The sequence below is a fragment of the Salmo salar genome, chromosome ssa01 (genome assembly GCF_905237065.1).
Source record: "Salmo salar chromosome ssa01, Ssal_v3.1, whole genome shotgun sequence".
Lineage (NCBI taxonomy): Eukaryota > Metazoa > Chordata > Actinopteri > Salmoniformes > Salmonidae > Salmo > Salmo salar.
This window is the reverse complement of record NC_059442.1, coordinates 44,335,755-44,478,857: the sequence shown is the minus strand read 5'-3', so window position 1 is coordinate 44,478,857 and position 143,103 is coordinate 44,335,755. Positions and strand designations below refer to the sequence as shown.

General features: G+C 42.2%; 10 protein-coding genes across 18 annotated transcripts in view; 5 read left to right on the top strand and 5 right to left on the bottom strand.

The window, feature by feature from the left end:
* Window positions 1-2,175, top strand: part of LOC106603291 (sodium-dependent multivitamin transporter) — a 10,603-nt gene extending 8,428 nt beyond the window's left edge. For all 4 annotated transcript variants that reach the window (XM_014196798.2, XM_014196772.2, XM_014196761.2 and 1 more), the window contains 2 exons: window positions 56-177; window positions 1,049-2,175. In XM_014196798.2, the coding sequence (XP_014052273.1) occupies window positions 56-177; window positions 1,049-1,180 (254 nt within the window). In that variant the 3' untranslated portion in view covers window positions 1,181-2,175. The remainder of the gene's footprint in view (window positions 1-55; window positions 178-1,048) is intronic.
* A 28,685-nt stretch (window positions 2,176-30,860) lies between these two features.
* LOC123726751 (structural maintenance of chromosomes protein 6) lies at window positions 30,861-33,081 on the top strand. The gene is made up of 4 exons (XM_045694633.1): window positions 30,861-31,449; window positions 31,778-31,938; window positions 32,413-32,548; window positions 32,870-33,081. The coding sequence occupies exons 1-4, from the start codon at window positions 31,306-31,308 to the stop codon at window positions 33,005-33,007; spliced, it is 579 nt and encodes a 192-aa protein (XP_045550589.1). The 5' UTR covers window positions 30,861-31,305; the 3' UTR covers window positions 33,008-33,081.
* Window positions 33,082-46,476: 13,395 nt separating this feature from the next.
* vsnl1b (visinin-like 1b) lies at window positions 46,477-55,749 on the bottom strand. The gene is made up of 4 exons (XM_014196914.2): window positions 55,431-55,749; window positions 52,625-52,791; window positions 49,006-49,221; window positions 46,477-48,490 (listed from the first exon to the last, which is right to left on the bottom strand). The coding sequence occupies exons 2-4, from the start codon at window positions 52,784-52,786 to the stop codon at window positions 48,293-48,295; spliced, it is 576 nt and encodes a 191-aa protein (XP_014052389.1). The 5' UTR covers window positions 52,787-52,791; window positions 55,431-55,749; the 3' UTR covers window positions 46,477-48,292.
* Window positions 55,750-56,370: 621 nt separating this feature from the next.
* Window positions 56,371-77,327, bottom strand: LOC106603366 (Scm polycomb group protein like 4). Of its 4 annotated transcripts, none has more exons than XM_014196945.2 (8): window positions 77,070-77,327; window positions 63,821-64,044; window positions 60,731-60,860; window positions 60,399-60,599; window positions 59,674-59,832; window positions 58,912-59,130; window positions 58,531-58,676; window positions 56,371-57,883 (listed from the first exon to the last, which is right to left on the bottom strand). In XM_014196945.2, exons 2-8 carry the CDS (start codon window positions 64,037-64,039, stop codon window positions 57,758-57,760), a joined length of 1,200 nt encoding a protein of 399 aa, XP_014052420.1. In that variant the 5' UTR covers window positions 64,040-64,044; window positions 77,070-77,327; the 3' UTR covers window positions 56,371-57,757. The 4 variants fall into 4 exon arrangements, with proteins under 4 accessions (XP_014052420.1, XP_045574220.1, XP_014052439.1 ...); XM_045718264.1 differs by lacking the exon at window positions 77,070-77,327 and adding an exon at window positions 73,737-73,777; XM_014196964.2 differs by lacking the exon at window positions 77,070-77,327 and adding an exon at window positions 65,103-65,319.
* Window positions 75,879-103,439, top strand: afg1la (AFG1 like ATPase a). Of its 2 annotated transcripts, none has more exons than XM_014196935.2 (13): window positions 75,879-75,946; window positions 77,272-77,480; window positions 77,643-77,694; window positions 77,828-77,929; window positions 78,073-78,203; window positions 78,464-78,563; window positions 78,672-78,730; window positions 79,033-79,115; window positions 79,311-79,381; window positions 79,577-79,677; window positions 80,786-80,926; window positions 81,330-81,437; window positions 99,870-103,439. In XM_014196935.2, the coding sequence occupies exons 1-13, from the start codon at window positions 75,913-75,915 to the stop codon at window positions 101,229-101,231; spliced, it is 2,553 nt and encodes an 850-aa protein (XP_014052410.1). In that variant the 5' UTR covers window positions 75,879-75,912; the 3' UTR covers window positions 101,232-103,439. The 2 variants fall into 2 exon arrangements, with proteins under 2 accessions (XP_014052410.1, XP_014052402.1); XM_014196927.2 differs by lacking the exon at window positions 75,879-75,946 and adding an exon at window positions 76,682-76,818.
* A 1,307-nt stretch (window positions 103,440-104,746) lies between these two features.
* On the top strand, window positions 104,747-108,702 carry ccdc162 (coiled-coil domain containing 162). The gene is made up of 9 exons (XM_045695190.1): window positions 104,747-105,142; window positions 105,306-105,489; window positions 105,647-105,760; window positions 105,959-106,153; window positions 106,807-106,951; window positions 107,084-107,235; window positions 107,410-107,562; window positions 108,186-108,287; window positions 108,523-108,702. The coding sequence occupies exons 1-9, from the start codon at window positions 105,003-105,005 to the stop codon at window positions 108,700-108,702; spliced, it is 1,365 nt and encodes a 454-aa protein (XP_045551146.1). The 5' UTR covers window positions 104,747-105,002.
* A 101-nt stretch (window positions 108,703-108,803) lies between these two features.
* si:ch73-242m19.1 (coiled-coil domain containing 162) lies at window positions 108,804-132,471 on the top strand. The gene is made up of 34 exons (XM_045695168.1): window positions 108,804-108,876; window positions 108,985-109,126; window positions 109,416-109,694; window positions 115,006-115,371; window positions 115,619-115,825; window positions 116,055-116,224; window positions 116,288-116,561; window positions 116,782-116,984; window positions 120,363-120,515; window positions 121,133-121,226; window positions 121,418-121,552; window positions 121,639-121,745; window positions 121,848-121,959; window positions 122,061-122,110; window positions 122,319-122,495; window positions 122,731-122,848; window positions 123,394-123,568; window positions 123,753-123,891; window positions 124,131-124,281; window positions 124,449-124,544; window positions 124,748-124,912; window positions 125,113-125,330; window positions 125,755-125,893; window positions 127,516-127,636; window positions 127,834-127,946; window positions 128,125-128,274; window positions 128,559-128,780; window positions 129,099-129,248; window positions 129,387-129,521; window positions 129,784-129,936; window positions 130,144-130,353; window positions 130,727-130,847; window positions 131,206-131,333; window positions 131,429-132,471. Exons 2-34 carry the CDS (start codon window positions 109,004-109,006, stop codon window positions 131,546-131,548), a joined length of 5,274 nt encoding a protein of 1,757 aa, XP_045551124.1. The 5' UTR covers window positions 108,804-108,876; window positions 108,985-109,003; the 3' UTR covers window positions 131,549-132,471.
* LOC100194722 (uncharacterized) lies at window positions 110,177-113,491 on the bottom strand. The gene is made up of 2 exons (XM_014197070.2): window positions 113,342-113,491; window positions 110,177-111,255 (listed from the first exon to the last, which is right to left on the bottom strand). The coding sequence occupies exon 2, from the start codon at window positions 111,244-111,246 to the stop codon at window positions 110,629-110,631; it is 618 nt and encodes a 205-aa protein (XP_014052545.1). The 5' UTR covers window positions 111,247-111,255; window positions 113,342-113,491; the 3' UTR covers window positions 110,177-110,628.
* On the bottom strand, window positions 131,596-141,109 carry fbxo30a (F-box protein 30a). Its single transcript, XM_014197040.2, has 3 exons — window positions 140,884-141,109; window positions 134,929-137,143; window positions 131,596-134,620 (listed from the first exon to the last, which is right to left on the bottom strand). The coding sequence occupies exons 2-3, from the start codon at window positions 137,086-137,088 to the stop codon at window positions 134,417-134,419; spliced, it is 2,364 nt and encodes a 787-aa protein (XP_014052515.2). The 5' UTR covers window positions 137,089-137,143; window positions 140,884-141,109; the 3' UTR covers window positions 131,596-134,416.
* Window positions 141,110-141,287: 178 nt separating this feature from the next.
* Window positions 141,288-143,103, bottom strand: part of si:dkeyp-110a12.4 (pancreatic secretory granule membrane major glycoprotein GP2) — a 16,164-nt gene continuing 14,348 nt past the window's right edge. For both annotated transcript variants that reach the window (XM_014197047.2, XM_014197062.2), the window contains exon 9: window positions 141,288-142,967. In XM_014197047.2, the coding sequence (XP_014052522.1) occupies window positions 142,789-142,967 (179 nt within the window). In that variant the 3' untranslated portion in view covers window positions 141,288-142,788. The remainder of the gene's footprint in view (window positions 142,968-143,103) is intronic.

Genomic DNA, 143,103 nt, shown 5'->3' with positions numbered 1-143,103 from the left:
ACAGATTCTGAATTAAGTTCATCTAATTGGTTGGATTTATATCTTTTAATTTTAGGACCAATGAAAGAGGAGGATGTGACCCCAGGCACTCTGTATCCTCTGTTGGGCAACATGCTGTTCTTCGTACCAGATAACCTCAAACAAAATCTGTGCTGCGCCACCCCACTGGGGCACAGGGTAAGTCAACAGAGCACATGGGCTCATCACACTCACAGTTCAGGATTGTGTTCATTCGTGGAAACCACATCAAAAAGCAACAAAACGTTTTGCAACAAAAACAAGTATTTATTAATTATTGGACAAGGTCTGGTCCCCAGGGCTGCATTTAGCAGGCACAACATAATGGAACGTTCAGATAGAAATATGTTATGTTTGTCTGACATGTAGAATAAGGAATCACGTCAGTTCCATTCATGACGTTTCTATTAGGGAGCAAACCTTGTGGAATGCTGCCGAAGGTTCCCCTGATGCATTTATAGCAGAGGGGGCTATGCATTCAAGATAATAAGATTTCCACACTGCACTTTCAGCAAGTGTGTAGAGCAGACACAAACGTTTAAAAGTCTGTTGTGGAAAACCCACCTTCTTCAATGATTGAACTCTGGCTTCAGTTAAAATATGTTATATTATTTTGTCATTATGGCTAGCAACACTCAAGTCCTATTGTTTTGGGTCTGTGTGAGAGACATTTCAACAAAGCTACAGTGCCTTCAGAAAGTATTCACACCCCTTTACTTTTTACACATTTTATTGTTACAGTATTGACTCGGGTGTGAATACTTATGTAAATTGAATATTTCAGTATTTCATTTTCAATAAGTTAGAAAACATTTCTAAAAACATGTTTTCACTTTTTCATTATGGGGTATTGTGTGTAGATGGGTGAGAAAAAAAAACATATTTAATCTATTTTGAATTCAGGGGGTATGAATACTTTCTGAAGGCACTATGTGCTATTGTATCAAGGGTACTTAACATTACCCATTATCTTATCTCAAGGTGAATTAACTCTTGGTGAGTTGTTTATAGTGTGTTTTTGTACGAGTAGCCAATCATCCAGGAATGTCCACCTGCACAACACAAGGAAAGTAATGTTCAGGCCGTCTACACAGAAGAAGAAGAGGAGGAGAGGCAATACTTTCTTCCCACACCTGTTATGGAACATGAGACAACTGTGTGATGCACAGAGACACTTCCATAACCTCATGTTATGTCGCGGCCCATGGGGCAGTGAAATGGTCCACACCATTTCAAGTCACTGTTTTTCACAGAGGACCTGTTCTTTTGAGGAGATGATGCTCTGAGGGGAGAAGTGTTGTCGGGAGTGACTCTTATTTTAAAGCTTTACTCCAGCTTCAGCTTTGTAATTCAAGTGACTGGATAAAAAATGCACTGGTACTGTACATGTATATTGTACATGACGCATGGCAAGACCAAATAAACGTAGAGTATTACGTATTCTGGAAATCAAAACATAAACCCGAGGCCATATCTAGTTCTGAGGAATTCAGATTTGAATGGACCGGATGTATAAATGCAAAAAATCCGGTTTATGTTTCCACTCATTACCAAATATGGTGATAAGAGGAAACCCAGTGGCCTGCAGTGGGAGAAGAAGGATTTTGGCCGACATTCTGCCAATTTTCTCAACGATTGGCCAAACATTTTATCTCCATACAGTTTTCTGTTTCTAAAACTACAATCTGTAACCAACTGAGAGGACTGCATTTTGTAGACTTTACCCTTTGCCAAAGTTTGAAAAAAGTTGTTGTTTAGGAGTGAAAGGGTGAATTGAGTTATTATTGCACACCCACACTTTAGAATAGGCATTCCTTAACAGAAATATGCAAATAAATGCTAGAACGTGCCAATAGAATCTCACTAGCTTGGTCTTGGCTCTGCCCACCTCCTTGCTTATCCTGCCCACTATGATTAATTTGCTCCCATTGGAAACTACAGGCTCTGTTCTATCTTGGGTTAGTTATGTCTTTGATATCACTATGCTGCTGTCAATGAGAAAATATCTTTATTTGTGGAACTGAGTAGTTGTTCTTTCAATAATGTGTTCCAGTGAACAACTTTGTCATGTTGTGTCGAAGCAGAAAATATTTTATGTAAAATTATACTGAGACGTTTTTGTTAGAGAAAAAAATCTTAAATAAACATTTCAATGTATTTCAGGTTTCACAGTCCTTTACTGCTGCTGATCATTTCTTTATTAGGAACAGTATAATTATCTATTTGTTTTTTAGTGTAAAGTTAGTGTTGAGTTGCCAGGGAATGGCAGTGTTCCTGAATATCCAGTGAGTAGGAGACTCGGATGTGATGAAGTTGGTAGAGATGAATGGAGGAGAGGAAGCCTGCCCTCTTGGAGGCATGGTACATCACATATCTGGCCAAACAAAGACTACATGGGGACAAAAAAAACAAGGGAAGAAATTATATTGATATCGCCAGAATTTTCTTTTAAAGTTTGTAATAAACATTGGAAATCTCTCTCACCAGAGCTCTCACAATAAAAACTGCAATTCAGTCAAGGCAAGTGTGCGGACAATGCTACATCAACCCTATACAGTACAGCATTGGTATAATAACAACCCTCATTGTGGAGCAAAAACACAATGTTGAAGGGAAAGTTAGCCCAAATTATTTCAGTTAGATGGTTTCCTACCCTTATAATAGTAGTAAACCATTTTAACTAATGTTGTAATTTGGATGCACTAACCATTTAATTGCTAACAACTGGTTCTAGATTGGCGTTACTATCAGAAAGATACATGAACTAAATAAGTAAAAACAATATAGAAATTGCAGTGCCTTCAGAAAGTATTCCGATCCCTTGAGTTCTAAGGTTACAGCCTTATTCTAAAATTGATTAAAAACATTTTCCCCCTCATCATTCCACACACACTTCCCCATAATGACATAGCAAAAACAGGTTTTTAGAAATGTTTGCTAATTTATTATTAATAACACTGAAATATTACATTTACATAAGTATTCAGACCCTTTACTCAGTATTTTGTTCAAGCACCTTTGGCAGCGATAACAGCCTTGAGTCTTCTTGGGTATGATGCTACAAGCTTGGCACACCTGTATTTGAGGAGTTTCTCCCATTCTCTGCAGATCCTCTCAAGCTCTGTCAGGTTGGATGGGGAGCGTTGCTGCGCAGCTACTTTCAGGTCTCTCCAGAGATGTTTGATCGGGTTCAAGTCCGGGCTCTGGCTGGGCCACTGAAAGACATTCAGAGACTTGTCCTGAAGCCACTCCTGTGTTGTCTTGGCTGTGTGCTTAGGGTTGTTGTCCTGTTGGAAGGTGAACCTTCACCCCAGTCTGAGTCCCTGAGTGCTCTGGAGCAGGTTTTCATCAAGGATTTCTGTACTTTGCTCCGTTCATCTTTCCCTCAATCCTGACAAGTCTCCCAGTCCCACTACCATAAAGGCTGATTGGTTCTCCCATCTCCATAGAGGAACTCTAGAGCTCTGTCAGAGTAACCATCGAGTTCTTGGTCACTTCCTCACCAAGGCCCTTCTCACCCGATTGCTCAGTTTGGCCGGGCGGCCAGCTCTAGGAAGGTTTGGTGGTTCCAAACTTCTTCCATTTAAGAATGATGGAGGCCACTGTGTTCTTGGGGACCAATACTACAGACATTTTTGGTACCCTTCCCCAGCTCTGGGCCTCAACACAATCCTATCTCGGAGCTCTACAGACAATTCCTTCGACCTCATGGCTTGGTTTTTGCTCTGACATGCACTGTCAACTGTGGGACCATATATAGACAGGTGTGTGTGCCTTTCCTTTGACTTTACCATAGGTGGACTCCAAGTTGTAGAAACATCTCAAGGATGATCAATGGAAACAGGATGCACCTGAGCTCAAAAAAGCTGTTTTCGCTTTGTTATTGTGAGGTAGTGTGTGTGTAAATTGAAGATTTTTGATTTAGTCATTTTAGAATAAATCTGTAACGTAACGAAATGTGGAAAAATGAAAGGGGTCTGAATACTTTCCTAAGGCACTGTGTTCATACTTGAAATTGTATTTCAATATCGAACTCAAATTTGTAAGGGTGATACAATTGTAAACCAAAGACAAATGTCCATTTTTTTTTAAAGCTTGACAATGTAAAGTTTTAACTTGAAATGTAACTTTTTTTTATGGCTGCTAGTTTAGGTATCTATTGTGGCTGTTGCACATTTTTTCTAAATACTTCGCTAACTGGACAGGCAAACGCTGCCAAGTACTAAACGGTAAACCAATCAGAACTCGTCTGCTAATCACTTTCTCCGTACTTAAGGTACATAAACACAGCCGGTGACAGTTTAGTTATAGAAATGTGATACCATCAATGCGATCTGTAAAATAACTCCCAACTTTACTTAGAACGCAGCAACCTTAGCAATGTAGCTAGCTAGGTAGAACTGTTGCTAGCTAGCAGTAGCAGATAACTTTACCATTACTAGCATGTCGTTCCAGTACAGGGAGCGTTAGCTATCATTATTCAAAGTAATAACCATGTTGTCTTGTTTTGCACGCTTTGTACAAAATAACAAAATGCAGTACTACAGGATATTTCTTAACGTAGCTCTTTATTAGCTAGCTACAACTGGCATGTTCACTGATCTCCAACCATGATCAACTGACCATGACCTAACCGTCTAGGTGGTCTTAACCAATCATAGCACAGTATGATATGGCGGTAAAATGCATTCAATTATAATTCAGTATGTTTACACATATGAATATTACACGTCTCTATACTCATTATTTAAACGGTAAGGATGGTCATTTTCTAGCTCATAAACTACAATCCTTTGATTCATTCTTGTCCCTCACCTTTATCTCCCATGAGCAATTCAGCTCTCCTCTCATGTGACCTAATCCCAAAGGTCAAACAAGTGCTATTCACTCACCTGTGAGGAGGACTATCCTACTGCAGTTTTAACTAGCACTGCAATCACTATTAGACATTGTGGCCCCATATGCATTTGCTGGTTGTCTTTCCTTTTGGGTTTAGTCGTGTACGGTCTACACAGTCTAGTGCATTTATTGTTGTTATTATTATTTTTAATTTAACCTTTAACTAGGCAAGTCAGTTAAGAACAGATTCTTATTTACAATGACGGCCTACACCGGTCAAACCCGGACAACGCTGGGCCAATTGTGCGCCGCCCTATGGGACTCCCAATCACGGCCGGTTGTGATACAGCCTGGATTTTTAGAGTTGAAGAGTACCAACTACAGATACACATGCTTGTTAGAGCATCTCGAAGACTAAATTCAATATAGAATCAGTTTGACGAGGTGAAAAATTATGTTTTACTATTGTAACATGCAGTGATGAGAATTCTGTTGTCCCCTTCAGGAGCCCATGCTTTTGCCGTAGATGGTAGAGTTCTTGTCTCTGGACCACACAAACTTCTCTCTCTATACATCGGTTGGCTACATTAGTGACCAGGGTGGGATCCTTTCGATATACCTATGGGGCCTGGGCACACAAATGCTCCCAGGTCCCAATTGAGACTTAGGAAATGAAGTGGGTATACTCTAATTTTACCAACATTTTGCCTGCCCGGCAAAGGAAAGGCGCCATGTGGGAAAAATGTGGTTTTCCTATATTTTTCAGGTTTTCTATCTCAATATCCAAACTTTTTGTCCACATCAATGCTTAAACCACATCAACCTACCATTTATGAGGTCTGGGGAAAAAATTGAAAAAAAAAAAAATGAATTGGAGGGTGTAGTTGCCCTGTTTAATTCAGAGGTGTTTCTGAACTGTACTATGTATGCCTCCTGTTCTTGAGGCTCTGCTGCAGGTCAGTCTTAGGTAGACTGTTCAGAGAGTGTATTCCTCACTTATCATAGGTATCCTGAATGCATAGAGGGTATATACAGGGAATATTAGGGGTTAATAACATAAGTACTTTAATAAGTAATATTTATTTCCATTCTCCATGAATGTATAATAAATCAAATTTTATTAGTCACATGCGGCGAATACAACAGGCGTACAACCTTACAGTGAAAAGCTTACTTACGAGCACCTAACCAACAATGCAGTTAAAAAAAATTCCCGTCAGGAAGTCCAGGATCCAGTTGCAGAGGGAGGTGTTTAGTCCCAGGGTCCTTAGCTTATTGATGAGCTTTGAGGCCACTATGGTGTTGAACGCTGAGCTGTAGTCAATAAATTGCATTCTCACATAGGTGTTACCGGGACGGCAGGTAGCCTAGTGGTTAGAGCGTTCGACTAGTAACCGAAAGGTTGCGAGATTGAATCCCAGAGCTGACAAGGTAAAAATCTGTCATTCTGCCCCTGAACAAGGCAGTTAACCCACTGTTCCTAGGCCGTCATTGAAAATAAGAATTTGTTCTTAACTGACTTGCCTAGTTAAATAAAGGTAAAAAAAAATAGGTGTTCCTTTTGTCCAGGTGGGAAAGGTCAGTGTGGAGTGCAATAGAGATTGCATCATCTGTGGATCTGTTGGGGCGGTATGCAAATTGGAGTGGGTTTAGGGTTTCTGGGAAAATGGTGTTGATGTGAGCCATGACCAGCCTTTCAAGGCACTTCATGGCTACAGATGGGAGTGCTATGGTTCGGTAGTCATTTAGGCAGATTTACTTATTGTTCTTGGGCACAAGCACTATGGTGGTCTGCTTGAAACATTTTGGTATTACAGACTCGGACAGGGAGAGGTTGAAAATGTCAGTGAAGACACTTGCCAGTTGGTCAGCGTATGCTCGCAGTACACCTCCTGGTAACCCGTCTGGCCCTGCGGCCTTGTGAATGTTGACTTGTCTAAAGGTCTTACTCACATCGGTCTTACCCACATATACTGTATTCAAATGAAAATTAAGATTTCCATTAATATTAAATGACAAAAATAATAAAGGTTTTTGATTAGTTCCAACAATACAGGATTAAATATGTAAATGTTAGCTTAGTTAATCAATGTTTATATTTTTCCATAAGGTTGATATTGATGTTGTCTGCCCAGGCTCTGAAGAAATGCACTTTGTTCCAGGATCCACGAACCCAGAACCTTATACGACTCATACGAGCAGTACTACTGAGGCAACAACAAAAGACAGAGAGATTACTTCTTATCCAAGTTTCATCAATTGCAGTTTATTTAGAGCGTAATAGCTATGGAGAGGGTTTACTTCTATACCTTCCAGTCTGAGGGGACTAGCATGGTGAGCAGGGCGGTGTAGACCTACCTTCCAGTCTGAGGGGACTAGTATGGTGAGCAGGGCGGTGTAGACCTACCTTCCAGTCTGAGGGGACTAGCATGGTGAGCAGGGCGGTGTAGACCTACCTTCCAGTCTGAGGGGACTATCATGGTGAGCAGGGCGGTGTAGACCTACCTTCCGGTCTGAGGGGACTATCATGGTGAGCAGGGCGGTGTAGACCTACCTTCCGGTCTGAGGGGACTAGCATGGTGAGCAGGGCGGTGTAGACCTACCTTCCGGTCTGAGGGGACAATCATGGTGACCAGGGCGGTGTAGACCTACCTTCCGGTCTGAGGGGACTAGCATGGTGACCAGGGCGGTGTAGACCTACCTTCCAGTCTGAGGGGACTAGCATGGTGACCAGGGCGGTGTAGACCTACCTTCCGGTCTGAGGGGACTATCATGGTGAGCAGGGCGGTGTAGACCTCCTGCAGAACCTCACCTCTCCTCTGATAGTAAAGGAGAAGGAAATGAGGCTGGAGTGCACCACATGGAGGAGGTGGTTCAACCGGTCAATCTCCTGATGCAGAATCGCCAGCAGGTCAGTGGAGGCTGAGGCTGTGCGTCTCTCACCTTCAGAGTTTACTCACATGCATGGACACATACAGAAATACACACACACACACAAGATGGCTTTCAGTAAGAACAATTAACAAAAATGGACACACAGAAAGATATACAGAATCTCTGTCACTCTTACTCTCACTTTTACTCTCACTGTTGAGTGTCAAAGTAAGCCAAATGTACAACCTGTGAGAAATTATTTCCTTCTTGGAGGACAATAAATATATTTTAATCTAATCTAAAGTATGCAAATCACCCTGGTCAGAGGAGGACGATTCTGCAATGTTGACTTTGGCGATGATGTCTCCGAGGAACAGTGTGATCAACCTCCACTGTCTCTGGTAGTTTCTTCAGGATGTACATGGCTGTCCTCAACTAAACCAACTGTCTGTCTCTGCTCCACACAAACAAATATAAGAAAAAGAAGAATTCAGCATTTCAATAAGCTTTTTTACACCTTCTCACACTATCATGCTGAACCAAACCAAAATGTGCTGGCTCAGATATTATCTTTTCACGTTGTCCTTTCCAGCACAGTTCCAGTCACTGTGGTGGATGCTTAACCACGCCAGTTCAGTAATCAGTACAGCTCTGCTTGATATGGCTCAGCTCATCTCAGTAGTGTGAAAAGGCAGTGTTGGAAGTAGTTCAACAACTCTTTTAATTACATTTTGCAGTAGTAGGTACAGTAGTTGAACTAATTTAAAATCTTGGAAGTGTTTTCAGTAATTCATAATTTATTTTGCCGTGTAGCTGGAACTACACAACTTTTTTTTACAAAAAGAAAATATGGGTGAAGTAGGCAATAATTTCCTTTCTTTTTCAGCATCAGACCTGTGTAATTCTCACTTGAAACATTTTTGTTTTGTTTAATAGGACAAATTGCAGTGAACTATATTTTTCATAGTTAAGTGAACAATATTTTTCTTAAGGGTAGCTTTAGTGTAGCTTAACAACTTCCAGTGTGAAGTAATAGCTTGGTAAACTACACTGCTCAAAAAAATAAATGGAACACTTAAACAACACAATGTAACTACAAGTCAATCACACTTCTGTGAAATCAAACTGTCGACTTAGGAAGCAACACTGATTGACAATAAATTTCACATGCTGTTGTGCAAATGGAATAGACAACCGGTGGAAATTATAGGCAATTAGCAAGACACCCCCAATAAAGGAGTGGTTCTGCAGGTGGGGACCACAGACCACTTCTCAGTTCCTATGCTTCCTGCCTGATGTTTTGGTCACTTTTGAATGCTGGCGGTGCTTTCACTCTAGTGGTAGCATGAGACGGAGTCTACAACCCACACAAGTGGCTCAGGTAGTGCAGCTCATCCAGGATGGCACATCAATGTGAGCTGTGGCAAGAAGGTTTGCTGCGTCTATCAGCGTAGTGTCCAGAGCATGGAGGCGCTACCAGGAGACAGGCCAGTACATCAGGAGACGTGGAGGAGGCCGTAGGAGGGCAACAACCCAGCAGCAGGACCGCTACCTCCGCCTTTGTGCAAGGAGGAGCAGGAGAAGCACTGCCAGAGCCCTGCAAAATGACCTCCAGCAGGCCACAAATGTGCATGTGTCTGCTCAAACGGTCAGAAACAGACTCCATGAGGGTGGTATGAGGGCCCGACGTCCACAGGTGGGGGTTGTGCTTACAGCCCAACACCGTGCAGGACGGTTGGCATTTGCCAGAGAACACCAAGATTGGCAAATTCGCCACTGGCGCCCTGTGCTCTTCACAGATGAAAGCAGGTTCACACTGAGCACGTGACAGACGTGACAGAGTCTGGAGACGCCGTGGAGAACGTTCTGCTGCCTGCAACATCCTCCAGCATGACCGGTTTGGCGGTGGGTCAGTCATGGTGTGGGGTGGCATTTCTTTGGGGGCCCGCACAGCCCTCCATGTGCTCGCCAGAGGTAGCCTGACTGCCATTAGGTACCGAGATGAGATTCTCAGACCCCTTGTGAGACCATATGCTGGTGCGGTTGGCCCTGGGTTCCTCCTAATGCAAGACAATGCTAGACCTCATGTGGCTGGAGTGTGTCAGCAGTTCCTGCAAGAGGAAGGCATTGATGCTATGGACTGGCCCGCCCGTTCCCCAGACCTGAATCCAATTGAGCACATCTGGGACATCATGTCTCACTCCATCCACCAACGCCACGTTGCACCACAGACTGTCCAGGAGTTGGCGGATGCTTTAGTCCAGGTCTGGGAGGAGATCCCTCAGGAGACCATCCGCCACCTCATCAGGAGCATGCCCAGGCGTTGTAGGGAGGTCATACAGTACGCGGAGGCCACACACAACACTGAGCCGCATTTTGACTTGTTTTAAGGACATTACATCAAAGTTGGATCAGCCTGTCGTGTGGTTTTCCACTTTAATTTTGAGTGTGACTCCAAATCCAAACCTCCATGGGTTGATAAATTGGATTTCCATTGATTATTTTTGTGTGATTTTGTTGTCAGCACATTCAACTATGTAAAGAAAAAAGTATTTAATAAGATTATTTCTTTAATTCAGATCTAGGATGTGTTGTTTAAGTGTTCCCTTTATTTTTTCGAGCAGTATACATTTTCAATGTAGCTGCCCCAACACTGAAAAGGATAAGTGAACATGTAATCAAATCAAAGTTTATTTGTCATGTGCGCCGAACAGAACGGGTGTAGACCTTACAGTGAAATGCTTACTTACAGGCTCTAACCAATAGTGCAAAAAAGGTAGTAGGTGAACAATTGGCAAGTAAAGAAATAAAAACAACAGTAAAAAGACAGTGAAAAATAACAGTAGCGAGGCTATATACAGTAGCGAGGCTACATACAGACACCAGTTAGTCAAGCTGATTGAGGTAGTATGTACATGTAGATATGGTTAAAGTGACTATGCATATATGATGAACAGAGAGTAGCAGTAGCATAAAAGAGGGGTTGGCGGGTGGGACACAATGCAGATAGCCCGGTTAGCCAATGTGCAGGAGCACTGGTTGATCGGGCAAATTGAGGTAGTATGTACATGAATGTATAGTTAAAGGGACTATGCATATATGATAAACAGAGAGTAGCAGCAGTGTGAAAGAGGGGTTGGGGGGGGGGGGGGGCACACGGTGCAATAGTCCGGGTAGCCATTTGATTACATCTATTTGTGGGTTGTATTTCTGCTGGAGGAGGACCCAGACCCACCTGGCCAGTAGGCTGCTGTCTGACAGTTGAGATTCAGGTTGACTATAGTATGGAGTAGACCTGGGTCAAAATGCTATTTGAAATCTTTTAAGTAATTTTTGCTTTTGCCTACCTGGAGTGCCAGATGGGTGGAGTTTGCACTCTTGAGATTATTATTTTGGTTTCATTCTTCCAGAGGAGCTCAATCAAGCCCCGATATTAGTATTTCAAATAGTTTTTGAACCCGGTTCTGGGACCAGGCTAGACCCACCTGGGCTGCAGGCTAACTATGATGTGCAGCAGCTGCTGGGTCTGGTTCTGCAGTATCACCATTTCTGCCCTGCTGTTCATGCCAATAACTTCTGACATGTTCTCTATGTAGGCTCTACACTCGGACCAGCTGGCATCTTTAGAAAAGGGAGGGTAGCCCTATCAAGAAAAATATAATGTAATATAATGGTCTCAATGTAGACACAAAGAATAACAGACAAATACAGTTTTGCTTGAGGTTATTTTAAAGTATTGTCTGTAATATTTCATTATGTGACATACAGTACCAGTTAAAAGTTTGGACACACCTGCTCATGCAAAGGCTTTTCTTTATTTTTACATTTTTTTTAAATTGTAGAATAATAATGAAGACATCAAAACTATGAAATAACACATGGAATCATGTAGGAACCAAAGAAGTGTGAAACAAATCAAAATATATTTTAGATTCTTCAATGTAGCTGCAGTTTACCTTGATGACAGCTTTGTAAACTATTGGCCATCTCTCTACCAGCTTCACCTGGAATGCTTTTCAAACTGTCTTGAAGGAGTTCCCACATATGCTGAGCACTTGTTGGCTGCTTTTCCTTTACTGTGCAGTCCAACTCATCCCAAACCATCTCAATTGGGTTGAGGTTGGGTGATTGTGGAGGCCAGGTCCATTAATCTCCTTCTTGGTCAAATAGCCCTGGAGCTGTGTTGGGTCAATGTCCTGTTGAATAACAAATGATAGCCCCACTAAGTGCAAACCAGATGGGATTTTGTATCGCTGCAGAATACTGTGGTAGCCATGCTGGTTAAGTGTGCCTTGAATTCTAAATAAATCATGGACAGTGTCACCAGCAAAGCACCCCCACACCATCACACCTTCTCCTCCATGCTTCACAGTGGGAACCACACATGCGGAGATCATCCGTTCACCTACTCTGCGTCACACAAAGACACGGCGGTTGGAACCAAAAATCTCAAATTTTGACTCATCAGACCAAAGGACAGATTTCCATCGGTCTAATGTCCATTGCTCATGTTTCTTGGCCCAAGCAAGTCTCTTCTTATTATTATTGGTGTCCTTTAGTAATGGTTTCTTTGCAGCAATTCGACCATGAAGGCCCGATTCACACAGTCTCCTCTGAACAGTTGATGTTGAGATGTCTGTTACTTGAACTCTGAAGAATCTCAAATATAATTTAGATTTGTTTAACATTTTTTTTGGTTACTACATGATTCCATATGACATCATAATTATCATATTGATTGTTGTATCAGTGTGTTGAAGAAGCAGAGGCTAAAGAGCAGAGTCTTTCAGGCTGGGCTGCATTTTATCTTACAGAAGCTCCTCTGTCACCTCTCCACTGGGACTCATGCTGTGAAGGAGGCTCCACCGCTATCTACAGGACAGGAAGTGAAATTGCTGTATTATTAACTGAGGCTCTACAGCTATCGTCAGGAACAGAATCATTAGCAATGGATTTGTAATAACAATAGATATTGTTGTGTTCTGTGTAGAATCCCAAGAAGAGACAAAGCCCCTCAGACGATGGCAATTTGACTGGTTCACTCATGGGTACACCATACAAATAAAATGCCTAACTATACTGTGTGTACTAAACATTAGGGACATGTCTTTCCATGACACAGACTGACCAGGTGAATCCAGGTGAAAGCTATGATCCTTTATTGATGTCACTTGTTAAATCCACTTCCATCAGTGTAGATAAAGGAGAGGAGACAGGTTAAAGAAATATTTTTAAGCCTTGAGACAACTGAGACATTATGAATGTGTGCCATTCAGAGAGTGAATGGGCAAGACAAAATATTGAAGTGCCTTTGAACGGGGTATGGTAGTAGGTGCCAGGTGCACTGGTTAGAGTGTGTCAAGAACTGCAACGCTGCTGGGTTTTTCATGCTCAAGAGTTTCCCATGTGTATCAAGAATGGTCCACCACCCAAAGGACGTCCAGCCAACTTGACACAACTGTGGAAAGCATTGGAGTCAACATGGGCCAGCATCGCTGTGGAACGCTTTCGACACCTTGTAGAATCTGTGCCCCAACGAATTGAGGCTGTTCTGAGGGCAAAATGGGGTGCAACTCAATATTAGGGAGTTGTTCCTATTGTTTTATACACTCAGTGTATACTTCTATAGGTGGTTCGCCCTCTAATGGTGAGCTGTGGGACTGAAGACCTTGATGGCTCTCTGCAGGATGGAGGCAGGGAACACTGGGTCTGGTTTAGCGTACAGCCACAGACAGAAATGAGGTTCCAGGTCTGAGCCATTTCATTTCAACCTGAGGTGGGATGAAAGACACTTAACACACTCAGATCTGTGGAGAGGCATCCATCTACAGCTGGATCCTGTGTGCTGCCGGCACCTGAGAGGACCACACCTCGAGGTAATCTCACAGGACCCTCTTGTGCTTCGACATGGTTTCAACAAACATACTACATCATAGTTGTCTCACACGGCATTAGCCATTGACATAAATATTATATTAACACATAAAACATGCAAAAATAAAAGCTCAAAACAGTGTAGTGCACCAATAAGTTCTGTTGTCCACTCAGAGCTTGACCACGGTTTGCAGTCTAGGCACAAAACAAGCAGCCAGGTGGCAGGTCTGCAGGAAGAGCCAGCGGCCCTTGAGGATCTGGGCCTTGTAGATGAGCTACTTTGCCCTTGGGACCTGACCCAGAGACACCATGTCCAGGTGCAGCTGCTGCCCCTCAGCTCCTGGGCCAGACACACCAGGTGGGAGGCTGGGTCCATGCCTAGACGAGGAAAATAAGGACACTACACCATATTCTCGATGAATTGCAAAGGTGTAAAATAACCTTTAAGTGTCCCTGTGCCCATCCCAAGTCCTACTAGCGGGAGAGAGGGTAACAAAACAGCCTTACTCCAAGGTTATTGCACACAATTAATCCAGTATTAGATTTTGACAGTGACATTGTGACAGTGTGATTGGCTCAAATCAATAGTTGGAAAATGTTTTTATCAGGTATATTTGACAACAATATTGTGAATCCCCCCAAGTGTTTATGAAGGTAAAAGGCAGGCTTAGGTGAAGAATTAAGCATGTATTTGTTCACTTGCCTTATTTCTGAAATGTCGCTCTATTCCAGAGCACCTTAAGCTGGAACTGCTTTCTCTAACAGAGGCAAAACTTTACTCAAGTCAGCTGTGGAATCCTACAGTTTTACAACACAGTCAACAGAGAGCACATTTATCAAAGTGTGTGTGTGCACGCCCATGTGTTTGTACAGATGTCGGATCGTAATTTGACCACTCTGGAAATGTAAGCTTGTAGTATATTTGAGTTTTAAAAAGGCTTCTAAAGTTTGTCATTTACACTGAAATTTCTGACTTAATTTGCCTTAACAAAAAATGTATCAACCCCTACAAAAATGTCCATTAATTATAATCCACATAATAATTCACATTTCCTGTTGACGCAGGATTGTTTCTTGCATCATCATCTTTCTTCCATCTCTTCCATCTCTTCATCAATCAATCAATCTCCAGCCTTTATATGACATTATTGAGCTTGGAGCCCTCTGAATGACACATCTTGGTAAAGGTGTCTATGTACCCAGTAAAGGTGCTAGGGACTAGGTAGTAGAGCCTTCTCATCTCCTGCAGGTACTGAGCAGCCATCTGGGTTGAGCTGTAGTGGATATCCTCACACACTTTGGCTACCTTGTTCTGAAGGACCTGGGCGCTTATAAACTATTTCAGAAATTGGGGTAGATGATCCAGATTCTGGACTTAATCTTCATATCTTAAAGTAACCTTAAGTTGTAGTTTTAGTTTATTTCATGTACACATTTGCAGCTAGAAGTTGAGTTAATTAATTCATTTAACCTTTATTTAACCAGATAAGTCAATTGAGAACCAATTCTCATTTACAATAATGACCTGGCCGAGAGGCATAACATTGCAGCAGTGAACAGGACAACTACTAAAAATACGACAAAAAATAAATAAAACACACTATACAGAGGAAAGGTACAAATTCATCCAATATACAACAATAAGAAATATTGACAGTAGGTTAGACCAGAAAAAGTCTAAGTCAACACAGCAGATTTAATGATCAGCAGGTACAGTGATCAGATAGTAGCTCAGTTAATATGTATTTGAAGGAGTGTGGTGGAATGAATATGTCAAGGGTCTTTTGCAGCTCGTTCCAGTAGTTGGCAACAGAAAACTGGAATGAATGACGGCCAAAGGAAGTGCAGGCTTTGGAATGACCAGTGTGATATCTACCAGAGTGCAGGTTGCTGAGGAGTGAGCTGAGGTAGAGGGGGGACTTGCCTACTTGTAAATAAATTGGTACCAGTGGTTCTGGCGTCAGGGTGACGAGAGACAGTTGACCCAGGATTTAAAGGACACAGAGATGAGTGTTGAAGGGGCCACAGGTAACAAAGCGGATGGCAGTGTGGTAAATTACGTGTGGTTTATTAAGAGAGGTTTGGAGGGCAAGCCTGTAAACTACTTCGCCATAGTCCAGAATTGGCAGATGCTCATTTTGACAAAGGTGCGCTTGGCAGATTGGGTGAAGGATGTTTTGTTGCGGTAGAGGAAAACAATTCTGGATTTAACTTTAGACTGAAGGTGAGTGATGTGGGTATGCAGTGAGAGTGATCATTCCAGCCATATACCAAGGTGTGTCGACATACTCTAGCTCTGACCCGTTCAGGGTGAGAATGTCAGGAGGGCAGGCAGGTTGAGATAGGTTCCGGTTGAAGAGTATACATTTAGTTTTTTGATATTGAGGAATAGGTGAAGGTCAGAGATGGCAAGCTGCATGTTGTTAAAGCTATGTTGTAGGGTGGTCAACACAGTGTTCAGGGAGGGGCCAGTTGTGTACAGGATAGTGTCCGCATAAAGGTGGATGAGTGAGTCACTAGTAGAATGTGCAACATTGTTAATATACACAAAGAATAGGTCCAGCCCAAGAATCAATCCTTGTGGAACTCCCATAGATACAGCCAGTGGTTGGGACAGCAGGCCCTCGGATTAGACACGTTGTACACAGCCAGAGAAATAGTTTTCAAACCAGGCTAGACAATCCTCTGAGAACCCTAGGTTGATTAGTCTCTTGAGCAGAATGCAGTGGTTAACAGAATGAAAGGCTTTAGAGATCAATAAAAACGGCTGCCCAATACCGCTTGTTGTCAAAAGCAAATATGATGTCATTAGAATCTTCAGTGTTGCAGAGGTACTCTGGCCTTCACCTACTATGGCCAGTTCTGATGCCAGACTGCATCGCAGAAAGAATACTGTGGGACTCCAATTGGCTGGTAAACTGTTGGTTGACCAGACATTCAAAAACTTTAAAAAGGCAAGATGGAGATAGTTGGGGTCTAGTTTGTCGCCCCCTTTGAAGATTGGTATGATGGTAGCAGCTTTCCAATCCTGTGGGACTTCAGATGTTTGTAAGGAGAGGTTGAAGAGGCAAGGGATAGGAGCTGAGATGATGATGGAAGACAGCTTCAGAAAGAAGGGGTCCAGATCATGGAGCGCAGGTGATTTGTAAGGGTCCAGATTACAGCACTTCATTCTCCTGTCCTGGCTGGAAGGAGAAGCGGGGGGTGCTCTGAGGGAGAACTCAAAAGGGGACAGGGGCAGCATGGCTGGCAGTGGGAGTGACAAAGTGCTTGTTGAAACTCAAATCACATCAAATTTTATTGCTCACATACAGATATTTAGCAGATGTTATTGCGGGTGTAGCGAAATGCTTGTGTTTCTAGCTCCAACAGTGCAGTAGTATCTAACAATTCACAACATTACACATATCTAAAAGTAAAATAATGGAATGAAATATAAATATTAGGACGAGCAATGTCGGAGTGACATTGACTAAAATACAGTAGATTAGAATACAGTGTATATACACATGAAATGAGTATAGCAGTATGTAAGCATTATTAAAGTGACTAGTGTTCAATTATTAAAGTGACCAGTGATTCCATGTCTATGTACATAGGGCAGCAGCCTCTAAGGTGCAGGGTTGAGTAACCGGGTGGTAGCCGGCTAGCTATTTAAGTCTACTGGAGAAGAAAAAAAATCACTAAACTTTTAATGCTGTTGTTTTTAATGTGAGAGCTCTGATGAGTATGATTTCCAGTGTACCCTATGTATTACATACGGTAAATAAACCTGAACATGAACTTAATACTCTTGAATGGTACGATTTGAAAAGTGTATGGATGCTTGCTGCACTCCATGGGTTAAAGGTGAGAGCAGACCTTTGTGTATGAGACTCTCAATGCTAGGAACCAACTCATCCCAGGGAACGTTGAGATCCACAATGTACTTGAAGATCATACGATTTCACGCCGGTAAAGGCACACCTGGAATATTCAGAGACAAAAGCAAGTTTGATGGAAGAGGGATAACTTCTACACTATAGAAAATGTAATGGATTTATATTATTATTGGGCTACATTAATTATTCTATTCACATACCGCAAGGTGCGCCTTCAAACAACTTGTGGATCAGAGTTTTGGATGCTCGTGCAACATTCAATAGCTTTTGTATTTAGTAGTTAGCAGGACATCATCAGTCATCCACATGGTTGAGGACTCATCCGACTGCCCAGGCATATAGTATTAAAAGACAAACAGCTTCCCAGGAAGAATTGTGAGTTTTTCTGGGGTTTTCTGTAGAAACCACTTGTTATCCTCCCTGTGTAAGATTGCAAATACACAGTAACTTTACCAAAGCTGAATGAAGATAATATAGTAACTACAAACAGCAATAGATTTCAGTTACACTTACCTTTTTCCTGTGGAATTAATGTCTGCAGAGGTCTTCCCAATTTCTTCCTCTGACAACGGCTCAAGATTTAGTCCTGTGCCACCACAGAACCTGTTGAAAGTCTGCATAGGAAACAATACAACATCCATGCAAATAGACAGAAAAGTAGAAGAAGAAGATGAAAAAAAAGAAGAAGAAACATCTGCATGCAGCTGATGACAACCCCCGGGATGCTGCAGAGGATCATGACTATAGACATTTCTGGGATCTGGATGTTGAGCAGCTTCTGGTGCTTCTTCACAAATTTCAGCCCCTGAGCTTCCAGTCAAGGTCAACTGGATCCTGGAGGGGAGAAATATCAAAAAAGTTTATATACTCAAAATATTCTCACATGGTATAACAAACTACTGTATGAATATGATGTTGATAATGGTTTATTGCATTTCTTTCATGGGTACTATGGCAGCTAAAAGCTGAATTACAGTAACACATACAATAAACATTTAAATTAATGAGATGAGATACAACAAATTGAACAAAATCAAAACATCTGGGAGGCAAGAATTGAGGTAGAATGGTCTGAGCGGTGGAGGGAGGAGGGTGCATTCTTGGCCACAGCCACAGCTAGGGAGTTCAGTGATAGTAGTGTTTAACATTATTATTGAATGACTACCTCATCTCTGTAACCACACATACAATTATTTGTACGGTCCCTCAGTCGAGCAGAGAATTTCAAACACAGATTCACTCTTAGTAAAAATGTTGATCTTTAATTTACAATCTGTAGAAACTATGAGAATAGAAAGACTCAGAGCTTTTCTGAAAAATTACAGCACAGTTGAAAAATACACGGAGTATACAAAACATTAAGAACACCTGCTCTTTCCATGACAAATACTGACCAGGTGAATCCAGGTGAAAGCTTTGATCCCTTATTGATGTCACTTGTTAAATCCACTTCAATCAGTGTAGATGAAGGGGAGGAGACAGGCTAAAGAAGGATTTTTAAGCCTTTTGAGACATGGATTGTATATGTGTGCCATTCAGAGGCTGAGTGGGCAAGAGGAAAGATGTAAGTGCCTTTGAACGGGGTATGGTAATAGGTGCCAGGCAAACAGGTGTGTCAAGAACTGCAACTCTGCTGGGTTTTTCATGCTCAACAGTGTCCCGTGTGTATCAAGAATGGTCCACCACCCAAAGGACATCCAACCTATTTGACACAACTGTGGGAAGAATTGTAGTCAAATTGGACGGGGACGGGGACGGGGGGGGGACGGGGGGGGTACTGAGGATGGATCAACATTGTTACTCCACAATACTAACCTAATTGACGGAGTGAAAAGAAGGAAGCCTGTACAGAATACAAATATTCCAACAACTGTTTGCAACAAGACACGAAAGTAATACTGCAAAAAAATGTTGTCCTGAATATAAAGTCTTATGTTCGGGGCAAGTATTATACATTACTGAGTACCACTGTCCATATTTTCAATCATAGTGGTGGCTGCTTCATGTTATGGGTATGTTTGTAAACATTAAGGACAGGGGAGTTTAAAAAAAAAAAGAAACGGATTGGAGCCTAACACAGGCAAAGTCCTAGAGTATAACCTGGTTTAGTCTGCTTTCCACCAGACACTGATGAATTCACCTTCCAGCAGGACAACAACCTAAAACACAAGGCCAAATCCCTTACTGGAGTTGCTTACCAAGAAGACAGTGAATTTTCCTGAGTGGCCGAGTTACAGTTTTGACTTAAATCTCCTTGAAAAGCTATGGCAAGACTTGAAAATGGTTGTCTAGCAATGATCAACAAGCCATTTGACAGAGCTTGAAGAATTTTGAAAAGAATAATGGGCAAATATATTGTACAATCCAGGTGTGGAAAGCTCTTAGAGACTTACCCAGAAATACTCACAGCTGTAATCGCTGCAAAAGGTGATTCTAACACGTATTGACTCAGGGGTGTGAATACTTACGTAAATGAGATATTTCTGTATTTCATTTCAATACATTTGAAAAGATTTCAAAAAATATATTTTCACTTTGTTATTATGGGGTATTGTGTGTAAATAGGGTAAGATTTTTTTTTTTAATACATTTTGAAATCAGGCTGTAACAACAAATGTTGAATAAATCAAGAGGTGTGAATAAATATTTTCTGAAGGCACTGTGAATATGAATAACATATACAAAATGTACAGGAGCCATTAAGTTAAGATCTCATTACGGCAAAACTACATTAGATGAAAACCTATAACAGATTTGGGTCTAGTTTAATGGACCCAGATTAAGCGTAATCTGAGATTCTCCAGGACGAGGTTTAATCTGAGTCCGGGAAGCCGTGCTAAAGAGTAGGCCTGGTTGAACATAATGCATCTTGAGTTTGACCAGGGCTGTCACACTCATTTTGCCTGGGGCGCATTCGGTCTTCAACGAGGTCTGGAGGGCTATACTGAAATTTGGATATATTTCCTCACAGTCAAAATTTGCTAAAGTAGTTCTCTAGAGTTGTACTCAACATCCGCGGAGTACAACTCACACAGGAACCGACGTAGGTCCTAATCCAGGCACTTGTTGTCACGGGTGTCGTAGGGTAGAGACCAAGACGCAGCGGGAAAATGTATACTCATCTTCTTTTATTATAGTGAAGAAGGAAAACACATACAATGTATACAAAACAAAACGAACTTGACAGTCTTGTCAGGCAAAACAGCTAAACAAGAACAATCTCCCACAAAATCCCATGAAAAACAAACTCGTAATTATAGGACCCTCAATCAGAGGCAACAATAACCAGCTGCCTCCAATTGAAGGTCCAACCCCAATTAACTAAACATAGAACTACAAAAGACTAGATAGAACATAGAAATATACTAACATAGAACAATGACTAACAAACCCCGGACTAATAAATCAAATACCCCTCTACCTAAACACATACACAAAACACACCCTGAACCACATAAAACAAACACCCCCTTCCACGTCCTGACCAAACTACAATAACAAATAACCCCTATACTGGTCAAGACGTGACACTTGTCATCTCCCGTCTGGACTACACTCTAAAAATAAAGGTTCCTGGAGTATCCTTTAGGGGTTCTTCAAATTGAAACTATGGGGGAACCCCTATAAATTCTTTGAAGAACCCTTTAAAAAGGTTCTTCAAAGAACACCTTTTAATGGATTCTCGAATAACCTTTTGAATAACCTTTTGGGGTTCATTTTTTATCTACCCCCCTCCCATATTATTATTATTAATAATATGCATAACAATAGCAACAATAACAGAATATTTTAGTTGTTAGTGTTTATTTTGATTTAAATGGCAAAGCAGAATAAAAAAATCTAAATATCAGGTAAACTCTGTCACGATGTTTCGCCGAAGTCAGTCCCTCTCCTTGTTCGGGTGGTGTTCGGCGGTCGACGTCACCGGTCTTCTAGTCATCGCTGATCTACCTTTCATTTTCCATTGGTTTTGTCTTTGTTTTCTACACACCTGGTTTTCATTCCACAATTTCATGTTCATGTATTTAACCCTCTGTTTCCCCCATGTTTTCTGTGCGTGATTGTTTTTATGATCATGTCGGTTCATGATGGCTGGTTTTTTGACGGGTGCTGTTTTTACCCGTGCGTAATATTTACCGGTTGTATTTGGTCAAGTGCATTTGTTACCTTGTGCCTTGATTTATGAGTAAAGTACGTTGCTCACTCCTTTTTGCTCTCCTGCGCCTGACTTCATGCACCAGCTACACTCACCTTCTGACAAACTCCCAGCAGAGCCCCGAGTCCAATGGGAATATCCTCTGATGTGTTAATGTGTTGATGTTCTCCGTATCCATAGCCAGAATGATTTTGCAGTACATGGTGATCAAACAGGTTTCCTGTTATATTCATGGTGTACGGGGTGAAGTCTGAGAGTCGCTAAAATAGTAATTATACAGATTAACAAAACATGCACATGACAGTATTCTTACCTTGGATTTTGTTCAAATTTGGTCAGATACTTGCAGACACAGACACAAAAGTGAGCAGTTCAGTCATCTGCACCCAATACAGCTAGCCTTCAACATATTCTCATAGCATACAGTACATATTCTAACCTCTTGATACCGATTGAATTGTGTCCATTTAATGTTTTAGAAAGATTTGCACAAATATGAAAAGATAGATGGTATCATCATAAAACAATATCAATTTAGATCATACAAGGGATGATAGCAACTTTGAGGAAAAATGTACTTACTATGACTGTGATATGTGGTTGTCCCACCTAGCTATTTTACGATGAGTTCCAAACCTCTCTGCCAATAACATCTACTTTTCAGTTTCCCCACCCCCTGACCACTCTCAGTCCTAGCAAAATTCTTGCTTGAGAAATTGTTCTTTGCTAAGAAGCTATTTTTGTTGGTTTAAATTAAAATGGTAAAATATAATCACAGTAAGGTACTTAAAATGCCCAGTGCAGTCAAAACCGTGATTTACCTGTGTTTTATATATATTTCAACACAATGGGGATGGAATAATACTGTGAAATTGTGACAATTATGATACACCGAAAGGTTATTAAGAGCTGTTTCAAAAGACCACCTGAAATTTCAGCTTGTTTTGCAAGGGTGGAGTTTTGACCTGCCTGGCGACATCACCATGCGGTATAAATTAATGGACCAATGGCTAAGAGAGTTGCAAACCTTTCTGCCAATAACAGCTAGTTTTCAGGTTACATTTCCTTCCAATTAAGATCCTCAAATTAGGCCGCTTACTAAGACCACTCCCACCCAGACAGTCCTAGCAAAATTGTTGTTTGAGAATTTTTTTCAAAAATTTGAATGGAAAAGAATCACAACAAGGTACTTTTTATATATATATATATATATATAATTTTTTCTTTAAAACAACAGTACAATATAGACAACACAAATGGCCTTTCCCACAGTGGGTGCTCTGGTCAGTGGGTGCTCTGGTCAGTGGGTGCTCTGGTCAGTGGGTGCACTCACCCCCGCCCTCCCCAAGATGTCGGCAAGTCAAAGCCCCGGCCTCGGCTCAAAGGGATTTTCCAAGGGCCGGAAAAAACAAGCGAGCACACCCATAACTACCAGGACCAGCACACACACCGCTCACAGCATGAAACCAAACCACAAAACATAAATAGCGAAAAACAAAACATACAATAATCCCATCCCCATCCCTGATTGGAGGACCTCTAACATTTACAGTATACTGTACATTTGTGTATATAATTATTCCAACACTCATCAATTCTACCCTTCAGACAGCCACAAATAAACCCATCTTTCCCAATAAATCATAATTCTAAAATTTCCTCTTGCAATTTCCTCCATACTCCCATGGTGTCTCACTAGGGACTTGAACCTCCCCATCTGCAACATTTCTTCCAAGAGCACAATGATATCTCCTATTTACTGACTGTGGTCCTTCAAATCCCCCAACAATACAGTTTGCAGGTCCAACCGCATCCTGATATTATGGCATAACAAACATTCCTGGACCTGACTCCAAAAACAAACCCCCGATGGACAGTACCAAATGTCACAAGTATCTTCGTCTTCTGACGATAATGCGAAATCGTCATCAGAAAAGGTAGACCCATACGCAGCAGGTGTGCAGTTGTTCATTTTGAACATTTAATTAAATCAACACGAATACAAAAAACAACAAACAAGAAAATGAACGATAAACTGACAGTCTGCAAAGCAAAGCTCAACACAGAACAATCACCCACAAATCACACACACAAACACACCCTAATATATGGGACTCTCAATCAAAGGCAGATAGACAACACCTGCCTTCAACTGAGAGTCCCAACCCCAATTAACCAAACATAGAAACACACACACCAGACTAACCATAGAATACAAACACATAGACCATCCACCAAAAACCCGGAAATACTAAATCAAACACCCTTTACACAAACACACCACCCCGAACCACATAAAACAAATACCCTCTGCCACGTCCTGACCAAACTACAAAACAATTAACCTTATACTGGCCAGGACGTGACAGTACCCCCCCCCCCTTAAAGGTGCTACCCCAGAAGCACCTTAACAAAAAATAACCCCAAGCAACACCCCAAAAAATTCCCCTTTTCTAAAGGGAGGGAAGGGAGGGTGGCTGCCGTCAACGACGGCACTGTGCTACACCCCCCCTCCCCAACCCACCTATTTCTGGAGGTGGCTCCGGCTCAGGCCGTTCCAGGCTGTCGGGGCAGTCTGGCAGCTCGGGACAGTCTGGGCAGTCTGGCAGCTCGGGACAGTCTGGGCAGTCTGGCAGCTCGGGACAGTCTGGCAACTCGGGACAGTCTGGGCAGTCTGGCAACTCGGGACAGTCTGGGCAGTCCGGCAGTTCAGCGCAGTCTGGCCACTCCGGCAGTTCAGCGCAGTCTGGCCACTCCGGCAGTTCAGCGCAGTCTGGCCACTCCGGCAGTTCAGCGCAGTCTGGCCACTCCGGCAGTTCAGGGCAGTCTGGCCACTCCGGCAGTTCAGGGCAGTCTGGCCACTCCGGCAGTTCAGGGCAGTCTGGCCACTCCGGCAGTTCAGCGCAGTCTGGCCACTCCGGCAGTTCAGCGCAGTCTGGCCACTCCGGCAGTTCAGCGCAGTCTGGCCACTCCGGCAGTTCAGCGCAGTCTGGCCACTCCGGCAGTTGGCGGGCAGCTCTGACGACTGTTGACTGGCGGGCAGCTCTGACGACTGTTGACTGGCGGGCAGCTCTGGTGACGACTGTTGACTGGCGGGCAGCTCTGGTGACGACTGTTGACTGGCGGGCAGCTCTGGTGACGACTGTTGACTGGCGGGCAGCTCTGGTGACGACTGTTGACTGGCGGGCAGCTCTGGTGACGACTGTTGACTGGCGGGCAGCTCTGGTGACGACTGTTGACTGGCGGGCAGCTCTGGTGACGACTGTTGACTGGCGGGCAGCTCTGGTGACGACTGTTGACTGGCGGGCAGCTCTGGTGACGACTGTTGACTGGCGGGCAGCTCTGGTGACTGTTGACTGGCGTGGCTGGGTTGACGCACTTGTAGCCTGGTGCGTGGTGCTGGTACTGGGCTTACCAGATTATGTACACGCACCTCCAGGCTAGTGCGGGGAGCGGGAACAGGACGAGTCGGACTGGGTTGACGCACTTCCGGGTCCGCACGAGAGACAGGAGCTGGAAACCCAGGGCTATGGAGGCGCACAGTCGGTCTCGATCTTACCTCCTGCACAACCCGTCTTGGCTGGATGGAACTAGTAGCCCTGTACGAGCGGGGTGCTCGTACAGGGCAGACTGGGCTGTGCAGGGGCCTGATGGTAGCCGTGCGTAGAGCGGGAGTTGGGTAGCCTGGTCCTCGGAGGCGTACCGGCGACCAGATGCGCTGCGCAGGCATCCTCCTACCAGGCTGGATGCCCGCTCTAGCACGGCACCGGCGAGGGGCTGGAATAACGCGCACCGGACTGTGCGTGCGTATGGGTGAAATAGTGCGCTCCTCAGCGAAACATAGCGCTCTCCACCCCATACGCTCCTCCATATAACCACGGGTAGCTGGCTTCCGGCTCTTCTTACGCCTAGCCAAACTACCCGTGTGCCCCCCCAAAAAATGTTCTTGGGGGTGCCTCTCGTGCTTCTCCCTCAGCGCGTACTTGGCCTCGTACCTCCGCCTCTCTGCCTTGGCTGCCTCAATTTCCCACTGCGGGCGGCGATAATCCTCAGCCTGGTGCCAAGGTCCGGCCCCGTCCAGAACTTCCTCCCAGGTCCACTTCTCCCGCCAGTCCAACTCGAATTCCCTCTGCTCCTTCTTCTGCTGCTTGGTCCTTGAGTGGTGGGTGATTCTGTCACAAGTATCTTCGTCTTCTGACGATAATGCGAAATCGTCATCAGAAAAGGTAGACCAATACGCAGCAGGTGTGCAGTTGTTCATTTTGAACATTTAATTAAATCAACACAAATACAAAAAACAACAAACAAGAAAACGAACGATAAACTGACAGTCTGCAAAGCAAAGCTCAACACAGAACAATCACCCACAAATCACACACACAAACACACCCTAATATATGGGACTCTCAATCAAAGGCAGATAGACAACACCTGCCTTCAACTGAGAGTCCCAACCCCAATTAACCTAACATAGAAACACACACACCAGACTAACCATAGAATACAAACACATAGACCATCCACCAAAAACCCGGAAATACTAAATCAAACACCCTTTACACAAACACACCACCCCGAACCACATAAAACAAATACCCTCTGCCACGTCCTGACCAAACTACAAAACAATTAACCTTATACTGGCCAGGACGTGACACCAAAAGAGATGCTCTATTGATTCTGTTTCCGCATCGCAGTCTGCACCGGTATGACTGTTGAATACCCCATATACTCAGCATTCTTTTAATACATGAATTTGATATAATAGCTTAAATGGAAAATAACTAATTGATTTAAGGTACTTAATTGTTACCCAGAAATTATTTGATATTGAGATAAAAACGACTGCATTGGACCTTTAATACTTATGACAGAGCTGGGAATCTTCTGACCAGTGAGAACTATCACTGACTATATGGCTCTCATTCCAAAATCACAATGGTCCTAGAGTACAGTAGAACCACTAAAGGGAGGGGGAAAAGGACAAAATTAAAGACTGTAAAGACATAAACAAAAGCAGCACAAGTTTTCAGAATGTCATAGCTATGAACAGTTATGAACATGAACAGTTATGTATTTGATATTAAACTGAACTGCTAAACGGTTTTAAACGAAATGTCTAACTGAAATGTTTGTAATGTTATGTAGCTCCAACCTGTTAAGACAGCTGCTTCCTGGCGAGCTGGTAGAGGTTGACGATCTTCCTGGATGTTGATTTAGCTGATTTAAAGCCCTCAGAGGACAACATGATCTCAGCGAGCAGGTCAAAGTCCAGGTGCCATCATAGAAACAGGCCGTTTCAGAGACTTTAGGTTGTCAGTTAGATCCACACAAAGAGAGAGATCAACTGAGTCCGTTTTCATTCCTATTCTGTGGTATTAGCTATGATGTTATCGAAAGGTTATAAAAGGTCATTAAAAGGTTATGATCTGAAACAAAACATGACAGAAAATGTTACGCTGGATTCATGGTGATGAAGAATCCACTTGGGATATCTCTTCCCTCGAACACAAGCCTTTGGGAAAAACAGGTCATTATAATATACATTTGAAAACTTAAACTAAACTATTTATCTGTCTAGTTAAATCAATGGAAAATAAAAAAAACTTTTAAGCCATAACAATACAAGCAGTCTAATGAATACTGTAAGGTCAAGTGGCATACTATAAACTGTTACTATGCTTGGCAGCCTTAATGAACTGAAGCTGAGCAGCGATGACTGACAGTACCTCCACATTGATGTAGTTAAACTCATCAAAGCAGCACCAGGAACCAGACTGCACCGTGCCAAAGTACAGCTTGCCCATCATCTGGTAAGGGGATGTCACAGAGAGAGAAAACTGAATGAGATAAATTACATGACTACTTTATTGAGTTGTACATGTGTGCAACTAACTCACAGTATACAGTAAAATGTCTACTTACACTTCTTTAGTCTCTACAACTGATGCAATGAGATAAAACCGAACATCTTTCAATGCATCAAAAGTGGCTACCTTATAGTCCACACTATCAGAGCAGTTCAGTACCAAATATAACTTTCCAAAAGAATGAAGAGAAAAACAACATCAACGTGGCTGTACTTCCTGTAAATACCAGTTTGAATACAGAGCTAAATGGATGCCAGTGACAGTGATTTCCACTACTGACAATTTCAGGTCTACACACCAACTAACTAAATAAATAGGTAACACTTTATTTGGATAGTCTGTAGAGCATCTACAGATGGACTATCAGTAACATTTCAACTATCTACTAACCCTAACTCTAACCTTAACCCTTATTCTAAACCTTACCCTCACCATAACGTAAACTTAACAAGCAGTTGCTTATCAACAGATAGTCAGTTGCTTATCAACATATGCAGTACATCCGACCCCTGCTTGAACATGCCATCTGAAAAAACTACAAACCATACCCACGTACACCAACACTAACTACATCCACCGGATGGCAGCACTGAGAACAGTGGAGGAGAGGATGGCTGTTCTGGGACGCACAGATTTTTATCCAGTACCCCCCTCCCTTCGCTTCCTAAATATTGAGTAATTGTATTACTTTTTATTTTCTTTAGGATAGACACTTGTGTACTGATGCATGACTTTAGTGGTGAAACCCATTCATCTTGGGGCAACGTAGGGAGTAGGGTTGCAAAATGCAATCATATCACGTAATTATACAATTTATAAAATGGTCATATATACCGAGTGTCTACAAAACATTAAGAACACCTGCTCTTTCAATGACATAGACTGACCAGGTGAATCCAGGTAAAAGCTATGATCCCTTATTGATGTCACTTGTTGAATCCACTTCAAATCACTGTAGTTGAAGGGGAAGAGAGGTTAAAGAACAAGTTTTAAGCCTTGAGACAATTGAGACGTAGATTGTGTATGTGTGCCATTCAGAGGGGGAATTGGTAAGACAAAACATGTAAGTGCCTTTGAACTGGGTATGGTAGTAGGTGCCAGGCGCACCGGTTTGTGTCAATTACTGCAATGTATCAAGAATGGTCCACCACCCAAAGGACATCCAGCTTATGTGAAGGAGGGTGAAGACATCAAAACTATGAAATAACACATATGGAATCATGTAGTAACCCCAAAAAAGTGTTAAACAAATCAAAATATATTTTAGATTCTTCAAAGTAGTCACCCTTTGCCTTGATGACAGCTTTACACACTCTTGGCATTCTCTCAACCAGCTTCAAAAGGAATGCTTTTCCAACAGTCTTGAAGGAGTTCCCACATATGCTGAGCACTTGTTGGCTGCTTTCCCTTCACTCTGCGGTCCAACTCATCCCAAACCATCTCAATTGGGTTGAGGTCGGATGATTGTGGAGGCCAGGTCATCTGATGCAGCACTCCATCACTCTCCTTGGTCAAATAGCCCTCACACAGCCTGGAGGTGTGTTTTGGGTCATTGTCCTGTTGAAAAACAAATGATAGTCCCACTAAGCACAAACCAGATGGGATGGCATATCGATGCAGAATGTTGGCAACAATGTAAGAAAAATGATTTTTAAACTGTCACTTTGTATTGGCTGTATGCCTTACCATATAGATGTGTTTTCTGTGCCTTATCTTACCTCTGGGTTATTCCATATGATTTCAATCACTTTCTGACTGCACCCCTTTTGATTTGAATGGAACCTTAGAGGTGCTCAAAGTTGACCAATTTTGCATACCTCACCATGAGACATCCATGTCTTCATCACTGAAAAGATAAACGATCGTGTTTGATATCATTCGAAAGCTTACAAACAAGATTGTCAAACTATTCTATGATTTCTTGGAAAAAAAGTGTTTAATAATAAATACCAAAAATGAACTATTAACATCAATTATAAAAAAATTAAAAATAGTTTGGACCCTATTTGACATAATCTGAAGTGTTTGTGGTGTGTCTGTCATACTCTTGAATACAGGGTGGGTGTCATTTCAACCATAGAAATATAATTAATAGAATCAACCTATCCCTTCAGACTCCTGACATTTAAATTAAATTCAAACTTTAACTTCCAATTACGCCGGTCCACCCACCGTCAAATGTCAACTTGAATGGGTATTTTTATTCTATTGTCTATATTTCTATGATTTCAATAGGTTTCCTATAAACGATTGACAGTTTAATTTATAACAATGGATATTCCCACTCAAGTCAACATTCTCTTACATCTGACACCTACCCTGCATTCAATAGTATGCTGTGTCTCAACCGATGGCAGGCACAAAACAAACACCTCAGATTATGTAAAATAGGGTCTAAACTACAACATACAGTACTAGTCAAAGGTTTGGACACACCTACTCGTTTAAGGTTTTTTAATAAAAAAAAATATTTTCTACATTGTAGAATAATAGTGAAGACATCAAAACTATGAAATAACACTTATATAATCATGTAGTAACCCCCCAAAAAGTGTTAAACAAATCAAAATATATTTTATATTTGAGATTCTTCAAAGTAGCCACCCTTTGCCTTGAGGACAACTTTGTAAATACACAGTTTTCCCTATCTGAAATTTCCTAGAAAGGAACATGGTTTAGTGGCTATTCAACTGTACTGTAAGTGCGACCTATAGAGTGGGACCTATTTCGGCTATGTTGTTGTGCCATGTGAATTTGATCTGATTTGTTTTGCAGGTGGGAAAAGTGTCATCCTGACTGCTGTAATAGTGGGTCTTGATGGAAAAGCCACCATCACTAACAGAGGAGTATCATTGAAGGGTTTTATGAAAAATGGTGAAAGGTCTGGTGTTATAGACTCCAATTCCATATACACTCCCCTCCATAAGTATTTGGACAGTGAAGATAACATTTTAAATTTGGCTCTATACTCCAGCATTTTGGAATTGAAATGTTTCATATGAGGCGTGAGTACATAATGTCACGTTTTATTCTAGGGTATTTTCACACATATCTGTTTTACTGTTTGGAAATGAAGCACTTTATGTATCTAGTCTCCCCATGTGAAGCAGTCATAAGTACTTGGAAAAATTCAGCTTATAGTGTACTCAAGTAGTCAAACATTTATTATTTAGTCCCACACTCCTTGCAAGCCATGCCTACGTCAAGCTTATGACTCTACAAACAAACCCCAAATGCATCCAACAAGGTTGTAGAGTCACAAGCTTGATGTAGTCATTGCGTGCAAGGAATGTGGGACCAAATACTAAACTTTTGACTACTTTAATACATTATAAGTGAATTTGTCCAAATACTTATGACTTCTTCAAATGTGGAGACTAGATAAATAAAGTGATTTTACTTGTAATGATTGTGTGTGAGTGTCTGTGGCGGTGTCAGTGTGTGTGTTTGTATATGTTCAATGGAAAGTTAATGATGTTACTTACTTTTACTAATGTCTGTACTGTAAAAGCCTCTTTGACTGTAAATCACAGGTCAATAACCCAGTCTCAATTCTTAACCAAGAAAGAAAAAAGTAGTGCACTATGTAGGGAATAGGCTGCCATTTTGGAAGCAGACATAATTTTTATTGTTGTTGTTGAATAGCGGTAGCTACTATTGACCATATTTGGTCAATGACCATATTTAGTTATAGCTGTGTGTAGACAAGTCTTAATGTTAACAAATAATTATGTTATATGCAGATAACAAACCTTATATTAACATGTTGAGTCAGTAAAGCGATTTTGTATAAATGTGTTTTTGTATTCTGTTGTGTTTCAGGGGAGTCAATCATCCTGACTACCCCTCGGTGCTGGACTCTCTAAGCATAGCCAACCCAGTCATTACCAACTGTCTCTTTGACATGAGGGGTAGAGAATCCATTCTCATCATCAAAGTTAGTTTCTACCCTGATCAAGTTCATAATATTTACATGTTGCATGCACAGTCCAACAAACTGTATGAAGGAGAGTGCATTGAGGTAGATAAAATTGAAAGATAGAAAAGTGGTTTTGACAATTGTGTTTCTAACTGTGCCATCATGGAATGTATCAGGCTGTCTTGCATAGAATGGGCACTGTATGTAGCTGAAGTTTGATGAAGCTAGTTTAAGTTGGCAGTAGACTTTGCTGCATGCAAATGTGAAAGGTAGATCCCTTGCTTGCCCGAGTGGATGGTTATGAAGTGCCCAGGTACTAATGTCTCTTTCCCTACTTTGATTGCAGGAGAAGGATGCAGCCAGGAAGGTGATGCAACAAGGCCGACCACCGAGGAACTGCCGTGAGGCCTTTACTGTCGAAGGAGATCAGGTTTACCGCAACCGATACTACACCCCAGACTTCGGCATGGCCAAATATCTCAGGGGAGATCTGGAGACAGAAATTCAGTAAGTAACTATTTTGTTCATCTGGTCTCTACTATTTTACACTCCAGTCTCCTTTTCACCTCGTTTAAGACCTGATTTACTTAACAAGAGGCACATCTCAGTAGGTGTTCCAGGTATGTCATGACATAGCACAAGTGGGGGGTTCCTCTTTTGTTCTCTATCTCTCCTCTATTGTTCCTCAAGCAAGGGGGAGGTCGATGACATCACGGATTCTCATCAGACCAACTCCTTGAATGCCCTACTCCTTGAAGTTTTCAGTTGTGTCTAAAAAAAACACTATTTTGCTCAAAACATATATATTTTTTGCTCTTTCTATATATCTTTTCTATCTATTTAATGTTTTATTTAACCAGGAAGTCCCATGAGAGGAATGATCTCTTTTTCCAGGAGGCGATAATTGAAGGGAATTAAGTTGCTGCCCTAAACCTGATCTTGTCTTTCAGAATTGTATTGATTTGTAGTTGTATTTCTCAGCATATTGGAGTCAGAGCTGAAGAACTACAAGGCCCAGCTCTCCCGGTTTCATCTTCACCTGGGCTCAGTCACTGAGGACATCCAGCGCATCGAGGCCAAACTACACAACACCATCATGACTCTGAAAAAGACTCTGGTAATGTCTTGAACTGTGTTGTAATGTGTCTGTCACTGCTGAATAAAATTAAAACATTGACGCATTGAAAAGACAACAGTCAGATGTGTTGCTCCATCACACTTTAGCACCATCATGACCCCATAATGATTGAAAAAGACTGGTATTGTGTTGTGACTGTAAGCATGCTTATTACAATTGTAATAATTGCAATTGCATCTCAAAAATACATGTCCTGTATATCAATGCAGAGTGCTGCTGTCTGTTATTGTGCATGTTACACCTCTATATAATGTATGACATGAATGCTGTTTAACTGTTTACCTGTATATTTGAATGCAGGCCACAGTGAATCAGGTCAAGGCCAGTGTGATGATGTCCAGAGTGGGCGGAGGGACCTCCCGCACCTCAGCTTCCTGGAGTGGACCAGCCACCACCGGACTGAGGAGAGACACATGGAACGAGGGATTAATACGGTAATCTGGGGGAAGCTGTAACCTATAGCATACCTCGTTCAGTCTCCTCAGGACTTTGAATCGCCCCACAAATCACGGACCCAGCTTCCGGCAGGGCAGGCGGAGGGGCAGGTTCCGGGTCGAGAGCCAGACCCGATCCCCCGGTGCGAACACTGGGGCCCCACTGCGGCGACGGTCAGCGCTCGCCATCTGCCGCCTCACGGCCCATTCCAGGTCTCCTCTGAGCGCTTAAACCATTCCTCCACCGCAGGAGCTTCGATCTGGCTCTGATGCCACGGTGCCAGAACCGGCTGATACCCCAGTACACACTGAAAAGGAGAGAGGTTAGTGGAGGAGTGAGTTTTGGGCCATCTCTGCCCAGGGGATGAACGCCGCCCACTCCCCCGGCCGGTCCTGGCAATATGACCGCAGAAACCTACCCACATCCTGGTTTACACTCTCCACATGCCTGTTACTTTCGGGGTGAAAACCTGAGGTGAGGCTGACCGAGACCCCCAGATGTTCCATGAACGCTCAACAGACCCTGGATGTGAACTGGGGACCCCGATCAGAAACTGTCCTCAGGCACCCCGTATTGCTGAAAGACGTGTGTAAACAGGGCCTCCGCAGTCTGTAGGGCCGTAGGGAGACCGGGCAAAGGGAGGAGACAGCAGGACTTAGAAAACCGATCCACAACAACCAGGATCGTGGTGTTGCCCTGTGAGGGAGGAAGATCCGCCAGGAAATCCACCGACAGGTTGCGACCACGGCCTTTGTGGAACGGGTAGGGGTTATAACTTCCCTCTGGGCAGGTGCCTAGGAGCCTTGCACTGGGCGCACACCGAGCAGGAGGAAACATAAACCCTCAGGTCCTTGGCCAAGGTGGACCACCAGTCCTTCCCACTAAGGCAACGCACCGTCCGACCGATGCCAGGGTGACGTGTGGGCCCAATAGATCAACCGGTCGCGGATAGCAGACGGAACGTACAGGCGCCCAGCTGGACACTGGCGGGGGGGGGGGGGGGATCCAGCTGGGCGCCTGTACGTTCCGTCTGTTATCCACGACCGGACAGCTATACAGACAGAGCTATACACACGCCTGCTCGATGTCCACGACCAGCTCCCACACCACCGGTGCCACCAGGTAGGGGCTGGAAGTATGGGAGTATGATCCATGGACCGCTCCTCTGTGTCATACATCCGGGACAGTGCGTCTGCCTTAGCGTTCTGGGAACCTGGTCTGCATGATAGAGTGAAAACAAAACGTGTAAAAAACATGGCCCACCTTGCCTGGCGAGGGTTCAGTCTCCTCGCAGCCTGGATATACTCCAGATTGCGGTGGTCAGTCCAAATGAGAAAAGGGTGTTTAGCCCCCTCAAGCCAATGTCTCCACGCCTTCAGAGCCTTGACAACAGCAAACAGCTCCCAGTCCCCCACATCATAGTTTCGCTCCGCCGGGCTGAGCTTCTTCGAAAAGAAAGCACAGGGGCGGAGCTTTGGTGGCGTGCCCGAGAGAGCACGGCTCCTATCCCAGCCTCGGACGCGTCAACCTCCACTATGAACACCAAAGAGGGATCCGGATGAGCCAGCACGGGAGCCGAGGTAAACAGAGCCTTTAGGTGACCAAAAGCCCTGTCCGCCTCAGCCGACCACTGCAGCCGCACCGGTCCCCCCTTCAGCAGTGAGGTAATGGGAGCTGCTACCTGACCAAAACCCCGGATAAACCTCCTGTAGTAGTTGGCAAACCCTAGAAACCGCTGCACTTTCTTTACCGTGGTGGGAGTCGGCCAATTACGCACGGCTGAAATGCGGTCACTCTCCATCTCCACCCCTGAAGTGGAAATGCGGTACCCTAGGAAGGACACGGACTGTTGGAAGAACAGACATTTCTCAGCCTTGACGTACAGGTCATGCTCCAACAGTCGACCAAGCACTCTGCGCACCAGGGACACATGCTTGGCGCGTGTAGCGTAGTCTATCAGAATGTCGTCGATATACACCACTACACCCTGCCCGTGCAGGTCCCGGAAAATCTCGTCAACAAAGGCCTGGAAGACTGATGGAGCATTCATCAACCCGTACGGCATGACGAGGTACTCATAGTACCCTGAGGTGGTACTAAATGCCTTCTTCCACTCGTCCCCCTCCCGGATACGCACCAGGTTGTAAGCACTCCTGAGATCCAATTTGGTGAAGAAGCGCGCCCTGTGCATTGATTCGATCGCACTGGCGATGAGAGGCAACGGGTAGCTATACCTCACTGTGATCTGATTGATCCCTCGATAGTCAATACACGGGCGCAGACCCCCATCCTTCTTCTTCACAAAATATAATGTATCCCTGCCCCAGGGATTCGGAGACATATGTTTCCATAGCCGCCGTCTCCTGCTGTGACAGAGGATACACGTGACTGCTGGGAAGTGCTGCGTCTACCAGAAGATTTATCGCACAATCCCCACGTCGATGGGGTGGTAATTTAGTCACCCTCTTGTTACAGAAGGCGAGAGCCAAATTGGCATATTCTGAGGGGATGCGCACGGTGGAGACCTGGTCTGGACATTCCACCGTAGTTGCACCGATGGAAACCCCCACACACCTCCCTGAGCACTCTCGTGACCACCCCTTCAGAGCCCTCTGTTGCCACGAAATAGTGGGGTTATGACAGGCCAACCAGGGTCGGCCCAGTACCACGGGAAACGCAGGAGAATCAATAAGGAAGAGACTGATTCTCTCCTTGTGACCCTCCTGCGTAACCATGTCAAGTGGAGCGGTGGCCTCCCTAATCAGCCCTGACCCTAATGGTCGACTATCTAGAGCGTGCACAGGGAAGGGCATATCCACAGGAACAAGGGGAATTCCTAGACTATGAGTAAATGAACGGTCAATAAAATTCCCAGCTGCGCCTGAATCTACTAGCGCCTTATGCTGGGAATGAGGGGAAAACTCAGGAAATGAAATAAACACATACATGTGAGCAACAGGGGGCTCTGGATGAGCCTTATACCGACTCACCTGGGGTGACACCATAGTGCCCTGCCTGCTGCCTTGACTCCCTGAGGAACCCCCCCAGTACCGATTAGCAGTGTGCCCTCTGCGGCCACAGATGGTGCAGGGAATGGCCCCTCCTCCGGTCGCCCTAAGTGCAGCACCTCCCAGCTCAATGGGCGTCGGAGCGGAGGTGCTGGGGGATGGAACTGACAGGTCCCGATCCGGACGTCCGCAGGCAGTCCGCAGGATGTCCACCAGCTGGTCCAATGTGAGGGTGGTGTCTCGGCAGGCCAACTCCCAACGGACGTCCTTGCGCAGACTGCACCTGTAGTGATCGATCAGGGCCCTGTCGTTCCATCCCGCGCTGGCGGCCAGGGTCCGGAAGTCCAAGGCGAAATCCTGCGTGCTCCTCGTCTCCTGCCTCAGGTGGGACAGACGTTCACCCGCCGCTCGACCCTCAGGCGGGTGGTCGAACACTGCCCGAAAGCGGCGGGTGAACTCTACGTAATGGTCCAACGCCACGTCTCCCTCACTCCATACGGCGTTGGCCCACTCCAGGGCTTTGCCTGAGAGGCAGGAGACGAGGGCAGACACGCTCTCACACCCCGAAGGATCCGGGTGGACGGTCGCCAGGTAGAGCTCCAGCTGTAGTAGAAACCCCTGGCATCCGGCAGCCGTCCCATCATACTCCCTCGGGAGCGCGAGTCGAATCCCGCTGGGACCAGGTGGAAGAGGGGTGGATAGTGGGACCTGTTGTAGTGGGGCTGGTGGAGGCGCTGGAAAACCTCCTCCTCTCTTCCAACGATCCATCGTCTGCAGCACGCGATCCATGGCTGTGCCCAGACGTTGTAACATGGTCGCGTGCTGCTGAACGCGCTCCTCCACTGCAACTGGGAGGGCGTCTGCTCCTGCTGACTCTATTCGCGGTGAGTGATTCTGTAAGGATCTATGTGTAGCTGGTGCAGAGGAGTCAGGCGCAGGACAGCAGAGATAAGTAAATAAAAATAACTTTACTCAAAGTCATCAAAATACAAGAGAATTACCAGCCCACAATACGGACCACAATACAACAAACAATCACTCACAACCAAACATGGGGAGCAGAGGGTTAAATAATAAACAGGTAATTGGGTGAGTGAAACCAGGTGTGTAAGACATAGACAAAACAAATGGAAAATGAAAAGTGGATCGGCGGTGGCTAGAAGGCCGGTGACGTCGACTGCCGAACGCCGCCCGAACAAGGTGAGGGACCAACTTCGGCGGAAGTCGTGACACCCTCATCAATCTACACACATTACCCCATAATGACAAAGAAAAATAGGCACACACCTGTCTATATAAGGTCCCACAGTTGACAGTGCATGTCAGAGCAAAAACCAAGCCATGAGATTGAAGGAATTGTCCGTAGAGCTCCGAGAAAGAATTGTGTTGAGGCACAGATCTGTGGAAGGGTACCGAAAAATTGCTGCAGCATTGAAGGTTTCCAAGAACACAGTAACCTCCATAAGTCTTAAATGGAAGAATTTTGGAACCACCCAGACTCTTCCTAGAGCTGGACCCCAGCCAAACTAAGCAATCGACCTCATGGCTTGGTTTTTGCTCTGACTTGCACTATCAACTGTGGGACCTTATATAGACAGGTGTGTGCCTTTCCAAATCATGTCCAATCAATTGAATTTAACACAGGTGGACTCCAAGTTGTAAAAACATCTCAAGGATGATCCATGGAAACAGGATGCACCTGAGCTCAATTTCGAGTCTCATAGCAAAGGGTCTGAATACTTATGTAAATAAGGTATTTCTGTTTTTTATTTTTCATACATTTGCAAAAATGTCTAAAAACCTCTTTTCACTTTGTCATTATGGGGTATTGTGTGTAGATTGCTGAGATTTTTCAAAATATTTCATTCATTTTAGAATAAAGTTTTGAATAAAGGGTTTGAATACTTTCCGAATGCACTGTATATGGAGATAGTTTAGTGCCTAAAATAAGGGGTTAAATACAATGTTATATCCCTCAGATATAGAACAGACACTTTATGTTTATCCATGTATGAATGTGTTATTCAATGTGTTTCTATGGGCTAATAGCACTAAGGCCAAATTCAATGTTTCATCAAATATCTTTCCTATATATTTTTTAGCTAAATGATCCTTGGTATGACCATCTTAAAACAATTCTTATTCCCCCCCCCTTCCCACACACACACCCCCGGCTTAGACTCTTAAAGATTATACCCCCAAAATAAGAATACTACTCTATGGCTGGTTTCCCAGACACAGATGAAGCTTAACCCTGTACAAAAAAGCTCAATGGATAATCTCCATTGAGCAAGCTTTTTAGCCCACGACTGGCCCTTTTAGTCTACAACTCGCCCTATAGTCCAAAATACTGAGAATACAAATACTGTATATTGAATATTCCCACATTCTTTTGAATTCATATTTGTGTCTTAACAGTGAGACACTCCATCTCGGTTTGTGAGCTAATCCTAGCTTTCAAATGGCCTCCATAGCTTTTACATAATACCGATATATTAGTCAGAATCAATTTGACATTGATTTTTATCAAAATTGTTCAGTTAATTTATTTGGCCTTTTATAGGAATGTGTTTCACATCCAAGAGGACTGAGACAACATTAAACCATCAACATTTACAGACAACAGGAAATGCATGAAAACAACCACATAAAACAGACAGAGCTATACACACCAGCTATGGGTGTGAAACCCAACTTAGTTTGTCCTGTTTTCTGTCTTGTCCTTTATGTAACCTCCTGGAGCTTTGCAGGTGAAGCCGCCAAGCCGTGAGAACGACAGTATGAGTGACATGCATTCTCTGTCTGGAGATCCTTCTCCACAGTGTGCTTCATCCTCTCCCTCTGGGAGATCACTGAGTCCCCCTTCAGGTGCCTCGACAAGTTTGACGTCTAAATGGTAAGACAGGACTACATGCATGATTGTTATTTACGCATCTGGATTCACATAGATTTTGAAACAGTATTTCATCAAACATTCCACTTCTATGATTAGTTTGGAAAAGTTGAAAATTACAATTGTCTCCAATTAGTTTTCCAAAGGACATGCACAATTATCTTTGTCATTATGGGGTATTGTGTGTAGACTGACAAAGGATTTAAAAAAATGTTTTAATCAATTTTAGAATAAGGCTGCAAATTATCAAAATGTGGAAAAAGTCAAGGGTCTGAATTATTTCCGAATGTACTGTAAGTAGTGGGGAATGGGACAGATATAGCAGGTTGTATATTGCTTGCCATTATTGATCTTATGCAGTACATTAAAGATGTATTGTTGGTGTGTCTCTCAAACTTGTCTTTCAGCAATCTACCAGAAAGTGAACATATTAAGATCCATCAGGTTCAGGATCCAGAGAGAGCTGAAGGACAGACAGGGGATGCAGAGCTTGAGTAACTTATAGATGATTGAGCAGGCAACCATCATGCCATCAGAACACATTTTTAAACACATTTGAGTCATGTTTGCAATAATTGAATATTGGGAGAGTCTGGAGCCTCTCTGGGAGGCTTGTCTCTGCTTTATTGCTGTGGGCCATGCAGATGGATGAATCATGAACCTTGTATTACAGTATGTACTGTAGGCCTAAACATGTTCATGGTGTCTGTGTAGATACATCTGTGTTGTATTTTCAACAGTTTCACATATTTCTATGCATATATTTTTTTTTTCTCACTTTATTTAACCAGGTAGGCCAGTTGAGAACAAGTTCTCATTTACAACTGCGACAACTGCGACCTGGATATCTCACATACAGTATTTTATTTGTATGTATTATTTGCGTGCAATTGAGGATACTTTGAAAGCATGTGGTGCGATGTTGAGCATTTAACTGTGAATTTGGTTTTGGCTGATTTGTTGAGTGCCTTCTGAAGTCGGTACAGCCGATCTGCCAACTTCTGTCTGTAGCGTCCAAACCTTTTAAATCTTACTGTATGTGTATGTGTACAATACTCTTGTACACTAGATGTAAATATCTATGACTTTGATTACAGTTAGTAATAGACTGTATCATTTAGTTTTTTGTAGTCCTTGTTCAGAATCAATTTGCCCAACCCTGTTATTGATTTATCTGTATATGCTCAGGTTACTGTATTGGTTTTAAATAATTTGAATGGTAATGATGTGCTTTAAAGGGCTACTTCAGGATTTTGGCAATGAAGCCCTTTATCTACTTCCCCACAGCCAGAAAAAACTCATGGACACCATTTTTATGTCTCTACATCCAATATGAAGGAAGTTAGAGATAGTGTCATGAGCCAATGCTAACTAGTGTTAGCACAATGACTGGAAGTCTATGGTACCTACTAGCATGCTAGCAGCTACCATAGACTTCCAGTCATTGCGCTAAGACTAGTTAGCAATTGCGCTAATGCCAGTAGCGGTGCGTGGGTAAAACAGGGAAGCAAAGCCAGGTAAAAAAAAAGCCATATTAATACCTACACTACCATTCAAATATTTGGGGTCACTTAGAAATGCCCTTGTTTTTGAAAGAAAAGTACATTTTTGGTCCATTAAAATAACATCAAATTGATCAGAAATACAGTGTAGACATTGTTAATGTTGTAAATGACTATTGTAGCTAGAAACGGCAGATTTTTTATGGAATATCTACATAGGCATACAGAGGCCCATTTCAGCAACCATCACTCCTGTGTTCCAATGGCACGCTGTGTTAGCTAATCCAAGTTTATCATTTTAAAAGGCTAATTGATCATTAGAAACCCTTTTGCAATTATGTTAGCACAGCTGAAAACTGTTGTGCTTATTAAAGAAACAATAAAACTGGCCTTCTTTAGACTAGTTGAGTATCTGGAGCATCAGCATTTCTGGGTTTGATTACAGGCTCAAAATGGCTAGAAACAAATAACTTTTTCTGAAACTCGTCAGTCTAATTTTGTTCTGAGAAATTAAGGCAATTCCATGCGAGAAATTGCCAAGAAACTGAAGATCTCGTACAACGCTGTGTACTACTCCCTTCACAGAACAGCGCAAACTGGTTCTAACCAGAATAGAAAGAGGCGTGGGAGGCCCCGCTGCACAACTGAGCAAGAGGAGAAGTACATTAGAGTGTCTAGTTTGAGAAACAGACGCCTCACAAGTCCTCAACTGGCACCTTCATTAAATAGTACCCTCAACACACCAGTCTCAACTTCAACAGTGAAGAGGCGACTCTGGGATGCTGGACTCACCTTGTTGTGCTGTGCTCACTTGAACAGGAAGGTGGCGCGGCAGATCTTCGTGGGTAAATTTTGTCATCAAACTTTGTCATCAAAGTCTGGCATTCTCTGGATTAATGGTGCTTTTAAGACAACTGGGACCTCAAGGTTGGAACAAGGTTGACTCATGACGTCAGTGATCTTCAGGTCTTGAACTCACTGAAGTCTGAGATTTCCCAGTTGTTTTGAACGCGGCAGAAGTCATGCTGGATTGACAGCCTGGCCAATGTTGAATCTTTATCCTTTTAAACTTGGAAAAGAGACCCTGAAACTCAGACTTGTACCCCACTCCACTGAATATCAGGCTAGTGATTGCTTTGCAATGCTTGCGGTTAGCCACTGATTCCTTCCAACCACTCATTGTTGAATTTGCGATTTCCAACTTATTGTGTAATGTTTATGTCCAATGGTTGATGAGCACCAATACGTTTTATCTATAATTTCTCTTCATTATTTCTCTTCATATGACAAGGATTGAAAAGGATTTGCCAGTAGATTGTCGACTTGATTCATGATGAAACTGCTAGCTGGCTAACTAAGATTTTGAAAGTATGATGTTGACATGATCAGTCCAATCAGAGCTACGGTAGATATAATGTGATTTGACGTAATTTATCTGTGGTCAATGACCTTGAGCCTTCTTGAATGGGCAGTTCTAATGTAACTCCATGGCAGCACCCAAGGGGCTTGAAGGTTTGAGCTCTCCCCGTAGATTTTGCGGTGATGTAGTGTCCCCATGAGTTACAGAACACTGAGCCAATCACAGCGCAACTAGAGAACAGTACCAACCCCTACGCTCCGTATTTTCCGCTGGCTGCCCCACCACCACAGAAAGCACTGAGCTAGGCTGAAACACCTACATTTTGGAGCTGCCTTACTCAAGGAAACAAAAAAGAGACCATGTTTGTATGTGACTTTATTAACTCAATGATCATGTATTTTTTACGTTGCTTGCAAACTGATATGTGACAAGTATTAATGCCAAAATAACATGCAAAACAGGTTTTAAAAAACGGAATAATTGTATTATTATTATTTATAATAATGCCCCACCTAGGTGCCCCGGTCAACTGTGAAGTGGAAACGTTTATGAGCAACAACAGCTCATCCGCAAAGTAGTAGGCCACACAAGGTCACAGAAAGAGTGCTTAAGCGAGTAGCACGTAAATATTTTCTGTCCTCGTTTGCAACACTCACTACCGAGTTCAAAACTGCCTCTGGAAGCAACGCCGGCACAAGAAATGTTCGTCGGGAGCTTCATGAAATGGGTTTCCATGGCCGAGCAGCGGCACACAAGTCTAAGATCCCCGGCTGGTGTGGTGTATAGCTCACCGCCATTAGACTCTGGAGCAGTGGAAATGCGTTCTCTGGAGTGATGAATCAAGCTTCACCATCTGGCAGTCCGATGGACGAATCTGTGTTTGGTGTATGTCAGGAAAACGCTGCCTGCCCGAACGCAAAGTGCCAACTGTAAAGTTTGGTGGAGGAGGAATGATGGTCTGTGGCTGTTTTTCATGGTTCGGGTTAGGCCCCTTAGTTCCAGTGAAGGGAAATCTTAACGCTACCGCATACAATGATATTCTACACAATTCTGTCCTTCCAACTTTGTGGCAACCGTTTGGGGAAGGCCCCTTCCTGTTTCAGCATGACAATGCCCCCGTGCACAAAGCGAGGTCCATACAGAAATGGTTTGTCGAGGTCACTGTGGAAGAACTTGACTGGCCTGCACAGAGCCCTGACATCAACCCCATCGAACACCTTTTTGATGAATTAGAACGCAGACTGCGAGCCAGGCCTAATCGCCCAACATCAGTGCTCTTGTGGCTGAATGGAAGCATGTCCCCGCAGCAATGTTCCAACATCTAGTGGAATGCCTTCACAGAAGAGTGGAGGCTGTTATTAAAGCAAAGGGGAGACAAACTCTAAATGAATGCCCATGATTTTGAAATGAGATGTTCCACATACTTCTGATCATGTAGTGTCTATAAACTATAGGCCTAAGGTCGAGACAATAAGAAGACAATGGCAGAATAAATTCAACCACACCTTTGTTTCATCACAAAACCGGAGAGCAACACCTGTCCAGTGAAGTCCACAAAACATATTGCATGTAACAAGCAGTTACATGACCTACAGCATGGTCAAGCAAGTTAACGTTTCCGACATTTTCGGACAACAAAACAACTATTGATTTACAGTGAGGGAAAAAAGTATTTGATCCCCTGCTGATTTTGTACGTTTTCCCACTGACAAAGAAATGATCAGTCTATAATTTTAATGGTAGGTTTATTTGAACAGTGAGAGACAGAATAACAACAAAAGAATCCAGAAAAATGCATGTCAAAAACATTAGAAAATGATTTGCATTTTAATGAGGGAAATAAGTATTTGACCCCTCTGCAAAACATGACTTAGTACTTGGTGGCAAAACCCCCGAGGCTGACGTTTGGCAACTCGAACCTTCAGCTCCCTCCACAGATTTTCTATAGGATTAAGGTCTGGAGACTGGCTAGGCCACTCCAGGACCTTAATGTGCTTCTTCTTGAGCCACTCCTTTGTTGCCTTGGCCGTGTGTTTTGGGTCATTGTCATGCTGGAATACCCATCCACGACCCATTTTCAATGCCCTGGCTGAGGGAAGGAGGTTCTCACCCAAGATTTGATGGTACATGGCCCCGTCCATCGTCCCTTTGATGCGGTGAAGTTGTCCTGTCCCCTTAGCAGAAAAACACCCCCAAAGCATAATGTTTCCACCTCCATGTTCGATGGTGGGGATGGTGTTCTTGGGGTCATAGGCAGCATTCCTCCTCCTCCAAACATGGCGAGTTGAGTTGATGCCAAAGAGCTCCATTTTGGTCTCATCTGACCACAACACTTTCACCCAGTTGTCCTCTGAATCATTCAGATGTTCATTGGCAAACTTCAGACGGGCATGTGTATGTGCTTTCTTGAGCAAGGGGACCTTGCGGGCGCTGCAGGATTTCAGTCCTTCATGGCGTAGTGTGTTACCAATTGTTTTTGATATCCCAGCGGGTCATCAAGACTTGATTAGTAGTGAACTCAGAGTCCTTAGCCCCAGCGGGAGTGTTACAAGCTGCTTGGCGATGGTCTTGTAGCCCATTCCAGCCTTGTGTAGGTCTACAATCTTGTCCCTGACATCCTTGGAGAGCTCTTTGGTCTTGGCCATGGTGGAGAGTTTGGAATCTGATTTTTTGATTGCTTCTGTGGACAGGTGTCTTTTATACAGGTAACAAGCTGAGATTAGGAGCACTCCCTTTAAGAGTGTGCTCCTAATCTCAGCTCGTTAGCTGTATAAAAGACACCTGGGAGCCAGAAATCTTTCTGATTGAGAGGGGGTCAAATACTTATTTCCCTCATTAAAATGCAAATCAATTTATAATATTTTTGACATGCGTTTTTCTGGATTCTTTTGTTGTTATTCTGTCTCTCACTGTTCAAATAAACCTACCATTAAAATTATAGACTGATCATTTCTTTGTCAGTGGGCAAACGTACAAAATCAGCAGAATCAAATACTTTTTTCCCTCACTGTAGAACCACGGAGAGTTACCATGCTGTAGGGTTGTGTGTGTGTGTGTGTGTGTGTGTGTGTGTGTGTGTGTGTGTGTGTGTGTGTGTGTGTGTGTGTGTGTGTGTGTGTGTGTGTGTGTGTGTGTGTGTGTGTGTGTGTGTGTAAGTGTGTGTGTGTGTGTGCTCGCAAGTAGAAAAAACATGTTGACTCACCCCCTAGTCTACATGGCTAAAATGCTTGTTCGCAAGCCTAACTTCCTTTCATGGGCAACGATGTGCCAGGCCAGCTAGTTAACATTAGCCTGACGTTACTACATCTAGCTACATGTTGAACTTCCATCCTCTTAGGCCAAGGGCACAATGTATGAATTTATGGTTGGAATCGCCGTTATAATTATTGGCCATTATGTAGAATTAAGTAAAACCACAAATCCCTATCTCCATCCATGTCTAATTTAGGAAAAGGCAGATTATAGCTAGCTAGCTAGCCACCAGAGGACAACGACACAATGGGATGTAACAATTCAAGTTTTCTGACAATGATGTTTGGCTTCTAATGTGATGTGATTGGTGTGAAGCCAAATCCAAACTGGCCTCCCCCTTCCCTTTTTTTTGGTGCGCCATTCACAGCTGAGTTCACGCAGTTTAGCTCAATGCTGATGCCTAAAATTATCAAGGGAGGCCAAATGCTCGCTGGCTTCCCTTGCATTCAATGTAGGGCAGCAACAATGTCATACTGTTTTTGACCAGACAGCATGGATGGGCTACACATACAGAGAAAGAGGGGCACTGTTTCGTTCGCTTGGACGCTTTCTCCAGTGACATACATTCAGCCTCTTGTGAATTGAAGGGCATTTATGAAACAGAGAGACGAAAGAAAAATAATTTTTGCATGTGTTTTAAGCAGACAATTTTTCAAAAAATGTATTATGTTGGAATTCTTACTGTTACAAAAAAATTATATACAGGGGAGAATGTATAATTAATTTCTTCCCGGTTCGGGACCTCCTATATGTGCGTGCGCTTGCACCAAAAATGTTTAGCGGCCTAATCATAGAACTACATATAGAATCCCTGTTAATTAAATAGGATATCTGTGGGCCTAGTCGTAAAGATTTGTCATTTCACTTTTAAAATGTATTACCTTTTATTGTGGCATAAACACAACCAGTCATGATGCTTTTTTATCTGATTGTCAAACGATCACTACAAAGGGCTCCTTTACTAGGACCTAGTTTGGGAAACCCTGGCCTACACCACCAGTTTTCAAGTGCATCCGCTAATTTTTCTTGCATCTGACATGAAGTAATGATAAAAAGTGGTGTAACAGCCTACAGTTTTCTTCACATTTTGTTTTCATTATTGTGATAGGCTCATGTTTTACCGGTATGGCGTACCCCCATGGCGTACCCCAACTTTATTTTGCTGGGATGCCGTACCGGACCGTACCGCTTTACTTTTATCCCTGGTTATATAACAAATCTTAGCTTAAACAATTGTCATTGGTTGTAATAAATGCAATTACACACATTGGTGGAAAAATAGACAGAAATAGGAAAAAATTGTTAAATCAGAGAATCTTGAAAGGTGAATAATTCACCTCAAACAACAATAAAATGCATCACAAAACGTATACCTTTGGAACCTAACCAATTGTCAAACTTGCTTAATTTCTATGTTGGCGTATTGGTTAATGAATAGCATCACACTTACCAGACCATGCCTTTTGAAAAAGCCCATAGATGTTTTTATTGAGTTTCATTAGTACTACATAAAGAATGTAACTACGTAATTTTGGGTGCAACACATGCCACATGTATAAAAAGAACAAAATAAACAAAATACACAGTCACTTATCTTTTAAATTAGATTTTTCATATTTAGTATAAACATTTACTTGACAAAAATTGTTGCCATGAAGTTTGGATCATCCTGTACAAATAATAGTATAGACAAATAATAATCAATAATGAGCATTCAAGTCTACATTATGCTGTATCCAGAACTATGAATAACGGTGTCAGCTTCCACTAGTATAATAAGTGGAATGTTTGCCAGTACATGCCTGCATAGCTTCGAAATGTTAAATAGGTCTAGTATGTTCAATGAAATGCACATTTTCACGATATCTGCAATCCATATAGGAGTAAATTTGAAACAGAACTATAACTTTTAGTTTCAGAAGCTTTTGTTTTTATCTAGCACTTCTTGCAACTCGTGGAGGGGTTCTGCACCATCACAGACCATTGTAAACTTAGATTGATTAAGAGATTAGAAGATTAAACCTTCAATAAAAAGTTGTTTTATATAAAAGTACCTTTTGTAGGAACGCAGTATGTCCAGTAAACTCTTAAGGCTTTTCGTATCTGGCTTTGGAAATTCACAAGCTCCGGACGCCATGCTTGAAAGCCAAGATTTGTTCAATTTTTGCCGTGCTCTGTGTTACTGTAAACATATTGATATGTGTGATGTTACTTTGTATTGTAAATCGAGTGGGCAAACGTACAGGCTGAGAATTCCAACCAATTTGGAGTTATCATGGTGCTTTATGTATCCAGCAATGCTAAGAGTGATAGGTGGTTGATACCATTGAAGATGGATAAGCATTGGCCTAGTGTTGATTGATGGCAACAGTGCAATAGAATAATATTATAAGGGAAATATAGTATATCATCAGCAGCATATTTATTCACTAGTTGTTCTATAGTGCTGGATTTTAATTCAATACTCAACTTTCAGATACATCTGGACTCTGTGTGAGAGGTTACAAGGGCTCGTATTAGCTATCATTCAAGAACTCGTGTCATATTAATTACACATACGTAATGTTATTAATAATGAGGGCAACATGCTCCCACAGGAGGTTAATAATACAATGGTCTGGTGAATCACTACTGTACATCCCATGCAACAATACCAAACGCTTTTCGGAGGGCTTCTTCTTGAATACCGCTCTTGAGGATGCAAAAATTGAAGAGGTTAGATTATAGAGTCTGAACACATAACACATGCATGCAAAGATTGGAACCTACACAGTTCCAGTCTCTATCTTTCCAAGAGCTCAAGAAGTTTGGATATTATAGAGACGAGTTACAATTATCATAGGAATTATTGTTCATTACCAGTATGTTAAGCATTAGCATTAGCAGCTAGCTGCAGCAGTGGACATGGATCATCTAAATACTTCAAGAACAGAATAATTCAATGTATAGCGCTTCACTGATATACAAGCTAGCCTAAAAGTGAATGGGTAAATGGAGTAGGATTACTTGTGCACAATTCACATTGGCAGGTTAGGTTTGATAAAATATAAATGTGTCATGATATTGTGTAATATAATATATTCAAAATGATTCAGCTATTTCACATTCTCATGCATACAACCACAAGAAGCGAGTCCATTGAAAAATAGTCCAAGCATAATTTTTTTCCTGTGGAAATGGCTGAGAAGAAGAACTTAATGAGACATTAAAACATGTGCTGCCTGTCCGCAGAGTGTGTACACGTCTGGTTTTATACAGATGAGCACCTCCTTCTCACTTCTGCATATCACACTGCAAGAGGAGCACGATGGACGGATCGCTCTTGGCCGCCTCTTTGAACTCATCCAATGAGATTTGGTCGTCGTTGTTCTTATCCATCTTGCTGAAGATCCTGTCCACCCTCTGCTCCGGTGTCAGGCCGTCCTCGTTCATCTTCATCATGATCACAGTGCCCACCATTTTGTATATGGCCTAGAGAGACACAGGGGACAACATGGAGGGATGATAAGTAAGGCAATACCACAGAAAGGAACAGGGGTATAATTAACGAAATACCTATTTTCAGACGGTCTTGGTTAATATGTTAACATGTTCAAAGTTAAATCTCAATACTACTGCAGTTATTTACAAATGTTCCCCACAATATAACACTGTAGTCCTACACATTCTCCTGATTATCGAGCTAAACTTGACCGTCCTCTGTCTCAATGTTTCCTTTCAGTCATGTTTGTCTTTGCAGAATACATTCTAATAACATGCACTGCTGATTACATCAAACTGGATAGATAGCTTTAACAAATGGTATAAACGTCATAGTAACAATCCAGTAGAATTTGTTTTAAACACACAGTATAGGGCTGGTTTCCCGGACACAGATTAAACCTAATAATGGACTAAAAAGCAATTTCAATGGAGGAAATAGCTTTTTAATCCAGAATGTGGCTTAATCTGTGTCTGGGAAACCAGCCATCAATGGGATTCCTTACCTCGATGATCTCCAACATCTCCACCCTGGTGATCTTGCCATCTCCATCCAGGTCGTACATGTTGAAGGCCCAGTTGAGCTTCTGCTCGAAACTGCCACGCGATGTGATAGACAGGGCACAGATGAACTCTCGGAAGTCGATGGTGCCGTCGCTGTTCTTGTCGAAGGTCCTAAAGGCGTGCTGTGCAAACTTTGATGCGTCGCCATACGGGAAGAACTGCAAAGTAGAGTGATTGATTGAGAGACAGCTGTGATATCCAACTATTTATTAATCTCTGTAATGACGTTTAAAAACATGTCTTTAGCTCTATCTAACTTAGATCTCTAACTGAAAGGAACAGCTTCCTTCAGTGTTGTGTATTCATTGATGCCAAGAGAAGCCAGGCTTCCCCAAAAAAGTTCAAAGAAAAATGTAATTAAACAGAAATTATTTTATCTTTTTTCTCTCTGTGTTTCATAATTTTCCTTCAATTCGCAAAAGGTTAATGTATCTCACCGGAGAAAGCATCCTAGTGAGCGAAACAGCGCCCCTCTGTCTCTGTATGTGTAGCCCATCTATCTAATGCTGTCTGGTCAAAAAGAGTATGACATTGTTGCCGCCCATAACATTGGAAGCAAGGGAAGCCAGCGAGCATTTGGCCTCCTTTGATATTTATTTGTATACAATAATTGGCAATCAGCGTTGAGCTAAACTGAGTGAACCCGACTGTGAATGGTCCTGGCACACCAAAAAAAGTGTCAAGCGGAGCCAGTTTGGATTTGGCATCACACAAATCACATCACATCAAAAACGAAACGTCATTGACAGAATTTTTTGAATTGTTGCATCTCGTTGTGTTGTTGTCCTCCAGAGGCTAGCTAAAATTGGCCCTTTCCTAAATTAGCAATGAATTGATATAGGGATTTGGACTTGGTTTTACTTAATTCTCCGTACTGACCAATGATTATAATGACAATTCTGATGCAACCATAAATTCATACATTGTGCCCCTGGCCTGAGAGGATGGAAGTTCAATATGTAGCTAGATGTAGTAGGCTAATGTTACAGTGAGGGAAAAAAATGTTTGATCCCCTGCTGATTTTGTACGTTTGCCCACTGACAAAGAAATGATCAGTCTATAATTTTAATGGTAGGTTTATTTGAACAGTGAGAGACAGAATAACAACAAAAAAATCCAGAAAAACGCATGTCAAAAATGCTATAAATTGATTTGCATTTTAATGAGGGAAATAAGTATTTGACCCCTCTGCAAAACATGACTTAGTACTTGGTGGCAAAACCCTTCTGGCAATCACAGAGGTCAGACGTTTCTTGTAGTTGGCCACCAGGTTTGCACACATCTCAGGAGGGATTTTGTCCCACTCCTCTTTGCAGATCTTCTCCAAGTCATTAAGGTTTCGAGGCTGACGTTTGGCAACTCGAACCTTCAGCTCCCTCCACAGATTTTCTATGGGATTAAGGTCTGGAGACTGGCAAGGCCACTCCAGGACCTTAATGTGCTTCTTCTTGAGCCACTCCTTTGTTGCCTTGGCCGTGTGTTTTGGGTCATTGTCATGCTGGAATACCCATCCACAACCCATTTTCAATGCCCTGGCTGAGGGAAGGAGGTTCCCAAGATTTGACCGTACATGGCCTCGTCCATCGTCCCTTTGATACGGTGAAGTTGTCCTGTCCCCTTAGCAGAAAAACACCCCCAAAGCATAATGTTTCCACCTCCATGTTTGACGGTGGGGATGGTGTTCTTGGGGTCATAGGCAGCATTCCTCCTCCTCCAAACACGGCGAGTTGAGTTGATGCTAAAGAGCTCCATTTTGGTCTCATCTGACCACAACACTTTCACCCAGTTGTCCTCTGAATCATTCAGATGTTCATTGGCAAACTTCAGATGGGCATGTATATGTGTTTTCTTGCGCAGGGGGCTTTCTTATGTGCTTTCTTGCGGGCGCTGCAGGATTTCAGTCCTTCACGGCGTAGTGTGTTACCAATTGTTTTCTTGGTGACTATGGTCCCAGCTGCCTTGAGATCATTGACAAGATCCTCCCGTGTAGTTCTGGGCTGATTCCTCACCGTTCTCATGATCATTGCAACTCCACGAGGTGAGATCTTGCATGGAGCCCCAGGCCGAGGGAGATTGACAGTTCTTTTGTGTTTCCTCCATTTGCGAATAATTTCTCACCAAGCTCACTTCTCACCAAGCTGCTTGGCGATGGTCTTGTAGCCCATTCCAGCCTTGTGTAGGTCTACAATCTTGTCCCTGACATCCTTGGAGAGCTCTTTGTTCTTGGCCATGGTGGAGAGTTTGGAATCTGATTGATTGCTTCTGTGGACAGGTGTCTTTTATACAGGTAACAAGCTGAGATTAGGAGCACTCCCTTTAAGAGTGTGCTCCTAATCTCAGCTCGTTACCTGTATAAAAGACACCTGGGAGCCAGAAATCTTTCCGATTGAGAGGGGGTCAAATACTTATTTCCCTCATTAAAATGCAAATCAATTTATAACATTTTTGACTTGCGTTTTTCTGGATTTTGTTGTTGTTGTTATTCTGTCTCTCACTGTTCAAATATTCCTACCATTAAAATTATAGACTGATAATTTTTTTGTCAGTGGGCAAACGTACAAAATCAGCAGGGGATCAAATACTTTTTTCCCTCACTGTAACTAGTTAGGCAAGAGAGCAAGAATTTTAGCCAGGTAGCCTAGGATAACAAAAACTAAAAGTGTGTACTGTATGACTGAGTCATAGACCGTTCCGACAACATGAAAGAGAGGAGGATGGCATTGGTAGTAGGGTGAGTCAACATGTTTTTTCTACTTATGCACACACAAAAATCAGTACCATGGACAGCCACATGATATTTTGCTTACGTTGATTGGACTAAATTGTTTTGGGAATCTTTTAGTTAGTCACTGTATTAGACCAAGTATAGGTGATTTGATGATGTTGAAATGTTACATTTGAAATGGTGCTGGAATAGTGGAGGCAGCTCCTGTTTTCTCTGTGACTTGCGGTAACTCTATGGTGTTGGTTTAGTAGTCCGAAAATGTTGAAAAGATTAACTTGCTTGACCATGCTATAGGTCATGCAACTGTTTGCTACATGCAATATGCTTTGTGGACTCCACCGGACAGATGTTGTTCTCCTGTTTTGTGACGTAACAAAGGTGTGGTTGAATTTATTCTGACACTCTGTCTTCTTATTGTCTCGGCCTTAGGCCGATATATCATGGTTTTCTAGGTATATGAACTAACAGGTAATAGAGCAAACAAGCCATTTATCACAACACAGGTTGTACTGGCTTGGCTTCCCAGTGATCTTACCCACACACCTCTACTGGCTTCCTTTGAACCATTTACAAGGATTCCATAATACATGGCTCAGAGTGATATAGTTAGAAAATATAATGAACAACAGTGCAGTTCGAATACGAACAGAGAAATCAACCCTGATTCCGCTCTGTTCTAGCTTCACAAAGATTACTTAGAATCACATTATATAATCATGATATCAATAATTTCCCTAGTTAGAAGTTATAACACCATATAAATAATGTCTCCAGCATGTGAAGCAGATGTACCACACCTGATCTGCAGTAAGAGAATGTAGCCAATCACAACACACCTTGACATAGAGCTGTTGGAACTCGTCCAGGTTCAGTCTGCCGCTGGGGCAGTCTTTGAGGAAGCCTTTGTACCATTGCTTGAGCTCGTGTTCGTTAAACTCTGTGCTCTTCACCAGGTCCTCCATCACCTCAGGGGTCAGCTTGCTGTTCTGTTTTCCCATGGTGCCTGTGGTGCAGGAAGCACATGACCAAAGAGACTCAATAACATAAAACATCTCTGAAAACAATGACTGGGAAGGATTTATACTGAATAGAAAGGAAACTCCAGCACATAGGTGATCTTGATGCTTTGCAACATTTAATGGATCCAAGACCTATGTTTCGGTCTCAATAGACCTTCATCAGGGTATTTCTTATACCAACATGTAGTACAATATTACGTAAGGCATTTCTTAATTTTAATCATGGTGATAGAAATAGCCTATCACACATTCAAATGTATGTCGTGCATTATAATGCATTATGCATAACGCATAAGGTGTTATAAATGTGCTTATAATGCGTTATAAAGAGAGGTTTTTCATAGGAAGTGTAACCAACAAGTTTGCTCTCAAATCTGCTTCGTTTCAAACAGTCCCTTTATAAGGAATGAAATGAGTAAAAAAAATAAAAATAGAAAAGACTTTTCATCAATAATGAATTGCTTTGCCTGCCTGATGCCAGTGTTCTATTTGTGTTTTCTAAATCTGTTGGCACCACAGTCTCTGGCCTGACATCACACAGTGCTGGGAAGGAACACTGCAGTCAGCAAGACTCACATCAAGCGTTCGATCATTACCTATCATGTAACAACCTGTCTACGTTTTACCTGTAGCCTATAGTCTCTTGTGACAGACTTTCGCACGCGAGTTTTGGTTCTGGATTCCAAATCTCAAAATGACCAGTAGCCTGATGTTTGGTGTTCGTCCCAAATGTATTGTGTACATTGGTAGTTTATTATATAGGGAATAGGGTGCCATTTGGGACGCATCCTTTTAACTGCAGTTCACGTTTAATAACGTCAAAGTATAAACCTCTAGAGGAATCTATTCATTAATGAAAACGAAGTGAGTGATAATGACATGTCCTCATCAAATAATGGAGTAATTATATGAAGCCAGCAGTGTGTAACCCATAGGGTACATGGGCAATAATAATAATATATTTATTTCATATAGCGCGTTTCATTACATAAGGAATCTCAAAGTCCCTGTAAAAACAAAACAGACATTCATGTTGATCTCGCAAATTCTTGGGCGATGCCTTCCGCAACTTCAGATGATAACACGACGAAGAGTGAGGGAGTCTCTTAGTTAGATAGGACTTGATGCGGTTCTCTTCAGACTTGCAGCATGTTTTGGGCGGAGGGAGGGAGCATCGATGGTGCAGTACTTCATTAATCCTTTAAAGCCATTGACTAGATAATTAATCAACAAGGGAATCAACCCAACTGGTGAGCTGCTCTCTCATAGTGGATCATCATCTTAAATAATAAAAAGTCACAAATCTGACAGCCTGGATTGGCAGTGGCTACTGCTTACATCTGTTCTGCCAATATGTTGACTATGGAAACTATACACGGGCCTTCATACAGTTGCCTTATATGCTAAAATGTTATCCTGTCCTAGAAAACATAATACAATTTACTCAAAGACTAATTGTAAATTGACAGTTGTGGGAGATCATGATAACTGGAACAACCATAATATTATAAAAGCTGTCGATGGCCTGAGGTTTAGGCTATGCAGTAGGCATACCTTGTGATGGAGTCATTGACAGCAAGCACCGTGCTTGAACCAACAACCATGTAGCAGTGCACTTTCTATGCCAAAAAGGTGCAGACCTCTTTGCAGAGGCCATGCATGCCCCATAGAGGCACATTACACAATACACAGGCACACTACATTGACATGGGCTTGGCCTATTTGCACTGTACGTTGCATACCCAACATTTGGCGCAAAGGATATTTTTCATTCAAAAATGACATATATTTAGATGATGCTACCAAAAGGCTTGTGTTGAAATTATTTGGATCGTACATAACATCAAATGAGCCTAAGGCATGGAATGACCTTGAGGAGGAACATTTTGCTTGAAGATGAGAAAAGAGATCAGAGGGAAGGTGAAAATGGGTTTGGCTCCTGCGGTTTCAAGGCTTAATATTCTAGTCCCTTAGATTACAGTCGTTACAAATATAACAATGTATAGTTGTCCACATCACATGTACGCGCAACACTAACGTCATGTGGAGAAAAATATGGAATTGAATTGCAGATAGAACATGTCGTTTCAGATATCCAGTTCATGGTATAAGCCTGCTCGGACATAGAGGGGGGTATGCAAGTGCATTCCGATAGAAACGACGCAGTGGTGTGGGAATTAAACCTGCTTAGTGATAACCCGCCCGAAATCACACCACTCACTCATGTCATTTTTCACCATGCGCACCATCTAAAAATGATAAAAACGTCAAAAATTGACTATCAGCCAATCAAATGACATCTGGTCATCCTCGTGAAATGTGAATAAACCAACGGAAAAAACATGATATGAATATTATTTTCGAAATATAATTAGTTAAGCATGTTTTTATATCTCTAAACGTTATGCAAATGTTAATGATGGATGCACAGATCCACCAAATAAAACGCCAAACCTCTCCCCAAATCTCATTCATTGAAACGTGTCTATAAGGGCAGGAAAACCCCCAATTATGTGATACATCGTGAATGGAAATTATTATATCTCTAGACAATAATCTCAAACTATTTAAATACATGCCATGCCAACATAAAAACGACATTCTGCAGACACATGCTTCTTACCTTATTATACAATTTTTGGAGATGCTATTGCTAATGGTCGTCTGCACTGTCGTGTATTTTGAGACAGTAAAAAACCTCCCGATGATCAAGAGTGCCCAAATGGGAATATACCCTAAAATTGGCCTCTTCAAGACGCAGAGAGAAAAATAACGGGTTCCCGTGCTATTCCAGATGAGACAGGCGCAGGCAGGCAGCAGCGGCAGTAGGGACCGATCCCTCGCTAGTCTTTGGTAATGCGACTGTAGACATACGGCGTCACCCGTGTGCATCACAAATTGATCTTATGTTGACTGTTGTCTCTGTGCATTGCTCCAACTGCTTGGTTTTATATTTGCGTTGATAAAAGAAGTATAGGCCTATCTATGACTTATAAGTCGTGTTCCCTTTTAGCACAAATAATTACATTTATTGGATAGGTAGGTGTATGGATAAATTATGATTGAGGTGACTAAAACCAGTCAATAAGCACATCCAGCATAATTAAATATGTATTTTACCTGGGGGATTTTATTTTGTTTTGTTGAAGGGCTATGCATCATAATGGCATATTCAGTAAATAGTTACACTTTAACAGTTATATTCAGTCAGAATATACCACTTACATGCCCCTGCAAAGCCTACTGCAGTAAGGCATGTTGCCCTATTCTACATTTGCAACGGTTTCTGCATGTAGCCTATGTAGCCTAACTTCCAATGCAAACATGGCTGTAAAAAAGGATAGGCTATATATACTGTATGACTAATTCAAATATACTGAAGTAGCCTGTAATAAATAATGTTGCATCAGGAGGAAGCAGAACTATTTGAATTAACATATGATTGTGTCACCATGTGGACACATTTGGTAACGTTTAATTATTATTTTTACCTGAATCCTAAGCTTCATTTCATTCTGTAAGTTGGTTGATATCACAAAGAAAGATGCTCCTCAAACCATAACTTGTTTCCTTAATATTTTCTTAATTTAATACTTAGGATACACAGCCAGGTTATATACACACATTGAGTGTTTTCCATTTAAAACTCACAACACAAAAGCAAACATGAGATATTCAATACATTGAGAATTTCTTTAGCACCAGTACAAATAAACTCATCCATACATTGGTTATTCTCTGACTTACAGTATATCTTTCCAATATGATTTTCAAAATAAAAGACATCGTCCCAGCTTGATTTGACTTGGCATGGCTAACATGTAATCATATACAGCAGCATTCACATACACTGGTTACTAAAATGTACACATACTGCCAAACTGGCACAGACAAGCAATGCTATATGGCCTCATAACCCAATATTGTAGGTCCTTAGACATTTTTCCCGGTGAGTGTTGTCATCCCTTATGCTCTCCAACTCTGTTTCAAGAATGATAACGTAGTAAAACATTTATATAGTAAATACTCACACAATCAAGTTTCAATGAATTTGTGAGGTGTCTGGCGAAGATAATTATTTGACAATCTGGTATATTCAACTAGAAATGGCTCATTGTCATGTATTTGAGCATAAACATGTTTTTTTTGTTGACAATTTTATCAAAATAATATGTAAAACAATATGCAAAGGCATTTGTATTTCTGCACTGAGTTTAGTTTACATTATTTGGTGTAAAAAACAAAACAGTTTAAAAATGTTTAACATGGGCTTAAATTCCTGTTTCTAATCACATGCTTCACAATATGAGTTTACATTGATGTGTATAGAACTTGCAAAACCATATGTGGAACTGTGTCTGTAGCCTATGACACATTCAAATCACTTTTGTGAGGGTATATGGGACCATTTTTATGTTTTTATCACACATTTGTGGGGCCGTAACAAAGTTTTTAGAAGACCAAGTATAAATAATAGTTTATCTAAAATAATTCACACTTCTCAACAGATCATAAATGTGACTTGCTATATGCTTTGGGCACATAGGTACATTAATAAACTCATTTATGGGACAACTGTATCCTCGAAGTAGTATAGTCTACTTTTCCCAATATTGTCTGTCAGTGTATCAGTTATGCATTCCAGAATTTGCATATTGTGTCATCTGTATAAACCAAAAAGTTATTTCAACATAAAAACTAGAATATCCCAAAACATTGTATTCTGTCAGAATATTTTTTTTTCTTTAGCTACATAACATCTGAAAAGGCTAAATAATTAGAAAAAAATATAGCATCCCAAATGGCACCCTATTTCCTATATAGTGTACTACTTTTGACCAGGACCCTTAGTGCTCTGGTCAAAAGTAGTGCACTATATAAAGGTGCCATTTGGGAGGCATCCACAAAGTTGGGTCCCACAGATTGATGGAGTGAAAAAAATGTTCAGATTCAGAACTTGTTTTGTTTTAGTTTGTCGATGTGATAGCAGAGCTTCAGGGCTGGCCCCAGCTTCAGTCCTAGGTACTTCATGATCATCTCACTCTTTAGAAGTAACAACGCGTTGCCGTCTATCTCCTGTGGGAAAGAAAGTCAGGTTAAATCTCCACAAGTAAACTAATCATACACGTGTATCAGTGTTGTTTACTGAATTGACTGAATTGTAATGGAAGTGACCCAAATCCTGGTTAGTATTTCACAAAACATCACATCCAGATATAATCCGATCACTGTTGCAGATCCATCCACTGGACACAGACGTCAGTTCAACATCTAGTTTTGATTTACATTTGGTTAAGCTGTCAACTAATGTGAATTCAACGTGAAATCAACCAAAAAAAGTCACCATGTCATTGGATTTAGGTTGCAAGTTGGTAGCATTTTTTTTTAGTCCCTTACATTGATGACTTTTTGCTAATCCAAACAGTTTTCCACGTTGATTTAATGTTAGCAAAATTTTTTTGCAGTTGTTGAAATGACGTGGAAACAATGTTTATTCAACCAGGTTTTGCCCAGTGGGCAGGCCTCAATCTCAATGACATTTTCTGTGATTCCTCTCACCCTGTCTCCTTGCCTCCTTCTAAACTATATTGGAGGAGAAGGTCCAAGGTTCCTCTGTTCCTCTCCCCTGACCTTCTCATCCAAGGCGTTTTGAGAAGGTGAGGAGAGAGGATGCAAGGTATCAAAATATTAGTTCATTAAGAGTGAGCCCAGGGGTAGCCTACATGCTTCCTGAATATGTCCACATGAGGGCCCAGGGACTGGGGGTCAGCATCTCTGATGAACCACACCACGTCCTCTACACTCCAGGTGGAAGGGTCCTTACTAGGGGGCACCTTGGACTCCTGGGAGTCCTGAGATGGATTGTACGCTGGATGAGAAAAGAGAAAGACAGGTACAGAATAAAGATTTCACTACTGGTCAATTTTACCTGGTTAGGGCATTGTGATTATCGCAAGAAACAAACTTTCCCAAAATTCCCAGGTTTTCCAGAAAACCCAGTTGGAAGATCGCCAGAATCAGAAGGGAATAAGCAGGAAAACCTGGTAATTTTGGGAAAGTTAACAGAATTTTGCAACCCTAGTCTCCACTCTCCAGTCTCTTACCTATCCTGTTACCTTCCAGGAAAGTATTTGGACTAGACGTCTGTCTACACATGCCCATGGGGGAGGAGCTGTTGGGGAATTGCTGCGAGGAGCGAAACCCATAGGACGGTTTGGATGAGTAGGAGGAGCTTATGGCACTAAAGGCGGAGTCACCTGGGTCCATTGAGTAGCGTTTGTCTGACGGGTCCAGAAGGTACTCCTCTGGCATGGAGGTTTCAGCTGTGAAATGAATGGAAAGAGATGACATAAGTAAAAAATATTTGCAATACTTTGAATCACTTTTGGATAGAAGCTGAAGTCTTTGAAATATGTATTTGAAATGCCGTTCTGTGCTTTAATTGTCCAATCCGAAGCAACAAACGCACATGTTTGGGGAATTGAGCCTAGGATATTTCTGGGGGACATGGGAGTGTTCTAGGTAGTCTTCTGGCATGGAGGTCTCAGCTGTTTGGGTAGGAATACAGGGATTTTGATAATGGATTACTAGGGATTACACAAGTAAAACACCAAATGATGTGTATTTCACAAATTGTCATTCTGTGCCTCCATGTGCAATCTGAAGCAATATAGTACAATATTTGGGGAACTAAGCCCACAATATTTCAGAGGGACATTTTTTCAGAGGCTCTTGTTAAATTACGGGAGTGTGTTTTCTAAGAAGTAATGTACAATGCATCATATCTGCACTCCTGCCTACATAATTGCCCCTTGTAAGATAAATCAAGTATTTTGAATTTAATTGAATAAAGGACAGTACATTACCCTCTGATTGGTAGGAGGCATTATGCTGGGTGATTGGTTGGTCACTGAAGAGGTTTTCACAGTGCAAGCTGCGACAGAGCTTCTTGAGGAAGCGTAGCACGTAGCCAACGCTGTTGACCACAGGCAGACTCAGAAGGTGCTGCTTCCCATCGAAGGTGGCTGGAAATCAAAAGGAACACTTGATTAACCTAGAAACTTTGTTGATTTCCTATTGTAGTAAAGCTTGTTGCTGTTAACCTTGCCCTAGGCGACACATCTCTACTGCCATGTCTCAAAGCAACAATCTCAAAGCAACAAATGTCACCCTATTCTAGAGCCTTATGGGCCCTGGTCAAAAGTATTGCTCTCTACACTGAGTATACAAAACATTAAGGGCTCCTGCTCTTTCCATGACATAGACTGACCAGGTGAATCCTGGTGAAAGCTTTGCTCCCTTATTGATGTCACATGTTAAATCCACTTCAATCAGTGAAGACGAAGGGAATGAGACAGGTTAAAGAAGGATTTTTAAGCCTTGAGACAATTGAGACATGGATTGTTTATGTGTGCCATTCAGAGGGTGAATGGACATGAGAAAGGAAGGATACCTCATTGTTATTACATTATCAAATGAGTGTATGTCAATTTCTGTTATTTCCCCATGGGCAATTTCTACTAATGAAATAAATGAATATAAAACAGAAATCTCAGTTACACTACATACAATCTGTGGGTTTATGTTATACCTGATATTTTCTCTCCTCCATAGCCCTGTGTGAGGAGAGTGAACACAGCTTTCTGCTGGAAGGCACTGTCGATGCACCCCTGGACAGCCTGCTGCAGCACCACGGAAGGCCTGTCAGGCCCAAAATGATCTGGGAGCTGCTGCAGCTTCTTCCTATCCAGGTTAGGACCCATGTTGGCCTGCTTGTTGATGTAGATACACACTGCAGGGAACACAACGAGAGAGAGAGAGAGAGAGAGAGAGAGAGAGAGAGAGACCCATGTTGCCCTGCTTGTTTATGTAGATAAACACTGCAGGGAACACAATAGGAGAGATCGAAAAGGCGTGGCCTACCTGTGAGAACCTGGGGCGTGGCAGAGTGGGGGATGGTCGCAGCATCCTGGGGGATGGAGCTCATGTCTGGTTCTGGGGTGCTGCTGGGAGGAGAGATGGCCAGGGGAGTCATCACCATCCTGGGCTTCAGCTGCAGGGAGACACAAGGGTAGGATCTCAGTATCTACAGGGTTATTTGTACACAGTTTAAATGGATCACTTGTAAATAATGGCATTTTATTCCAGTTTTAGGTAGCAACAATAGTCTAAAATTATTCTGTATGGCTCAGTTGGTAGAGCATGTTGCTTCCACAGCAGGGTTGTGGGTTCGATTCCCGGGGCCACCCATACATAAAATGTATGCACACATGACTAAGTAGCTTTGGATAAAAGGTCTTCTAAATGGCATATATTATTATTATTAGTAGTAGTACTATTATTATTAAAATATTATGGTTTGCAACTCAACAGCAATCTCCACATTAATATACAGTCCCAGTCAAAAGTTTGGACACACCTACTATTCAAGGGTTTTTCTTTATTTGGACTATTTTCTACAAATCAAAATATATTTTATATTTGAGATTCTTCAAATTAGCCACCCTTTGCCTTGATGACAGCTTTGCACACTCTTGGCATTCTCTCAACCAGCTTCATAAGGAATGCTTTTCCAATAGTCTTGAAGGAGTTTCAGCATATGCTTAGCACTTGTTGGCTGCTTTTCCTTCACTCTGCGGTCCAACTCATCCCAAACCATCTCAATTGGGTTGAGGTCGGGTGATTGTGGAGGCCAGGTCTTCTGATGCAGCACTCCATCACACTCCTTGGTCAAATAGCCCTCACACAGCCTGGATGTGTGTTTTGGGTCATTGTCATGTTGAAAAACAAATAAAAGCACAAACCAGATGGGATGGTGTATTGCTGCGGAATTCTGTGGTAGCCATGCTGGTTAAGTGTGCCTTAAATTCTAAATAAATCACCAACAGTGTCACCAGCAAAGCACCCCCACACCATCACACCTCCTCCTCCATGCTTCACGGTGGGAACTACACATGCAGAGATCATCCGTTCACCTACTCTGCGTCTCAAAAATTAAACAGCGGTTGGAACCAAAAATCTTACATTTGGACTCATCAGACCAAAGGACAGATTTCCATTGCTCATGTTTCTTGGCCCAAGCAAGTCTCTTCTTCTTATTGGTGTCCTTTAGTAGTGGTTTCTTTGCAGCAAATCGACCACGAATGCCTGATTTACACAGTCTCCTCTGAACAGTTGATGTTGAGATGTGTCTGTTACTTGAACTCTGTGAGGCATGTATTTGGGGTGCAATCTGAGGTGCAGTTAACTCTAATGAACTTAACCTCTGCAGCAGAGGTAACTCTGGGTCCTCCTTTCCTGTGGCGGTCCTCATGAGAGCCAGTTCAATCATAGCGCTTGATGGTTTTTGCGACTGCACTTGAAGAAACTTTCAAAGTTCTTGACATTTTCCTGATTGACTGACTTTCATGTCTTAAAGTAATGATGGGCTGTCGTTTCTCTTTGCTTATTTGAGCTGTTCTAGCCAAAATATGGACTTGGGTTTTTTACCAAATAGAGCTATCTTCTGTATACCATCCTTACTTTGTCACAACACAACTGATTGGCTCAAACACATTAAGCAGGAAACAAATTCCACAAATGAACTTTTAACAAGGCCCACCTGTTAATTGAAATGCATTACAGGTGACTACCTCATGAAGCTGGTTGAGAGAATGCCACGAGTGTGCAAAGCTGTCAAGGCAAGGGGTGGCTACTTTGAACCATCTGTATTATAAAATATATTTTGATTTGTTTAAAACGTTTTTGGTTACTACATCAATCCATATGTGTTATTTCATAGTTTTGATGTCTTCATTATTATTCCACAATGTAGAACAAATAAATAAAAAAAATTGAATGAGTAGGTGTGTTCAAACATTTGACTGGTATTGTATTTGTACAGCAATTTGTACACAAAACAAAAATATAAACGCAACATGTAGTGTTGGTTCCATGTTTCATGAGCTGAAATAAAATATCCAACAAAAAGCTTATTTCTCTCAAATTTAGTGCACAAATTTGTTTACATCCCTGTTAGTAAGCATTTATCCTTTGCCAAGATAATCTATCCACCAGACAGGTGTGGCATACCAAGAAGCTGATTAAACAGCATGCTCATTACACAGGTGCACCTTGTGCTGGGGTCAATAAAAGGCCACTCTAAAATGTGCCGTTTTGTCACACAACACAATGCCATAGATATCTCTAGTTTTGAGGGAGAGTGCAATTGGCATGCTGACTGTAGAAATGTCCACCAGAGCTGTTGTCAGAGGAATTTAATGGTAATTTCTCTACCATAAGCCGCCTCCAACATCGTTTTAGAGAATTTGGCACTATGTCGAGCCAGCCTCACAACCGCAGACCAAGGGTATGGCGTCGTGTGGGTGAGCAGTTTGCTGATGTCAACGTTGTGAACAGAGTGCCCCATGGTGGCGGTGGGGTTATGGTATGGGCAGGCATAAGCTACAGACAACGAACACAATTGCATTTTATCGATGGCAATTTGAATGCACAAAAATACATTGACAAGTTCCTGAGGCCCATTGTGAGGCCCATTTTTTTTTTAAAGGTTTCTGTGACCAACAGATGCATATCTGTATTCCCAGTCAAGTGAAATCCATAGATTAGGGCCTAATTTATTTATTTCAATTGACTGATTTCCTCATATGAACTGTAACATCTTTGAAATTGTTGCATGTTGCGTTTCTATTTTTGTTCAGTGTAAATAAAATCACTTTTTACTTAATAATTCATAATATTCCCTATTCTTATTGCGACACTCACCAATCATTTTAACAATGCAGACATTTTGCTAGGCATATACAGTGGCCAATCAGAACACTATTCAATTAAACAAACCTATGTTAAGCCTTTTTCCAAAAATATGACTCCCACTAAATATAAATGAAACTGGGTCTGTCTTGCTACTACATCATATGCATATTTAAACATCCTGCATCCCCACTGCCACCCCCCCATCCCATCCCATACACTCCTCTTCTTCTCCCCTCCCATCCCATCCCTGACACTGACCTTGAAGCCAGGCTTTCTCCCCCTCTTCTTGGGAACTTTGAGTGGAGGAAGGGAATCTGGGTAGTGGGTTGGAAAATCCATCTTGCGATGAAGTGGGGGTCTCCCTCTCTTCCTGCCGGGAATCTTTCCTGGCTGGCTGGGGAGGAAGGAAGGAGACACTGCAGGCGACTGCATTTCACTGTTGTTGTCTGCTTTCTGTGCTGCTGTAAGTACACTCATTGGAGCTGCAGGGAGACATACAGGAAGGAGGGAAACACAAAGGGAGATACAATAATAATAATTTAAGACTGCATGGCTTGTAATCTAAACCAGTTAGTGCACACGTCATACATCAACATTGTTCTTTCATAGAATGGATCATCTCTTCACATATAACAAACATACACATGCTACATAAGAATGTATTTAAATTGTGCCTCCATATTCCAGCTACTGAGGCTGATGTGGAAAAAGATGCTGTCACATAACATTAACCACAACAACAGTAAACAGAAGAGCCTGCAAGACATTCTGCTGCAGGGCACTAATGCAGCCAGCTACAGAAAATTGAGTTGAACACTAAAAAACAGACAACACAAACGGCAACCATGCATAAAGCAAGCTCCTCCTGATGGAATAGATCTACCATCCAGTCCATCCTATCCTCATTGTGAGCCCCAACATTCTGGCTGCTTGTCTACCAGCGCTTCCGTTACCTGATCTCCTCTGATCTAGAACGCTTGAGAAGCAAGCTCTTCCCTTCTTAGATCCCTGTTAGAGTCCAGATTAGCAGGAGAAGGTTCTAAGCACAGCACACTCCCTCAGCAGGCTGTGAAAGCCATTTTGCCTCTAGCTGCTGTACTGTACGTGTTTCTCTCTGCTCCTTTCGTCTCTGCTGCTGCTACTGCTGCACGGCACACAGGCTGGCTGCAGACATCTCATTACACTAATGCATTCAGCAGTGGCAGAGGGAGGGAGGGAGGGAGGGAGGGAGGGAGGGAGGGAGGGAGGGAGGGAGGGAGGAATTGATTTCACCATGTCTACACGGCTATGAATTACCATTACGATGACAGTGCTCACCCTAATCTTAAAAAAGCAGCAGCCTCAAGTGCCAGCCTACTGATGAAAAAAGAAAATACATACATGTCCCATATATACAACACAGAAGGCTATGCACACAGGCACCGCTAAATTATTATAGTGGTCAGAATATAGCAGTAGCATGCAGCATGCTTCATCCTTCCTTCATGCAGACAAAGACAATGAAAAATAGGAAGAGAAGACATAGCCAATATGCACACACCATCAGAAAGAATGAGGAGTGGAGAGTATATCCCTTTTCAGTTGATCTCCTACTGAATCCCCCTCTGTCCTGTCTGTGTCTTTGAGTGTATTTGCCTGCTTCGAAATCTCTTGAACCGCAACGCAGAGTGGAATCTCCAAGCAAGGCAGATTCCACTGTAATGTGTGTGTGTGTGTGTGTGTGTGTGTGTGTGTATCTGCCAGAAACGGTCTGCTGTTGTCATGGCAACAAGCCTGTAACACCATGGTGGCTGTGTCTCCCATGTTTTGCCGCTTGAGTCAGGCTCCCTCAAAACTGGGAGGATGAATAATGAGTACAGAAGACATCCTCAAATCAACTGCTAACTACAATAGGAAATGAATTAGAAAGTATTGAGTGTGTGCATATACTACCGGTCCAAAGTTTGGACACGCCTACTCATTCAAGGGATTTCCTTAATTTTTACTATTTTCTACATTGTAGAATAATAGTGAAGACATCAAAACTATGAAATAACACATATGGAATCATGTAGTAACCAAAAAAAAGTCTAAATATATTTTATATTTGAGATTCTTCAAATAGCCACCCTTTGCCTTGGTGACAGCTTTGCACACTCTTGGCATGTGGTAATATTTTCCCATCCTAGATTTTTTTTTTTTTACTATAGTAAGTGTCTCTCCAGCTGAATTAAAAAATGAAAAAAAATCTATTTGTATTATCTTTTATCGATTTAATCAAAAACTATACATCGTACTCCACAGTATGTCAAAGTGTAGTTCAAAGTGTAGGTCTAGGTCTTGTACTTCCAATGAGTGATATTATACGGCTCTACAGTGGATGGTTAGTGGTGTTACGTTTGTTTGTAACCAAGTGGGATATTACCACATATGGGAAAAATCCATTTGGACGGCCCTCCAACTGGTAATTACTAGTTAAATCAGCCATGAATCCCCTTGTGACACAGGGAATGGAAGCTTGTGGTGTGCAACAAGGAGGGGCAATTGAATGCAAGATTCACAAAAACAAATGAAATTGTTAAAATAATTCTAGCCTGTCTATCTATGGGTAGGTAACAGGGTTGATGTGTTACGCTCATTTTCACCACAAAACACCAGAAAATGGCCAAAGTAGAACCAGCTCACCTACTTTTACACTATGATTTGACTATTAGATGTTCAATGTTTCTAGAAATGTACCATATTAAAACATGAGTTCAGTTCACGTAACAGGGTTGACCTTGAAATTATAGACAGACGTAAATTAATCACTAGTCACATAAAATAAATATTAACCTTCATAAATTACTAAAAATGCACTTTAGCAAGTCTTCATTCATATTGACAATTAGATTTATTGAATTCTCCATGTTGACTATACCAAAGGGCAGTTCATTTCATATTAAAAATTTGTAAAAATGTCTACTTAACATATCAAAGGGCACTCATTTTGTGGAACGACCCAGTTCTGGCCGTTGGAATGCTCTCGTCAAGTCCAGACTGCCTCTGCCTACCCAAGGACGTCAGAGGACAAAAATCAGTTAACCACCTAACCGAGGAACTCAATTTAACCTTGCGCAATACCCTAGATGCAGTTGCACCCCTAAAAACTAAAAACATCTGTCATAAGAAACTAGCTCCCTGGTATACAGAAAATACACGAGCTCTGAAGCAAGCTTCCAGAAAATTTGAACGGAAATGGCGCCACACCAAACTGGAAGTCTTCCGACTAGCTTGGAAAGACAGTACCGTGCAGTATCGAAGAGCCCTCACTGCTGCTCGATCATCCTATTTTTCCAACTTAATTGAGGAAAATAAGAACAATCCGAAATTTATTTTTGATACTGTCGCAAAGCTAACTAAAAAGCAGCCTTCGCAAATGGAGGATGGCTTTCACTTCAGCAGTAATAAATTTATGAACTTCTTTGAGGAAAAGATCATGATCATTAGAAAGCAAATTACAGCTCCATTGTCCTGAGTCTACACAACTCTGCCAGGACCTAGGATCAAGGGAGATACTAAAGTGTTTTAGTACTATATCTCGACACAATGATGAAAATAATCATGGCCTCCAAACCCTCAAGCTGCATACTGGACCCTATTCCAACTAAACTACTGAAAGAGCTGCTTCCTGTGCTTGGCCCTCCTATGTTGAACATAATAAACGGCTCTCTATCCACCGGATGTGTACCAAGCTCACTAAAAGTGGCAGTAATAAAGCCTCTCTTGAAAAAGCCGAATCTTGATCCAGAAATTATAAAAAACTATCGGCCTATATCGAATCTTCCATTCCTCTCAAAAATTTTAGAAAAAGCTGTTGCACAGCAACTCACTGCCTTCCTGAAGACAAACAATGTATACGAAACGCTTCAGTCTGGTTTTAGACCCCATCATAGCACTGAGACTGCACTTGTGAAGGTGGTAAATGACCTTTTAATGACGTCAGACCGAGGCTCTGCATCTGTCCTCGTGCTCCTAGATCTTAGTGCCGCTTTTGATACCATCGATCACCACATTCTTTTGGAGAGATTGGAAATCCAAATTGGTCTACATGGACAAGTTCTGGCCTGGTTTAGATCTTATCTGTCGGAAAGATATCAGTTTGTCTCTGTGAATGGTTTGTCCTCTGACAAATCAATTGTAAATTTCGATGTTCCTCAAGGTTCCGTTTTAGGACCACTATTGTTTTCACTATATATTTTACCTCTTGGGGATGTCATTCGAAAACATAATGTTAAATTTCACTGCTATGCGGACGACACACAGCTGTACATTTCAATGAAACATGGTGAAGCCCCAAAATTTCCCTCGCTAGAAGCCTGTGTTTCAGACATAAAGAAGTGGATGGCTGCAAACTTTCTACTTTTAAACTCGGACAAAACAGAGATGCTTGTTCTAGGTCCCAAGAAACAAAGAGATCTTCTGTTGAATCTGACAATTAATCTGGATGGTTGTACAGTCATCTCAAATAAAACTGTGAAGGACCTCGGCGCTACTCTGGACCCTGATCTCTCTTTTGAAGAACATATCAAGACTGTTTCAAGGACAGATTTTTTCCATTTACGTAACATTGCAAAAATCAGAAACTTTCTGTCCAAAAATGACGCAGAAAAATTAATCCATGCTTTTGTTACTTCTAGGCTGGACTACTGCAATGCTCTACTTTCCGGCTACCCGGATAAAGCACTAAACAAACTTCAGTTAGTGCTAAATACGGCTGCTAGAATCCTGACTAGAACCAAAAAATTTGAACATATTACTCCAGTGCTAGCCTCCCTACACTGGCTTCCTGTTAAGGCAAGGGCTGATTTCAAGGTTTTACTGTTAACCTACAAAGCATTACATGGGCTTGCTCCTACCTATCTTTCCGATTTGGTCCTGCCGTACATACCTACACGTACGCTACGGTCACAAGACGCAGGCCTCCTAATTGTCCCTAGAATTTCTAAGCAAACGGCTGGAGGTAGGGCTTTCTCCTATAGAGCTCCATTTTTATGGAATGGTCTGCCTACCAATGTGAGAGACGCAGACTCAGTCTCAAGCTTTAAGTCTTTACTGAAGACTTATCTCTTCAGTAGGTCCTATGATTAAGTATAGTCTGGCCCAGGAGTGTGAAGGTGAACGGAAAGGCTGGAGCAACGAACCGCCCTTGCTGTCTCTGCCTTGCCGGTTCCCCTCTTTCCACTGGGATTCTCTGCCTCTAACCCTTTTACAGGGGCTGAGTCACTGGCTTACTGGTGTTCTTCCATGCCGTCCATGGGAGGGGTGCGTCACTTGAGTGGGTTGAGTCACTGACGTGGTCTTCCTGTCTGGGTTGGCGCCCCCCTTGTGTTGTGCCATGGCGGAGATCGTTGTGGGCTATACTCGGCCTTGTCTTAGGACGGTAAGTTGGTGGTTGGAGACATCCCTCTAGTGGTGTGGGGGCTGTGCTTTGGCAAAGTGGGTGGGGTTATATCTTGCCTGTTTGGCCCTGTCCGGGGGTATCATCGGATGGGGCCACAGTGTCTTCTGATCCCTCCTGTCTCAGCCTCCAGTATTTATGCTGCAGTAGTTTATGCGTCGGGGGGCTAGGGTCAGTCTGTTACATCTGGAGTATTTCTCTTGTCTTATCCGGTGTCCTGTGTGAATTTAAATATGCTCTCTCTAATTCTCTCTTTCTGTCTTTCTCTCGGAGGACCTGAGCCCTAGGACCATGCCTCAGGACTACCTGGTATGATGACTCCTTGCTGTCCCCAGTCCACCTCGCCGTGCTGCTGCTCCAGTTTCAACTGTTCTGCCTGCGGCTATGGAACCCTGACCTGTTCACCGGACGTGCTTGTTGCACCCTCGACAACTACTATGATTATTATTATTTGACCATGCTGGTCATTTATGAACATTTTAACATCTTGACCATGTTCTGTTATAATATCCACCCTGCACAGACAGAAGAGGACTGGCCACCCCTCCTTTCTAGGGAGTTTTTCCTAGCCACCGTGCTTCTTTCACATGCTTTGCTTGCTGTTTGGGGTTTTAGGCTGGGTTTCTGTACAGCACTTTGAGATATCAGCTGATGTACGAAGGGCTATATAAATAAATTTGATTTGATTTGATTGTTTATTTGTCATACGTACATGAAAGACATGTAGTCACTACATGACAAATACAGTGCATTTGGAAAGCATTCAGACCCCTTGACTTTTCAAAATTTGGTTACGTTACAGCCATATTCTAAAACAGATTAACATGTTTTTTTCCCTCTTCAATCTATACACAATACCCCAAAATGACAAATCAAAAACGGGTTTAGACATTTTTGCAAATTTATAATAAAAAAATGTAAATATCACGTTTATATAAGTATTAAGACACTTTACTCAGTACTTTGTTGAAGCACCTTTGGCAGCGATTACAGCCTCTAGTCTTCTAGGGTATGACGCTACAAGCTTGGCACACCTGTATTTGGGGAGTAACTCCCATTCTTCTCTGCAGATGCTCTCAAGCTCTGTCAGGTTGGATGGGTAGCATTGCTGCACAGCTATTTTCAGGTCTCTTCAGAGATGTTCAATCAAATCAAATCAAACTTTATTTGTCAGATGCGCCAAATACAAGTGTAGACTTTACCGTGAAATGCTTACTTACAAGTCCTTAACCAACAGTGCAATTCAAGAAGAGTTAAGAAAATATTTACCAAGTTGACTAAAATAAAAAGTAATAATAAAAAGTAACACAATAAGAATAACAAGGCTATATACAGGGGGCACTGGTACCGAGTCAGTGTGCAGGGGTACAGACTAGTTGAGGTAATTTGTACATGTAGGTGAGGGTGAAGTGACTATGCATAGATAATAAAAAGCGAGTAGCAGCAGTGTACAAAAAGGGAGGGGGGGGGGTCAATGCAAATTGTCCAGTGGCGGTTTTATGAATTGTTCAGCAGCCTTATGGCTTGGGGGTAGAAGCTGTTGAGGAGCCTTTTGGTCCTAGACTTGGCGCACCACTTGCCGTTCAGTAGCAGAGAAAACAGTCTGTAACTTGGGTGACTGGAGTCTCTGACAATTTTATGAGCTTTCCTCTGACACCGCCTATTGTATAGGTCCTGGATGGCAGGAAGCTTGGCAGTACTGGGCCATTCGCACTACCCTTTGTAGCGCCTTACGGTCAGATGCCAAGCAGTTGCCATACCAGGCAGTGATGCAACCGGTCAGGATGCTCTCGATGATGCAGCTGTAGAACCTTTTGAGGATCTGGGGACCCATGCCAAATCTTTTCAGTCTCCTGAGGGGTAAAAGGTTTTGTCGTGCCCTCTTCACAACGGTCTTGGTATGTTTGGACCATGATAGTTCGTTGGTGATGTGGACACCAAGGAACTTGAAACTCTCGACCCGCTCCACTACAGCCCCGTCGATGTTAATGGGGGCCTGTTCGGCCCGCCTTTTCCTATGGTCCACGATCAGCTCCTATTGTCTTGCTCACATTGTGGGAGAGGTTGTTGTCCTGGCACCACACTGCCAGTTCTCTGACCTCCTCCCTATAGGCCATCCCATCGTTGTTGGTGATCAGGCCTACCACTGTTGTGTTGTCAGCAAACTTAAAGATGGTGTTGGAGTCGTGTTTGGCCACGCAGTCATGGGTGAATAGGGAACACAGGAGGAGACTAAGTACACACCCCTGAGGGGCCCCCGTGTTAAGGATCAGCGTGGCAGACGTGTTGTTGCCTACTCTTACCACCTGGGGGCTGCCCGTCAGGACGTCCAGGATCCAGTTGCAGAGGGAGGTGTTTAGTCCCATAGTCCTCAGCTTAGTGATGAGCTTCGAAGGGCACTATGGTGTTGAATGCTGAGCTGTAGTCAATGAACAGCATTCTCACATAGGTGTTCCTTTTGTCCAGGGGAGAAAGGGCAGTGTGGAGTGCAATTGAGATTGCGTCATCTGTGGATCTGTTGGGGGGGGGTATACGAATTGGAGTGTCCGGGAGGATGCTGTTTATTTGAGCCATGACCAGCCTTTCAATGCACTTCATGGCTACCGACAGGAGTGCCACGGGGCGGTAATCATTTAGGCAGGTTACCTTCACTTCTTGGGCACAGGGACTATGATGGTCTGCTTGAAACATGTAGGTATTACAGACTCGTTCAGGGAGAGGTTGAAAATGTCAGTGAAGACACTTGACAGTTGGTCCGCGCATGCTTTGAGTACACGTCCTGGTAATCCGTCTGGCCCAGCGGCTTTGTAAATGTTGACCTGTTTAAAGGTTTTGTTCACATCGGCAGTCATCCAGAACAGCTGGTGCTCTCGTGCATGCTTCAGTGTTGCTTGCCTTGAAGCGAGCATAAAAGGCATTTAGCTCGTCTGGTAGGCTCGCGTCACTGGGCAGCTCGCGTCTGGGTTTCCCTTTGTAATTCGTAAGAGTTTTCAGGCCCTGCCACATCCGACGAACGTCATAGGATTCAATCTTAATCCTGTATTGACGCTTTGCTTGTTTGATGGTCGGTCTGAGGGCATAGCGGGATTTCTTATAAGCGTCCGGATTAGTCTCCCGCTCTTTGAAAGCGGCAGCTCTAGCCTTTAGCTCGATGCGGATGTTGCCTGTAATTAGAGGTCGACCGATTATGATTTTTCAACACCGATACCAATACCAATTATTGGAGGGCCAAAAAAAGCCGATACCGATTTATTGAACGATTTTTATATATTTGTAATAATGACAACTATAACAATACTGAATGAACACTTTTATTTTAACTTAATATAACACATAAATAAAATACATTTAGTCTCAAATAAATAATGAAACATGTTCAATTTGGTTTAAATAATGCAAAAACAGTGATGGAGAAGAAAGTAAAAGTGCAATATGTGCCATGTAAAAAAGCTGGTCAAATCCGTAAACTATCATTTCGAAAACAAAACGTTTATTCTTTCAGTGAAATACGGAACCGTTCTGTATCTTATTGAACGGGTGGCAACCTTAAGTCTAAATATTGCTGTTACATTGCACAACCTTCAATGTTATATCATAATTATGTAAAATTCTGGCAAATGAATTACGGTCTTTGTTAGGAAGAAATGGTCTTCACACAGTTCGCAATGAGCCAGGCGGCCTAAACTGCTACATATACCCTGACGCGAATGCGCTTTACTTAAATTATCCCCCGTTTGGCGAAGTAGGCTGTGATTTGCTGATAAATGAACAGACACTGCATTGATTATATGCAACGCAGGACAAACTAGTTAAACTAGTAATATCATCAACCATTAACTAGTGATTATGTTAAGATTGTTTTTATAAGATAAGTTTAATGCTAGCTAGCAACTTACATTGGCTCCTTGCTGCACTCGTGTAACAGGTGGTCGGCCTGCCACGCAGTCCCCTCGTGGATTGCAATGTAATCGGCCATAATCGGCGTCCAAAAATGCCGATTACCAATTGTTATGAAAAGTTGAAATCGGCCCTAATTAATCGGCAGACCTCTACCTGTAATCCATGGCTTCTGGTTGGGATATGTACGTACAGTCACTGTGGGGACGATGTCGTCGATGCACTTACTGATGAAGCCGATGACTGAGGTGGTGTACTCCTCAATGCCATTGGATGAATCCAGGAACATATTCCTGCCTGTGCTAGCAAAACAATCCTGTAGTGTAGCATCCGTGTCATCTGACCACTTCCGTATTGAGCGAGTCACTGGTACTTCCTGCTTTAGTTTTTGCTTGTAAGCAGGAATCAGGAGGATAGAATTATGGTCAGATTTGCCAAATGGAGGTTGGGGAAGAGCTTTGTATGCATCTCTGTGTGTGGAGTGAAGGTAGTCAAGGATTTTTTTCTCTCTGGCTGCATATGTGACATGCTGGTAAAAATTTGGTAAAACTGATTTAAGTTTGCCTGCATTAAAGTCCCCAGCCACTAGGAGCGCCGCTTATGGGTGAGCATTTTCTTCTTTGCTTATGGCCTTATAGAGTTGGTTGAGAGCGGTCTTAGTGCCAGCTTCGTTCTGTGGTGGTAAAAAGACGGCTGCGAATAATATAGATGAGAACTCTCTTGGTAGATAGTGTGGTCTACAGCTTATCAAAAGGTACTCTACCTCAGGCGAGCAATACCTCGAGACTTCTTTAATATTAGACATAGCGCACCAGCTGTTATTGACAAATAGACACACACCCCCACCCTACGTCTTACCAGAGGTAGCGTCTCTGTTCTGCCGGTGCATGGAAAATCCCGCTAGCTCTATATTGTCCGTATCGTCGTTCAGCCACGTCTCTGTGAAACATAAGATGTTGGAGTTTTTGATGTCCCATTGGTAGGATAATCTTAAATTGTAGGTCATCAATTTTATTTTCCAATGATTGCACGTTAGCAAAAAGAACGGATGGCAATGGGAGTTTACTCGCTCGCCTACGGATTCTCAGAAGGCTGCCCGATCTGCGGCCCCTTTTCCTGTGTCTTTTCTTCACACAAAAGATGTGGATCTGGGCCTGTTCCAGTGAAAGCAGGATATCCTTCTCGTCAGACTCATTAAAGGAAAAAGTTTCTTCCAGTCCGTAGTGAGTAATCGCTGTTCTCATGTCCAGAAGTTATTTTCAGTCATAAGAGATGGTAGCAGCAACATTATGCACACAATAAGTAAAAAAAATAAGTTACACAAAACGCAAAAAAAATAACAAAATAGCACAATTGGTTGGGAGAATGTAAAATGTCAGCCATGTTCTTTGGAGCCATCAGGTTCAAGTCTGGTCTCTGACTGGGTCACTCGAGGACATTCAGAGACTTATCCCGAAGCCACTTCTGTGTTGTCTTGGCTGTGTGCTTAGGGTTGGAAGTTGAAACTTGGCCCCAGTCTGAGGTCCTGAGCACTCTTGAGCAGTTTTTCATCAAGGATCTCTCTGTACTTTGCTCCGTTCATGTTTCCCTCGATCCTGACTAGTCTCCCAGTCCCTACCGCTTAAAAACATCCCCACAGCATGATGCTGCTACCACCATGCTTCACCGTAGGGATGGTACCAGGTTTCCTCCAGACGTGACGCTTGGCATTCAGGCTAAAGAGTTCAGTCTTGGTTTCATCAGACCAGAGTATCTTGTTTATCATGGTCTGAGAGTCCTTAGGGGCCTTTTGGCAAACTCCAAGCGGGCTGTCATGTGCCTTTTACTGAGGAGTGGCTTCCGTCTGGCCATTCTACCATAAAGGCCTGATTGGTGGAGTGCTGCAGAGATGGTTGTCCTTCTGGAAGTTTCTCCCATCTCCACAGAGGAACTCTGGAGCTCTGTCAGAGTGACCATCGGGTTCTTGGTCACCTCCCTGACCGAGGCCCTTCTACCACGATTGCTCAGTTTGGCCGGGCGGACAGCTCTACGAAGAGGCTTGGTGGTTCCAAACTTCTTCCATTTAACCTCTGCGGGATGGGTGTCCCTAAACCTGGACGGTTGTTGCTAACGTGCGCTAATGTGACTAGAATGACGTTGTATACAACAGCCATCTTCCCGGGACATAGACATGTGTAATATGTTCAATTAACAGTAGCTATTACAGTAAAAAAAATACCATGCTATTGTTTGAGGAGAGTACACAACAACAACAAAAATGATCACAGCAACTGGTTTGATAGATTCACCTCTGACGGTAAATAATGTACTTACATTCAGTAATCTTGCTTTGATTTGTCATCCTAAGGGTCCCAGAGATAAAATGTAGCATAGTTTTGTTTGATAAAATCAATTTTGATGTTCAAATGTAGGAACTGGGTTCTACAGTTTGACCCCACTGCTGTCTCTGGCTCCACACCCACCCGGCCATCTAGATGTGTGAAAGTTAGTGTATAAGCTAATGATCCATCATATATGACATTCCTGGGAGTGTGTAAACGTTTATTTTTTAATACCATAGCATTTTTGTATGTTATCTATAGTTATGTACTTGAGAATGTATCAATTGACCAATTCGGCACATTTGGGCAAACTCCTGGCAGACTTGATACAAAATATTGTGCAGTAATGTAATTCTTCACTGAAAGTATGGCCTTTCTCTTGCATTTCAAAGATGATGGAACAAAAAAAATTATGAAAAAAAACAATGTTTTTTTTGTTTGTATTATCTTTTACCAGATCTAATGTGTTATATTCTCCTACATTTATTTCACATTTCCACAAACTTCAAAGTGTTTCCTTTCAAATAGCATCAATAATTTGATATCCTTGCTTCAGGTCCTGAGCTACAGGCAGTTATATTTGGGTATGTCATTTTTTGTGGAAATTGAAAAATGTTGTTAGCGAATGTCATTCTAAAACAAGCTGAGACTTTTATTTTGGCTGCTGCAAAGCCTGGGCTACAGTTGCTTGATTGACTAGCTAACTTCAGCTCATGTCCTTTGCAGATGCCACATTCATAAAAGTTTGTAAGTATAAAAAAGATTTGTAACCGAGTAAAGGGAGACGTAAAGTAAGAATTGAATGTGTAAATGTTAATTCATAGTCGTAACATTGGGTTTGTACATTTACAGATCTAATTTAATGGCTACGTCGTTTCATACATTGCTTTTTTGACGATCTTAACAATTTAGGTATGGATTTTCTTACGATACTAACAATACATACGTTCAACCTTTTTGCAGCTATCTGGCTCCAAATGCATTCAGCCTCTTGCAAATTATGAAACATTGAGAGACGAAAGAAATTGTAAAAAAATATATATTAATTGGTAAAAAATGTTGGGAAGCCTGGCTTATCTTGGCAACCGTGAATACACATCACTGGATGCTATGCTACTGGCCTCATACCATGAATATCCATCTGGAAACATCTGAAAGTTAGTGTTTTTTCTCAAAGTTGCCGTGATATAACGAGTCCTGCTTATATCAGTACACACGTAACAATTTAAGCATTACAAAGATTATATTCTATCAAATAAACCTCATGTGACAAAATAAGACATTCATTTTTGTTGTTTTCCAAATTCGACACTCATTGATTTCTCTCTCTCTCAAACTCTTTGCTTCGTGGACGAAAAAAAAATGGAGGGACACATATTTTCCGCCGAGTTGGGCCTCTCTCTTCCTCTTCTACTACTGCCCTCTCCTGACGCACTTCAGAATCGTTTTGTGCATTTCCGCCTTGTTCAATAAAGTTGGAATTGAAGCCAAAATGGCGACGTGCATGTTGTCGTCAAAGATGTCGCCCTTGGTGTCACCCATCATTAGATTTCTACTAAAAGATCAGTACTATTCCTCGAAAACGATATGTAACGGTGTGACTAACATTTCCAGACGAGGTGAGAATATTATTTTGGTGGGGCAAGAGCTACATTGACTGCTGTATGTTGTTCAAGATGAGTACTGACAGTTAGTTAGCATAGCTAGCTTCTCTAAACCCCTAGTGTCAGCTGTCAAACATAATTCCATTCCTGACCTGTCTAGTTAGACTATATAGCTAATTAACTAGCAACCTATGCGTCAATCAGCCATTATTATAGTGACATTTTTAGATAGCTACTTACATTGTTACGGTGCTTACACAACTTACCTTTAGAGACGAGGGAATATCGAATCGCTGACTGAACCTTTTGGTTTTGGACAGTTTGCTCGCTAAATGAATAACGTTACGTTTCTGCTCTTAGCACGTGAACCAATAACCGCCACAGTGGGTCTAGCTAACTATGTTACTAGTTACCACAGCTTCAGGATGTAACGATAATTCCGATTCCGTGATATTTTCTACTGCTCAGGCTACTCGACGGATGCTCTCCCCCGGCCGGCTGCAGAAGACAGCAATGCTGCCGCAGCGTATAGCGGACCACTGGAGCACTACAACAGTCTGGTCAGGGATGAGTCGCTGCAAGAGGACCCGCATCAAAAAGCCGTGGTTCAGACCTTGGATAAAATGCACAAAACCCTAAGAGGTTACAACAACCAGCCTATGTCCCTCTTCTCGAAGGTAATCATATTTCTATGCATGTTCTTGCTGATGTCAATAATACATTATTTGATTTTTAACACTGTCAAAACACATTAAATAATGTATAGACTATAATCTATAGTTAACCCTATATTCACACAGACTCACAATACATTGAACACTGTCTATTTCATTTGACAGTTTTTCTCTAAACCAAAGCCCCCAAAAGGGTACTACATCTATGGAGATGTTGGTAAGTAGTAGCTGTATAATATCCATCTTTGTGCTGCCACTTTAGCATTACATTTATGATATTTCCCTTTTTGACTACATTGCACATTTGAAACAATGAATTATCATTCAGTTTTTCTCTGTTTTATTTATAGGCACAGGGAAAACGATGGTTATGGACATGTTCTACTCACACGTGGAGACAGAGAAGAAAAAGAGGGTCCATTTCCACGGCTTCATGTTAGATGTACATAATAGTAGGTTAAGTTGTGTCGCTAAATGACGATTGACATGACTTGTTGATCATGCTTAATGTCAATATTGAGTTGAGCAATAGATTCAGATCTATGAGTAGGTCCAGAGTCAACTCAATCTTTGTTCTTTTACTTATTGTATTTAGGGATACATCGCCTTAAAAAGAGCCTGCCGAAAAGGAAAGCTGGGAGGATGGCTAGGGTCTATGACCCGATTGCGCCAATAGCAGAGGAGATCAGTGAAGAGGCCTGTCTGTTGTGCTTTGATGAGTTTCAGGTGAAGTTCGGGGGATATTCCTCTTACTGATCACTTGTAACTACTGTTATACCTTCATGTTATAATTGTACAAAATCTTCTGAATAGAATTAGCTAATGTATGGATGTGATAATGAGGAATCCTGTTTTAGCCAAAACCTGTTTTAGAGTTGGACTAATAAAGTTATATTCTATTCTATGCATGGTTCCCAGGTTTGGAAGCATGAAAATATAACAGGATAGAACAATATGAGTGAATTGGTTGTAAATTCATTCCACAGGTGACAGACATTGCAGATGCCATGATTCTGAAACAGCTCTTTGAAAACCTCTTTAAGAATGGGGTTGTTGTAGTGGCCACGTCCAACCGGCCCCCAGAGGGCAAGTAGAATATTACATCACAAAACAAATACCTTGTTGAGCTGCGTTCAGCACAATCTATAGAGGACAATCTATACTGATCTAACCAGACCTATTCCTCTCTTCTAGATTTGTACAAGAACGGACTACAGAGGGTCAACTTTGTGCCATTTATTGCTGTGTTGAAGGTAAATAAGAAATATAATTTCTGATTTCTTTTGTATATAACACATGTATTTTAGTCAATGCCACTCTGACATTGCTCATCCTAATATTTATATATTCCTTCATTCTATTCTTTTACTTTTAGATTTGTGTGTATTGTTGTGAATTGTTAGATACTACTGCACTGTTGGAGCTAGGAACACAAGCATTTCCCTACACCCGCAATAACATCTGCTAAATATGTGTATGTGACCAATAAAATGTAATTTGATTTGAAAACATACAGGCAAGGTTTGTCTTACGGTAGTCTGCCTCTTTCATGCAGAACTATTGCCAAGAGCTTCGTCTGGACTCTGGGATAGACTACCGCAGAAGAAACAGACCCTCAGCTGGGAAACTGTACTTCCTGTAAGAACTGCATGGTGCAAACCATGGATACAGCCATTAGGCATTTCAATACTCAAATTACTAGGTTATATTTGGTAGTATTTATTTTAATATGGAACTCTTTCTTTCAAGCCAGTTTGTGTTTGATCAGTATAGTTTCATGTTTTAAATAATGTGGTTCATCATATTTTGCTATGTTACCCTTGTTCGACACAGCTCAAGTGAACCTTGTGTTGAAGCAATACTGGACAAGATGTTTGACGAGCTGGCCTTCAAACAGAACGACAGTAAGATGCTCATGTTGTCATTGAGTGTAGATAAAGAGGGATCGATGGAGCGATGGATAATTATAGGTGCATGATATGAACATAACATTCTGTATTAATGGTATACTTAATAATATATTGAGCCTCATTGTGTTCATCGTGTTGAGTTTATTACTTGTAATTTAGCTAAACCAGATTTTCTTTTTCTTTCTCTAGTAACACGGCCGAGGACTCTGAAACTGCTAGCCAGGGAGGTCAGTCTTATGAAAACCTGTGGGACCATAGCAGACTGTACCTTCGAGGAGCTGTGTGATAGAGTAAGTGACCACAGCAGACTGTACGTTTGACTGTACATCCTGTGTTACTTAGTTGGTAAGAGAGTTGTGGGTTCAATTCCCACAAGGATCACATAGACATACTAAATACAGTGAGCTCCAACAGTATTGGGACAGTGACACATTTGTTGTTTTTGCTCTGTACTACTATGAGGTTAAAGTGCAGAATGTCAGTTTTCATTTGAGGGTATTTTTTTATCCATATCAGGTCAACCGTTTAGAATTACAGCACTTTTTTTTTTCAGATTATTTTGTGCCCAATATAAATTAATAGTAAATAATGTATTGTCATTTTGGAGACACTTTTATTGTAAATAACAATATAATATGTTTCTAAACACTTCTACATTAATGTGGATGCTACCATGATTATGGATAGTTCTTAATTAATCGTGAATAATGATGAGCAAGACAGTTACAGATGCACAAATATCATACCCCCCCAAAACATGCTAATCTCCCCTGTTATTGTAATGGTGAGAGGATAGCATGTCTTGGGGATATGGTATTTGTGCATCTGTAACTTTCTCACTCATTATTCACAATTAATTCAGGACTATCTGTAATCATGGTAGCATCCACATTCATGTAGAAGTGTTTAGAAACATTATATTCTTATTTACAGTAAAAGTGACTCAAATGACACAATACATTATTTACCATTAATTTCTATTGAGCACAAAATAGTCTGAAACACAAACAGCAAATGCATCCAACAAGTTTGTAGAGTCACAAGCTTGATGTAATCATTGTGTGCTAAGAAAATTGGACCAAATATTAAACTTTTGACTACTTTAATACATGTAAGTGAATTTGTCCCAATACTTTTGGTTCCATAAAATGGGGAGAGTAAATTTAAGTGCTGTAGTTTCTAAACGGTTCACCCGATAGGGATGAAAATACCCTCAAATTAAAGCTGACAGTCTACACTTTATCCTCAGTCATTGTATCATTTCAAGTCCAAAGTGCTGGAGTACAGAGCCAAAACAACAAAACATATCACTGTCCCAATACATTCGGAACTCACTGTATGTATGCACTCCCTGTACTGTAAGGGGCATACTTATACATTATGTGTTTTGTGTTCTAGCCATTGGGTGCCAGTGACTACTTGGAGATCTCCAGGCAGTTTGATACTGTATTCATCAGGAACATTCCCCTGCTCACTATGAACAAGAAGACTCAAGCGAGACGCTTGATCACGCTTATAGATGCCTTCTATGACCACAAGGTAACATTACAAACCACTTAGTTTTAATTTATGTCATTTATTTGCACCTAATAAGAAACCAAATCAACAAGCATAATCATACAGGGAGGGTGAAAAGAGGGCTTTATTTCTAAGCTTGAGGCTGGATCATTTTAATATAGTATGGCTTATAAGGAAACTTTGTCTTTGTGCCATAAATTCTTATCTCACATCTTCTATTATTGTAACACATTGTGATTGTTTTTTGAGACTATCCTTTGATATTAGTGTGCTTTTTATATGCACCGCTGAGGTTGTTTGATTAGCATTGTTGGATGCACTTTTTTTTTTGTTGAGTTGCTAAAAACTAGCCTGGTCCCAGATTTAGGACCAGGCTTGATAAGAACAACCAGTGTCAGTAAATGTTTCATCCTGGGTCCCCCAGGTACGAGTGGTGATTCTAGCCGATCACCCTCTGGATGACATCTTTGTACACGACGGAGATCACGAACACCACCATCATGAACTCATGGATGATCTCAACCTAAAAAAGGTACGAATTGCAGCCAAATGCTCCCAACATTATTTTCTTGATCTCTTAGGTATATGACCTACAATATACTGAGTGTACGAAACATTAGGATATTGAATTGCACCCCATTTTTGACCTCAGAACAGCCTCAATTCGTTGGGGCATGCCTTTGACAAGGATGCTGGCCCATGTTGACTACAATGCTTCCCACAGTTGTCAAGTTGGCTGGAGGTCCTTTGGGTGGTGGACCATTCTTGATACACACAGGAAACTGTTGAGCGTGAAAAACCCAGCAGCGTTGCAGTTCTTGACACACACAAACTGGTGCGCCGGGCACCTACTAACATACCCCGTTCAAAGGCACTTAAATCTTTTGTCTTGCCCATTCACTCTCTACATGGCACAAATACACAATCCATGTTTCAATTGTCTCAAGGCTTAAAAGTCCTTTAACCTGTCTTCTCCCCTTCATCTACACCAGGGTCTCCTAACAGGTTGATCGCAGCCCACCTTTGAGTAGCTCGCCAAACAATTCTGAAAGTATATGCGATTTTCAAGTACTCCACCTTAAACTGTCATTAACAAAAATAATTTGTATCTATTATTTGTTATTTTCAAACTTTCCCATTAAATGAGCAGTAGCAATACAGAATCATCACTAGACTGGCGCCTTAGAAGGCATATTCTTTACTCACTAGATGCACAATTAAAGGGCCAGATGCGCAATTAAAGGGGAATTCCTTCCAGTCTCCCAGAACAAAGAAAAAAACTGTCTTCTGATATGATTTTAAGCATTGACATGGACTCAGAACATCCTATTTTGTTGTTTCTCTATGAACAATTGTAATTTTAAAAGTGAAAGACAAAAAAAAATTCAACTGAGAACATAATTTGGGAAAATATAAAACAATTTTTTTTGGGGGGGGGGAAATCACAGATTTTATAGGGCCCACTTAGTTGTATATTAACCATTTATTTTACCAGGTATATTGACAGTACATAGTGCACTACATTCTCTGGTACACTAAAGACACAGGAGAAGAGAATAATGTGCTTATTTGAAAGCTATAAAAGTATCTTGCGACATGTTTTATTTTTTTTTAAAGTATCATTCTAGAAATGGTTGGAGACCCCTGATCTACACCGATTTGAAGTGGATTTAACAGGTGACATCAGTAAGGGATCATAGCTTTCACCTGGTCATGGAAAGAGCAGATGTTCCCAATGTTTTGTACACTATGACCTTCTGTTTGTTGACTTCTCAGCATCTCTCCAAAACGGCTTTGTTCTTAGAAAACACCAAAAAATACCAAACACTCTCACTAATGGTGTTTTTCTATTGAATGCATTTACACCCTCATGTGTTGTTCCTGGGTCAGGATGCAGCCAGTGAGTTGTCTATCTTCAGTGGAGCAGAGGAGATCTTTGCCTTCCAAAGGACAGTATCTCGCCTCACTGAGATGCAGACTGAAGAGTACTGGCTGGAAGGGGACAGGAGCACCATCACCACGTAGCTGTACAGTACCCCTCATCAACCCTCTAAACCCTTCACTACCTGCAAGGACAGTGAAAACCACCTCACCAGTACAGACTATCAGTTAATTTGACGGGATCAGTTTGAGCATGGCGAGGCGCAGAATCACTAATCATGATCACATATAAGTGTGGTGATTTGTAGATCAGTGATTCTACGCCGTCCGACTGCAAAGTAGTCTGTCTCAAACATGCACATACACTACGACGAGGGACTCCAAACAATGGAATATATTTATTATACTAAGAAAGTATGACTTCAAGCCTTTATGATTTTACTTTGCCATTGCACTTTACAAACTGACCATATTGTACAGAATATTTTAAGTTAAACCTTTGTCTGTGGATTTCTTTCTATACTATACACATACGGTAGATAGGGTAAATTGTGTGAATGGCGTTTGCAAAAAAGTTCAATGGAATCCACTTATGCAAATGGTAATACTGGTTCAAGGTACATTTGTTATTTTATTGATATCTTATGATGAAAAGGATTGTCTATTTTAATAAGTGATATACTGTATTTTATTGAGAAGATCATAGAGTGACTACAGTATGGTTCATATCATGGATGTATGTAAGGCTGCTTGTCTCTGATGTTGAAAGCAACATCCTGCCTTCTTCATGGTTTTAAGTTTTATTTAGCAAACAGAAATTACTGTAACCTGAGTGCCAGCCTATGCTGTGCTGTCATGCCACCTCTTTGTCATTCATTGTCATGTCAAATAATTGGAGTTGGAAAGAGTACAAACATCTAGGATCAGGCTAGGAAACACAGATTACTGGGCACAATTGTGTAGTTTGACATGATGACATACAATTGACGACCAAAAGTATGTGGACATCTGCTTGTCAAACATCTCACTCCAAAATCATGGGCATTAATATGGAGTTGGTCCTCCCCTTTGATGGTTTAACAGCCTCCACTCTTCTGGGAAGGCTTTCCACTAGATGTTGGAACATTGCTGAAGGGACTTGCTTCCATTCAGCCGCAAGAGCGTTAGTGAGGTCGGGCACTGATGTTGGGCGATTAGGCCTGGCTCACAGTTGGCGTTCCAATTCATCCTAAAGGTGTTAGATGGGGTTGAGGTCAGGTTTCTGTGCAGGCTTGTAAAGTTCTTCCATACCGATCTCGAACAAACAATTTCTGTATGGAACTCGCTTTGTGCACGGGGGCATTGTCATGCTGTAGGCCAAAAAGATCTGCCCTGTTATATGGCATCCTATGTGCTACGTTGAAAGTCACGGAGCTCTTCAGTAAGGCCATTCTACTGTCAATGTTTGTCTATGGAGATTGCATGGCTGCGTGCCCGATTTTATACACCGAATCCACTAATTTGAAGTGGTGTCCACTTACTTTTGTATATATAGTGTCTTTAATGTGTAGTACCATGTGTAATTTTGCCCTCCATGATCATAATAGTATCATAAATATTATTTGAAGTACCAAGTAAGTTCCTTTTGTAATTATGCAGAATTATGATGACACCATCATTGTATTAAATGTCTTGGTATGTTTCCTTTACTTGAAATGTTCCAACCTGTCAATGTGATGCAATACAGTGAGCGTGTCACTTTAACGCCGATTCCTTCAATGCAATCCAGGGGGCAGGTCTTTTCTTTCATCTGGGACTACAGTACTAGTAGCCAGCTGGAGATGGCCTTGGAGGTTGTGCTTGTGGTGTGCACCGCTGCTCGGGATGAGGAGAGGGAGCAGAATCACAGGAAGAGCGAATGTTTTATTAATTCGACATGCAACATTGTGTAAGTAGCTGAACTCTTCATTTGTTGCAAATGCTGAAAATAATCTCTCGATGGTAACCAGTAGCTCACTGGAGGCAGGGAATGGAAGCTCTCGGCGGTGCTCCTCATAGCTACACGGTTAATAAAGGAAATGGTCAAGATGGCAGCTCCATTTGGAATGTGAAGGTTTGGATTCTTAACGCTAGCGTGCTATTTTTTTTTTTAATGTAACCCGCATATTGGAAATAGTAAACAAACACGGAACGCTGTTGATTGTATACACTAGCTAGCTAACGTTATTCTAGCGGGTGCGCTACACGCCATTCCCAAGATAGGTGATGGAATTCTGTTGGATCACTTATAATGTCGTATGTATAATAAATCAATTTGTTTACAGACAGACGCTGCAGTAATAAATGCACATGAAACAATGGCCTTTTGAATCGCACGATCAAGTTGCTGCGATCATCAGAGAAAAGACAGTCGACGGGACGCACGTGGAGTTCTATCATCAGCTGGAGGTGTGGAATGTGGACCGTGGACACATTTTACTCATTATGCATGCTTTAAATGAGTCTGGTAATTGACAGCTAATATTGTGCATGATAACCAAACAAATAATCGCCTATTATTAATGGAATGCAACTTTGTTGATCAGTATATACCGAATACAAGCAAGAAACCAAGGAGAGGAATATGGCTGAAGTATCACACAATGAACCACTCTCTCAGGATATTGACATCGATCCAGACTTCGAGCCCCAGAAACGACCAAGGTCTTGCACCTGGCCTCTGCCTCGACCAGAGTCCAATGCAGGGAAGCCTGAATCAAACGATGACATCATCCCTGAGGAAGAGGATGATGATGTCACAGCACCCAGCAGCTCTAGCTCTTATACGGTCAATAATGTGAATGGTGGCATAGCCATACATCAGAACACAAAGAACTCTTCTAAACACCCATGCTTCACCACAACCACTAAGGAAGAAGTACAGAACCCCACTTCCAAAGAGGAGGGGAATGACGTCGATGGGTCCTCCTTGTCCACACAGACGCATGCTGTCTCAGCTCTCAATGGCCTGGCCTCCCAACCTAGGAAGTCCTCAGCTAGGAGGAATGCCTGGGGGAACTACTCCTATGCGGACCTCATCACCCAGGCCATAGAGAGCTCCCCGGACCAGAGGCTGACATTATCCCAGATCTATGAGTGGATGGTGAGGTCTGTCCCTTACTTCAAGGACAAAGGAGACAGCAACAGCTCTGCAGGCTGGAAGGTGAGCAGCAGGGTGACATCACTGATATGGGATGATGCTTTCAGTAATAACAGTGTAACAAAGGCTGTGTGAGTGAGCCCATGTGTTCTTAGTGTGCACTGTCATCGGCAGGTGGAATCTGAATTGATAAAGATATATAATGCTTTCACTTGGAGTTAATCTGTGTTTTAGGTAGGCTACATACTGTACATATTGTAGCGAGGGGACACACTCAGGGTATTCAAACACACACATACCAAGGACCACAGTTTGATTTTTGGTATAAAGTCTTCCTCCATCTAGACCAGGGATAGGGGTGGGGGCCACAAAAGCTCAACTCATTAGGAGCTGCAAGTGGCTCGCGGGTCTTCTTACCCACATCCATACCCACACATGAAGTCAGAGCCGGCCCTAGCCTTTTGGGGGCCCCACGTGAAATTTGTTGCGAGTAGTGCCCCCCCCTCTTGACAGCGGAGATCAAATAAATAACTATCATTTTTAGGGTATATTTCCTGCAATTCTACACGGGACGTAGAGAAAATGTTTTTTAAAGCAAGTTTGCTGCAATTCTACACATTTTGCCATGGGGTGGAGCGAACAATGTGCAGTTTTAAAGCTAATTTTCTGTCATTCCTGAGGTTATATGGCCTTAGCTCAGAGTGTTCTTTTCGGTGCTACACATTAAAAAAATTGAAATAATTTTTGCATTGTAATTTCAGAAAATGTCCATAATATATCTGAGGCTAATAGTGGAATGATAGTGTTACTTACCCACCAGTGTTGTGATTGGCTGTGATATTCGCCTGTTGAGTTCTCCCGCTGGATTGGCATCTGTTGTCAAACTGAGAAATGCTGTTCTGACTTTGTGGCTGTGTTATCTAGTGGAAATCGCTGTCATTTCCTTGTTGCAAAAATTCTACACTGTTCGCTCAATTTCAGTTTATCTGAGATAACAAGCACTAATAGTGCTTGTTATTAGAGGTGGACCGATTCATCGGAATGGCTGATTTAATTAGGTCCGATTTCAAGCTTTCATAACAATCGGAAATTGGTATTTTTGGACGCCGATTTGGGCAAATTTATTTATTAGATTATTATTTTTTTTTTAATATTTATTTATTTGTATTTTTATTTTTTGTTGACCTTTTTAACTAGGCAAGTCAGTTAAGAACACATTCTTATTTTCAATGACGGCCTAGGAATGGTGGGTTAACTGCCTTGTTCAAGGGCAGAACGACAGATTTTTAGCTCAGGGATTCAATCTTGCAACCTTACAGTTAACTAGTCCAATGCTCTAACCACCTGCTTTACATTGCACTCCACGAGGATCCTGCCTGTTACGCGAATGCAGTAAGAAGCCAAGTTAAGTTGCTAGCTAGCATTAAACTTATCTTATAGAAAACAATCAATCAATCATAATCACTAGTTAACTACACATGGTTGATGATATTACTAGTTTATCTAGCTTGTCCTGCGTTGCATATAATCGCTTAGGTACACGTTGCTCCAACCATAAACATCAATGCCTTTCTTAAAATCAATACACAAGTATATATTTTTAAACCTGCATATTTAGTTAATATTGCCTGCTAACATGTATTTTTTTTAACAAGGGAAAATGTTTCACTTCTCTTGCAAACAGAGTCAGGGTATATGCAGCAGTTTGGGCCACCTGGCTCATTGCAAACTGTGAAGACTATTTCTTCCTAACAAAGACAGCCGACTTCGCCAAACGGGGGATGATTTAACAAAAGCGCGTTTGCGAAAAAAGCACAATCGTTGCACGACTGTACCTAACCATAAACATCAATGCCTTTCTTAAAATCAATACACAGAGGTATATATTTTTAAACCTGCATATTTAGCTAAAAGAAATCCAGGTTAGCAGGCAATATTAACCAGGTGAAATTGTGTCATTTTGCGTTCATTGCACGCAGTCAGGGTATATGCAACAGTTTGGGCCGCCTGGCTCGTTGCGAACTAATTTGCCAGAATTGTACGTAATTATGACATAACATTGAAGGTTGTGCAATGTAACAGGAATAACGTTTTGTTTTCGAGATGATAGTTTCCGGATTCGGCCATATTAATTACCTAAGGCTCGTATTTCTGTGTGTTATTATGTTATAATTAAGTTTATGATTTGATAGAGCAGTCTGACTGAGCAATGGTAGGCAGCAGCAGGCTCGTAAGCATTCATTCAAATAGCCCTTCGCAATGCATTGCGCTGTTTATGACTTCAAGCCTGTCAACTCCCAAGATTAGGCTGGTGTAACCGATGTGAAATGGCTAGCTAGTTAGCCGGGTGCGCGCTAATAGCGTTTCAAACGTCACTCGCTCTGAGACTTGGAGTAGTTGTTTCCCTTCCTCTATATGGGTAACGCTGCTTCGAGGGTGGCTGTTGTCAATGTGTTCCTGGTTTGAGCCCAGGTAGGAGTGAGGAGAGGGACGGAAGCTATACTGTTACACTGGCAATACTAAAGTGCCTATAAGAACATCCAATAGTCAAAGGTATATGAAATACAAATCGTACAGAGAGAAATAGTCCTATAATTCCTATAATAACTACAACCTAAAACATCTTACCTGGGAATATTGAAGACTCATGTTAAAAGGAACCACCAGCTTTCATATGTTCTCATGTTCTGAGTAAGGAACTTAAACGTTAGCATTTTTACATGGCACATATTGCACTTTTACTTTCTTCTCCAACACTTTGTTTTTGCATTATTTAAACCAAATTGAACATGTTTCATTATTTATTTGAGGCTAAATTGATTTTATTGATGTATTATATTAAGTTAAATTAAGTGTTCATTCAGTATTGTTGTAATTGTCATTATTACATGTTTTGTATATATAAATCGGCCAATTAATCGGTATCGGCTTTTTGGGTCCTCCAATAATCGGTATCGGCGGTGAAAAATCATAATCGGTCGACCTCTACTTGTTATCATTGTACCATCTAAATCGCTGTGAAATATGTTTTCAGTAACAAATATCGTTTTTACAGTTTGAAACTGGTGGACTAAAACTGAAACCAACACATTTTTGTCCACCGGCTTCAAACAACTATAAAAATGATATTTTTTTTGTTATTGAAAAGATATTTCACGGTGATTTAGATGGTACAATGATAACAAGCACTGCAAAGTGTAGGGTTTCTCACATAAACTGAAATTGAGCGAACAATTGCGGGTAAGTAATACTGTAAATCATTATCATTCGACTATCAGCGTCAGATATACTATGGACATTTTCTGGAATTACAATGCATACAAAAAAATGATAGCCAGCTGGGATTGGAAAGTGTGTGGCTGCCTGATAGAAACGAGGGACGCCCCATGCAGATATCACTGTTGCATGAGGCTCCTCCTGAGTGCAGCCAACACCACTCTTGTCACCAGGCCTATGACAGTGCTATAATAGAAGTAGATGCATACCTACATTGTCATTCAGCCCTCTTGATGAAGACCATTCAGAGAAAGCTGGACAATCAGATGCTGTCTCGAGTTTAGGACAGAACCATATAGGCCTACACTATGGCTCTGGTTTAGGAGACTTAGGCTATATACTGTCAGCCTGGGTCCAAACAGAATTGTTCAGTTTCACTTTACGCTACTCGTACTGTAACACTGAGTGGAGAGTTCCTCTGACTGCCACCGTCTTATCAGAGTATTTGCATGTAGAAGAGGCCCTTTGGCCTGCAGGGGATCTCGGGCTCAATGCAACAAATTACAACAAACACTTTTCTTGTAAAGGAATATTTGTCAGCAGTTGAAAATTAAACATTTAATTAAATTAAAACACATTTAGGGTGACCAATTGTTATGTTAGTGGAAGTTTAGGTTGGTGTCCTTTTGATCTGAGTTTATTTATTAGAGCAGTTTTCAGTAACACGATCAGAACAAAGGTGCAGTTAAAAACATTTGTTTCCCAAATGGCATCCTGTTTCCTTTTATAGTGCATTCGTTTTTACTAGGGTCCCGTAGGGTCTGGTCAAATGCAATGCACTACAGTATGTACGGAATAGGCTGCCATTTGGGATGCAACCAATGATGGGCTATTCATTTGTGATGGTAGATGGTGAATGATAGCCATTGATTATTTAAAATGGATGCATACAGCTGAGGACGAAAACAAAAGACCCCACTACCTGGCCTCAACAGCCAATGAAGGTAGTTATTTTCCTTTAATTTCTCCCGAGTGGAGATACTTCTTCATCCACCTTTTCCCATTTTATTAGTATTGTTTTTCCTGGGGAGTATTCATTAGTTCAGATAGTCCCTCTCATCAGAGGCCTCTCTTCTAGTGCCCTTCTAACCTGGTGGTTAAAGGGATAGTTCAGGATTTTGGCTATGAAGCAAACGTGAAGGAAGTTAGAGGTAGTTTCGCGAGCCAATGCTAACTAGCGCTCGCTTAGCACAAAGACTGGTGGCATGCTAGCTCTACCCGAAGACTTCCAGTCTCTGCGCTAAGCTAGTTAGCATTGGCTCGCAAAACTACCGCTAACTTCCTTCATACTGGATGCAGAAACATAAAAATGGTATCCATTAGTTCATCTGAGTCTTGGGAGGTAGATCAAGGTCTTCATTGCCAAAATCCTGAAATATCCCTTTAAGTTTATAATTTTGGTCCGCAAAGGGCTCTCTCTGGTCTGTTGTCTCTTGCCTCCGTTTGATTCTGGGGATTAGTTTGGCCTGGAAAACCAATCCATCCGTCATGGAATCGAGTCTAATGAAAGCTTCAGCTTTGCTGGATTTAAATGGAAAAAAGAGATCTGGAAATAGAAATAGTCTAGGTTTGTAATCCTGTGCAACTTTTGGATAGAGGTTTGTGGGTCTACAGAAATGGAACAATTAAAATTTTTGTGTTTTATTTTTATTTAACATTTATTTAACTAGGCAAGTCAGTCAAATTCTTATTTACAATGACGGGCCAAACCCTAACCCGGAAGACGCTGGGCCAATTGTGCGGCGCCCTATGGGACTCCCAGTCACGACCGGTAATGATACAGCCTGGAATCGAACCAGGGTCTGTAGTGATGCCTCTAGCACTGAGATGCAGTGCCTTAGACTGCAACGCCACTAGGATCATTACTATGATAATGAGCATAGTTATAACAATAAATCAATAACGAGGGTCATATTCTGGTGACGTGGGCCATGTCCGAATACCCATACTTGCGTCCTCAATAGTAGGCTGTTTGAGTATTTGAAAAAAATAAAGCTTAATAGTATATGACATGTTGAGAATCAAGTATACTTTTAATGCCCGGACGTCATACTAGTTTCGGCTTTAACAACAGCTGGTCATTTAGATATGGGGATGCGCTACCAAAATCATCTAATAGTGGGAAACAACGCAATGACGCATTCTCAGTATGCAAATATATAATTTTTTAATAGCATCTGACATTTCGAAAATCAAGTATGGTTTAAATCCCAGGATGTTATACTCATTTTGGGTCGTCATCTAGTAGAATTCGATGCACACTTTTCCACGGAGCATTGGAAGAGGTGGGCTGCAAGTTTTCTTCAAGTAGCAAACAACAAAAATAGGCTACTTAATTGGGAATATGCCCAAAGCTTCTTTGGTGGTTTTCAAATGTAGGCTAAGTAGTTTTTGTTCTCCTTAAAATGATCACAAGTATTGCATCTTTGGAAACATTCTTAAAAAAAATAAAATACAAATTCCAAAGTGGATTACTAGTTTCTCACTAATGTGTTATTTGTTCCCTTGGCCTTCGTCAGAGCCTTAAAACTAAATACTAAACCATCTTTTGATTTCTGAATTTGTCGGCACCGGGGACTCGGGAAATGGCTGCTTTATTAGTGTCATGTTAATCAGGCCTTTTGAGTTGAACATGTGGATTGTTTTAGTTTTGTTGGCTAGTCTACCTATTTCGTTTATGGATCAAGCCTTAGCAGTCATTTTCATCTCGTTCCCAATAATTTGTGCGTCTTCTTTTTTATGTTGCGGTTCTGAATTTCTGTGAACTAGCCTTTTGATTTGAACATTTAGAAAAGTTTTGGTGTGTGTACTAGGCTATTTGATTTCATTTATATGTTACAGCACTTTGGTTTCACTAAATATGTCGAAATGGAACTAAATGATCTGTTTGACTTCATCCCTTTTTAAATGGGATAGATGGGCTATATGGTCTACTACGGTGTAGGTCAAATGTTATAGGCAGACTGAGTAGGCCTATAACTAACCGATTCTATTCGGAGTTTAGGCTGGTTAATGGAAAAATTCAACCACACTCGGCCCCTCCCCACCTAAGCCAATCAGGAGCCGCTACTGCGTTGTGGCATACTGCATACTTTTTACTAAACGGTACATGCTAAATAGTATGCGCCGATGAGTAAATAGTATGCCGTTTTAAGTATGGTATTCGGAACCGTCCCTGATGATCGTTGTTTGCCAAAAATATTGCTATCCATAATATCCCCATGTAGATATTTTGTATTTTATTAGGATCCCCATTAGCTGTTGCAAAAGCAGCAGCTACTCTTCCTGGGGTCCACACAAAACAGGATACATAATACAGAATGACATGATACGAAACATCAATAGACAAGGACAGAACTACATACATTTTTTCAAAAGGCACATGAAGCCTAGATATCAATGCATGCACACACACTATCTAGGTCAAGTAGGGGAAAGGCGTTGTGCCGTGAGATGTTGCTTTATCTATTTATTTTTTTTAACCAGGTTTGCTGTTTATGTGAGCAATATGAGATGGAAGGAAGTTCCATGCAATAAGGGCTCTATATAATACTACGCTTACTTGAATTTGTTCAGGATTTGTGGATTGTGAAAAGACCCCTGGTGGGATGTCTGGTGGGATAAGTGTGTGTGTTTGTCCAAGCTGTGTGTAAGTTGACTATGCAAACAATTTGGGATTTTCATCACATGAATGTTTCTTAAAAAAAGAACTGATGCAGTCAGTCTCAACTCTTAGCCAAGAGAGACTGGCATGCATAGTATTTATATCAGCCCTCTGATTACAATGAAGAGCAAAACGTGCCGCTCTGTTCTGGGCCAGCTGCAGCTTAACTAGATCTTTCCTTGCAGCACTGAACCACACGACTGGACAATAATCAAGATTAGACAAAACTAGAGCCTGCACTTGATTTTTGGAGTGTACTGTCAAAAAAGCAGAGCATCTCTTTATTATGGCCAGACCTCTCCCCATCTTTACAACCATTGAATCTATATGTTTTGACCATGACAGTTTTTACAATCTAAGGTAACGCCATGTAATTTAGTCTCCTCAACTTGTTCGACAGCCACACGATGCATTACCAGATTCAGCTGAGGTCTAGAACTTAAGGAATGATTTGTACCAAATACATGGCTCTTAGTTTTAGAGATGTTCAGGACCAGTTTATTACTGGCCACCCATTCCAAAACAGACTGCAACTCTTTGTTAAGGGTTTCAGTGACTTCATTAGCTGTGATTGCTGGTGCGTATATGGTTGAATCATTAGCCTACCCGCACATCCTACCCGCGCTGAATCTGTGAGCTGTTAGGGCGCAGGTGTGCCAATACCAGAGAAGGCACATTTTCTATTTAACGCAACAGTTTTTGACAACTGTCGGTAGAGTTTAAAATGTGATGGAAACACATTGATCTTTACATTTTTATTTGGTACCTGAAAACTTAAGCGAGAAAGTGCACACAATGTACTATGTCGTCATGCACTGATTTTTTTTTTAATCCACAAGTCAATTTGGTGGAAACCCACCACTGGTGGGGAAAATACGCATATTTTCTTTATGCAGATTTTTGAATATTCACATGAAAGTCTGTCGCCAATTGGATGGGAACCTAACTAGTCATGGAAATAGTCACGCAACCAGCCACTCATGATTACTTGTGGGTGGCTAACACTGTTATGGCGTCCGCGTTCTTCCCAGCCGAAACAGTTCGGAAGAGTTTGTATGTGTTATGATGTCATTTTGTGACATTTTAGTTAGTTTTGGACTTCGGTAAGTTTTTTTTTTCTTTTTTCGACTGTTCAGGCACACAGCATTTTTTTCTTGAGGCGAGCCGAAGTCGTTTGCCCAATTCTACGACCCTTCGTCGGTGATTGGTCAACAGTAGGGATTCTTCAATGAAGTCTTTGTGATTCAACGAGAGATTTTTTTAAATTGAGAAATACTGCACCAAACATCTTATGTAAAATTGTGTGGCTAAGATCTTGGCAAAAATGTCAAAATGACAGATTTATTGAGTTGGATTCATTCTAATTATTTTGAGGAAGTGTATACTGGCTACGGCGTCTCAAAATGGACAAACAAGTACTATTGCCGTTTTTTTGTTTTGTTTTTCAAATGACGATTCGGCTTGCCTCCAGCCGAACTGAAGCATGCTGACAGCTTTAGAGATCACCATTTAGGTCTTAGTTTCTATAGGTTAGTGCTATTCTTCTATTGACACTATATATCTGGTACAGTAGTGTACTGATACTCTGTACACATAGGAAGAGGTTTAGTCTGCATATTAGGAATGGATTTAGCCTATAGCACTATGGTCAGCAGTTTATCTCAGCTATTAGACAGTGTGGCATTAAGGAATTTAAGATTTAGGCTGTCTATCTGGATCGGCTGAGCTGGGGCAAGGTCGGTGCATTATGTCCTTTTATGAAGAGTGGTTTGGGGCTAATCGTTGACGTTGTCAATCTATACAGTAGGTAATTCAGCTCCCACTTTGATAATAACGCTATGTTTTATGTCATACATTAGTGCTTCTGTTCAGCCTTGAATATAGCTTTAATATCTTGTATTTAGCCTTGAGGTCAACCCAACTTGTTCCATACATAACTTACCTATTTAGTGCACATTTGTCCTGAAACATTTTGTTTGTAAGTCCTTATTTTTTTACGGAATTGATGCATTATGTCAGGTTGCTAGACAATGCACCCTTTGCTGTAGCTATTGTCCTGGTACAGTGTTATGGGTCTACTTACTATGGTTCGTTTTTAATCAATGGGTGTCTTGCCATTGGCTGCTGGGCTCCATACCTCCATTTTTTTTTATTAATTTTTTTGGGGGCTGGTGGCCTGAGCACAAGAATCAGAATCAGCTGACTGGAAACTATGTAGATCAATGTCTAGCAGTACGAGGGAGTGAGAGATGGGACCGAGAGAGATTGATAGCGAGGGAGAAATAGAGGGTGTCTGAGGGAGAGACAGGGATGATGTGAGCGGGGCGAGAAATAGTGGGGGAAGAGGCATGCTGCTGGTTTACTCTGGATCTGGCGTTGCTTTGTGTAGACTGGCAGAATTCTGGTGTCTGTGTCGGTTTGTCTGTCTGTTGGTTTGTCGGTCTGTTCACAAGGAGGCTTTGGTCAAAGGCTGCTACCGGCTGCTGCTGTTGTATGACAGAGTGGGGGAAGGGAGCGCTACAGTGGGTGCTTTTAGTTCTGTCTTTTTACAGAAAGCACTGCATATTGGGCTCCCACTGCATCTCAGTGCTAGGGGCGTCACTACAGACCCTGGTTCGATTCCAGGCTCTATCACAACTGGCCGTGATTGGGAGTCCCATAGGGCGACGCACAATTAGCCCAATGTCGTCCGGGTTTGGGCCAGGGTAGGCTGTCATTGTAAATTGCCTAGTTAAATAAAGGTAAAAAATATAGATATTTTTATAAAAATATAGAGATCACATTCTACTTGCAATTATACATGGGAAAATACAAATAATACAACAATGTATAGATTTAGATCTGAATGAGGTAGGTTTGTGTAACCTAATCAGCTAAATCGATACAGCAGAGTATTGCGATATCTTGACTCAAGTATCAAAAATAATTGAGGATGATAATAATAAGTAGTTAACTCTAGCTAGCGCTAGTCAGCTGTTCCTGTGCCAAAACTCTGGAATTTCTCGGAATTTCTCGTTCTCTATCTCCTTTTTAAAATGGTGAGCCAGCATGTTTCCAGCACTTTTTTATTTATTTCTATGTCTGATCACAACTCGTTTTCTCATGGCTCTCTATTGTCCCTCTGCAGCAGACATGGTGAGCAATATGTTTGGCAGTATTGTACAGTTGAAGTCGGAAGTTTACATACACCATAGCCGAATACATTTAAACTCTGTTTTTCACAATTCCTGACATTTAATCCTAGTAAAAATTCCCTGTTTTAGGTCAGTTAGGATCACCACTTTTATTTTAAGAATTTGAAATGTCACTATAAATAGTAGGGATTTTATTTTGGCTTTTATTTCTTTCATCACATTCCCAGTGAGTCAGAAGTTTACATACACTCAATTAGTATTTGGTAGCATTGCTTTTAAATTGTTTAACTTGGGTCAAATGTTTCGGGTAGCCTTCCACAAGCTTCCCACAATAAGTTGGGTGAGTTTTGGCCCATTCCTCCTGACAGAGATGGTGTAACTGAGTCAAGTTTGTAGGCCTCCTTGCTCGCACACGCTTCTCCAGTTCTGCCCACAAATTGTCTATGGGATTGAGGTCAGGGCTTTGTGATGGCCACTCCAATACCTTGACTTTGTTGTCCTTAAGCCATTTTGCCACAACTTTGGAAGTATGCTTGGGGTCATTGTCCATTTGGAAGACCCATTTGCGACCAAGCTTTAGCTTCATGACTGATGTTGCTTCAATATATCCACATCATTTTCCATCCTCATGATGCCATCTATTTTGTGAAGTGCACCACTCCCTCCTGCAGCAAAGCACCCCCACAACATGATGCTGCCACCGCCGTGCTTCACGGTTGGGATGATGTTCTTCGACTTGCAAGCCTCCCCCTTTTTCCTCCAAACATAACAATGGTCATTATGGCCAAACAGTTCTATTTTTGTTTCATCAGACCAGAGAATATTTCTCCAAAAAGTTCGATCTTTGTCCCCATGTACAGTTGCAAACTGTAGTCTGTTTTTTTTTTAATGGGGGTTTTGGAGCAGTGGCTTCTTTCTTGCTGAGCGGCCTTTCAGGTCATGTCGATTATAGGACTCGTTTTACTGTGGATATAGATACTTTTGTACCTGTTTCCTCCAGCATCTTCACAAGGTCCTTTGCTATTGTTCTGGGATTGATTTGCACTTTTCGCACCAATGTACGTTCATCTCTAGGAGACAGAACGCGTCTCCTTCCTGAGCGGTATGACAGCTGCGTGGTCCTATGGTGTTTATACTTGCGTACTATTGTTTGTACAGATGAACGTGGTACCTTCAGGCGTTTGAAAATTGCTCCCAAGGATGAACCAGACTTGTGTAGGTCTACAATTTCTTTTCTGAGGTCTTGGCTGATTTTCTTTTGATTTCCCCATGATGTCAAGCAAAGAGGCACTGAGTTTGAAGGTAGGCCTCGAAATACATCCACAGGTACACCTCCAATTGACTCAAATGATGTCAATTAGCCTATCAGAATCTTCTAAAGCCATAACTTCATTTTCTGGAATTTTCCAAGCTGTTTAAAGGCACAGTCAACTTAGTGTATGTAAACTTCTGACCCACTGGAATTGGGATACAGTGAATTATAAGTGAAATAATCTGTCTGTAAACAATTGTTGGGAAAATTAAGTATCATGCACAAAGCTATAGTTTGTTAACAAGAAATGTATGGAGTGGTTGAAAAATGAGTTTTAATGACTCCAACCTAAGTGTATGTAAACTTCCGACTTCAATTGTATATAAAATGGCAGTATTGAATCGCAGTACATATAGAATCGCAATACATATCGTGTCAGCACCTACACTACCGGTGAAATGTTTTAGAACACCTACTCATTCAAGGGTTTTTCTTTAGTGTTTCTATTTTGTACATTGTAGAATAACAGTGAAGACATCAAAACTATGAAATAACACATATGGAATCATGTAGTAACCAAAAAAGTGTTAAACAAATAAGAAAATATTTTATATTTCAGATTCTTCAAATATCCACCCTTTGCCTTGATGACAGCTTTGCACGCTCTTGGCATTCTCAACCAGCTTCATGAGGTAGTCACCTGGAATGCATTTAAATTAGCAGGTGTGCCTTGTTAAAAGTTATTTTGTGGAATTTCTTTCCTCAATGCGTTTGAGCCAATCAGTTGTGTTGTGACAAGTTAAGGGGGTATACAGAAGATAGCCCTATTTGGTAAAAGACCAAGTTCATATTATGGCTAGAACAGCTCAAATAAGCAAAGAGAAACAACAGTCCATTACTTTAAGACATGAAGGTCAGTCAATACGGAACATTTCAAGAACTTTGAAAGTTTCAAGTGCAGTCTCAAAAACCATCATGAAGACCGCCACATGAATGGAAGACCCAGAGTTACCTCTGCTGCAGAGGATAAGTTAATTAGAATTACCAGCCTCAGAAATTGCAGCCCAAATAAATGCTTCAGAGTTCAAGTAACAGACACTTCTCAACATCAACTGTTCAGAGGAGACTGTGAATCAGGCCTTCATGGTCGTATGGCTGCAAAGAAACCACTACTAAAGGACACCAATAAGGAGAAGAGATTGGCTCAAACGCATTAAGATGGAAAGAAACTCCACAAATGAACTTTTAACGAGGCACACCTGCTAATTTAAATGCATTCCAGGGGACTACCTCATGAAGATGGTTGAGAGAATGCCAAGAGTGTGCAAAGCTGTCATCAGGGCAAAGGATGGCTATTTGAAGAATCTTAAACAAATCAAAATATATTTTATATTTAACACTTTTTTTGGTTACTACATGACTCCATGTGTGTTATTTCATAGTTTTGATGTCTTCACTATAAAATGTAGAAAATAGTCAAAATAAAGAAAAACCCTTGAATGAGTAGGTGTTCTAAAACTTTTGACCGGTAGTGTAGGTATCATATCATGAGGTCCCTGCCAATTCCCAGCCTTACAGCTAACCATGGTCATACCCACAGTGGTTGGCATGTTGCAAAGTCTTATCAACCTTGCCAGGCTAGTCAATAAGTAAAAGAATGGCTGATGAGTCGTGCATTAACAGTTCAGGAAAAGAGAAGCATGTTTCACTCCTGACTGGATGATAAAAGTGTGTCACTGCTTAGTTTAATCCTGTAATTGGCTTGGAGCGAGTCAGTGACCGAGGGGTTTTCGGGAAGTTTGATGTCAACAGACCAAACCATTGACCCATATTCAAATATAGACAGAACAGCCCACTGACCCATAGGAAAGAATAGGCCGGTTTGGTCAGTGATTTGTCTCACATCACAGAAATGTCCAGCTTTGCATAGTAGGCAGACGTGTGCATATCAGATTTTGCTAGGCAAAATGGTAGAGGCGTTTAGGACTACCCTTGACCACTCACACTTATCCATACATCTCTCAACCTACCCCTCTCCAAGCCCTGGTGCTGCAGACCCAGAGATGACTTACTGCAGTTCCTCCTCTCCCCTGCTCTCCTTTGCTTCGCTCTGTGGCAGGACTCCCTGTTAGTGTAACCTGAATGCACAGACAGACTCCAGCCCTTTAATTTAGAAGCTACATGGTTGAGAATATCTCCAGGGAAATCTGTTAGACCTTTTACAGCAGCAGACAGAAAATAGGTCACAGCTGCATTGGAATACTGTATCTCCCAGAATAAGACCCACACATTGCATAACTGCAGTGTAATAACCAGTGTGTGTGTGTGTGTGTGTGTGTGTGTGTGTGTGTATATATATTATTGTTTTCTCCCTTTACTTTGCCTCTCAGCTTTATGTCCAGTGTGTATGTATGATTGAGCACAGGCCTTTTTTTTCTTCTTTTTTTACAAAGGTTAACACATTTTTCACAAGTCTACTTATAAAAACTGCTTTTTGGAGCAATTTTACCACCAAGAATCTTTAACATCAAAGACAATCCACAAATTTGCATCAGGAATGAAATCAATACTGCAAAATTCAATATTGTATTAACCTCCTGTTAAAGTGTCACACAACTAACCCTTTCCTCTATCTCCAGAACTCCATCCGACACAACCTGTCTCTCCACAGTCGTTTCATGCGGGTGCAGAATGAAGGAACGGGGAAGAGTTCCTGGTGGATGGTCAACCCTGAGGGCGGGAAAGGCGGCAAAGCTCCACGACGACGGGCCGTATCCATGGACAACAGCAACAAGCTAATCAAAGGTGCTCGAGGCCGTGCCGCCAAGAAGAAAGCATCTCTAGGCCTACAGGCCGTCCAAGATGGCAGCTCCGAGAGTTTATCCTTATCCTCTAGCTTGTCCAAGTGGACAGGAAGTCCCACGTCTCGCAGCAGTGACGAACTGGATGCCTGGACGGACTTCAGGTCTCGCACCAACTCCAATGCCAGCACAATCAGCGGGCGTCTTTCCCCCATCCTGGCCAACCCAGAGCTGGACGAGGTGCTGGATGACGACTCCATCTCTCCCCTCTCTCCCATGCTCTACTCCAGTCCCAGCAGTTTGTCCCCCTCCACCGGCCCCCTAGGTCTGGCCGACCTGGCCCTCACTATGAACCTCAACGACGGGCTCCCTGACGACCTGATGGGCGACCTTCTGGACAACATCAGCTTGACGGCGTCCCAGCAGCCCCTGGGGCAGGAGGTGGAGAGTGGAGGACCCAATCAGATGGGGAGCTCAGTGTTAACCTTCAGCTGTTCAGGAGGTAGTAGTAGTCTGGGCATCCCATCCTCCAGCAGCTACGGGCCTCCCATCTCCATCTTCCAGCTCAGCCCCCCGTCCTCCTCGGTGACCTCCCTACGCCAGTCCCCCATGCAGACCATCCAGGAGAACCACCAAGCTTCCTTCTCCTGCCTGTCCTCTCGTTTCAACCACCACCACACCCTGCAGGACCTGCTGAGCCTGGAGACACATGGCAGCCATGTCAGCGACATCATGCTCACGCACTCTGACCCACTGATGTCACAAGCCAGCGCCTCTGTCACTTTGTCCCAGAATTCCCGGCGGAATGCCATGCTGTTCCGCAAGGACCCTATGATGTCATCAAACTGGGACGGTGCTGCGGGTCTGAATTCCCAGACTTCCTTAATGCCTGGTTGGCGGGCTCAGGCTGGCTTGTCTACACCTAACAATGAAGTGTTGTGCTCAAGCAATGACTTGGACCAGCAGGCCAAGCAGCTTCTCCAGCACCTACCGTCTCCCAGTAGAAACTCTTCTATGCAGCTTGGTGGCTCTGGTACCAACAACAGCACCTCTGAAAACCCATTTCAGTTGATCGCTCCGGACCGCTTTCCCGTCCCTGACGATCTGGATTTGGACGTGTTCAACAGCAGCCTGGACTGTGACATGGACACTATCATACGTAATGAGCTGATGGACGCTGACTGCATTGAGGATTTGTGAATACAGGCCCGGGACTGAGGCTCTGTTTAGTCTCTGTGTTGGGAGTTGAGACAGTAACCATCCGTATTATCAGTGGGATTTTAGTAAATGTGAAGTTAAAATGTGAAATAGACACTTATTTTAAGTCTCAGGGATTTATCCTTATGTGGTGATTTGTAAACACTGATATAAAAATTGAATGTTTTTTTTTTTTTAATTTTTACCCTGCTTCCATTGTCATATTTGTTAACCATACCTTAACCAACACAATATTTTTGCCAAACCAGCCATCAGTCCAGTGTGGTTGACTGCCTGTTTACATCTAACAAGCTCCAGAGAATGTTACCATTATTTTGTATATAATTGATTCAGCTTTTTATGCTTTTACCGGTATGTTCTCAGCAGAAAAGAGGACTAAGGAAAAAAAGCAATTGTGTATTTTTGAAACGCCTTGCATCAAAGAACCATTCCATGCACCTGTATCATAAAACATTTAGTTTATAAATGTTTAACGTCATCAAATGCAAGGTTATCCACATGGTGTTAATTGTACTGTATGTATGTGATGTTTGGTAAATTTTCTTCAGTGATTTTGATATTCAATACTCCTGAGAGAATTCTCTGCTTGTAAAGTTGCAATGTCAGACTCTGCACTATAACATGGCCTGTATTCAATAAAGCATTTCTGAGTATGAGTACTGATACAGGATCAGTTTAACCTTTTAGATCAGCACTCCGACTCTAAGAAGCTTTATGAATATAGGCCCAGGTGTTGCTTGATTGTTAGTCCTTATAGCAATTCATGATTGCTCTGGAAATGCGACCCAGATGCTCCGTACGGAGGTTTTGATGCAATTGCAGAGCCTCTGGAGGCTTGCAGAGGCCAAATCGAGCTCCGCACCGCATTGCTGTGCGCCTCCCAAATTTTGTAATAGTACGGAGGGCTCCGTATAGCTCTGCATTGACATGATTGGTTGATGGTACGTGGGGGCGGAAGGTGCTTTATAAATACATTAACTTTCTTGACAACTTCCAACAGCTCTGCGAAGCGCAAGAAGTTTGAAAGCTCTGACTTCTGCGGAGGCCACATCGCTGTAAATGCTGTACGGCCATTGCAGATGTTGGATTGACCATGCAGAACCTTTAAGGAAAAGCGTTGTAAAAAGGACTGGCAGTTGCATGGTAGCATACCATTTAGATGGCTTTTAAATAGGGAACAATAACAGTACAATATCTTCTTGAATATTGCCAAATCTTTTCCACATTCAAGAAATCCAATAAAAGAAAACATTGAAAATGTACTTTGTGCAGCACGCGCTTTAGTAGAAATAAGGGATAAAGTACAATTCTAAAGGCAAAACTGTCACAATAATTTAACAATGGATTTAACTCATGGTTTTCCAATATACTTTGTAAGAACAAAAAAGGGTCAACATAAGGGTTAAGTTTACAATCTCATCCACTGAGAATGGATCTACTTTGTATTTTTACTTATTTTGAACACCGAAAGAATTACAGCTTACAAAAATATATATTTTTTTACATTGGATAATCATTTACTCATGCTAAATATTGACATTTAGGCAAAGCCTGAAATATCAGATTATTGAAAAGATTCCATACAGAATCGGAAGCAATAAACTCTTAACATTCTGTTTAAATTATTGCCCCAAAAATAATATAATGTAAATATTTTGAGCCGATTTCTCACATGGAATAGGATTAAGTGAAGAGATTATTACCAAAATTTCGAGTCAACATACATTGTACAAGCTTTACGGGTGTCCTATGCTATTGTGTTGAAAATGTTAGGAGTTTTAATGACTCCTTATTTTCTTGACATCTATGTAACTCTTAACGCTACCAACATAGAAGTTCTATGTAATAAATGTAGATGGATTTAGACTCCTCATACAACATATTTTGAATACAGTACTTGGATTGGTTTCACGATGATTAGATATTAACCATTTGACTGGCTGGTTTTATGCTGAAATAATTTTTGTTTAGTATCATCATTAAAGTAATATTGCAGTATTATTTCTCGTACTGTAGATTACTCACTGCCTACCTATGATCTTATTAACCTTGCTGGTCCTAAATTTCGTCACTCTACTTGATGTTTGTTGGCATTTCCTTATGTATTTCCACTTTGGATGATGTAATGTAGGTCTAAGAAATGGTGCATGTAAATAAAAGCTTTGTGAAGCACTATAATCGTCTTGAAAATGTGTCTTGTTCTTTTATTGTATTGAATATTTATATCAATCTCAACATGTATTTTTTTTAAATACTCCACTGCTACTGCAAGTGTAACCTAGCAAAAATGGATAGAATTTATATAGCAAAATGTTTGAAGACAAAGGGAGCCTTCTTCTAAGAACATTATTCGATTTCCTATATGTCCTCAGACAATAGGTTGCTAGGGAAACATGCCATCTTAAAATGGGGGATTGATAGCTACCAGATGGTTAAAAAAAAAAACTGAGTACTGCCTTTTTGGGATCGGAATAGTATGGTGGTGTGTGGACACACACTTAATTCAACAACAAGGCCATGTTTTTTTATTAACCAAGCAAGTCAGTTAAGAACAAATTCTTATTTACAACAACCGCCTACTGGGGAACAGTGGGTTTTTACAGATTTTTACCTTGTCAGCTCAGGGATTTGATCCAGCAACCTTTCGGTTATTGGCCCAATGGTCTAACCACTAGGCTACCTGCCTCCACCCCAAAAATTATTTGATTTCAAGGGCGCACCAGGATATTGCATCCACAATCTCCATCCACAATCACAGTCACCATGCAGTTCAGTCCAGGCTATCACAGCCTCTCTTCTCCTGCTGGTGACAAAGGAATTATGAAACTCCCTTGTCCTTGAGTATTTATTGGTAGAAGTGCACCTTGTGACAATTTTTTTATTGGATGTGCCCATCCTCTGTTGGAGCCAATCGGCTTGCCTGTATCCAAGAGAAGTGAGCATGTTGAGCTATTTAAATCCAGCCAGGGGAGCTGATAATAGAATAATGAAGTATTTGAAATGTACAGTAGGGTAAATATCTACCACCAAGAGATCATTGCACTGTATTGCTGCAAGGTACACCTGACTTATCTAAATTGCTGATCATTGCTTTGGAAATTTAAAATAGAAGTTTATCATTGTGATTTCATTGAGTGATGTAATTGTCTTTATTCTTTTTGGAAAACATAAATCAGCTAAAAAAATTATCACTGAAAATATTTTACAAGAGCATAGTGCATTTATCTCCCTTGAAATTATTCAAAGAGAATTAAGTGTATTCACCAATGAAAGAAACAGCACAGACAAATATTACCACAAATTGATACATTTGAAAAATAAATTTTGGCATGTGGTCATTGTCTATCAGAAAATTCAGATTTGCGTAGGTCAGCAATCCTGTTGGATCAAGGGGCGTTATTGAAGTTCTGGTGCCCTCTAGAGTTCAAAAGTATGTATAGGTCTGTTTAGACTTTTATGGCCCCATAGTCTCCATGGTGACTCTGAACAACAAGCTTGGGAACCAGTTTGGAGTTGCTTTCAGGAGCCAATGATTCACTTATTAAGGCAAGTTTATTTTCTGTTTTGGAAGACTTATTGAGAAATCTAACTACTACTACATTTCTTATATAAAAAACCCAAACAGCAATATCTCTCCTCAGAGATGTTTTGATTGGATAACACCACCAATAGAGTTATGCCGCTTGATTTTGCTGTGGTACACAAATGACCTTTTTGGGTTTGTTACTTATATAGTATCCAGGACATCCCATCATGTCCAAGGTGGTGTACAAAGTTTCCTCCACTGCCAAGGTAGAGCAGATGGAAGCAGAGTTGTCTGTCCAGCTGTCAGCTCTCAGAACTGAAATAGAGGAGAATGGATCTCCCCTGGAAACACCCTCCAAGTCTTACAGGTATAGATGGACACATGGATATGAGGGAGGTCTGTGAGCAAAATCAAGTTGCCCAGTTAAAATGCCAGTGATTGTGATTTTGTCTTTTTGATACTGGCTGTCTTTTTTGTAAATGTTCTTTTGTATTTTATTGTATTCTATATATTTTTTCATCGTATTATAGCTCAGTTCCAGTTCCTAAAGATGTATCGTACTTTCGTATGGAGAGAGAGCAGGTCCTGAGGAGAGGTCTTCAGGTGGCAAAAGCACTACCAGTGGTGTCTCTGTCTGATGTGCTACAGAGAGAGCTGCGAAGCTGCCTAAGCCTGGAGTACACACCTGAGAGTCTGCCTCTTCTCCTGCACCAGGTAAACTGTGCTGATTATAATGTCATTGGGATCACATTGGTGATGCTTAGGGCCCCGCGGCTGCCCCGACAAATTGAAGGTGTTGTGAGGGCAAAAGGGGATGCAACTCAAAATTGGGAAGGTGTTTTGTTTTGTACACTCAGTGTATTTATGGTAGTTTTATGCAGACCGATGCTACCAGTTGGCCCAGATCAAGTACCTGCTGATGCTGAGATGGAGAAGATTCTGTCGTCACTCCCACATCATTGAGCAGCTGTATCCCTTCTACAAGGTAACCTGGCACTTTGATATTTAATAAATCACCTTAGTTTATTATGAATCAATCAATCAATAAATCCTTATTACATGAACAGTTGATTTCTGTGGTGTTCCACCAGGAAAGCTAAATCAAGCACTAAAGTATTTGAAAGAAAACAAATACTATTTGAACCCAGGTCAGGTGTGTTCTTTCACCATACTGTTCCACCAGGCCCAGGTATCAAACCTGGTCAGTGAGTATGAGGATGCTGTCCAGCGGGCCAGGAGACTAGCTGTGTCCAGGGAGAAGGTCCTGACAGGGCGGGGCAACCCCATCAACACGGTCACCCAGGAAGATGTGACCATCTACCTCACCTGGCTGGTCTGTCACCTACATGCCTCCAAGACCATCCACCACTTCCTGACAGTAAGGCCATCAGAGAGACTATGGGCGATGTTTTTGTAGCGCAAAAGTAATGTGTTAAGTGCAAAATTGACCGTAAACCTCATTGTAATCTGGCACTGTGAAATAATTTTAACAATGTGCATTATAAGGAGGAGATTAAGCAATATATAAATAGTTGCCTCTTTGTTGAAATGCACATTGTTGAAAAAAGTTTCAAATTAAATCTCGTTGCCAGATTACAATGAGGTTTATGGTACAATTTTCACTTAACACATTGCTTTTTCACAACGTTGCCCTATAAGTATGTCCCAAATCGAAACTTTTTCCCTATATAGTGCACTACTTTTGACCAAGGCTCATAGGACTCTGGTCAAAAGTAGTGCTCCATATAGGGAAGAAGGTACCATTCAGGGTGCATCCTATGGCTGCATCGCAATGGTCTAAAGTGGCTTCCTCTACTCGTCTCCTTTCCTTCATCGCCATGTAGCTGAAATCAAAGGCTAGTTTAGATTAGAGCAGATAAATAAAAAGAGACAAGGAGAGGAAGTCACTTTAGACTACTGAGATGCACCCCAAAGCTTAGTTGACTTTTGGGATGGGTGGATGAATACCTTGTAATAGATTTATTTAGAAATAAGACAGTTTGTTACCTCACACTATATGATGGGTTACAGGTGATCCACTACATCCCAGCCTCTGAGAAGAGGGATAAAGATTCTTCTGAGTTATTAAGGAAGTCCCCATCAAGTTCCCCAGTGCTGGTTGAATCTGTCCACACATCTTCAGAAGATAAAGACCAAGTCTTGGCTGGGCTTGAGGGTAACACTAACATTGACTGCTACCTTATTGTACCTCTACATTTAAATGTCTTACTTGAACCGGATATAACAATACATGTGGGTACAAAAGAGATTCATTCATGCTCAAGATCGTGATCGTTCCTTTCCGTAGGGATGTTTAGACTGGCTAACCAAGTTCCCATGCACACTGTGAAACTGGAGGAGTTCCTCCCAGAACTACAAAGCCTGGTCTCCTACTTCCGTTTGCCCTACGACACCCAAAACATCAGGAACACTGCAGACGAGATGGAGCTCTTCAGCATGGTAGTACCGTTGAAACATACATTTCAAGTTATTTGGTTCGTAGTGTACTCTTTTGGTGTAGATCCGCACACTAAACTTTAATTTCATGTACGTTTCTCATTGACGTCGATGAATAAGCTATGAGCTGTTCGCATTTATCTCAACTCTGAATCTGGTCCTTTGTTTATTGGTCAGATCTCAAAAGAGTTCAGGGTGATCTTCAGACAGCAGGAAGTGATGAAGACCTTCCTCCAGTATGATGGGACAGAGGCTGTAGAGGGACAGTGGGGGAGGAAGAGGAGCACCATGGCTCTGAGGAAGAATGCTAACTGGATACCGTACATTCAGGTCTGGAGAGAGAGGGATTGTCCCGGTCTCTGTCGTGATCTCTCTCCTGTCAATCCTTGTCCTGCATAGTACTTGGTTTTATAACACTTTAAGTGCTAACAATTTAGTTCAGAGATTATTGAAGAAAAGGTCTTCCCTGTGGCTCAGTTGGTAGAGCATGGTGTTTGCAACGCCAGAATGGTGTGTGCAATGCCAGGTTTGTGGGTTTGATTCCCATGGGGGGCCAGTACAAAAAAAAAAGAAATGAAATGTATGCATTCACTACTGTAAGTCGCTCTGGATAAGAGCGTCTGCTAAATGACTAAGGTGTCAGGAATGTTGATATATAAGGGATGGAAATTAAGCTAGCCCTCTATCCAGAGGCTAGTACTTTTCAGGCTGGGCTAGAAGAAAATGTGTCAAACTAGTAAAATGTTGTATTTCCTGCCAAACTAGTAAAATGTTGTATTGGACCTAGGCTAAAAAAAGAATTGCAGCCTACTAGCCCAGCTGACCAGTGGCCAAAATCCTTAAATTCCATCCTGACCAGTGCCCAAAATCCTTAAATTCCATCCTGACCAGTGGCCAAAATCCTTAAATTCCATCCCTAATGTTTATTTTCTGACCTAACACCAACAAAACAGGTGAAGCCCAAACGGGATCCCTGGCAACAGAAACTTGTCACCAAGCTAAAGGAGCTCCAGTCTTATGATGAGTTGCTGAGGACTCACCGCAAGTTCCTCCAGGTAAACAGTCTAACACTTAACGGAGGGATTTTATAAACAACCTATTAACATTCATCTCTATAGCTTGTATCATGTATTTGAAGTATGGGCTAACTACAATTACTTTCAATCATGTGTTATTTTGCATATTCACAGTGACACCTCTCTCTCTCTCTCTCTCTCTCTCTCTCTCTCTCTCTCTCTCTCTCTCTCTCTCTCTCTCTCTCTCTCTCCCCCTCACTCTCTCCCTCCCCAGCTGTCAGATCCTGTCGTAGTGACTGAGGCCCTGAGGGAGCATGCTTCCCAGGTATGTGACCCTCAGGCCATCCAGCCCTCATCATCACTGACATCATCACACGCCAACAGACACAACACCTTGCAGATCTGGACCAGCATTTACAGCGCTGCCAATCTTTATCAGGCATGTATTACTTAGTCAGAGATGTGATTGTGTGTGCTACAAAGACATGTAAAATGTAAAATGGATTGTGTCTGGGTTCATTATAACCACAATTAGCATTTTTTCCTGTTAGGAATCCAATGGATGTGGAGGACAGAATAAAAGCGACAGAAAGAGCAGAACCACTTCAGTCAAGAAAAGAAATGAAAGGTACATTATTAAGAAGGACAGAATAGGATCACTTGAATGTGGGTCTCATTGAATTAAAAGGTAATGCCTTTTGCTTATTTGGCATCCCTTCTCTCTCATTCATCCCAGCTATAGCTACCGGAGCAGCATGCAGCTGTTGGGTTTGGATGAGGGCCAGGAGGGGGAAGAGGGTACCTCAGACGCTGTCACAGCCAGGGGAGCCTACCTGTCACTCCTCTACCTTCGACACCTCAAGATCAGGGAACTGCAGGTGAGCTTCATCCAAAGAGACGTACGTGATTGCTGCTGGAATTGAAACGATGACCTTGGCGTAGCTAGCGCCACACGAGACCACACGGGAGTTCAGGGTAGACTTTTAGACTGTTAGGGACTGCAATCCATACTCTTGTCGCTCCCACTGAATCCTGAGCTGTCCTCTCTTCCCCAGTGAGTCTCTCTTGGGATGCTGAACTGCTATCCGTTATCTACTGTATCATATTATTTACCCTGCCATTCCCTCTGGAGCCTGAGCTGTCTTACCCGTCCTCTCTCCCTTATAGCGCATCTCCCTAGGCATTCTAAACTACCTGAGGTCCATAGAGAGAACCCTGACTTTTGAAACAGCTGGGATGCGTGTGGAGGGAGGAGGAGCATGTGGAGGAGGAGGAGGAGGGGAAGCAGGAGGAGGAGGAGGAGGACGAGGGGAAGCAGGAGGAGGAGGAGGTTTGGTCAGCACCACTGAGGAGTCAAGCTGGATGAATGCGGCCAGAGGGTGCAGTGGGACAGTCGGAGGTCTGGGCTCTCACCTCTATATCCACAACACTCCTGTTGACTACAAGGTAAGGCATCAGAGCTACAGTACAGCCGGAGACATGAATGAGATTAGTGATTTGTATGGGTGAAGAAAATAAGTGAGTAAACGCTCATCATTAGAGGTGAGTAAAATAATGCTCCCTAAACTTTCAACACATTTTTCCTCAAAAGCAGTGTAAACACGTGCATTAAATAAAAAAGGATCAAAATCGCTTTGTGAATATGGGCCCAAGTGTGTGAGTTACAGCCAATTGAGTTCACTAGCTCAAGCAGTTCTGGTAACCCTTGCAGCCTGGTCTGAGGACCAGGCTAATCTGACCCTGGGCTGTTTCATTCCACAAAGTTGTTCCTCTTCTGGTTTGGAACTCCATTTGTTATTGGTCTATTAACTTATACTGCCTGAGGATTTCACGAGGCACGCCGAATCTCCACCCATGCAAAACCAAGTCCTGTGTAGATTGTACTTTCAAATAGCATTTATCAGAAAATAACACTGATCACATTTGCATTTTTTTTACAGTGTTAGTTTAATCAGCTGTACAAAATTACACAAAACACAGGAAAAACATCATTTTTACTGCACTGATTTTTTTTACAGAAAGGTATTATGGTGAGAGTCAAGAGGCACTATTCATAACATAGGATTTGCATGAGCTAGACACACACACATACAATAATGTTGTATAAAAAATATTTATATTTATTGTATTACCAATAGCATAGCAATGCTAAATAGATCATTTTTTATTCAAAAATCGATTTCATCATGAAAAAGCTAAATGACAAAGCAATGAACAAGACAGGAGGGGGTTACAACAGCATACAATGAAAATACCATCAGTTACCTACATAATACACATTGAAAAAGGCCAAGAAAAACTATACTGCTGTTTCCGTCCTGTCCTTTCACTTCAGAATCAGATTAATAGTGGAATCATGGTTACAGAGCTCTGTACTACACTACAGTCTCAAGTATTCAAAATAACTCAGAATGTCCTCATAATCATTCATGTGTATGATTGGCTGGCGGCTGCTATAGCCTGCCTGTTTCAGGAACTTATGCAGCTTTAGGCCACTGATGTCCCTGAGCAGACCCCTGGTGACACGGTAGGTGTTGTCAGGGTCAAAACTCAGACCGTCGTCGTCATGCTGGGTCACATAAACCTTATCCACAGTCCCGTCTGGACGCAGACTGATGATGAGGCGGTCCATGTTACTGTCATCTTGGTCACCAGTAAAGTCTTTTCTGACATACTGAGGAAGGCAATTGGATTCTTCTGGATTCAGGTTGCCCACTATATAGTATGGGTGGACGTTATCTGGGAGCAGAAAATTGCAGGAAATGACAGATATATGTGTGGTCGCATAGCTGCAGTCCCACTCCGGTCTGTTCTGGAAGGGATGGAAATCAAAGCCCCCCTCGTTGGGGTTGTATCTTGCAACCATTTCACCCATGTAATCAAATTTGATGTAATTCTTGGCGAACCAGAACAGGAGCTTGAGTCCATGCCTGGGCAAGTGACGACCAAACCCAGAACGTCTTAGATCTGCCATAGTGTTCAACGTTCCTCGAACCATGGTGGTACCCTTGAGAGAGAGAGAGAGAACTTTAGTAGGTGTGATTGGGTGCAATAAAAACCCATCATATTTTATTTATTTATTTATTTTTATTTAACCTTTATTTAACGAGGCAAGTCAGTTGAGAACAAATTCTTATTTACAATGACGGCCTACCAAAAGGCAAAAGGCCTCCTGCTGGGACGGGGGCCTTGGATTAAAAATAAAAAATAAATACAATATAAATATAGGACAAAACACACATCACGGACAAGAGAGACAACACAACACTACAATAAAGAGAGACCTAAGACAACAACATAGCAAGGCAGCAACACATGACAACATAGCATGGTAGCAACACAACATAACAACAACAAGGTAGCAGCACAAAACATGGTACAAACATTATTGGGCACAGACAACAGCACAAAGGGAAGGTAGAGACAACAATGCATCACGCAAAACAGCTACAACTCTCAGTAAGAGTGTCTTTGTTGCAGCTCATTCCAGTCGCTAGCTGCAGTGAACTGAAAAGAGGAGCGACCCAGGGATGTGTGTGCTTTGGGGACCTTTAACAGAATGTGACTGACAGAACGGGTGTTGTATGTGGAGGATGAGGGCTGCAGTAGGTATCTCAGATAGGGGGGAGTGAGGCCTAAGAGGGTTTTATAAATAAGCATCAACCAGTGGGTCTTGCGACGGGTATACAGAGATGACCAGTTTACGGTGGAGTATAGAGTGCAGTGATGTGTCCTATAAGGAGCATTGGTGGCAAATCTGATGGCCGAATGGTAAAGAACATCTAGCCGCTCGAGATGAATAGTGTATACCATGGAACTTTATAGGCCCAGTGCAGTCAACATTCTGCTTTACCTGTGTTTTGTATAATATTGATGAAACTAACTCTATAAACGTGTGAAAAAATGTGTTCAGTGTTATTTCTGAATAGTGGCTTGTTGAAAATACAATTTAGCCAGGACCTTCTAATCAGCTGGTTTTGCATGGGTGGAGTTTTAGATTGTTAATTCACCAATAACAAAGATAGTTCTAACTCTCTGTCAATAACAGTTCGTTTTCAGGTTAAATATCCCTCCCATGAGTCCCCTCCTCTTAGGTCCCTCTCTCAGACAACTGCCAGACAGTCCTAGCAAAATTCTTGGCTGAGAAATTTTTGGGGGGCAAAAAAAACAATTTTTGTTTCTTTTCGGCCATTTTAATGGAAACTTTTACAGTAAGTTATTTAATTGTTACCCAGAAATGATTTGATATTGAGATTAAAAAAACAACTGCCCTGGGTCTTTAAAGAAAATATTCAACCATGTTGTATAATAAATAGAGGGCAATCTCTTACAACGCTTTTAAGGTAGAAAAAGTTACATGGGTGTGAAAAATATGTTTAGTGGCTCTGTCCACACTGTGGGCATGGACACATAACCCTTACAACATGCCAGCTGTTCTTAACTAATACTAGCATTGTATTATCACAGTGTTCAACCTTTCACATACCAGGGACAGGCAAATCATGGTTTTTCCTCCTTGGGGGACTTCTTACATTAAAACTAGAACTGACTGTATTAGTGTTAAAGAGCAACGGCCTTTAAAAAGCAACAAGTCCCGTAGAATGTGGCATCGATTTGAGTCTCAAACAGTTATCCTAGTGTCAAAATTTACTACAAAGTGTAAATAGGATCATTTGGGTCATAAAGTCAGTCTCGTCTAAGAACGGAGTTTGGAACATCTGTGCGTCCCAACGGGTAAATGAAGGTTGGGTTTCGATTTGACAATGTCCATTTGCCGACTAACATGGGGCGAACAGCTGCAGCGATTGCCCTCTATCCAATAGCATAGACAGTGAGACAGACCTGCAGTTCCGACTTTGTTTGCATATGTATGAGACATGGAATAGGCTTCCGTGTCTCATGAGGGACAAACATCATTAACCAAACGCAGAATCGGTCAGGAAACACACCTCTAAGACTGAAATCTTGTTTTTCTAATGAGCAACAGAAAAACACACTGTTTAGTGACTCTTAAATAAGTATACACACCTGATATAGACAAACAAGATCACACAAACAAACACATAAAATATGTTATATTTACAGTAACTTACGGTTTGCTGGTGTTGTGGTGCTGCTCTCCTTCCTCTCCTCACGTCTAAGAGACCTGTATGACAGCTGTTTTATCCATCTCACAGTGTTTATGAGTGTGTTGTGTGATAAGGAGGCAGGACTAACCATGAAGTCCGCAGAGTGTACAGGAAATGAAACTGAAAGTGACCCAGTCCTGTGCTGGACTGAGTTCGATTCCACAAAGTTCCCTTCTTTCTGCCACATATTCAAAAAGTTTCTCTGATCTAGGACCAGTTTTAATCCTCATAATCATAATGAATAAGATTACATGGACAGTGGGGACCTGATATTACCTGACATTTAAGGTGGTTGATGTTGTTTTGTGTCCAATGTTTTTCATTTAACAATATCTGAAACACAGCACAATAGTATTATACAAACACAACACCCCCTACCCACTCTCCACAACTTCCAGACCTCTTGTGAACTATCAAGTTTCAAGTTTTATTAGTCTTATGTATGGGATACACATGGTGTTCACCGTCCAACGAAATGCTTACTTGCAGGTTCCTTCTTGACAATGCAACAGCAATAAAAGATAATCAAACATATTTGAGGGGAAATCTTCTGTTAAACCCTGTTAAACTTGGGGGGGAACTGTGGCGCTACGGTTAGAGGAAGTATGCCTGGTTCCTGTCATTCTGGCCCCTGTTGTCCTCACTCACTGGCGACAGACTCATACGTATACATAGGGTCACATGTTTTGCAGATTCTTGCGTGGGGTAGCTTGACAATATAATGCTCCTGTACTCGTCTGTTTTTGGGCTTTCACTCCATCTCACCTGCGGGGATGGGGCGACCAGCCTCCTTATTATAATACGTTTTTAATAAAAGTAATACCTTGATTGATTATAGATTTTGCCTCTCCTCGTTATTAGTTAAAGGTAGAATTTCCACCACACATAAGAATAAGAACATAAAGTAAATGGTTCAGTAGAATAGAATAAACATTTTAGCGTAAGTATTATACTGGAAAGCACAAATTATACACTCTTAGAACAAAAGGTGCTATCTAGAACATAAAAGGGTTCTTTGACTGTCCCCTTCGGAGAACCCTTTGAATAACCCTTTTTGGTTTCAGGTAGAACCCTTTTGAGTTCCATGTGAAGTTTCCTTTACACAGAGGGTTATACATTGAACCCAAAGGACTTCAACCTGTAATCCAAAAGGGTTTTACCTGGAACCAAAAAAAGATCTATGGGGAGAGCCGAAGAACCCTTTTGGAACCCTTTTTTCTAAGTTGTCGTCCAATATTTACACATGTTTTGGGGGGCAAGTGTTCAATCATAATAAGAGTCTGGTAGCAGAAGTTGTGATGTAAATATTAGTCATTTAGCAGACGCTCTCTTCCAGAGCGACTTACAGGAGCAATTAGGGTTAAGTGCCTTGCTCAAGGGCACATAGACAGATTTTTTACCTAGTCAGCTTGGGGATTCAAAACGGAAACCTTTCAGTTACTGGCCCAACGCTCTTAACCGCTAGGCTACCTGCCGCCCGTGTGTGTAGTATGAATGTGTTTATGTGTGTGTGTGTGCGTGTGCACATGTGTGTGCATGAGTGAGTGAGTAAGTGAGTGATTGAGCGAGTGCGTCTGCTATGTCAAAGTTTCATTAGGGAATTGATATCGGTGTTACTGTGACTACAGGTTCACTGTTCAGAGTTCATGGAGTACCCAGAGGTGGAGAATCTTCATGATTTCTACACCACTGAGGAGAGATATGTCCACACCCAGGACCAGCGAGGGCTCTACGTGGTGTACGACATGGCTCTGAAGGACCTGGAGGAGCTGGAAGACACACTGACTCTTCTGGGCTCACATTACATCCAGAGGAGTAGTTGGAGAGTCAAGGGCCAGTCTGAGGGCAGCAGGGTCAAGGGTCAGTCTGAGAGGTCACATAGCTCTGCAACGACAGACCTCCACTCTTCCTGGGCTCAGATAGATGTGGATAGAGTTGCAGTTCTCCTAGACCTGTGGACATGTGAAGCTGCTTTTTTAGAGAGCAAAGTGCAGGTTAGTAAATATGCTGAACAGGGCCGTGTTCATTAGGGCATGAAACAGAAAACATCTTAAAATGTTCTGAAACGGAAAACAAAAATTCACATTTCTCATTGGACATGTACATTTAGTCCCTCCCTGTTTCTGTCTGTTTTCTTCTCATTGATGCCTAATGAACACGACCCAGGTGATAATCAGTTTATTTTAAGTCCAGTATATTGCGTGTCATTACTTGAACCATGCCCCCTCTGTTAATTTCCAGCTGGTGAACTGCTATATTGAGGCCTACCAGCATGTGACAGGACCAGAGGAGAGGTTCTCCTTGGCTCAGGTCATCACAGACATCATGCACAGAAGGCCTCGGCTACACCTGGACATGGGAGCAGAGTATTTTGTTCAGGCCTACCGGGCAGAGATGGTCTGTATGCAGACACACCAGCAACTCATCAGAGCCGTGCTGGTCAACCAAGTAATTGTTTCGGAAAAATTGTGGCACAGCCTAGAGAGCTATTGATGCTAGTGTGGATAGTTGAATCATAACAGGTGTATCTGGCTTGAAGGACCATGAAAAAACTATTGGCTGGGATAGCCCGTTAGCAAAGTTAATAAAAGCAGTAGGTTTTGAAGTCTAATATATATTCACTTTTCCATGCCATGCGTTCTAAAGGTCTCTCTAACTGTGTTATGTTGACTATTAGATAGATCGTCAGCGGCAATACCTCCATCGGGTGTGGAGAGGAGGTCAGGGACAGGGAGCTACTCCTCGTGACTATGGTCTTCCTCCTAACTATGTGGCCAAACATCTGGTGTCCCTCGGTGGTGGCAGGCAAGTCCTAGTTCTACCCATGAATTGTAGACTGATTACAGTGTAATGTGGTATCACCTCAAAACAGACTAACATGTTAAACAGTATAAATATATAGCTAATATAAAAATGTGTGCGCACACCCCTGCCTGTCTGTCCTCTTGCTACCAGTCCTGCCCTGATGAATGTGTTCCTTCTGGAGGTGCATCACTCCCTAAGCCTGGCCTCTGAAGTGTACCAGGCCCTGACCCAGGCTCACACTGACCTCTGCCAGCTCCACCGTGCCAGGGGGGTAACTGAGAGAGTCACCCTGGAACAGAGACTCCTACAGCGGGCTCTGCAGCACTGGCACTCCCTGGATCCTCCCGGGGCCTACTATAGCTCTCAAACTCAAAAGGATGTGAGTTGAGTATCTCCCTCACATTCTGCTGATATGCTGCACCTGCCACTTGAGAAGTTCTAATTGTAAAAATTATATTTTCTTAATTGACTCACCTGTGTAAATAAAGGTACATAAAAAAAAACCACAGAATCTATATCGATATTGTTATGTGCAATGATCACAAACAGATCGCAGCACCAATCAGCAATCATTTTTTTCTTAATCTCTTTCGCTCCAGTTGTTTTCAGATGTTTTCATGGAGGACCCCTCCTTGGTCCGAGCGGTGGGGGTCTCTCTGATCAGGTCGGCTGAGGAGCAGGACATGAAGCAGGGGAAGGAGAAACAGTTCTTTGCTGTGGAAACCTTCTCCAAGCTGCTGGAGTTAGTCACCATCCGCCATCGCCTCATGGAGTCAGCAGCAGAGACTGCACATCTGGCACAGTTGAGTTGATTCTTCCTATATTGATTGTAGTTAGTTACTTATTTCAGGGGTATGTACTGCAGGGGGTCTGCGATTTTTGTATATTTTTTTAAATTTTAAATGTTATTATTATTATTTTATGAATATTGCTAGCTGCAGCAGAATACCATCGTGGATACCATTTTAATGTCTCCGCGTCCAGTATGAAGGAAGTTAGAGGTAGTTTCATGAGCCAATGCTTACTAGCTTTAGTGCAATGACTGGAAGTCTACAGGAACAGTTAGCATGCTAGCTATTCTTGTTCATCCGACTTTGGGGAAGTAGATAAAGGGATTCATTGCCAAAATCTCAAACTATCCCTTTAAAACCTCTCTAGGACATATGGGACGGTAGCGTCCCACCTCGCCAACAGCCAGTGAAATAGCAGAGCGCCATATTCAAAACAACAAGAATCTCATAATTCAAATTTCTCACACATACAAGTATTATACACCATTTTAAAGATAATCTTCTCGTTAATCCAACCACATTGTCTGATTTCAAAAAGGCTATATGGCGAAAGCATAGCATTAGATTATGTTAGGACAGCACCTAGACAAGAAAAACCACACAGACATTTTCCAAGCAAGGAGAGGCGTCACAAAAACCAGAAATACAGCTAAGATTAATCACTAACCTTTGATGATCTTCATCAGATGGCACTCATAAGACTTCATGTTACAAAATACATGTATGTTTTGCTCGATAAAGTTCATATTTATATCCAAAAACCCCATTTTGCATTAGCATGTAATGTTCAGAAATGTTTTGCCTCCAAAACTTCCGGTGAATGAGCACATCAATTTACAGAAATACTCATCATAAACTTTGATAAAAGATACAAGTGTTATGCACAGAATTATAGATAAACTTCTCCTTAATGGAACCGCTGTGTCAGATTTCAAAAAAGCTTTACGACGAAAGCAAACTTTGCAATAATTTGAGTACAGCGCTCAGATTTCAAAACAAGCCATACAGATACCCGCCATTTTGGAGTCAACAGAAGTCACAAATAACATTATAAATATTCACTTACCTTTGATGATCTTCATCAGAATGCACTCCCAGGAATCCCAGTTCCACAATAAATGTTGGTTTTGTTCGATAAAGTTCATATTTATGTCCAAATACCTCCATTTTGTTTGCGCGTTTAGTCCAGCACTCCAAATTCACTAAGCGCGTGAGTTTAGTCCAGACGAAAAGTCAAAATAGTTCCATTACAGTTTGTAGAAACATGTCAAACGATGTATAGAATCAATCTTTAGAATGTTTTTATCATAAATCTGCAATAATATTCCAACCGGACAATTCCATTGTCTTTAGAATTGAAAGGAAAGGCAGCTCGCTCTCACGGCCGCACGCATGTTTGACAGTTGAATAAGATGAGAAAAAATAAGAAACACGCGTACTGCTCTTGTTGTATCGCTGCTCTTTAATAAGCTTTACGTATCGGCTTCAAGGCCAGAAAGCATGCAGAAAAGATATTGAACTATATATATACACTACCATTCAAAAGTTTGGGGTCACTTAGAAATGTCCTTGTTTTCCATGAAAACATACATGAAATGAGTTGCAAAATGAATAAGAAATATAGTCAAGACGTTGACAAGGTTATAAATAATGATTTTTAATTGAAATAATAATTGTGTCCTTCAAACTTAGCTTTCGTCAAAGAATCGTCCATTTGCAGCAATTACAGCCTTGCAGACCTTTGGCATTCTAGTTGTCAATTTGTTGAGGTAATCTGAAGAGATTTCACCCCATGCTTCCTGAAGCACATGCCACAAGTTGGATTGGCTTGATGGTCACTTCTTACATACCATACGGTCAAGCTGCTCCCACAACAGCTCAATAGGGTTGAGATCCAATGACTGTGCTGGCCGCTCCATTATAGACAGAATACCAGCTGACTGCTTCTTCCCTAAATAGTTCTTGCATATTTTGGAGCTGTGCTTTGGGTCATTGTCTTGTTGTAGGAGGAAATGGGCTCCAATTAAGCTCCGTCCACAGGGTATGGCATGGCGTTGCAAAATGGAGTGATAGCCTTCCTTCTTCAAGATCCCCTTTACCCTGTACAAATCTCCCACTTTACCAGCACCAAAGCACCCCCAGACCATCACATTGCCTCCACCATGCTTGACAGATGGCGTCAAGCTCTTCTCCAGTGTCTTTTCATTTTTTCTGCGTCTCACGAAGTTCTTCTTTGTGATCCGAACACCTCAAACTTAGATCCGTCTGTCCATAACACTTTTTTCCAATCTTCCTCTGCCCAGTGTCTGTGATCTTAATCTTTTATTTTTATTGGCCAGTCTGAGATATTGCTTTTTCTTTGCAACTCTGCCTAGAAGGCCAGCATCCTGGAGTCTCCTCTTCACTGTTGACGTTGAGACTGGTGTTTTGCTGGTAATATTTAATGAAGCTGCCAGTTGAGGACTTGTGTACTTGTCCTCTTGCTCAGTTGTGCACCGGGGCCTCCCACTCCTCTTTCTATTCGGGTTAGAAACAGTTTGCGCTGTTCTGTGAAGGGAGTAGCACTGTATACAGCATTGTACGAGATCTTCAGTTTCTTGGCAATTTCTCGCATGGAATTTCTCAGAACAAGAATAGACTGACGAGTTTCAGAAGAAAGTTCTTTGTTTCTGGCCATTTTGAGCCTGTAATCAAACCCACAAATGCTGATGCTCCAGATACTCAACTAGTCTAAAGAAGGCCAGTTTTATTGCTTCTTTAATCAGTACAACAGTTTTCAGCTGTGCTAACATAATTGCAAAAGGGTTTTCTAATGATCAATTAGCCTTTTAAAATTATCAACTTGGATTAGCTAACACAACGTGCCATTGGAACACATGTGTGATGGTTGCTGATAATGGGCCTCTGTACGCCTATGTAGATATTCCATTCAAAATCTGCCGTTTCCAGCTACAATAGTCATTTACAACATTAACAATGTCCACACTGTATTTCTGATCAATTTGATGTTATTTTAATGGACAAAAAAATGCTTTTCTTTCAAAAACAAGGGCATTTCTAAGTGAACCCAAACCTTTGAACGGTTGTGTATATATTAAATGATACCATCTTTGAGAACTAACAACCAAAGAAAAGCTAGACAGTCAGGGAGAATAACATAAAAAAACGGCATTCAATCCACATGCCCACTGATTTTGTTATAACGTTTGAGCAGAGGAAGCCATGGCAAAATGCATATAATTGCAGGAAATTTGATTTGAAACTACATTACGCTGAGATTGTCATCACTGTATTTGCAGGCTTTGAGGTAAATGTTACTAAATGTGTTTATGGTATAAAACATGAAATGTCCATTCTGTAGTGTTCATATTATGGTCTGGCTCTCCTAGGTTATACAAAACACAAGCTCTGGAGCTGGGCTTTGATGAGTTCCACCTGTATGTGCGTCCGGAGCAGTTTGAGTTTGCTGTCCAGAGAGACAAGGCAGAGCATAGACCTCTGTTTGTTACGGCACTGCTGCAGGACGACAGCTGGATGGACAGGTACCCTCCTTACCCTGTTACTCTGCTAACATAGATAGATGTGCAGCGACCTTCTTTTTCTTTCTTAGTAAATTGTATGATATCTACAGTAGACCTTGAAAAATAAGGAAACTATTAACAATTCACTTTTTTGATGATGTAGCGCTAATGCTTAAAATAACCATAAAAAATCTTCTTCTCGTGGACTAAAAGTCATATTCACTCCACATTTGGTCTTTGGACTCGTCACAATAATAACCCCTAAAGAGTTTGAGAAAATAATGTTGATGCATTCAAATGACTACACTATACCACACTATACGCTAATTTGCTAAAATATGCAAAACATACTTCAAAAATCTTCTTCTCATGAGCCGTAGACCAAATGACACCAAATTCTGATTGTAGGCCAATGGTACATGTCTTTACTTAGTTTGAGAAAAGCTAAGGAATTGGTCAAAGGATGGCTGAGGTATTAAAATTCACTCCAGATGTTGTATTTAGACTCATGAGTTCCTACATGATAGAGTGCTTGCTTTGTTATCCATCTGATCATGTGTCCTTTCTGTCATCCTGTGAACCCTATTTATTGCTGCTCGCAGCTATATTCTTATGTTTGTTATTCCCGACTCCTGTAGGTACACTCCATCTAAGTTTCCACTGAGCATCCAGGAGCTTGATGAGAACCAGATTGGAAAATTCAGCTTCTATTCTGAAGAGGCAGTAGTGCATGTAAGGTCAACTGAGACTTTGGGCCTGATTCAGAGTTGAGATAAGAGGGCACAACTTTTGTGTAAATCAATGTCAAGAGAGAGTCCTGCCTTTTATGAAGAGATATTATAGCTGTTACCCATTATGATTCACACTTGATCTTATACAGTAGGTGTCACCTCAGTCCCTGTCTTCTCTCTACCTCTCTCCAGCTCATGAATAGGTCAGCCATAGAGAACCTGCAGGTGACCCTGGCCTGTCAGGTGACTCAGAAGAACGCTCTGATTGGTGCAGTGAAGCAGGCGTGTCTATGTTATTGGTCAGAGACTTTCACAGGCTCTCCAGAGGTACCTTACATCACTACACATATACTTTAATCCAGTGGCCGGTTTGCTGGGATCAAATTACTTCTCTTTCTCTCTCTTTGATTTAGGAGGTTCTTTGTTCTAGTGGCGATGCAAGCTCCTTAGCTAAGCAGGCTCCCAAAGTTCGCAAAGATACAAGTGAACCAAAGATAACTGGTGCAGGAACCAGGGAGAGGTGAGTTGGAGGGTCAATGATGGCCATGTTTTGTAATTATCAATATTATTACAGTTAAATATAATGATTATGTTATGTGATTTGACTGTTGTGTTTGTTCAGGCTGACTGAGGCGTTTGTCTCCATCCAGCTGGAGAAAGTGGGTCCACGAGATGAGATGTTGAACTCTTTCATAAAGAGGAGACAGATCATGGGTGTTGTGATGATGAACCCTGTAAGTGAAATGTCATAGAGGCCAGAGGGGGCAGGAGCTATGTTGGATCTCAGATATTACTGTTTGATTGTTTACCTTCATGACCTTCTCTTTCACCGCAGGATGAAGTAGCAAAAATCAAGAGGAGGCTGATTATTGAGTTCTGTCGAAAGTATGTACATATTTAGTAGAAGTTGACGATCGTGATTGCCATGTTCAGACATGCTAAAGTGAAGCTTCCTAGCATGACTCATTTGGATGTGTTTATTCACAGCAGACCCGATTGTTTCATCACATTTTGGGGACTTATTTACCTGAAGTCTAACTTTCCTCCAGGTGTACCTGTAACATGTTTTCTGTGTCTGTCAACTTTTTCCTAGATTCAGTTTGCGTATGTCCCAGTGTTGTGTGAGAGGGCAGATTATAGGCCTGTACCACAGCCTGACCACCTTATTGGACGAGCTGCCAGACATCCGCCAGTCCCACTTCCTGATTGGCCAGGACCATGAGTTGAAAAGCGATATGGACTCAGGACTATGTGTTCGCCTTGACCCCAGGTAAGACCAGTGTGAGAGAGCATTTTATAGCCTGAAATTCAGGGATTTAGTGGTAAAAAATAGGTGGGTAAACATCCACTACATCAATGATCATATAAGAATACTTCAGAAAACCTTGCATATTTTGACAGAGAGAATATTTTAGGAGTGTGAAGACACCCTGTGGTCGTGTTATTTGCTCAGTGTCTCTGCGGTTGGAGGTCAGAGATCATTTTTGTTCCACTTGGTTGGACAGGAAGTTCCAGCGGCGTCCCAGGCGCCTGCTGTCAGCTGACGGCAGAATGTTCCTCAACCTGTGGTTCCTCCCCCACTACACTGAGGTTCTCCTCATGTTCAGAACCCTGGAGGACTCGGTGAGAGGTTCTAACCTGCTTTACATTATATTAACGTACAGATGGACACAGACACATGCATGGAGGAGTGGATTGAAATTAGATTTTGTGATATCAGTAAAAAACAAAACCATGGCCTTGCTACGTCTCTGTCTATCTTTCCTGTATGCAAATGAAAACTAAATCCAGAACAATGGAATGTTTCTAAGACTCTAGAGCAGGGTTTCCTAACTGGTGGTTTTATTTGGCCACATACGTTTAAAAATGTTATATTTTTTATTTTACATTTTTATTGGTGGACATAAAAGACTGTAGAAACACCAGAGACATGTGATCGTATGCAAACGTAAGCAAGGTTTGAAATCATTATCTTTTAGTCAAATATTAAATCTGTTTGGGCTTATTGAGGTCAATTTGCAGTCTACAAATGATTTGTAACGATGTTCGGGCCCCCCGACCATCCGCTAAAAAAATAGAAATCAGCCTTTGGCTGAATCTAGTTGGTGATCTCTGCATAGAGCACGTTGATCTTTATCTTGAACTTGTTTACTTTTGTTGCATTACAGGCATGTAGCCGGGCTCTTCACCATAGTCTGGAGATAGTGTCTGCCCTGCATGACATCATCTATTACCTGGTCAGTTTCGCCCGACTGGGGAACCCAGGAGTCTTCAGCTCCAAGAGAGGAGGAGGAGCAGGAGTGGGAGAGCTTACAGCCGACTGGGGCGGCACTGAAGGCATCGGTATGCATTAGTTATAAAGAGACCTGTGGTTCCAATAGCTCAGTGGGTTAAATCATGGTGCAGGATTGTGAGTTTGATTTCCGCACGGAACACATATGCTATCTGTGTCACTGTCAATGTTGACAGTTCTGTAAGTCACATTGGATGAAAGCATCTGCTAAATGACCATGTTATTATTGTTAAGGTGCGGAGCTGTGGGAGATCCAGAAACAGATTGACTCGCTTTGTGACCCTGGTAGCCCTGAGGCTGTGGGTCGCCTGCTGCAACTACGGAGACACGTGATCTTCTTGCAGTACGACACCGCTGTGAGGCACCTCATCAGGTGAGTGGAGAAAGGTAGAAGAGGTTGATATATGCCATCAGTGAGTAGGTTTAGATAAATGTAATGGAGTATGAGGGTTCCTAGCATAAGAACCAGACCTTGATCAAATACATTATGTGTCAACAACTTTCAAACGCTTGAGCTTGATTTAGTTTAATCAGTTCAATGGGACAAACGGAAACTAAAAGTGAAAACAGAAAGTATTTGATATGCTCTCTCTCTCTCGCTCTCTCTCTCAGAGAGGCGTTTCTCTCCTCTGGTAACATCGTAGCCTATCAGAGCGTGAGTGACAACATGGGACACGCCCTCCCTGCGCTGAGTGACAGCGTCAGAACCAATCACAGTTCTCTACTGTCTTTACCAGAGCCAATGGAGCCTCACAGCCCCCGGGTTTGTAATACAGTTTACATTTCTAAAGCCCAGACAGTGTTTGTGTTACTATCCAGAGTAAATGGGAAACACAGTATAGTTAATGCTACTTTTGATTGTTTCCCACTGCTCAGGCAGGGTTGTACTCTTAGACAGTTGTGAGGTCATCATGTATTTGTGCTCTCTAGGCTCAAAGGATGTACCCATGGAGAAGTTTTCTGGTGTGTCATGGATTGCACTCTGTAGACATTTGGGGCATCCCACCCATTGAGTACTGCATGCAGGTAGACCTCTACTCACCTTTATGATATTTCTTGTTTTTCCTTTTTTACTAGCAAGGGATTTAGCAAATAGAGGCCACTAGAAATGATAGTGATTGTTTTATCTATTTTGGTTGAATGCATTGTAAGCTGCTCTGGATAAGAGTATCTACAATGTTAAATGACTATATTGTGGATGTTAATGGTCTTATGCTGCTTGTATCCAGCTGTGTCTGAGTGGGCTGGGTGACCGCAGCAGGATGGAGGCCAATGGAGCGATCCTGGGAGTGTCTCTACTAATGGAGGATGTCCTGAACAGCGGAGGGAGGGGGGCAGCGCCGCTACGTCTCCATGACAACAAGGCGGAGGACTCACGTGGAAAGCCCGAGGAAGTATATTTACATACGTGTTAGAAGATCTTTTCTTTGGGGTGTGTTAAAATGTATGGGTTACTAGGTACATAATTGCATTCAAAACACATGTAGGCCTAAACATTTATGTAACATATGTTTCCAGCCAGAAATAGCACCTTGTAAGCAATCCTGTGAACAGGTTTTTGGCACAGGTTGACAGTATTGTGTCTTAATACTAGGAAGATGGTAGCAGTATGGATGACAGTGTTGATGAAGAAGAGAAGGGGATCTCCTCTGGTCCCCTCCAGGACCCTCTCCAGGTGCTGTCTGTGTTGAAGGGGTTCCTGCTCCTAACCAAACAGCTGGAGGTGTTTAAGGAGAGCTGGGGAAGGAGACAGCTAGGGGTGGAACAGATCAATACCATGAAGATCAACAGGCACTTCTCAAGACTCTACAGGTTAGTTAGTATTGCCCAGGAAAAGGTTTTTACTTTATGTAATATTCTGACATACCATGCAATACATATTTCTTATATATTTCTTAATTCCATTATTTTACATTTAGATGCATGTGTATTGTTGGGAATTGTTAGATACTACTGCACTATTGGAGCTAGGAACACAAGCATTTCACTACACCAGCAATAACATCTGCTCAATATGTGTATGTGACCAATAAAATGTGATTTGAATACATGGGGGAAAAAATGATACCAGGGTTTGTGAATAGTGATGGTTAAGCAACAGGGACATTAACACACTTTCATACAGAATTGATTGTTCATTGTTTATCAAAATCAAGTCATTTTAATCCTGACTGTGAGATGATGTCGTCTCATCGTTAACATATAGCTCAGTGGGTCTCATGCTTCTACATTTCAGAGCAGACATCCAGTACCCAAGTATGAGAGCCCTGGCTCAAAAGATGGGTAAAGAGAAGGACTTTGAGGCTCTGCTATCTGACAGCCAGCCTCTACTGCCTCCTGCAGGAGCCTCTGAGGTTCACATCAAGACATTCCAAGTACCGTACTACTGCAGCACACCATGATAGCTCACTCACACACCTGACCTCTATTGGAATCTTTTAACACGGTTTAGTCGGAACTAGAAGCACAAGCATTTCGCTACACTTGCAATAACATCTGCTAACCATGTGTATGTGACCAATACAATTTGATTTGTTTTAGTTTAGGTAGAGAGTAGATGTACACTGAGTGTACAAAACATTAAGAACACCTTCCTAATATTGAGTTGGACCTGCTTTTGCCCTCAGAACAGCCTCAATTCGTTGGGGCATGGACTCTACAAGGTGTCGAAAGCGTTCCTCAGCGATGCTGGCCCATGTTGACTCCAATGCTTTCCACAGTTGTGTCAAGTTGGCTGGATGTCCTTTGGGTGGTCCCGTGTGGCTCAGTTGGTAGAGCATGGCACATGCAACGCCAGGGTTGTGGGTTTGATTCCCACAGGGGACCAGTATAAAAATGTATGAACTCACTACTGTAAGTCGCTCTGGATAAGAGTGTCTGCTAAAATGGGTGGTGGACCATTCTTGATACACACGGGAAACTGTTGAGTGTGAAAAACCCAGCAGTGTTGCTTTTCTTGACACAAACCGGTGCGCCTGGCACCTATTATCATACCCCGTTCAAAGGCACTTAAATCTTTTGTCTTGCTCATTCACTTTCTGAATGGCACACATACACAATCCATGTCTCCAATAGTCTCAAGGCTTAAAAATAATTATTTAACCTGTCTCCTCTCCTTCATCTACACTGATTGAAGTGGATTTAACAAGTGACATCAATAAGGGATCATAGCTTTCACCTGGATTCACCTGGTCAGTCTGTCATAGAAAGAGCAGGTATTCCTAATGTTTTGTACACTCAGTGTACGTGATCCAACTGTTAACATGAGTGTTTTATCAAAATGTTCACACATAATGTCTGATGGACATAAAAGGCATTGTATTCGTGGAACAATCCATATACCGTAGTAGTCAGGGATCCTAACTGAATCCATGCTACGTTTCACTATTGTTTCACTTCATGAAATAAAGCCTTGATTCAGGTTGATTCTACCTTTTTGCCATTCGTGCTGTTGTCTATGCCTAACCATGTTTGTACCATGTTGTGCTCCTGCCATGTTGTGTTGCTACCATGTTATGTTGTTGTCATGTTGTGTTGCTACCATGTTCTGTTGTCGCGTTGTGTTGCTGCCGTGTTGTGTTGTTGTCTTAGGTCTCTCTTTATGTAGTGTTGTGGTGTCTCTCTTGTCATGATGTGTGTTTTGTCCTACATTTTTACTTGGAATCCCAGCCCCCTTCCCCACAGGAGGCGTTTTGCCTCTTGGTGGGCCGTCACTGTAAATAATGATTTGTTCTTAATTAACTTCCCTAGTTAAATAAAACATTTTTTAATTTTTTTTTAAAGGTTGGAACCCAGACTAGTCGAGTAGTGCTACAGACTGAGGAATAGGTTATAAATTGTGTAATTAAGATGAGGATTAACATGAACATTGGTTTCTCTGTTGACTCTATGCATGGTGGCTCAATCAGTTTCAACAGACTGAGCAGTAGGTTATATCTGTAATATGGTCAACAAGAAGATGAGGAACATCTCGTTGAGTCTGTGCATGGTGTCTCAGTTGCTCAGGCTGCTGGAGAGTACAGAGTGTGATATGATCCGAGCGGTACAGAGGAGGATCACAAGAGAGCTGACCCTGGTGATTTCAGAGCGGGCACGCCAAGACACAGGCCTCCCCACAGGTACACTACCCACCTCTCAAGATGTCTCACGAAGACACTAACCAATGTTGCATCTGGATTTCTGTTGTTGTTCTTTAAAACATTTGAATATGTTTACATTTGACTGTTATATCATGAACAGGTTAAACAGCTACGAGTATGAGTCGAAGGATTCTAGCTGTAATGGTTGACTTATCACTGTTACGACTGTTCTCCAGAGTTGTGGAAGCAAGGCCCCATGAAGCACAGTCTGTCCCCAGAGAGACCTCAGTTAGTGGAGTGCTTCACCCAGCAGCTAATGGAGTGTGCTGAGCAGACGGAGGAGGGACAGGTGAGAAACCCAACACAGAATGGATGGACAGGCAAGACAATAGCCCTAAAACAGTGGGTAGCAGTCTGCTCCTTTTTCTCAGTAATAAAAAAGTGGCAGTCACAGGTTCATAGGTTTCAAGCACCAAGAACATGAGAACAGTTTAATGACAATATATATGTTCTACATCTCCTGCCAGCTGACCTTCCCCACGGCCCACCTCCAGCGGTGTCTGTCCACTCTGGGCCGTTCTGTGATGGAGAGAGAACGCAGCAGCTTCCTCCTCTACTCCCAGTTCTATGAACAGATCTTACAACAGGAGAACCAGCTGCTCTACCGCAGAGAACAGGTATCCTACTCTACTGTACTTCAGCAGTTCAGCCCATAAGATGTGTGTGAAGATATGCAATGCCTTTTTTCATTGGTAATACAGTATATGTGTGAACGACTGGGATTAGAACCTCTGGGAGATAACGCTAGTCTTCCGCTGTCAGGCAAGGTTAGTTATCACGTGAGCAGGGTTCCAAACCGTTTGATTCCGTGGCTTTATACCATTCGCTTGCTAAACAGCACACAAACGTATCTTTAAGTTCTTGCTTCTTGACTTCTCCCTGTACAATATTTGTCCTGCAGGATGTGAAGAACCTTGAGGCGTCCCAGTCCCAGACCATCAACCCTTACAGCGAGGTCAGTGGGCTCTGTCGTGGGATGATGTTGCAGACCACAGCCCTGCGTACCCGGGTCACCCAACTGGAGGAGGAACAGAGAGGCCTGGAGCAGCAGATTAGCTTAAAATACAGACAGTGCTATGACTCCCTGGTCCGACAACTTTTCTCCACCTGCATTCAACTGAAGGTACGAAACGCTTTTAAAACCTACCTTTTTTTTAATCATAATGGTAACTATCTAAAGCCTGAAGGTATAATGCATTATGATGTTGTTAGAATGCATTATAAGACTTGACATAAGCATGTATGAGCAACTTATAGTGTCTTAGTATCACCTCATAATGATCCTGACTAACTTTGATCCACAATAACGACACTGATTAATTTGGAAAATATTTGGTGTTTGGTTGCATCGTACTTTTTACCACATCACTGTCATGCTAAAAGCACCATAACGCACACCCTCTCGTCTTTTTACTTGATTGTTTACTTGGATGGGTCACAGGCCAGGCTTGATGAGTACCATGTGCGAATGGACCAGGAAGTTACTCAGCTGGTGAGCAAAGTGAGGAGAGAGGGAGTGGATAACATCATCAAGCTGAAGACGTTTGGCTCCACTAAAGGCAATGAAGCTCTTCTTACGACACAGTCGGAGGTGAGACAATTGGGCCCAAAGTTGTTTTCGAAGCAAGTGACTGAATTGTGACTCAGATGTTTACATAATTATTGCATTCATGACTAACAGCTGTTCTCGTCCTTAATCTTTCTTCTTCTTCTTCTCCTCCTCCATCAGAAGCAGGAGCTCCATGACCTGAGCATGGAGAACAGTCTGCTGACTGGCCTGCTGTCTAAGGTGAAGGCACTGGGCCACTGGAGACAGGTGGTTGGACAGGGCAAGTTGCACCGTAGGTTGCTCCACAGCCAGCAGGTACTGTTAGGATGATTGGAAAGGAGTGTCCCCAAAATCACACAAGTGTATTGACTTGCAATGACCGTGACATGCGGTTGTTTTATTATTTGACCTACTTAAGTTGAATGCATAGATGTTAACCTGTGCATAAGAGCCTCTGCTGAATGATTGTAATATAAATACAAATGTACAGACTCATATGGATTGCACCAGAATGGCTGTGGCTTTTGCATGTTTTTTTGCTGACGTTTTGGGCGACTGTGACTTGTGCTGTGTCTAGAGGGAGATGTCCTGTCAGAGGGAGGCACTGAGAATGAAGATGATGTCAGAGGATGAAGTGATCGTACTGAAGCAGGAACTGGAAGTCACTCAGAGGGCCATGACACAGTGTCAGACGGAGTACAACCGCACCAAGAGACTGCTCACCAAACAGGTAGCTAGGTATATCCTCACCCTGAATCATTCACATGCATTTCTTTTTACAACATTACAGATAACAAGTGGAATTCATCTTTAGATTTTCTTCTCATTTTATATAATTGTAAATAGTGTGATATTTTCTGTCTTAGCTGATTTAATAACCAGATCTAAAGATATTTGCCTGTCTGGTCTGACAGTAGAGAGATTTTTATGCCCACAGAGCGCAGAGCTCCATGAGGTGAGGCATCACTCTGCTCAGGAGGTCCAGAGCAGACAGGAGCTGGACAGCTACCACCTGCAGAGTCTGGAGCAGCTGAGAGAGGGCGTGGGGGACAGAGACAGACAGCTCCAAGACCTCAGGACTCAGCTGGACAGGAGCAGCAGAGACAAACAGCTACTGAGACAACGCAATGCCAAAGACATCAGACAGGTGACACTCGTTCTCATCCCTGCAATACAAACACACCAACACATAATATACAATTATAAAATGATCTGTTTTAGTATTACTAAAACAGACATCATCCAGCGTGAAGGACCATAAAACAGAGCTGGATAATAACTTAAGTTCCCAGACTTTTAAACAATTACATTGTATGTGTCCCGTAGGTATAAACTAGGACCCGGCCTTTCCTGGTCAGATTATATGGTCATGAAAAATCCCTGGCCCTGGGAATAACTTATCTAAATGTGTATATTCTCTGATGAAGGGAGCACATTTACTGTAAATTACAGACAGAGCAAGTTTAGATCATTGGTGTAATGGTAATGGACATTAACCCAGGCACCCACTGTGGCTTTAGGTGAAGGGCCAGCTTCATCAGGAACGCAGCCTCAAACAGGAGGCCTTCCAGCGGGTGGACAAGCTGCAGAGCCAGATGGAGGACGTTGAGACTGCTCTCTCCAGGTGTACCTCCACAGCAGGTAATGGCTAAGCTTCAGTGTGTTCCACTCACTCCCTTTCCATACAGCAGTAACTTACTATAGCAATGGTTCTCAATCCTGGTTCTGGGGACCCAAAGGGGTGCACATTTTTGTTTTTGCCCTAGCACTACACACCTGATTCTAATCATCAACTCGTCATCAGGCTTTGAATCAGGTGTGTGGTGCTAGTGCAATTACAAAAATGTGCACCCCTTTGGGTCCCCAGAACCAGGATTGAGAACCACTACGCTATGCAGTTCTAGAGTAGTGTATGAGCCCAGTAACATAACACACTGTTTAATGAATAACTCACTATGTTGCAGCTAGCCATTGATTCAGCCTGTGCTCTCTCTCACAGGGCGACGCAAGACATCCTGTTACACTTTCCCTCACAACAGATCCAGCATCAGAAATCCAGAACACGCTGGCGCACAGCAGGACGATAGCAAGAGGGATTCTACCACCCAGCTGGAGAGACCTAAAACAGTGAGTATCTCTTCTTGGCATATTACAGCCTAGTAACCAGTGAACTTTTGTGTTGCTTCGTTTCCCCAATAGAAATATGTTGTGTGTTTTGTCAGGATCCGTCTCGCCTGCGTATCCTCACCACTGAGGCCCTGCTACCAAACCTCACTGATGGAGGACCAACCTCCTCCAGTCTCCTCACACACCTTCAGCAGCTGAGACTCAACCATCTGTAAAAATGATGCTGTTCTTGTAGAAAAATGTCAACCCATGTTGTAGCAAGTAATGAAAACAAACGTTTATTGATGAAAATGATCTAGATGATACACAGTATGTGAAGGACCTTTATACACCTGGGCCGCTAAAACAAGAAACAAAAACATTGTAAAACAGTGATAAGACACCTTGTTTAAAGCTATAACTTGGTGTGATCTCATTGTTGCAGATGCTACCATACAAATGTAGTAAGACAAACCAAATAGAAAGAGTTGTGACAAAACTACATAGGCCCAGTGTATCCAGGCTCAATACACACACAACCTTTAAAAAAGGTTAATGTAGAGGAAACAACCTTACATTTTATGGATAAATCAGGTTTAAGAATGACTTAATTGCTTCACTAACATGCAGGGGGGGGAAAAAATCTGAGTTGAGCAGAAACATGGTTAGCCTGGTCTCAGATCTGTTTATGCTGTTTTGCCAACTCCTACAGTCATTGGAATTTAACCATCTGACTTGGCTTAAAAGCACAAACTTATCTGGGACCAGGCTATAATGTGGGGATGATCAATAGGTTAAATCATAGCATCCTCTGAACAGTCTAATATTTGTGGCATGTTCATCACATTAGAAACTACACCAGATAGAAGGATATTAAAAAAAGGGTTGCATGGAAGAATACAAAAAAATAAAAATAAAAAAAGAGTTGAGTTCTGACAATACAAATAAAATATCACAAAACACACTCAGGTTTGATGCATATTTCGGAAGTTAACTAACACACAAAAAAGTTTCAAACTATTCATCCGGGGTGCTAATCATGTTTTCAACCATGCAAAATTTGCACCGGTCTGTCCCCCCCAAAATGGAATACAACTGTAGAACAAACTGTACAGGGATTCAGAGAAGAACCTAAGGTCAAATAAAGAAATGTCTTGTCTTTGACTTTTTTTTTAAACAGATGCAAAGTATGCCCTTAAGATCCAAGTCTGGCCTTCAATTTCTACAACAGAATCGTAGACCCATGAATTAAGACTGGACTCCAATCCGATTACGCTTTGTCGACAATGTACCATTTAATTGAACCAATATATGCGTTTACCAGGAATGCGAGCTCCGAACATAGCCTATAAAAGCTGCATTGTCTACAACTCACGATCGGATTGAATCCCAGCCTTCAGTTCTACAGCACAATCTGACCGAATAACTAAATCTTGTTCTACACACTTCCAAATCCAAACAGATTTAACTAATACTCAAATCAGAGAAAATCAAGTCAAACGATAGGTAGGTTATTGATAATTAGAAGATCTATTGAGGACATGGAATTTAATGTGTCAGTACCAACACTGCCATAAAACACATCAATAATACTGAACGGTATATCAGTCCTGACTAACCCCACTCTATAACCATGACTTTAAAGTGACTGTTCCATGTGAAGGCTGGTAGATTGGTGTATCTTTTACACATGAGCCCGATTCACACTATAGAGCCGAACCAAAAGCCAAGCAGAGCTGTACAGTACAGTACCGGTGGAACCTGTAGTGTGAAGCAGGCAATACAGCACAAGTAACGGCCAGCACTTATTGATACAGCATCTTGTCTACGTCCCAAATGGCACCCTATTCCCTTTATGGTGCACTACTTTTGACCAGAGCCCTAAATGGGCCCTTGTCAAAAGTAGTGCACTATATAGGGGAATAGGGTCTTATTTTGGAGGTAGGTATGTTTTACGAACCCTGAGACACAGCAGGCAACTTCTGAGCAGTGTCTACGTAGTGCCAAGAGGAAAATATAAAGATAAACACTAAAATGACAACTTATAGACAGGACCATGATTGATTATTAGTTGACATGATCAGTTTCAATACTGATCAACTCTCATCCCCAGAATCCCTGACCTGCAGGATTCACTGGACTCGAACAGATCAATAACTAGCATTCACGCAAATGGTTTTCACAGAAGTACCATTTCTCAAATTAGGAAAGTAGATAAAAGACAACCAAATCACCCTTCATTAAACCAGCCAACATTGTTGTCCGGTCTGATACTGGTTGTAGAGTTAAATAGCTACGTAGTAAATGTTCCATTCTGATAATGGCCTGTAGTGTGGACATTTTAAGTTTGGTCTGAATCTTAAAATTCAGATAAGGTAATGACATTATCCGCTAACTCAAACCATGATGACCCTAAGTATGTAAAACCGTGCACGACAATAAGATGTAAATCGCTCTAGCTGGGAGTCAATGAAAAATCTCTTTATTAAAGGTCTTCGTCAGAACCCTCTTATGACCAGAAAGCAAGTGTTTATCATAAGGCTCCACTTTCTTTCGTTGTCAAACGTGGCACAGTACTGACTTAGCTAGTTATTCATATAAAAATAAAGTAACATTTGTTTTATTTACACATTGACAGAGTATGTAAAAGTTAATCTCTTCAGTACATTGGTAACAATATGAAATTACAAAGTGGCATTGAAAACAATTCAGGCTCTTTCTGTCAAGACTGGAAAAAGCAGCATTTTGTATGTGCTTATTATAGAGCAGGGTTGGAATCCATTTCAATTCAGTAAAAACTTCCTGAATGGACTGGAATGAAATGGGCATAGTCCAAAATGGCAGCCTAATTCCTACATTTCAATTTGAGTAATTTAGCAGATGCTCTTGTCCAGAGCGACTTACAGGAGCAATTATGTGCCTTGCTCAAGGGCACATAGGCAGATTTCCCACCTAGTCAAACCAGCGACCTTTCAGTTACTGGCTCAATGCTCTTAACCGCTAGGCTACCTATCTATGGGCCCTGGTCAAAAGTAGTGCACTATATAGGGAATAGACTGCCAATTCAGACATACCCATGGACTCCAACCCTGTTATAGGGCAACTCATAATACTGGCTTGAGGACTGAGCGCAGTGAGCGTCCCTCTTTGGTGAGCTCTCTGGTGAAGCACATGCAGGGCAGAGGGATTGCCTCGTCCCGACGGGTGATGGTGTTAAACTTGCACTTCTTCAGATGTTCGGCCATATTGGCGATGTTGGCAAACTTCCACTCGTTCACCGTACCGAAAGCCGTACTGAATCGCCACACCTGGTTCACAAAAGAGAGTAATTGAAATTCATTAGTTGTAATGATGAAGATGTTTATATGTGTAATATGGTATGCCTGCTTGCAATGCAAAGCCTTTAATCTAATTGATTACTGTGTTAATACAGGACAGCATGCATTCAGTGGTCAGGAAATAGGAGTGAATTCTAACTGGAGATCCCCATGCGCGTCTCAAACTGTCGTACAAATCTGAAATTTCCCATTGATCATAGATTTATGGAAAAAAGCAAATAAAGTAAAATTCAATACACATGTTAATGCACATGTTTAAAATGCAGTGAGCGACTAACCTTGTTTTGGATCTGCCATGAGGAAGACCCATCTGCCCGTCGTGTGTTCTCCCAGAGAAGCACCACCATGCCTCTGGACTTGAGTAAGCTACCACACACATCCCTCATGGTCCGGGAGACCCTAGACAGCTGGCACAGGCTGAAGCCATCCAGGAAACTAGCCACATACTGTTGCACCTCGAAGGGCAGGGAGCTCAGGTGGTCGCAGGTGGAGCCAAACCGACAGGCATTCCTGGGGAGAGTTTTATCTCCGAACCGGGGAGGCATACCCGGCTGCACCCCGAACGAGCCCAGGTGTCTATCGTGGATGATCCTGGAGCCCTGCACGGAGGGACAGAAGCGTCTCTGGGAGTAGGTGCAGCCGTAGTAGGCCAGGGGACAGCGGTGCTCCAGCCAGCCGTTCAGCCCGGCATGGATGTCCCCGTGAACGTTTTTGAAATGCGAGGAGAACTCATCCCTGCGGAACAGCTGTCCACACACAAAGGTGAACATGGTGCGCTGCTTGGTCTGGTAGCGGGCCACACACTCCAGCACCAGGTCCAGTCTGAGGGTGTGGAAGGGGCTGGGGTTGGAGAGCTGCGGGCTGGCGTGATCACAGGCCGACGCTGAGGCGATGTCCCCCACCATGGTGTTAGTGGCCAGTATTGCCGAGGGGAAGGAGAAGGTCTGGGTACCAAAGTCGACGCGATAACCGTCTACAAACCTGCTGTCTGAGATGCTGCGGCCCCCGGGGGAATCACCCAGACAGAAGAGCAGCGCTGCCGTGATTAGGTCGATCCCATGGAGCCCCAATGGATCGTCAGTTACCTCCAGGTCTGAGGTGTCCACTGACTTGTCCTCCATTTTAGCTCTGAACAAATAGGGATCAGACATCATAGCCCTGCGCCCGTTAAACGTAAACACACTCATCCCTCGGAGCACCTGGAGGTTCTGTAGTTTCCTCTCCAGCCACCTGTCTTCGATCTCTAAGGGCAGGTGCTGGAGCACGTTGTAGGGTTCCAGATTAGGGAGAGGCATGGGAAGAGGCAGGTGGATGGGTAGTGGTGGAGGGTGGGGCCCAGAGGACTCCCGTGGTGCTACTATATTAGGCATGGAGAGATAAGGCATCACCGGCCTGAAGTCTGAAGACCTGTTGACTTCTGAGCGTCTGGGTGGAGATCTGCTCAGATCCATCCGCTCACGTCGTCTCAAGTGATTGTGGTCATCTCCTGTATGGTGGAAACCGTTACTGAGAGGAGGAGGACCCACCTCCGCTAGACCCATCATGCCGTCCTTCTCCACCTCCTCTGAAGACTTGATTAGGTCATTGAGCTCTATCCAGTAGCTCTTATCTCCCGGTCTGTCTGTTCCGACTCCACAGTCCACGGACACTCCGCCCACTGCTCCGAGCTCACAGTCCAACTGTGTGTCACTCTCCTTCATCTCTACATTCTTCAAGTCATCATTGCTGTTCTCTCCATTATGGAGAACCCCATTTCGCTCTGTTTTTCCCCCATTTATAATTCCATTGATCAAGTTGACGTCCTTTGCACTTCTGAGAACTTCCAAGGTCGCTGCTAAGTTCTTTTTGTGTACCGAAATATAGGACTCCTCATCATCCATTTCAATCACTCCATTAGTCAAAGCAGCAGCCTCAGCCATTTCAACCATTCCATTACTAACTGCAGTCTCTGGTACACTTGACACAACATCAGCCATCTTTTCATTTGTTTCCACAGCTGGTTTATTATATCCGTTCTTTGACGTGTTGGTGGTGACTCTGAGGGACTCCAGTAGCATCCTCTGATCTTGGAGAGCCAGGGCCATGTCTAGCTGCTCCACCACTTCAACATTGCTCAGGTACTCATAGGACTTCCTATCTGAATAGCTCACAGGCCAACGGTTCCACTCCATGGTGCAACACACCACACTGGCCGGGCACGTCTCTAGGTGTTCAGCCATTTTGAGCCGAGCAATAGTGAAAGGGCACCCGAATCCAGTGTTGAGGCAAGGCACTCTTTCAAACGGGCATAGTAAATGATGCTCCTCAACTTTGCAGGAGTGGAAGACGGCTCCACAGACGAGAGGGCAGCCAATGAGATCACAGGACACACCAGTCTCTGGGCGGATCATACACCTCCGGTTTACACACTTCATGCAGTGGGCATGGAGCGCCTCCATCTTTGTGGTGTTGATATTCTAGATTTAAAAGGAGGAATGAGTGAAGTGGTTTGCCCTGAAATAATGAGAGAAAAAAAGTTTTTAAAAAATCAGACCGTTTTTAGTAAAGATTTAGGTCTAATTAGAACAAATTCAAGTTGAACCACAGTCAGTGAATGAATAGAAAAAGCAACCAGGCCATGTCCCAGTTCCTAGAAACATCCTGTCCTGTTAAATTATCCCACTGACATAGTTCTAGGGCCAGCTCTCTACCTACCAAACATGTGGCAATGGAGTCCCGTGCCTTTTAAAAGACCAGCATCACATTCTATAACTTAGCACCTGCTCCCATCTCAGTCTTTCTGTTTACTAAATCTTTAAGCTGCCACATGACATTTCACAACACTCCTCTTGGGTTACAGTACGTGGTCACAGCACACCAGTTCTAGAATCTAGCCTAAAGGACCATGACCTTTAACCCCTGGCTGAGGCTGTATGAAGCCAGGGAGGAAGAGAGAAGCCCAACTCTGTGGAAAATCTGTCTCCCTCCAGCAGGTGTTTTTTTCATTGTTTTGCCCACCAAGCAAGGAGTTTTTGTATGGAGGTTAACGGCTTATTTGCTACGTGAGCTTTATTTGACCAAATAGAAGTTTAGTAATCCTTAAGTCGAGTGTACTGATATAAGTAGGACAAGTAACATCGCGGCAACAGAGAAAAAAACACTATATCAGAGCTCTCTGGAGATAGCTATGCATATTCATGAAATGAGGCTAGTAGCATAGCGTCTCTCTCCATTGAATACAGGCAGTTGACGTCGCCAACCCTCATCAAATATACTGCTCCAAAAAATAAAGGGAACACTTAAACAACACATCCTAGATCTGAATGAAAGAAATAATCTTATTAAATACTTTTCTTTACATAGTTGAATGTGCTGACAACAAAATCAAAAATAATCAATGGAAATACAATTTATCAACCCATGGAGGGCTGGATTTGGAGTCACACTCAGAATTAAAGTGGAAAACCACACTACAGGCTGATCCAATTTTGATGTAATGTCCTTAAAACAAGTCAAAATGAGGCTCAGTAGTGTGTGTGGCCTCCACGTGCCTGTATGACCTCCCTACAACGCCTGGGCATGCTCCTGATGAATTGGCGGATGGTCTCCTGAGGGATCTCCTCCCAGACCTGGACTAAAGCATCCGCCAACTCCTGGACAGTCTGTGGTGCAACGTGGCGTTGGTGGATGGAGCGAGACATGATGTCCCAGATGTGCTCAATTGGATTCAGGTCTGGGGAACGGGCGGGCCAGTCCATAGCATCAATGCCTTCCTCTTGCAGGAACTGCTGACACACTCCAGCCACATGAGGTCTAGCATTGTCTTGCATTAGGAGGAACCCAGGGCCAACCGCACCAGCATATGGTCTCACAAGAGGTCTGAGGATCTCATCTCGGTACCTAATGGCAGTCAGGCTACCTCTGGCGAGCACATGGAGGGCTGTGCGGCCCCCCCAAAGAAATGCCACCCCACACCATGACTGACCCACCGCCAAACCGGCCATGCTGGAGGATGTTGCAGGCAGCAGAACGTTCTCCACGGCGTCTCCAGACTGTCACGTGCTCAGTGTGAACCTGCTTTCATCTGTGAAGAGCACAGGGTGCCAGTGGCGAATTTGCCAATCTTGGTGTTCTCTGGCAAATGCCAAACGTCCTGCACGGTGTTGGGCTGTAAGCACAACCCCCACCTGTGGACGTCGGGCCCTCATGGAGTCTGTTTCTGACCGTTTGAGCAGACACATGCACATTTGTGGCCTGCTGGAGGTCATTTTGCAGGGCTCTGGCAGTGCTTTTCCTGCTCCTCCTTGCACAAAGGTGGAGGTAGCGGTCCTGCTGCTGGGTTGTTGCCCTCCTACGGCCTCCTCCACATCTCCTGATGTACTGGCCTGAGACACAGCAAACCTTCTTGCCACAGCTCGCATTGATGTGCCATCCTGGATGAGCTGCACTACCTGAGCCACTTGTGTGGGTTGTAGACTCCGTCTCATGCTACCACTAGAGCGAAAGCACCGCCAGCATTCAAGTGACCAAAACATCAGCCAGGAAGCATAGGAACTGAGAAGTGGCTGTGGTCCCCACCTGCAGAACCACTCCTTTATTGGGGGTGTCTTGCTAATTGCCTATAATTTCCACCGGTTGTCTATTCCATTTGCACAACAGCAAATTATTGTCAATCAGTGTTGCTTCCTAAGTGGACAGTTTGATTTCACAGAAGTGTGATTGACTCGGAGTTACATTGTGTTGTTTAAGTGTTCCCTTTATTTTTTTTGAGCAGTGTATTTAAAAAAGGATTACAATAATGAGATGTATCCACCAATTCGAAGAAAAGATGGGCGAGAGCTAGAAAGCCCACCGTGCCGCTTTATGGACAATGACTCCCACTGTTAGGGCGGAGAGACATTTACACAGAGTGTACAAAACAATAAGAACACCTTCCTAATATTGAGTTGTACCTCCGCCCCTTTTGCCCTCAGAACAGCCTCAATTCGTCGTAGCATGGACTACATAACGTGTCGAAAGTGTTCCACATGGATGCAGGCCCATATTGAATCCAATGCTTCCCACAGTTGTGTCAAGTTGTCTGGATGTGCTTTAGGTGGTGGATCATTCTTGATACACACAGGAAACTGTTGAGCATGAAAACCCCAGCAGCGTTGCAGGTCTTGGTAGAGCATGGCACTTGCAACACCAGGGTTGTGGGTTCGATTCCCACGGGGGACCAGTAGGAAAAAAAGTATGAAAATGTATGAACTCACTACTGTAAGTCCCTCTAGATAAGAGCTTCTGCTAAATTACTAAAGTGTAAAAATTGGTGGTGGGCCATTCTTGATACACACAGGAAACTGTTGACTGAAAAACCCAGCAGCGTTGTAGTTCTTGACACAAACTTGTGCACCTGGCACCTACTTTCATACCCTGTGCAAAGACACCTGAATCCTTGGTCTTGCCCATTCCCTTTCTGAATGGCACACATACACCATCCATGTCTCAAGGCTTAAAAATCCTTATTTAACCTGTCTCTTCCCCTTCGTCTATACTGATTGAAGTGGATTTAATAAGTGACATCAAATGATCATAGCTTTCACCTGGTCAGTCTGTATTGGAAAGAGCAGGTGTCCTTAAGGTTTTGTACACTCCGTGTATCTTGTTAGTATATCCATAGTATTTTATGAAACAGACGGTTCAGAGGCCTTACTGGCCTGCTCAAAGCTTGATGACAACAAAACCTGGACCTGTCCAAACAACTGTTAGCCAACCATGACAGTGTATGTAAAGTGAAACGTTACACTGCCGGTCTTGACTGGGCATGACTGAGTTGTCTGGCTTCACAGGCCTCATGTCAGATTACGCAAGATAAACAAAAACAAATGACTTGTAACTAGCTAACTAACACAAGTAATACATAGTAGTAACACGCTAAATGGCTATTTAGATTAACACAATGTTAACACAGTTAAAGAGCCAGCTAACTAGTTACTTTTTCCACTGGCAAGTGTAATGTCCGGCCTACTTAGTGGTTAAAAAAAATAAAAACTCTATAACGTTCGGTTGCTAGCAACACCAACCAACTTTAGCCGTAGCTGTGCTAACTAGCGGCTAACAAACCCCATATTGATTAACGGGTGAAAATGAGATGGAGGTTGGATCCGGCAGCTCTCCAAATGTTCCATTTTAGCCAGCCACTGAGCTAGCTAAAGTTAGCTTGGTAGCTAACTATTTAACTAAAAAACATGTCACAATTCCATTTGCCTTACCCGTATTAAATAACGATACAGCAAATCGTTGATTTCCGAGTCTTGTCCTTATATTCGGCAGTAACACTAGTCACACACAATTAACAAAGTTCGGTAGGTAATGTTGTAGCAGCTAGCTAGTCAGCTACAAATATTCACGTCGTCTCTTCCGCCTCGAGTCACTATTGTGACTTCTGCTGTAAAATGCTTGCAAGCTCATCTGTGACTAGCTGCTAATATCTACAAGTGGCGCAAGTTGATTGCGTCATCATGCAGCGGGCCCGGACCACAGCGAAGTTTGGCTAGAGATGTGCGCCTGAAATAGATGGGGAATACCCCAACAATACTTAGCGAGCTTCATCTCAAATAAGTATGTTGTTTTAGACATTGAAAAGGTCAGAAATAGTTCAATTAAAGACAACAGCTCTTTGAAATACCTTTATTTTTTTCTTTACAAAAAACTGTGAAAACCCATATGTTACAGACTGAGATGTTTTCAGTTTTATACATCTTCAAAATCCCTGATTTCTACACTGATATTTTATATACACCCAAAAGTACACTAAATTCATGGTTTCCTCTTTCCTTATGCAACAGTTTAATTTGTGTGGGTGCACGTGCATGCATGAAGTGAGTGTAGTGGTGCCTGGAGAAGTGGGTATACTCAAAGTTTGCCAGAAATTTACCAAACGGCCCACAAGGTGAAGGAAAGGCACCCTGTGTGAAGAATTCTATGAGAAATGGTGACATACACTCTGAATGGACTAATATGATAAATCCCATATTGGTCTTTCACAATCAGGCCAACCCAATCTGTACTGTGCAAGTAAGCTAATAGAAGGCCTACTATTGAAACAGATAAATGCAGCTGTCAACTTGGACAGAAATACACAGGTTTCAGATTCTTATTATTTTTTTAAAATAGGTTTTTCGAAATAGAAAAACACAATTGGATGTTCTAAGTCCATAACAATGCTTAAACCACATCCAGAGACCCCTTTTTGAGGTCTGGGAAAAACCTAAGACATTTGTATTTTTGAGTGTAGTTATCCTTTAATTCAAGTGAACAGGCACCTAGCACTGTTGCTTTGTTAGCAGTGTTTCTGTAGCACATAAGATGGAGTTGCAAAACAAATGACCACTGGATTAATGCAAATAATCATGATATCATTCTGCCAGATAGGCATAGGCTACTTTGTGGCTAGTTAACATTTAATTGGGAAGGTTTTTGGGAAAGACGTTTCATCTACCAGAAGACGTTTAGGCCTATCATTAGCATCACTATATTTTTACTGTTCCTTAATTGTTCCTTAAATCATAGAAATGTGGAGGCAATTATTTTATAAAGACTTCCTCATATGCATTCTCCTGTTCTATTGGTTTTCTTTCAACTTTCTTTCATTGTCTAGCAGCCAAAGGCATTATCCTAGTCATATTATCAACCCATGATAGTTGTTGCATCTTTAGATCTTGCCTCTTTAAAAATGTCTAACTGATATTTCCATCTCTGTCCATGAAACCCGGTGTGCATTTTAGAACAGAGTTTTCCCGCAAATTCCATTTTGGAACATTAGTGTATTTCCTACAGCCTTGAGCACATTGCTGCGCCTAAAATATGAAGAAATAATAGTTTATCAACATTTTAAGCTAAACATTCTGATCTGTCCCATCAGCCTTATTAATTGATACAGCGTATACCTCCACTACACTACTTCAATACACATTGTGGGTATTAAGAAGTGAGTATACGCAATGCCCACTGAAAAATGTGTGTATTCGGCGTATACTTGCATACACCCTCCACTACACCACTGCATGCATGCCTGTGCATGCTTGCATTTGTGTGTCTGCTTTTGTAGATTTATGTATGAATGCACCGTTTGACATCTGTTCTCATAGCTTGGACTACTGGTCTGCTCGGCTATCTTAGGAGGCTACCTCTGAGATGTGGTGTATATTGGACAGAGTGAGCTGAGCAGCCTCCTGTGCTGGGTAGGAGTGTCTGGTTCTCAGCCACAGCCTCCCGAACACTCCAGTGATCAGCAGTAGGACCACCAGCAGTCCTCCCAGGACAAACGTCTCCAACGAAAGCACACCTCCAGAGTCTGCAGGGCAAGAGATCGACAAGTCAGAGATGCAGGGATGTGTTCAGTTAGGACACAACGTTAGCAAAACACAGAAGTAGGAAAACATTTTGAAATGGAAAATATAAATAAGCTGGGGTGCGTTCAACATTTTGGA

What these genes read in the sequence shown, in the direction of transcription:
- afg1la (XM_014196927.2), top strand. Translation starts at nt 76,692, where the DNA reads ATGGCGACGTGCATGTTGTCGTCAAAGATGTCGCCCTTGGTGTCACCC. An exon ending in CATGTTAGATGTACATAATA is followed by an intron (nt 77,930 to 78,072) that starts GTAGGTTAAGTT and finishes TATTGTATTTAG; the next exon opens with GGATACATCGCCTTAAAAAG. An exon ending in CATTTATTGCTGTGTTGAAG is followed by an intron (nt 78,731 to 79,032) that starts GTAAATAAGAAA and finishes TCTTTCATGCAG; the next exon opens with AACTATTGCCAAGAGCTTCG.
- fbxo30a (XM_014197040.2), bottom strand. Translation starts at nt 137,088, where the DNA reads ATGGAGGCGCTCCATGCCCACTGCATGAAGTGTGTAAACCGGAGGTGT. An exon ending in CATGGCAGATCCAAAACAAG is followed by an intron (nt 134,621 to 134,928) that starts GTTAGTCGCTCA and finishes TTTGTGAACCAG; the next exon opens with GTGTGGCGATTCAGTACGGC.
- ccdc162 (XM_045695190.1), top strand. Translation starts at nt 105,003, where the DNA reads ATGTCCAAGGTGGTGTACAAAGTTTCCTCCACTGCCAAGGTAGAGCAG. An exon ending in AGCTGTATCCCTTCTACAAG is followed by an intron (nt 105,761 to 105,958) that starts GTAACCTGGCAC and finishes CTGTTCCACCAG; the next exon opens with GCCCAGGTATCAAACCTGGT. An exon ending in ACTGGATACCGTACATTCAG is followed by an intron (nt 107,563 to 108,185) that starts GTCTGGAGAGAG and finishes CCAACAAAACAG; the next exon opens with GTGAAGCCCAAACGGGATCC.
- LOC123726751 (XM_045694633.1), top strand. Translation starts at nt 31,306, where the DNA reads ATGTGTTTTTGTATTCTGTTGTGTTTCAGGGGAGTCAATCATCCTGAC. An exon ending in AATCCATTCTCATCATCAAA is followed by an intron (nt 31,450 to 31,777) that starts GTTAGTTTCTAC and finishes CTTTGATTGCAG; the next exon opens with GAGAAGGATGCAGCCAGGAA. An exon ending in TGACTCTGAAAAAGACTCTG is followed by an intron (nt 32,549 to 32,869) that starts GTAATGTCTTGA and finishes ATTTGAATGCAG; the next exon opens with GCCACAGTGAATCAGGTCAA.
- vsnl1b (XM_014196914.2), bottom strand. Translation starts at nt 52,786, where the DNA reads ATGGGAAAACAGAACAGCAAGCTGACCCCTGAGGTGATGGAGGACCTG. An exon ending in TCCAACAGCTCTATGTCAAG is followed by an intron (nt 49,222 to 52,624) that starts GTGTGTTGTGAT and finishes TCTACTTTGCAG; the next exon opens with TTCTTCCCGTATGGCGACGC. An exon ending in AGATGTTGGAGATCATCGAG is followed by an intron (nt 48,491 to 49,005) that starts GTAAGGAATCCC and finishes GTGTCTCTCTAG; the next exon opens with GCCATATACAAAATGGTGGG.
- LOC100194722 (XM_014197070.2), bottom strand. Translation starts at nt 111,246, where the DNA reads ATGGTTCGAGGAACGTTGAACACTATGGCAGATCTAAGACGTTCTGGG.
- LOC106603366 (XM_045718264.1), bottom strand. Translation starts at nt 73,767, where the DNA reads ATGCACCGGCAGAACAGAGACGCTACCTCTG. An exon ending in GAACAGAGACGCTACCTCTG is followed by an intron (nt 64,045 to 73,736) that starts GTAAGACGTAGG and finishes GTCTCCCTGCAG; the next exon opens with CTCCAATGAGTGTACTTACA. An exon ending in CACGCCCCAGGTTCTCACAG is followed by an intron (nt 60,600 to 60,730) that starts GTAGGCCACGCC and finishes TGTTCCCTGCAG; the next exon opens with TGTGTATCTACATCAACAAG.
- si:ch73-242m19.1 (XM_045695168.1), top strand. Translation starts at nt 109,004, where the DNA reads ATGCAGCTGTTGGGTTTGGATGAGGGCCAGGAGGGGGAAGAGGGTACC. An exon ending in AGACACAGGCCTCCCCACAG is followed by an intron (nt 127,637 to 127,833) that starts GTACACTACCCA and finishes ACTGTTCTCCAG; the next exon opens with AGTTGTGGAAGCAAGGCCCC. An exon ending in CCACCTGCATTCAACTGAAG is followed by an intron (nt 128,781 to 129,098) that starts GTACGAAACGCT and finishes GATGGGTCACAG; the next exon opens with GCCAGGCTTGATGAGTACCA.